The 134,328-nt window shown below is 32.6% G+C and overlaps 7 protein-coding genes across 12 annotated transcripts; 3 read left to right on the top strand and 4 right to left on the bottom strand.

The window, feature by feature from the left end:
• Window positions 1-293: 293 nt before the first annotated feature.
• On the top strand, window positions 294-3,785 carry LOC117921672 (receptor-like protein EIX2). The gene is made up of 2 exons (XM_034839621.1): window positions 294-1,341; window positions 1,481-3,785. The coding sequence occupies exons 1-2, from the start codon at window positions 360-362 to the stop codon at window positions 3,664-3,666; spliced, it is 3,168 nt and encodes a 1,055-aa protein (XP_034695512.1). The 5' UTR covers window positions 294-359; the 3' UTR covers window positions 3,667-3,785.
• Window positions 3,786-34,758: 30,973 nt separating this feature from the next.
• On the top strand, window positions 34,759-39,972 carry LOC117921710 (receptor-like protein EIX1). Its single transcript, XM_034839670.1, has 2 exons — window positions 34,759-35,631; window positions 37,635-39,972. The coding sequence occupies exons 1-2, from the start codon at window positions 34,950-34,952 to the stop codon at window positions 39,797-39,799; spliced, it is 2,847 nt and encodes a 948-aa protein (XP_034695561.1). The 5' UTR covers window positions 34,759-34,949; the 3' UTR covers window positions 39,800-39,972.
• Window positions 39,973-52,900: 12,928 nt separating this feature from the next.
• Window positions 52,901-53,245, bottom strand: LOC117921924. The gene has a single exon (XM_034839872.1). It carries the CDS (start codon window positions 53,243-53,245, stop codon window positions 52,901-52,903), a length of 345 nt encoding a protein of 114 aa, XP_034695763.1.
• Window positions 53,246-57,846: 4,601 nt separating this feature from the next.
• On the bottom strand, window positions 57,847-99,797 carry LOC117922281 (metal tolerance protein C4-like). 4 transcript variants are annotated; one of them, XM_034840356.1, is made up of 14 exons: window positions 67,060-67,466; window positions 66,905-66,959; window positions 65,890-66,022; window positions 65,714-65,769; window positions 64,072-64,186; window positions 63,923-63,980; window positions 63,703-63,821; window positions 61,808-61,927; window positions 61,181-61,282; window positions 61,007-61,079; window positions 59,737-59,804; window positions 58,850-58,910; window positions 58,616-58,757; window positions 57,847-58,472 (listed from the first exon to the last, which is right to left on the bottom strand). In XM_034840356.1, the coding sequence occupies exons 1-13, from the start codon at window positions 67,352-67,354 to the stop codon at window positions 58,633-58,635; spliced, it is 1,380 nt and encodes a 459-aa protein (XP_034696247.1). In that variant the 5' UTR covers window positions 67,355-67,466; the 3' UTR covers window positions 57,847-58,472; window positions 58,616-58,632. The 4 variants fall into 4 exon arrangements, with proteins under 4 accessions (XP_034696247.1, XP_034696245.1, XP_034696244.1 ...); XM_034840357.1 differs by lacking the exon at window positions 57,847-58,472 and adding an exon at window positions 59,476-59,600 and having other exon boundaries at window positions 58,677-58,757; XM_034840354.1 differs by lacking the exon at window positions 67,060-67,466 and adding an exon at window positions 99,418-99,797 and having other exon boundaries at window positions 57,895-58,757.
• LOC117922361 (receptor-like protein EIX1) lies at window positions 88,268-90,339 on the bottom strand. The gene is made up of 2 exons (XM_034840489.1): window positions 89,646-90,339; window positions 88,268-89,430 (listed from the first exon to the last, which is right to left on the bottom strand). The coding sequence occupies exons 1-2, from the start codon at window positions 90,337-90,339 to the stop codon at window positions 88,268-88,270; spliced, it is 1,857 nt and encodes a 618-aa protein (XP_034696380.1).
• LOC117922283 (receptor-like protein 7) lies at window positions 89,933-92,069 on the bottom strand. Of its 3 annotated transcripts, XM_034840358.1 has the most exons (3): window positions 91,255-92,069; window positions 91,083-91,157; window positions 89,933-90,329 (listed from the first exon to the last, which is right to left on the bottom strand). In XM_034840358.1, exons 1-2 carry the CDS (start codon window positions 92,062-92,064, stop codon window positions 91,137-91,139), a joined length of 831 nt encoding a protein of 276 aa, XP_034696249.1. In that variant the 5' UTR covers window positions 92,065-92,069; the 3' UTR covers window positions 89,933-90,329; window positions 91,083-91,136. The 3 variants fall into 3 exon arrangements, with proteins under 3 accessions (XP_034696249.1, XP_034696252.1, XP_034696250.1); XM_034840361.1 differs by lacking the exon at window positions 89,933-90,329 and having other exon boundaries at window positions 91,085-91,321; window positions 91,438-92,069; XM_034840359.1 differs by lacking the exon at window positions 89,933-90,329 and having other exon boundaries at window positions 91,085-91,327; window positions 91,438-92,069.
• A 16,540-nt stretch (window positions 99,798-116,337) lies between the features above and the next one.
• On the top strand, window positions 116,338-121,232 carry LOC117921925 (secreted RxLR effector protein 161-like). Its single transcript, XM_034839873.1, has 2 exons — window positions 116,338-116,609; window positions 121,067-121,232. Exons 1-2 carry the CDS (start codon window positions 116,338-116,340, stop codon window positions 121,230-121,232), a joined length of 438 nt encoding a protein of 145 aa, XP_034695764.1.
• The last annotated feature ends 13,096 nt before the right edge of the window (window positions 121,233-134,328 follow it).

Consider the following 134,328-nt stretch of genomic DNA (forward strand, 5'->3'; position numbering starts at 1 on the left):
CAAAGTAAGGTTGATCTATGAGATGATTATAATTGTTTTTTTTTAGTATATATTTACATATGCTATTAGTAGATCTTTTAAGACTGGTGATGTTTGTTAAATGTGTTGTTTAAAATAAGTTTTTCATGTTGATGCAATTGTCTTTTATATTTTGTCAATTTTTTCATTTTTATGTTGGAAATAAAATTTGAATTCAATTCGAGAAAATGCTGACTAACATGTTATCGAGTGTCTTGATGCATTTGTCTTCTTTTTATTCGTATATGGGAAACAAAATTTTTCTTCAATTCATGAAAGGAGATATAACATGTTGCAATTAAATTTTTACAGGTGTTCATAGTTGGTGAATTGCATAATAAATGGAGAGGATTTCAATTCTGGGTTTCCTTTTAGCTCTTCTCTATTTAATGGTGAGAGGAACAATTGCTTATAAGGATGAAACTCATTTGACAGATTGCCTAGAATCCGATCGAGAAGCCCTTATTGACTTAAAAAGCGATCTCAAATATTCCAAAAATCGATTTTCATCATGGAAAGGAAGTAATTGTTGTCAATGGAAAGGGATTAGTTGTGAAAATAGTACCAGAAGTGTTATTTCCGTAGATCTTCATAATCCATACTCTCCTTTGTATGAATTTGAGAGAAGGAGCTCAATGAACTTGAGTGGGGAGATTAGTTCTTCATTGTTAAAGCTCAAGTCCTTGAAACATTTAGACTTGAGTTTCAACACATTTGAAAGCATCCCAATTCCGGAATTCTTTGGATCTTTGAAGAATTTACAATATCTAAACATATCAAATGCGGGGTTTAGTGGTGTAATCCCTCCAAATTTGGGAAACCTCTCAAGGTTGCAGTATCTTGATCTTTCTTCTCAATATGGGAATGGTCTATCTACTGATAATTTTGAGTGGATGATGGGTCTTATTTCCTTGAAGCATCTCAAGATGAACCATGTCGACCTTTCATTTGTTAGATCAAATTGGGTGGATGTATTAAACAAGCTTCCATTTTTAACTGAGTTGCATCTATCTGATTGTGGCCTCTCGGGTTCAGTTTCTCTAGCCTCAGTAGTTAATTTTACTATGCTTTCTGTTATATCCATGAGTTGGAACTACCTTGATTCAACAATTTTGGAATTGCTTGTAAATATCAGCAGCCTTACATTCATTGATCTAAGCGACAACAGCTTAAACAGTATTCCTCTTGGTCTCAACCAGCTACCTAATCTGCAATACTTGAACCTGTATGGCAATGGAAATCTTACTGGCAATTGCTCTCAACAATTGAGGGAAGGTTGGAAAAAGATAGAGGTCCTCATTTTGGCTTCAAATAACTTTCATGGTAAACTTCAAATAACTTTCACTGCTCTTCCTTCAATTTATTGCTTATGACTTTATAATTGGTATATATTATTATACTATTTGTTAATAGATGAATTTTTTTTTCTTTTCTTTTCTTTTTTTGTTCTTGGTGATTGCAGGTAGCATTCCTGACTCCATTGGAAGCTTCTGCAACCTAAAATATTTGGACTTAGGCCATAATAACTTGACAGGAAGTTTACCTCAATTTCTGGAAGGAATGGAAAACTGCAGCTCTAAAAGTTATTTGCCTTACTTGACTAATTTGATCCTGCCCAACAATCAATTAGTTGGCAAATTAGCAGAATGGTTGGGACTGCTTGAAAATCTCGTGGAACTAGACCTGTCATATAACAAGTTTGAAGGCCTTATCCCTGCTTCTTTAGGGGCATTGTCAAATCTTGAGAGCCTCAAACTAAACAATAACAGCCTTCAAGGTCCCATCCCTGCAACTTTAGGGTCATTGCAACACTTGTCAGATATGTGGCTTGGAACTAACCAACTGAATGGGACTCTCCCAGATAGTTTTGGACAGCTTTCTGAATTACTTTACCTGGAAGTTTCTTTCAATAGTTTGACAGGGATTCTCTCTGCAGAGCATTTCTCAAAGCTAAGTAAGTTGAAACATCTGTACATGCAGTCCAATTCAGGTTTCAATTTGAATGTAAATTCCAGTTGGATCCCCCCTTTCCAGATCTGGGACCTTGCTTTTGGTTCATGCAGTTTAGGTCCTTCTTTTCCAGCTTGGCTTCAGTCCCAAAAGGAGCTTGTGTCTCTTGATTTCTCAAACACTAGCATTTCAAGTCCCATACCAAACTGGTTTTGGAATCTTTCTTCTAATTTAGATTTCTTAAATCTTTCTCTCAATCACTTGCATGGCCAGTTACCAAATCCATTAAATGTTTATCAATATGCATTGATTGATTTCAGCTCCAACCTCTTTGAAGGACCTATTCCTCTTCCAACCAAAACTATTGACTCACTAGATTTCTCCAACAATAATTTTTCGGGTCCCATCCCACCGAGCATAGGTGAATCCATTCCAGGCTTGAGGGTCCTTTCTCTTTCGGGTAATCAAATAACAGGAGTCATCCCAGCTTCTATAGGAGATATAAGTGGTTTTGATATCATTCATCTTTCATGGAATAGTTTGACAGGAAGCATTCCCTCAACCATAATCAATTGCCCTGCCTTAAGAGTTCTAGATCTTGGAAACAATGACTTGTCCGGGAGAATTCCAGAACAGTTGGGTCAGTTAAAGTGGCTTCAATCTCTTCACATGGAAAACAACAAGCTCTCAGGAGAGCTGCCCTCATCTTTCCAAAATTTGTCTAGTTTGGAAACTCTTGATCTCAGTTACAACAGATTGTCAGGTAACATTCCAACATGGATTGGAGCTGCTTTTATGGGTCTTAAAATCCTTAACTTGAGGTCGAATGGGTTCTCTGGCAGTCTTCCTTCTGAGCTTTCATATCTACGTTCATTGCATGTCCTGGACCTCGCACAAAATAATTTGACTGGCAGCATTCCACCTACATTGGGTGGCCTCAAAGCAATGACTCAAGAGAAACATATAAACCAATTTGTGTTATATGGGACCTTTCAAGGCAGACGGTATGGAGGGCAATATTATGAAGAAAGCTTGGTTGTGAACATGAAAGGACAACGTCTAGAATATACCAGAACTCTTTCCCTTGTTACCAGTATAGACCTGTCTGGCAATAATTTAAGTGGAGAGTTTCCAGAGGCAATAACAGAATTATTTGGTTTGGTGGCTCTCAACCTGTCACGGAACCACATTACTGGCCAAATTCCTGAAAGCATTTCAAGGTTGAAGGAATTGTTATCTCTTGATCTATCAAGCAATAAGCTCTTCGGCACAATTCCTTCTAGCATGGCTTCATTATCTTTTTTGGGTTCTTTGAATCTATCAAACAACAACTTCTCTGGTAAGATTCCTTTTACAGGACAGATGACAACTTTTGATGAACTTGCCTTTGATGGAAACCCAGGTCTTTGCGGAGCTCCTCTTGTTGAAAAATGCCAAGATGAGGATTCTGATAAAGAGCACAGCACTGGTACCGATGAAAATGACAATCATTTCATTGATCGGTGGTTTTATTTGAGCGTCGGATTAGGGTTTGCAGCAGGTATTTTGGTTCCTTATTTTGTTTTAGTAAGCAGGAAATCTTGGTGTGATGCTTACTGGAATATTGTGGATGAAATCATTGATAAGACATTCTGGTTGAGAAGAAGAAGAAGAAGAAGAGCAGCAACCTATACCAGAAGTCAGGGAAGACGACAATAAATTTTACTTGTAAAGCTATATATGCATACACTTTGAAAGTAAATTTTACTTGGATGCCAACTTTAGTCATTTTCCATGCATGAAAAGTCTGCAAATCCAGTTCGTTTTCTTATCTCTAAGAATTTCAATTCTTCTTAACCCAAGTAACAAGCAATGAGAAAAATAGAAAGAAACACTTTAGTGTGCTCCACCATCTAAACCCTTTAACTTCTTGATGCATGATTTCCACACCTTTTGGGGGAGGTAGGTACAATTATGTCTTCCGTGAATGATGCTATGAATGTGGAAAATTTTCTCATACTAATAAAATTTCTACCTCCTTGATGGGAAAAGTTTATAGGTTTATGAAAATTCTACAACATTATTGGCAACTTGGTCCTCTTTAATCTAGAAAAAAAGACTATTTGATAGTGATTGAACAACTCCTTCACCATGTGCAAAGTGCAATATCGTTTTGACCTGATATGTGCCAAGAAAGACTGAATTGGAGGATATAAAATAATTTATAAATATTTTTTTTCCTTTTTATTTAAAAATGATCATACTGATAAAATTTTTAAATTTACAATATCAAAATTAACTCTCTGATTATTGTAGGTGAAATGAAAATTAGTTCTGAAAAAAAGTTGTGGGAATCATTATTACTAAATAGGAATAAATTTAATAAAAATTTAAATTTACATGATTTCTTGTCAATGATTTTTTTTAATATACATCTGATTTCATTTTATTCTCCTACAAAAATATTATTTTCATTTTCAATAAGATTTAAATTAAATTTAATTAATTAATATGGTATAAATTGAATTTAAAATGTTTTTACAAAATTAAAACAAAAAATAAAAAATAAAAAACAATTTATCCAAACAAGTCTTTCTGTTTTTTTTTTTCTTTTAAAAAGTCATTTTATAAAAATAACTTGTCAAATATCCTTATTTTCATAAAACATTAAAAAACTATTTTTGGTTCTTTAACTTAAAACAATTTCTAAAAACAAGCATAAGAAATCATGGTCAAACAAGAAATTAAAAAATAAATAAATAAAGTATTTATTTGACTTGTATTAAAAATGAATATTAAAATTATTTTTTTTGTAATAATTTTTATTTCACTAGAATAAAAAAATTGTTTCATAATTAAAAAAAATATTTATCTTTAACTCATATATAATTGTAAATTTAATTTTTATTTTTTTTAATAAGACTTAACTTGAATTTGATTTCATATCATTATAAATTAAATTTATAAAATTTTTATAAAATAAAAGTAAGGTATTATTTTTAAAAACAATACAAATTCTTTTATCTAAACAAGTTTTTTTGTTTTTTGTTTTTTGTTTTTAAAAAACTATTTTTTAAAATATCTTATCAAACACTCTTATTTTAAAAACAAAATTTAAAAAACCTCATAAGAAAATCAAATATGATTAAAATTAATTTGAGATTTATATATTTTAAAATTATTTAATCCTTATATAATAAAAATAAAATAAGTGAGATGAGTCTAAAAAATTATTTAAAAATAATTTATTGATTTTAAATCGATATCTTTTCATTTTCCTTTACTTTTTCTTTTCTTCTACTTTTCTTCTTTATTTTATTTTTCTTATATTTCCCTCAAATTTTTAGAGAATCAAGTATAGCCTAATTATTCTAGCAATAACGTGAATTCAAAAGCAATGTTAAGAGACTTTAATTTCAAGAAATAGAAGAAAGAAAGTGATTTTAATATCTGAAAGTTGATTTTTATCATGCAAGTGTAAGTAGGTATATTTTATTAAAATGGATGAAATAATTCTCATTTTATAAATCCAATGGTCCACATTTGTTCAGCTTAAAAAATGCCCAGTTTTGAGAAAATATCCTATATTTTTTCTTTTGAAAATAAAATAATTGCCAAAATATTAAAGGATATTTATATTTAAAAAAAAGTTACTTTCCAAGTTCAAATATAACATGGGTTAAATTTATAAGTTTAGGATCATTTCATCTATTTTAATTAATTAATATTTTCAATAATGATAAATCTAACGAAAAAAACTTAACTAATAATTATATAAAACTTTAAATTTTTAATTTCTTTTTTTTTTTTTTTCATTTGGGAATTTTTAAATTTTTTTTGTTTTAATAAAAAGTTGAAGCTAAAGAAATGGATAACTTTGGTGCAATGAAGGCTTCATTAAGCGTGACATAAATTTATGTCTTAAGTTGAAAAGAAGGCTTCACCAAAAAGTTATAATATCCTAATTTTTACACTATATTGTTCTTATGTCTTAAGCACTTTTTAACAAAGCTATTCAAACATATCCAAAGTTGATTTTCTAATAAGCCAAAAGCTTATTTGGCTCACTAAGAGTTTAAGTTTTACGGTTATATGGTAATTTTGTTAACCCATACCAGAAGTCATGGAAGACGACAATAAATCCAGTTCTTTTTCTTATCTCTAAGAATTTCAATTCTTCTTAACCCAAGTAACAAGCAATGAGAAAAATAGAAAGAAACACTTTAACTTCTTGATGCATGATTTCCACACCTTTGGGGGGAGGTAGGTACAATTATGTCTTCCGTGAATGATGCTATGAATGTGGAAAATTTTCTCATACTAATGAAATTTCTACCTCCTTGATGGAAAAAGTTTATAAGTTTATGAAAATTCTACAAAATTATTGGCAACTTGTCCTCTTTAATCTAGAAAAAGGTCTATTTGATAGTGATTGAACAACTCCTTCACCATGTGTAAAGTTCAATATCATTTTGACCTGATATGTGCCAAGAAAGATTGAATTGGAGATATAAAAAAATTTATAAATTTTTTTTCCTTTTTATTTAAAAATGACCAGATAAAATTTTTAAATTTACAATATCAAAATTAATTCTCAAATTATTGTAGGTGAAATGAAAATTAGTTCTGAAAAAAAGTTGTGGGAATCATTATTACTGAATAGGAATAAATTTAATAAAAATTTAAATTTAGTCAATGATTTTTTTGAATATACATCTGATTTCATTTTATTCTCCCACGAAAATATTTTTTCATTTTCAATAAGATTTCAATTAAATTTAATTAATTAATATGATATAAATTAAATTTAATATGTTTTTACAAAATCAAAACAAAAAAAATAAATAAATAAAACAATTAATTTATCCAAACAAGTCTTTTTATTTTTATTTTTTTTTAAAGTCCTCTTATAAAAATAACTTATCAACTATCCTTATTTTTATTTTTTGGTTCTTTAACTTAAAAACAATTTCTAAAAACAATAAATTAAAAAAATAAAAATAAAATAAAGTACTTATTTGGGTTGTATTAAAAATGAATATTAATTTTTTTTTTCTTATAGTAATTTTTGTTTTACTAGAATAAATAAATTGTTTCATAATTAAAAAAAAATATTTATCTTTAACTCATACATAATTTTAGATTTAATTTTTTTTTAATAAGACTTAACTTAAATTTGATTTCATATTATTATAAATTAAATTTATAAAATAAAAGTAAAATATTGTTTTTAAAAACAATACAATTCTTTCATCTAAATAAGTTTTTTTTTTTAAAAAAAAAAAAACTACTTTTTAAAATATCTTGTCAAACACTCTTATTTTTTAAAATAAAAAAAAAAACTATTTTGTAATCTCTATTTTAAAAATAAATTTTTAAAAACATTGTTTGAAATTTATATATTTTTAAGTTAGTTAATCTTTATATAATAGGGAAAAAATTAAATGAGTTTGAAAAATATTTAAAAATAATTTATTGATTTTAAATTGATATCTTTTTATTTTTTTTCACTTTTTCTTTTATTCTACTTTCTTTCTTTATTTTTTTTTTCTTTATATTTTCCTTAAATTTTTCGAGAACCAAATATAGCATAAGTATTCTAGCAATAATGTGAATTTAAAACCAAAGTTAAGAGTACCATGGATTCTTAACAAAAAGATCCACAAAGAAACAACAGTGAGAAAGTGACTTTAATTCCAAGAAATAGAAGAAAGAAACTGGCTTTAAACTTGACATTTTTTTCAGCTTAAAAAATATTCAATTTTGACAAAAATATCCTACCTTTTTTTCCTTGTAAAAATAATCTAATCATCTAAATGTTGAAGGACATTCATATATATATACACACAAACATTAGCTTCCAAATTCAAACATAAGATGGGTTAAATACACAAATTTAGAATCACTTCATTCATTTTAATGAATTAATCTTTTCAAAAACGATAAATCTAACGAAAAAACTTAAATAATAATTATTTAAAAATTAAAATATCTTCTTTTTTTATTTGATTTTGGATTTTTTTTTTTGTTTTAATAAAAAGTCGAAGCTAAAGAAATGGATAACTTTGATGTAATGAAAGTTTCATTAAGCATGACATAAATTTATGTCCTAGTTAGAAACGAGGCTTCGCCAAAAAGTTATATTACCCTAATTTTTATATCATATTATTTTTATGTCTTAAGCTCCTTTTGATAAAACTATTCAAACACATGCGAGGAGGGCCTCTCTCTCTCTCATTCACCACCCCGGGGGTTCTTAGGGGGGAAAAGAGATTTAAGTTGCTGAGCTGAACACCTTCCGAATGTTGGAAAGTTGCGTTCAGCTTGCCTTCCTTATCTTTCTCTTTTCCTTAGTTCCCTAACAACCTGTAATACCCCACACCCAAAAATCGGGTAAAATCATAATTTAAAAATTAATTAATTTAATAAGGATAGAAAAGTCTTTTGCTTTTAAAAGCTTTAGGTATAAATTATATTTTCTCAATCTTCTCCATTTAGAAAACCATTTTATATGAAAATCAGAAAGATTGGAAGGTATAGTGTTGAAGATTCGGAGGTTTAGGGTTTAAAGATTAATTTTTTAGGTAATATTTTAATCATCGAATTAGTATTTTATATTTGTTAATTAAATTTGAATAATTTAGAGATCTCAACTTAGATTAGGGTTTATTTATTTAGGTTTTTTTAAATTAAAAGATTGGAAATGGTGTGTATATATATATATATATATATATATATAGGCGAAATAATGGAATTCTGATTAAGTGATAGTTGGATGATGAGAATAATAATAATAATAATAATAGTTTTTTTTACTAGATTTAATTTAATTTAAGTATAAAAAGAAATAAATAGTTAGTATAAAATTAAAATTAAGAAGGAATATGAAATTTATAAAAATTTGAAAATTTATTAAAATAATTTATTATTGTTTAGGAAGTTAAAAATAATATTATCTCTAATAATATTAACATAAGAAATTAATTAGAATTATTGAAAACTATATAAAATATTGTTCAAATTTATATCTTTAGATAAATAATCAATAATAAATGTTGTGTATGATATTATGTTAAGTGACGAGTAAATTCTTCAAGCTAAATTTTTTAAGATCTTGAGTGTTTCTTCAAGGTAAGAGAAATTAATGTAGATTTTGTAAAATGAATTAATTTTATTTTTATATTATATTTTAAAATGTGTAAAAATATTATTTTTATTTATATGCATGGATCAAATATATGTTTTGTAGGAAAAATATGTTGAACATTTTCTTTGTTTATGAAAAATGAAAATTGTGAATATATAATATTTTGTTTTGTAAGTTTAAATTAATGAAATGAAGTGTTTGACTCTGATTTCTATGACCTTAATCAAATGGATTATAATTGTTACATATTTTGGTCTAATCAATAGGTTATAATAATTGATATTATATAACCCTAATGAATAGGTTATAATAGTTGAGTTTATGACTTTAATCAACAGATTATAATTATTGACATTTGATTTTATTCACCTTAAATGAAACAAATTTGAAACCAGTCATTCATTTGTGAAGTCCCCCTAATTAAGCATAATTTGTTATTTGATAACTAGAGTAAAGATATTTTGAATGTATTTGATTTGATTTCGATGAGAAATTTTTTTGGAATGAATATGAGAAAGTTTTGTTGAAAAGTTTGATTGTATTAACATTTTGAACTTAAAAGTTTTTTATGAAAATAATTATATGTTATATCTCCATTTTGTGATTATAACTTAAAATATTTTATCAATGAAATTGCATTGATATTCCTTATTAAGCTTTAAACTCATACCACTTCATTAATAATTTTTTAGGTACTCTCAGTTTGGGCGATGAATGATGGCTAGATTGGGGATTTTTTTTTATTTGTTAGGATTTAAGTACAACTTTATTTTGCACAGTATTTAGATGTTAAAATTTAATTCTCATTTGAATTATTTAAGTTTGGAGTTATTTGGACAATAACACTTTGGTTGATGTATTAGTTTTTAAAGTTAAGAATTGATGATTATAAAATTTATTTATTTTATTACTCTAAATAGAAATTTGGTAATTGGTAATTGGTAATTTCTAATTACAAGATAAATGTTTATATTGTTTCCACTTTGAATCTTTAGGTTTAAGGTGTAAAATGATTGTCATGCCCCTAAAATGGGTTTTGGGGTGTGACACAACCCCCTAATAGTTTCATATTTGAACTACCACCTGGGTATAGTGTCGTCGTCGGTCGATTGGCGTGCTTCTCTCTCAATTTTTTAACTTGATCTGCGGATCGTTGTCCTTGCAGTTAAACCTCCGGGGGTCAGGAGTCACCACTTTTCGTCTCAGTGAGAGATCGGCGCCAATGTGGGCTAAATTGTTCTGTTAGTTGAATCTAACAATTCCTCTTTGATTCCGACTAAAAACTTAGGTGATGTTTGTTTTTTTACTTAATTCTAAATAGAACCTTAATACTTAATAGTATTAAATATTAGGTTGTTTGTTTTTGTAGTATTTTATTTCTATTAAGTATTAAAAAGTAAAAAAAACCATTGTGTTATTTTTTCTATTTAGAAAAAGCCACATATTTTGACTTTTTCTATTTAGTAAAAAGTTTATAATAAGTCATGAAAAAATAAAAAAACAAACAACCTAAATTCTAAAACTAAATGGTTTTCAGTAAAAAGCCAAAAAACCAAACACCACCTTAAAAGGGAGTCTTCTATTTCACTCTCTCAACTAAGTTGTCTCTACAGGGACCATATCAGCCAAAAGCTTCTTTGGCTCACTAAGAGTTTAAGTTTTATGTTTATATGGTAATTTTGTTAAAAAGAAAAAAAAAACTTATACTTAAAAAAAAAAGAAATAAAAAGAAATAAAAAGTTGGTATTAAGGTATGAGAACATTGCTATATGTGAAATGTATGAATTAATAAATTATTTTTATATAATATCAATGTTATCTTTTAAAAAGTAAATGGGAAAGATAATTAAACATATAAACATAAGTAATTAAGTCATTACCACAAAGGATTTGTAGAAAAAGAAAGTAAAAATATATTTAGAAATGAAATATAACAATAATATAGTTTTTCATAAAAAAAAAAAAAAGGGGGCCGGGGTTGATTAATGCAGTTCTTGGACACCAAAAAAAAAAATAAAAAAATCCCACCAATAGTAGACAAAATAAAAACATCGCGAGTGACATAAAAGTTGAAACCATTGTCAATGACCTTTGAAGCAAAGTGTCTAGCCCATCATCATGATCGTGAGTTTAAACAACAAAACACTAGAAAAAAATATATATACTTTAGTAAAAATCATATTTTAAAATACATATATATTAGTATTTTAATAAAACTATAAATTATATTTTTTCTATAAAAATAAATAATAAAATTATTTTATACAGTCAAACTACAATAGGTGAACAAATAACAAAAGGGAAAGCACAAACACCCACTTCAAATTAATTCCCTTGGCTTTTCACAACCAAAACTACAAGACTCCACAATCCATCCATATTAAATTCAAAACAAAAACACTCACATTCATCAATATTAATTCTTGATCATTATTAACAAATACAAAAGACAAACGCCCACCTCAAAATTTTTTCTGAGTTGTCATACCCGTATATATTACTATGATTTTATGGTGTTGTAATGACTAATTAGGAAAAAAAAATCAGCGGGTGGTAAGGGTGAGCGGACGAGAACAGATGGCGCAGAAGTATTTGGTCTTGGTTTTGCGGGAGACAGGGATACAGCAGACATGCAAATTGCAGTCAAGAAGCGTTGCAACAACAGGGCCTCCACAGCATGGGCACACAGCTCCGGCTCCCTCTCTTTTTATCACCTTCTTTCTCATATCAAACACTTGGAATATGCTCATCTTTGTCTTCTTCTTCTTCCTTTATTTCCACCACTGATACTTAATTCCTTGGTGTCTCTACTGCTGGTCGAGGAATGTATATATCTATATATATATATATATATATATATGGGAAGTTGCAAGACATCTGTAAGGATGTTTTCCAGGAAAATTCCAGAGGAAAATGGCTGGCAACTGGCAAGTTCCTTGTCGATGGATTATAGGCCAACAGCTTTTTGGTGGGGCCCTCCAAAGTCGGTGTATTGAAATGTTAAAAAATAAAATCAACACCCTTTTCAAGTATTATTTGTAAAAATATTGTAAAATTATTTTATTTTTAAAAATATAAATTATTGCAAATATTTTTATTATTATTATGAAATTGATATATTAAAAATAATACTGAAATGTTAAAAAAAAAATAAAATCAACACCCCTTTTCAAGTATTATTTTAAAAAAATATTGTAAAATTATTTTATTTTTAAAAATATAAATTTTCAGATTTTCATCCCCGAGTTTGTAACGCGTGGATGACTCACGCCTGCATAGATTAATTATTACATCCAACAAACTATTAATTATTGCAAATTCTAACGTGCCCTTTTTTTCCATCCTACTTTGCAACTAGGATTTGACCATTTGGATTAGGATTTTGAATTTGAATTAGGCAATCAACCCACTGTTTTCCCACGTGAAATATGATCTTTCACACGGAAAATAATAGAATTTATGGAATGATACTTCCTCTAATGTACATTTTCTTATTATTTATTTTTATTATATTATATTTATATTAATTTTTTAGAAAAAATTAATTTAATATACCTATTAATTATATTTTAGCATTTATCAAAATTTCATAAAAAAATTAGTTTGACAATATTTATTTTTTTGGAATTGACATCCCAAATGTTATAAACAACTTACTATAGCGAGGAAAGAGGAAGAGGAAAAGGGTAATATTGTCTTTTCATATTTATTTTTTATCTTTATTTAAAAAATAGAAATAAAAGAGGTAAATATATATAAAAAGAGCAATTGTTGATATGTTTAAAATTTCTCAAAATTAAGATTTGGTGGATGAAAGATTCCTAGGAAAATAGTGGGTTTTACGGTATATTTCCTTCACATTAATTATGCTATATGTAGTTCTAAGAAATTTTAAAAGGAAAAACTATATTTAAAATACTATTTTTTTTATGTTTTAATCAAATATAACTAAAATTAATTAAAAAATTTGTCCACTTTCAAGCCGTTTAATTTTTTTTAAAAATGCATTTTTACATATTCAAAAAACAAATAATTACAAAATAATTTTTTTAAAAAAGTAATTCAAATTTTATGTACTCATTAATAAAAATTAGTATTTAAGATAATCAAAAGTAGTACTTATTTTGTAATTTCTTTTTTATATAAGTGTATAAATATACGTTCTTCTCTTAATCTTTAAATATAACGTTTGATCGGTGTGAAACTTAAATTATTTTTAAATAATTTATATTTTATAATTATTTTTATATAACGGAACACACATTCTTCTCGTTAGTGTTTTACTTCTTTTTTTTTTAGTCAATAATTTTTTCCTTACTCGTGTTATCCAAGCATAGAAACAACAATTTTTTAATATTTTTTTTCTTTTACTCATTCTATGGAAATAAAAAGAAGTCTTAAAGGTGAGAAAGTGGAATTTAACATTTCCTTTCTTTCCAAGTTTTCCATATTCTCCTTTAAAAAATTTTCCACTCTCCGAAACTTTTCAGAAAGTAGACATTACTTCCACTCGGCGTGGTCTTCTCATTGGGACCGGGTCAAACACTTCATTGACCAAACAATTATTCAAAAAGGATTCATTAAGCCTGAACACATATCTCTAAGTCTTCCTAGAAAGTTCATTCCTACCAAAGTTTCTTCAACTTCTAAATTGCCATACAAGATCCTCGAAACTCGTCTCGGGTTTCAAAATTTTTATGAACTTTCAAATTATTTTATTTTTATATAGAAAAGATAAAAATTAATGAAATGAATTTAAAAAAAAAACAACTAAAAATAATTTATTAATTTTATATACATTTATTCTCTGTTTTTTTCTTTTATTTGTTTCTTTTTATTTTGTTTTTGTTCCGATTACCCTCAAAATTTTCAAGAAGTAAAGATAAGTATAAGATTTAAAAATGTGGTATGTTTCTTCAAAGTGTTAAGAATGTGTATATTATGTTTAGCTCTTGAAAATAAAATTAAGAGGAAAAAAAGAGGAAAAATTATAATTTTTTTCTTGTTTCATTATTTATGAAAAAATTGAGAAAAAAATAAATTAATAAGAAATGTATTTTTTTCTCCAAACTTTCTTTTTGGTTATGTTTGTTTTCCAAAAAGTACTAAGGGCAAAAATTGGTAAGAAAAATAATTTATCTATATTTGATTATACTACGAAAAAAATCAAAGAAAATAAAATATAATTAAAATTACTTACCGACTTATGTACTTTTAAATTATTTAATCTTTATATTGAAAATTTAAAATAAGTTAAATGAGTTTGAAGTGGTATATAGAAATAATTTAGGGTTTATTACACTTTACCCTCCTAACTTATAATGTGTCTTGCACATTACTGCTTCGAGTTTAAAATCAAACAATATACCCTCAAAGCTTTATAATTGCATATAATGTGCATTTTTGGAGTGACGATGTTATATTTTTGGATGGAAGACATAAGTGCTCCCCTCGTAACCTATTTAAGTGATGGAAAAAGGGTAATTTTGCAACCAAAACAAAACCCCTCTAGCTTGTTCCTCTTTCTCGTCGTTCATTCTCCTCTTCTTGCCATTCCTCTTCCTGAATCTCCAAATTACAGTTAAAGCCCTAAAATCTCATGCAAGTATTGAAGAGCTAACATTGAAGAGAAGACATGAAGTTCAACAAAATGTTTTTTGTCTGGTAATTTCTTCAGTGGCTAGAAAAATATTGGCAAAGAGGGTTAGGGTTTCGGAAAATTTGAAGAAAAATTGGGGAAATGTTTTTTTAAAACTCGACAAAGAAGATACATGAAAATTTTGATATAATGCTTTAATTTGTTGTTTTAGAATATGGTTTCGTTTTGATGTTTCAAAAAAGTTGGGGAAAATGTGGGAGAAGTTTTGGGAAACTTATCTACAGTTTGTTATGACATTTTTTTTTCTTTGATTCTATTAGTCATCTTTGTTTTTCATTTATTGCTTCTACAATCTATTACAATTTTGATCTCTCGATTTCATATGGATTTGTGTTTGTTTTGACAAAAAATGTTTTTTGACATACATTCTAGGGATTTTTTTTTTTTTTTTTTAAGGGCCCCAGTTTCTTTTGGTTAAATTTATTTTTATTTTCTAAATTTTTCTTTTTTTCTATTTTTTTCTTTACATTTTTCTTCAAATTTTCCATAAATCAAACATATTCTTAGTATTTTGCTATATTTTTTTTCTAATTTTTTAATAATTTTTTCTTTTCTTAATATTGTATAGCTCTTGCAGGAAAATACATAAGTTTAGACTTTCCTTCTTACTTCTCTCTCTCTCTCTCTCTCTCTCTCTTTTTAATCTTTTGGTCTCCATTCTTTCCTAAACTTTTCAGAAACTAAAGATAACATTCACCGGATGTGGTTTTCTCATTGGCACCGGGTCAAACACTTCATTGACCAAAGAATTATTCAACAAAAGATTCATCAACCCTGAAGACCCGATCTCTAATTAGTTTTCCTGGAAAATTAATTCCTACCCAAATTTCTGTGACCCCTAAATTACCAAGCAAAATCCCCAAAAGTTGTCTTTGGGTTTCAAAAATTTCCGAAGGTTTTCTCCACAACCCTTCCTATGAACATACAACGCAGAAACAATGGCTATAAGCAATTTTTAGGATGTAGCATCATAGCTAGGTTGACTACGTTGCAACTCCAAGAGGCCCCCAGTATCAGATTTCCCGTTGAATGTCTACTAATTCATTATAAATAAATAAATAAAAGAAACAAGCCACCTTAGTGGTTTTAGTATATGATGATAGTATATAAATAGTGATAATATATAAAGAAACCGTAGAATCTTTTTAGGTGATGTAAAAAGGTTACTACTATAATATTGAAAGGTATTTTTTCAAGTAGGTATCAAAAGGACGTTGTGTACGTATATATTTAAATCTTATTCGCTTGTATTCTTATTATTTGATCTCATTTGTTTATATCATTATTTAATAGTCTAAATTTCACCACACATTCAATGATCAAGAAGGAAATTTCGATATTCAATGGGTACTAATTCAATAACTTAATTAGTACTTTGAAGATATGATTTTGTGTGTAGATTATCATTGAACTCAACAATCAAGCAACATATTGCTAGGGGCAAGTGCATCCCTAATTATGATTATTATTATTATTATGATTATTATTATTATTATTATTGTTTTTAAATGACATTAAGGGGAAAGACCTCCTTGATTAGCCCTAACTTATATGATAAGTCGGAACCCAACCCAACACTTATAAACTCAACTATCCAATGTAGTTACTCAAAAGTTATAGGTATGAACAAGATTTTGGACTTCAATATCTACATGTTGAATGTTAGGATCAAGTTTTTGGATCTCCTTTCTTGTTTGTCAAAACTTGATTCCCTATAATTGTGACCTAGGTTGTGTCATGAAGACTAAATTCAACTTGGGGATGTCATTCAATGTAGGGGATTGCCTACATTACCAAAGTGTACAAGAGGTAGTGTCATGTCCCATTGTTTAAACCTCAATTTCAATTGTTTGTACTTTTGTATCTTGGTCGTATTTTTTTGTATTTTCATTGAATGACCCAAATCATATTATACACATTCGACAATATCAATTTGGAGTTCAATAGGTATTACTTCGATACCTTTGCATTTTCATTAATATAAACATCTCATTATTTATGAGTGTTCCTACCATGCATGGTTAGGCATTATATATCTTATTGATTAGATATGTATACTACTTCCACCACCAAACCACACAAAGAATTTCTCCCAAAGAATTTGTATACTAAGAAAAAAAATATATTTTGGAATTATGTCATATGGATTGAAATATAAAAAGATTGATTGATAGTTTTGCATATATTTTCAAATGAGTTCATAAAAACACACTTCTCCCAAAAAGGGAGTAAGCCCCGTGATAGCCCCAATTTCATTGTTAATGAACCTTGCAAAATGCTCTCATGAAAATTTGATAAGAGTATGTACATTTCTCAAAGTCATAGTTAGGATTATTATGCATATTAAAAAATAATAGAAAAATTTGTGAAAAAGAAGTGAGGACATGTTTGACAATAATATTTTTTTTTTTAATTCCATTTTGAGAACAATTCTTTAATTCTTAATTATTTTTAAAAACATAATTCTATTTAGAAATTCAAAAATAAAATTTATTTATTTATTTATTTTTTTCATCGAGGTAATATATACTCATATATAATAGAAAAATTCTCAAGATATATTATATATTTTTAATTGTTTCTCAAAACATTCTTAAAATACCTCAAATCCACTTTCCAATAAAATAATGTCTTGATCTTCCTCATCAATCTTAATCTCTACATTTAGTTCTTGGGTGACATATTTATTAGATTTATTTATATGATCCCCATTAATCATTTCATCTTTAACTTAAATAGTTGTTTCTTGAAATATAACCTATTTATAATAGATTTTGATTTATAATTTTTTTTCTAACTCCTCTCATAAATTAGAAGGATACTCCTCATTTAAAATATTATACTTTATTTCAAAAGCCAGACTTATACGAATAATACTTACTACTTTTGCTTCTAATTTTTCCCATTAGATTTTGACTTATAAATTTTTTCTAACTTCTCTCATAAATTAGAAGGATACTCATTTAAAATATTATGCTTTATTTCAAAAGCTAGACTTATACAAACAATACTTACTACTTTTGCTTCTAATTTTTCCCATTAGATTTTGACTTATAAATTTTTTCTAACTTCTCTCATAAATTAGAAGGATACTCCTCATTTAAAATATTATACTTTATTTCAAAAGATAGACTTATAGAACCATACTTACTACTTTTGCTTCTAATTCTTCCCATTCTTCATCTATCATGCTCTCTAATTTCTTGTCTTGTAATGCTTTGAAAAGTTCTTATTGCACTAAAATATATTTGATAGCCCTCTACTAGATACTAAAATTATTATTTCCATTAAAAGGCTCAATATCATATTTTATCCCTAACATCATATTTAAAGAAATTTTCCCACGATCTTTACTCCACAGCCCTAGTACCACTTGTTCTCACAATAAAAACTTTGATACAACTTGCTGACAAAACAAAAGTTTATATACCATTTGTTGAGTATGCAAAAGCTTTGATATCACTTGTTGCGAAAAATCACAATATCCAAAACACAACAAGAAAAATAAATTACAACACCCAAATGCCACGTGAAAAATATAAAAGAAAAGAGAAGACAAAATATTTATGTGGCTAAGTGTAATCACCTACATCCATGGGAAAGGGAGGTTGAATTTATTATAAACATTAAGAAAGCACACTCCAAAATTTCTCAACCTTTCTCTACCTAAAACCTAATACATCTTTTACCTATCTTTCTTCACTCTTTCCTCCTCCTTCTGTCTCTATAAATCTATTATAAAATCACATATGTATGGGGTTCTATGAATTAACCTTGAACCAACAATTTTCTAATTTTAGTCGAACTTAAAAAACAAATATTATAAATATTGACTTGCCTAAAAATAAAAACTAAATAATTTGAGTTCAATCTCAACATTAATAACTTAATTTTTCATATTAATGACTCTATATCCATGAATTGATTTTTATAATAGATATTTTATAATTATATTATAATATAAATATTTAACAAATAAATTTATTATTTGAGTTTGATAAAGATATATATTAGTTATAATTAAAGGGTAAAACATTAAGAAAAACTAATGAGAGTAAATACATTGATTTAATTTTTTTAAAATTAAGTTAGTTTTACAAAACAACCTTAATACCCGAATAAAAAAATAATTTAATAGTAACTTTTAAGTCAATGAATAAAAAATAATTTTTTATTATTTTTTATTCATCATCCATATTAATAAAATAAATGAAAGAGTTATATGATTAAGATCTAGCAATGATGGAATTTATATTCTCTTACTAAATCACATGAAATTTTACCCAACTTCATATATCTAATATAATGTATAAAAAAATATGACAACATCATTTTTTCTCATGAGGTGGACTGTTTAATATTCCTTCTACCGCTAATCTAATGATATTTATTGAACAACTAATGAATTAATTATTTTATACACTCTACATAACTATCACTCTTTAAATAAATTTATAACGAAAGTAGTTTATCTAAATAAAAAATGCTTCGATAAAATAGTGTAGACCCATTTTTTAAACCAAAGTTTTTTTTTATTTCTTTTTTCTTCTTTCTTCTCTCTTTATTTTTTTTTACCTCCCGAGAGGAGTTTGCAACACCTTGGACGAGTGGGGACCGGCTTCCATTAAGCTTCATGCATGAGATGCGTAGCCTTGGACATGACCACCTCGCCATGGTGGTGGTTGAAGCTTCAGAGGATGACAGCTGGAGTAGGGGAGCAGGTAGCGGCTTACGTGAGAAGGAAGAAATAGAGGAGGAAAATTGGATATAGCTTGAGAAAGGAGAGGAGAGCTGTCCACGGGCAGAGAAAAAGGGGTTGCAGTGCGCTGTCCATAGGTGACCTATTATGGAGATGGAGAGCTGAAAATAGAGGGCGAGTACCTGAGAGAGAAAAATAGAGAGCTTGAGAAGACTTGCTCAGGTTTGATTCTGCTTTACCATAATATGTTCTCCTTCCCTTTTGTTATTTCTTTTTTGTGGATTGTTTGTTAAGCATGAACATTAGGTAATGTGTTTGTATGTATTGGTTTCCTGAGCCATTCATAGGTGTGCTGTTGTTGGTTTATTTATTTATTTTACTTTGGATTTTAGCTCGAGAATAATTTGATTTCAACTATTTTATACATTGGAGATCATATTTATGTTCCTATTGTCAAATCTGATCTGAGTCTTCTTCCCCCAGCGTTCATCAGCATGTGAATGACTCCTGCATGGTTACATTTGCAAAGCCTCTACCAAAGCCCCTCTATCAGACCCAAATCCCAAGCTAAACACTCTTCAGTTTTACCCAACCCAGCTCCATATTTTTCCGCCCGACACTACCAGGTTTTATCCCCTTCTCCCTTTTCCTCTTCCTCCATGTCTTCGTCACGACACCATCTCACCCATGCTAGGAAGCTCCGTCATGTGCGGGATAGTCACTTTGACGCACATGTGAGATTGCGATGTTTAGCGTAGCCCAAGGATCTGTTGTCGTTGCCCTCCTCGTCTTCCGGTTTTGAGCAGTGATGTTTCTGGGATCCCATTGAAAGCCTTAGGAAGAGCATAATTTGGCACGAGGAGAAAGGATTTTACTGTTAGTGCAAAGTTTGGAAAGGCGAGGAAGCATGATTATCCACGGTCGGCTGATCTAGATCCCAGTATTAAAGGAGACGTCCTTACCCGTCTCTCATATTTCAAGCCTTTGATAGAGAAACTGAAGTAGGTTACTTTGGATTTTGAGAAACCTCTCCTGAACCCACAGAAGAAGATTGTAGATGTATAAAGAATGGCAAACAAAATTGGTTTTGGCTTCAGTGATCATATTATCTCATTGGAGAATAGGCATTAGTAGGCTCTCAAAGGTCTATATACACATTTGACTCCTATACAACGTGTGGGTATTGCATGACACCTTAATAGGACAACTTTTCTCAATCACGTGTTTAATATTACTAATGAGTTTATGGAGATTCAGTTATTTCACTATGCAGAGTGATATCAAGTTGTGGCAGTTTGCATGGCTACCTACAATGGCGAAGAAAAATTGTTAGTGGATGAGTTGCATTATGTAATGGCAAACCTAGGAGAGAAGCAAACTGGTGAAGAAGTTGATGAGATGATGGAAAGGCTGTGACGTGATGATTTCTTTGACTTTAATACAAAAAATAAAAAATAAAAATGGGTCCAGAGGGATGTTAGAAGATATTATGACCTAGGCTGCAGAAGCTAGTGTATTATAAAGGGAAACTTGTGTTTTAAGGCCCTTATTTATAAAATATATGATATTCAAACCCCAAGTTTATGAAATATGGAAAACAATCATTAATGGGCAAAATCATATGAGAATTGTTCACTTTGTGCTGAGTCAATTTTATCTGCCTAAATTACCCCCGATGCCTGTTGCATCAGCAACCAAATAGCCTCCACATTAGACTTAAATATAAAAAAAAATTGTGAAACTTGTCAATTGCATAAAAAACCATCCGACCTGACAAATAATTGGAAAAAAAAAAACCAATTGTTTGTTTGATCTGGAAAAAATTCTCAAATTTGATAGTCCTTCATCCCTAATTTGCCTCTCCCAAATCCGAACATTTGGCTGTCCATTTCTCTCTTTCTCTTTTTAGCCAAAAAAAACTTGAGCCGAAACTAGAATCGACATCTAAATTTCTTCTCAAAAACTCCCGTAGCCCTAAATCTGCATTTTAGTTTGTTAGCAACCAAATCTGAGATTTTTCCTAAGCCGGAATCTCAAAAACTTGCCATTTCAAAAGGTCATTTGAAATATGAATCGGCCAAAACCTTCATGTCCAACAAACCGAACTGATACCCATATTCCTGGATTCTCAGACTTCTCTGTTTGTCTCTTAACATCCTGATTAGTCGAATCTATTTGTCTCTTAATGTCCTAAGTAGCCGAAGTTGATGCCCACTTCCCAATACCTTGAAGTAAACCGAACGGGAGGCATATCTTCTTGTTGCATCATCAAAGTTGGAATTTTGTTAAGGTTTCTCGAAACGGAACTGTAGTTTTCCCTTTTGTGCGTGTTTTTTGATTAATCAATCATAGATGAGTTTTCATTTATAGGTTTGTTTGGATGGTGCAAGCATCTTAGGGTTTCAAGTGTTTTATTTTTGGGTTTCTTGTATTTTGCTTCATTTTTAGTAGAATGAAATGTATGATAAATTTGTTTGGGTTAAAGATATGCTTGTATTTAGAGAAAAAAATATTATTTATTTATTTATTTTTTTGCTTTCAGGGAATTGTGTTGTCATGATATTTTTTGGGAAATTGGTTCATCTGTATTACTGCTAGTCAATGGAAATTTTCTTTTAATTTTAATGGTATATATGAGAATATATTTGAGTAGAAATGAAAAGGTAGTTTAAGTAGATTTGCCTTTTTAAGTTTATGTAATGGTAGGTTTATAACTACTTTATGAATAAATGTTGTTTAACTACTTTTTGGATTTGTGTTTTTAGGTTTATGTAATGGTAGCTTTATAAATGTTTTGAGGTGAATAAATTTTTTAAATTAAAACAGTTTTTTGAAGTCCTTTATCTTTTCTCATAAAACAAACATTGAATAAGGTTGTACATCTTGGGTATAGAGGAAGGGTTAAGCATGCAATTAGAATGATATAAATTTGGTTTTGCTTACAGTTGTTATTATTGTAAGGAGTTGTCTTAATTAGTAGTTATTGTGAACTAGAAGCTGAACAGTTTTGTTGAGAATCATTTGAGCTTGGTTTATTTGCTCGTATCCATATGAGCTTGTTTTTATGCATGTTGTTTTACCAGAATTTTAAGTTCAGCTTTGTGCTTAATGGTTTGTTGTATCTTGCTGTTACTTTTGTCAATCGTTGAGATTTATAGATGTTTATGAGAACTAGCTTGTTCATTATGGCAATAAGGAATGGTAAATATTGAAATGGGTCCCAAAAGTAATCTTCTAATTTTAATGTTTCTGTTATTTACATCAATGTAAGTTTGTCTGAAGTAACGCTTATTGAATGTATATAACCTAACTTTTTAGAATGTTATGGCTACAAATTACATCCTTTTAATGAAGTTGTGTTTTGAACAAACAATTTGAATCTTTACTTTGAATTGTTTTTCTAACTTTTCCAATCTATTATTTGAAGGACCATTAAATCTATAATAGGTTCTTTCCTATAGTAAATTTGATTTGGAATGTGAGAGTGATTGATTGTACAAATCCTGTTGTTGACAACTAGAATGTTGACTGTTTAATTTCATAATAACATGATAATTAACAAGTTGTTCATTCTATACATTGGTTGCCTTTTCCTTAGTGGCACTGGAATTGGGAAAAATAAGTTGAAACTTGCAAATTATGCAACTTTATTGTGGTGTAGAGAATTTTGGCACTCTAGACTACGTCATGTTTGAAGTAACTTTCCTTTAGTTATTTTTACTCAAATGAGACATGCACGGGAAAGTGTTCATTCTATAATTTCCTCGTATTTTAAGAATTTTGGAAGTTTGGAGTATCAATTATTTGGCAAACTTCTTTTTGTTCAATAAAGGTTACCTGTTCAAAGGTTATAATTGGAATTTGATTCTATATTATTAGTCCATTACTAAACCACTGAAGGTTTGTTATGGATTGTATGGTCAGTATGTTGACCTTGATGAAAAATTTAAATTGCATAGGATCACATGTTGACATTTAAGCATGCATTGAACGGAAAAACGGAAACGTTCACCTTGGTTAATTCCGTGAAAGGCCATTTCTTCCTCTTTTCTGGTGTTCTTGAAGCTCCTCCAGTGCTTGATGGTGCGAGAATTACGAGTTAATGAGCTCTTCCCTTCTACACCCGGATTCAGTCCAAAACGAGAGTGCGTGCTCTCTTTCAACCAAAGGAGGAAGGAGCAGGGAGCTTGTGTGTGAGAGAGACCCTTCCTTTTCTTTTATATATATATTCATATATATATCACACACATTATTTGGACCACCACTTGACTTAATGGGCCAGTCAAGTGAATTAGGGTGAGCCCATAAAAAATCAAGCAACAATATGTGTCCAGTCCCATTATGGACCACAATGCAAAATTAAATAACACTGATTTATGACATTATTAAATTGATTATGTAAGTCCACACATAAAAATTCCAACAATCTCCCACTTGGACTACATAATCAAACATTACAACATACACATAATCATAAATCAATGTCCCATAGAATCTCATCAAAATAAATAGCCAAAAGCAATCATACATGCTTCATTGCTTGATTCACAGGGAAATATACAATAATAGCAATCCTTTCAATAATAACATAGTATTACAATACCAAAAAAAAATGGCTCCCACTAACTTAATACAACCTAGGCTTCCAACAACCCCATTTGAGATATATGTTCCTGAAACGCAATTATGGGTAAGCCTTTTGTTAATGGATCCGCCAACATACTTTTTGTGGACATGTGTTCAATATCAACAAGAGACTCTGCCACTTTCTCCTTAACAAAATAGAACTTTACATCAATATGTTTGGAGCGAGAAATACTCCTAGTGTTCTTGGAGAAAGCAACAGCTGCGGAATTATCACAAAATAATTTCAGCGGTCTAGAAATGGAGTCAACAACTCCCAAAGCTGAAATGAAATTCCGCATCCACATAACATGACAACAAGCCTCATAACATGCCACATACTCTGCCTCCATAGTTGAGGATGCTGTAAGTGTCTGCTTGACACTTTTCCAAGATACAGCTCCTCTTGCCATCACAAAAATATAGCCCGTTGTGGACTTCTTATCATCTATGCAGCCAGCAAAATCAGCATCACAAAATCCAACTACATCAAGTATGTTGGTGCGCTGATATGTCAACATTAAGTCCTTAGTTCCTTGCAAATACCTAAGGACCTTCTTAGCTGCTTTCCAATGTTGACTCCCAGGATTGCTCAAGTACCTTCCCAACATGCCCACAACAAAAGCAATATCAGGGCGTGTACATACTTGAGCATACATAAGGCTGCCAACCAAAGATGAATAAGGAATAGTTCTCATTTCCTCTCTCTCATCATCATTTTGAGGACAATGAGCCTTTGAAAAGTTATCACCCTTCACAATTGGCGCTCTAGTAGAACTACAGTTGTGCATATTGAACCTCTTCAATATTTTCTCAATATAGGTTCTTTGAGACAATTTAAGCACTCCATTATCCCTATCACGAAGAATCTTTATGCCCAAAACATAAGAAGCCTCACCAAGATCCTTCATGTCAAAATGGGTTGACAGCATGTGTTTTGTCTCAAACAACAAGTCAGAATCATTTGATGCGAGTAGTATATCATTAACATATACAACAAGAAATATGTAACTACTCCCACTGACCCTCAAATATATGCATCTGTCAACTGTATTCTATTTAAAAAACATTTTGGGTGATAATCCTATCAAACTTCAGATACCACTAGATCTTTCATCAACAAAGCTCACATCAGTGGGCTTACTTGGCTCATCAACTCTCAAAGCCCAGTCCAAAATGTGGATAGTCATATGCACATTGAAAAACTAAAACATTCCTCAAAATTATTCCAGTAAGAGGTTTGATGGCAGACAATTGCAGAGTAATACCAGGATTGCTAGTAGCTGGAAAATAGCAAAATTAAGCAATATGCATGTTACTACAAAATCATGCATTTGCTAGTTTCCAGAATTTCTCAATTTAGCAACAGCTTGGAATTTTGAAAATTCCACGGCGGTAAGGACAACCAATTAAATATCACAACCACGATGCACTAATTTTATTACCAAAAGGGCAAAGAAAATTAGTACGGTTCATAATATAAAATTAATTTCCTTCACCAATCCAAGCATCCTACCAAATATTATAATCATCGATAGGACAATCACAATACCCGTATGGACCTTGGTTATCACAATAATAAAACAATCAAAAGAGGGAGATAAAATATCTTAACAAAGACAATTTGACACATATAGGATCACGATAGGCAACCACACATATGTTCACTATTGTCATGATAAACTAAAATATTTAATTTGCGCAATTTGACACACTTGGAATTGCGATAGGCAATCACACAAGTGTTATAAATTGCCACAATAAATTCAAATAGTTAACAAAATTGACCTTGGACAACATTATTGGTGCAAAATAAAAATTATACCATAAAACCAATAATAATAATAATTGTCCCAATAAAGTCAATTTTAACAATTGCATAATAATTCTAACATATGCATAATCAATCCAAGAATACCAAGGCAACAAACAAAAAAAAAAAATTTTGGTTTTTTTTTTTTTTTTTTTTTTTAATGACGTCATGATGACGTCATCACGTCACTATTCATCTCCTTCTCCAGCTGAACACGGGCTGGTGCAGGAGAAAAAAATTTTTCCTTTTTCGGCCAAAATTTTGGGCATTTTCCAACAAAAACGCTTAGATTTCCATCCTCAAACATCAAACCTTCAATCTAATCCCAAAATTTGCACAAAAAACGCATAATAGGAAGAACCAAAGCAAGCCCTAATTCTCGAAATCCCACCAAATAAGCTCCAAAAATCAAATAAAATGATGGGTTTTGCTCCAAACATTATTCTCTACAAGTTTCCAACAACAATCGGGCTTGAAAACAGAGAATCAACATCAAACGAGAAATAAAATTCCAAAAAAAATGGCTTCCACAACAGGAAACGGGAAACCCAAAAATTAACCCAAAATTGCAGCTCAAATGTCATCCATGCTTGCTCTGATACCAATTGATGAAAAATTTAAATTGCATAGGATCACATGTTGACATTTAAGCATGCATTGAACGGAAAAACGGAAACGTTCACCTTGGTTAATTCCGTGAAAGGCCATTTCTTCCTCTTTTCTGGTGTTCTTGAAGCTCCTCCAGTGCTTGATGGTGCGAGAATTACGGGTTAATGAGCTCTTCCCTTCTACACCCGGATTCAGTCCAAAACGAGAGTGCGTGCTCTCTTTCAACCAAAGGAGGAAGGAGCAGGGAGCTTGTGTGTGAGAGAGACCCTTCCTTTTCTTTTATATATATATTCATATATATATCACACACATTATTTGGACCACCACTTGACTTAATGGGCCAGTCAAGTGAATTAGGGTGAGCCCATAAAAAATCAAGCAACAATATGTGTCCAGTCCCATTATGGACCACAATGCAAAATTAAATAACACTGATTTATGACATTATTAAATTGATTATGTAAGTCCACACATAAAAATTCCAACAGACCTTTGCTATTGTTGTTACTGGACTTTAGGTAGTACCTTAACCATGCTTAGGTACTACCTTAATCAAGCTTAGGTACTACCATAGTGAACCGTAGGTACCACCTTAGTGCAGGTGTGTGGATTGTGATTGCTTAACAGACCACAAAATGTAAAATTCAGGTATTTCATAGAATGACATGTAGTTTTTCGTTTGTAAGTAGTCAAGAAAGTTGCGGTATTTCATAGAACTTATAATTTCTTTTTTTCTGAATTGAACTATGAAAAATGAATTGAAAAAGGTTTGGTTAGAAAGAATTCCACTTTAGAAGACAAACAAATTTGTATTCCACATTGGGGAAATTTTTTTAAATATCTTTCAACGTTCTTCCATATAATATGAAAATGAAATGAATTATTTATAATTTTATTTAATTATTACTATCAGGTTTGTCTTAAAAATTTACTAAGTACAACGCGTGATTTTATAACGTTGCCAATTTTGTGTTTGATTAAAAAATAAAAGTTTCAAAGGCCTAAAAATTTATACAAAATTAACTGAATTTCACATGAAATTGTACTTTGGTTTGATATGAGAGCTGTGGATTTAAAAACCATGCTCTTAATTGCTCTTGCTTAGTGGCCTGTAGTTCAGTTTGTCTTTACTTGGTTTCCACTTCAAATTTATTTTAGCTTTAACTCGATGGCCCTATTTCTCTTTCTAATAGCCTAAGTGAAACTAATCATAGGAGATTCCACTTTAGGTTATTTGATTTTAGTTTGGTTTCGGTTAGTTTTTACTATCATCATGTACTTTACCTATGGAACTTAATGCATCGTAGTTACTAACTTACTACTCCTTAGGTAGTAAGGTCCATTTCGTTGCTTCCCTTAATGCACGTTGGATAAATGTTCCATTTTTGTACTGAAGACACATTTCATAAAAACTGCATGCTAGATTGGAGCATGGCATTATTATATTATAATTGGTTAGTCAATTGGTACCTTATGTAATCATAATAGTGTGAAGGTACTACCTGAATGTACATTAGGTACTACCTTAACATACCCTAGGTACAACTTTAATGTCCCTTAGGTACTACTTGAATGTACCGCATTGTCTCCACATTTGGGAACCTTAACGATGCACCTGAGCACAACTTGGCTACTAGCTTCGTAAACACTCTATCGTTTCTTTTTGAATCCTAGGTACTACCATGGTCAATCATAGGAAGTATCTTTGTCATTCAATTTCATCCTAGTTTGATACAGAACCAAGTCATTTGGCTGAAAATGACAATTTCTTTAATTGAGCATGGCATTGTTGTGTTGTAATAGGTTAGGCATCCCGTTCACCTTAGGTAATACCTTATTGCACCTGATTGACTACCTTAATGTGGCTAAAGTACTACCTTAATATGGCTAAGGTATTACATTAATGTGCCTAAGGTACTACATTAGTGAACCTTAGGAGTACTTCCTTACTATAACTTAGGGACTACCCTAATGAACCTTAGGAGTACTACCTTACTGCAACTTAGGGACTACCATTGTGAACCTTAGTTATTATCTTAATGGAGCTCAGGTAGTAAGTTTGCAAACCTTGGGTTGTTTATCAATCCTAGGTATCATTTTCCTCAACCATAGGACCTACGCTTGACATTCAATTTTATCCTAATTTGAAGATGAATCGATCTATGTCCAACTTCTACCCTCAATACACAATGTCCTGAATTGTCCATGGCATTATTACAAAATAATATATTTTTTAGAATGTTCTCCTTAGGTATTACCCTAATGTACTTCACTTACTATCGTCATGCACTTTAAGTACAACCTTAATGCATTGTAGGTGCAATCTTACTACTCCTTAGGTAGTAAGGTCCATTTGGTTATTGCCCTTAATGCACATTGGAGAAATGTTGCATTTTTGTACTGAAGACATATTTCTTTCATTGCATTATAGATTGGATCATGACATTACTTTGTTTTAATTGCTTAGTCACTTCGTACCTTATTTAATCATAATAGTGTGAAGGTACTACTTTAATGTACCTTAGGTACTACCTTAACGTACCCTAGGTACTACCTTAATGTACCCTATGTACTATGGCATTTCATTGTGATTTTGGTCATTATCGGTATTCAATTGTTGTCATACATGTGTCAATGATAAGGCTTTCCATGATTGTGTACATTACTTTTTGTTTTCCATGTTATGAGAAATTAAGGCAACAATTTTTTTTCTTAGCCTACCGAACATGAGAAAAACGAAATGAACTCTTGATCTATGTAACCTATCAGACTTATTTCACATTTTCCTTTCATCATGTACTTACCTTCAATGCACTGTATATGGCCAACATTCAGGACTAACCAATGTTGATGCCATGTAGCCCCTGTATTCAGATTTTCATCCATATCTCTTTAGTACTGTATAGATGTGTATATAATTATTTGGTACTATAATGATGTCATAAGTTTTATATGACAACAAATAGTTGTGGCATACAAGACTTTGAACCTTTTTCCAAGTATGTAAATTTTGTTTGAACTCCACATTTGTTGGGTTTCCTTTCTTCATATTTGTATCCTTCTTGTATTTGGAACTTTCCTGAACCAATGTTAATTGTAATTTTAATAGGTATACACCAGGCCTTGCTTCACTGGCTTTTCTACGGCAAGGGATGAAATGTGGATCTAGTGATGGTGTCTTAGACTAGAATGTTACTGGTACCTCTATTTGTTATTTGGGTGTTGAGGATTTTTCTGATCACAAACCTCTATGTAACTTGTCTACTTTCATCTTCTTGGTGCTTTAAATATGTGTTAAAACAAGTAATGATGTTAATGTTACCAAAATGTATTTAGATATATGATTTGTTGCTTTCGGAGAATTTTAGGACTCTTTATAGTTCATACTAATGAATTGCATCGAACTACTTCTCAAAGTAGTTGTTTGTTTAATTGATTTATCCACCAACCAATTTTCTTATTACAATTGTACCTATAAATAGCTAATTCTTTATCTTCTTCATAGAAATTGAAAATTGTATAATCACATTTAAATATCTGCATTGTACTATCCAGTTTTAAGCAAATTATGCTTCATTTTTATCATCTCAGTGATAGAATAGTCATTTTGCTAATGTATTTGATCCATTTTCTTGGATCATTTAGAAAAGAGTGGATATTCAACTATAATAAGTAGTATATTTTAGAATTGGAACAATATAATTCTATTTTCTTTATCAGGCTTGACCATGCCCATGTTTGTCCCCTTATGGTGCAGCAATTCATGAAACTATAGGATTCTTATATGCTCATTTGCTTTACATAAGACAAGCTTTTTAATCATTTTCCAATAGATTCTGATTGCATTATATTGTTGTGCTGTAAATTTAAAGATGCAACATCATCACACTATAGACATTTGATTTTATAAAGCTCTATCACTAGATACTTTACACCAGTTTTTGATATTATGTTGTTGATCGTTCTTTGGGTGTCTTCGAATTTGAATTAATATAATGAAGTAGAAAATGACCATGTTTGATTTGGTTGAATTTCTTATCTGCAACAGAGCATAAGTTTCTTTCTCTTAACACTTGGGCTTGAATTGTTGCCTTCTCACAAATACTCTCTATTCACAATCTTGGAGCCTTGGAGGGTTATTAAAAATAGTTGGCATAGAACTTCTAGTTATTTAGAACCCCTTCTAGAATCAACATCAGAAATTGCTGCTTTTGACCTTGATGAAGACATAAATGTACAAACAGAAAGAAATATAAATGTATATATATATTCTTTTAAGATAAATGTTTATATATTTTGTTATAATGAAAAGTTTTTTGTTTATCATACTATTTTCTTTTTGTAATTAAAATTGTATGTCCTTTTTGGTAATTTATTAATATTAAAAGTGTTTTTATACTTATACAACATATTATCAAAAACACTATTAGAATCATTTTTCCTGATTCTCATAAAAGTTTTTTTTTTTTTCACATAAACACTGCAAAATGAAACACTTCCAATAAAAACACTTCCATTAGAATCACTTCCAATAGAATCACTTCCAAATAGGCTTTAAGTGTAATTGCCTTAAAGCGATTATAAAATTGTTCTACTAATTTCGGATACATCTATGTGATTACTACTCAAAAAGTGTTATATTGTAGCTTGTAACTAACTCTTTTAAACACTTTTGAGTAGTAAGTATTACCCTTTTAACTCAATTAGCATATTAAGTACATTTGCAATTGTTTCTAATCAAATTGTGTTAAGTTTTGGTGTTTTTGATAGTATTTTGATCACCAAAGCAATCCAAGATTGAGGAGAGTTCTATAGAATCCATGGCAAAGCAATTGGAAGCTCATTTACATGAAGAACCTAAGCTTTGAAGCTTTATAAGTCCTTTGCCATAAGCAAATCATGAATGTAAGGAGGGAAAGCAGAGAGAGAAATCTAACATAAAGAATTCAAGAGGACAACAACTGTTGGACATATTTAGAGCACTTCCTAGAGTCCATTTCATGTATACTATATGTTGTTTCGAAGCTTGGGAAGTCAAGAATCCAACACTTCAAACAGTGCATGAATCAGAGTTGAAATGAAGAAGTTGTAGCCATTGGAAGCCAATCACACCAAGCTGAGGGCCAATTTCGCAGCTGCGAAATCAGCCTTTGGCTGCGAAATCACAAGGTGATTGCTGCGAAATCAGCCTTTGGCTGCGAAATGGAGACCTTCAGCTTGCGAAATTTCGCAACCCATCTTGCATGCCTGCAAAATCCTCCTGAGTGCTTCCAGATATTTACGACCGACTCTTTTAGATTTTTTCTTCAGATATTTATTGTTTAAATCCCCATTTTCTCCTTGTAATCCACCAATCATAGGATTCCTTAGTTAATAAGTAAGAACAAAAGGTGAATAACCTCATATATATAGTTTGTAATTTTCTTTACACAGGAAAATCTCGGGAGCTTGTTCTCAGAGACAACTTTTTGTATAGTTTTGAAGGAAGTAATATACAGAGTTTTGCTCTGCCATACCTACTCATTTTGATTGTATTTTTCTTACTAGCCAAACAAGCTCTGAGGATGTTTCCTCAGAGAATGAGTGGCTAGACTTTTTATTTCTTGGAGCTAAGGTAGCTGGGTAAGGTTTCGAATGCAAGAATTGGAAGTTTTGTTATTTCAACTATTAATGAAGAGAAAGTGTGACCTATTAATGGTTTCTATGTTTTTAGTTAACTTAAAACGCCTTTAAATCACCTAGGCCAACAGTTGGTAAGGCAAGTGATCTCCGTCCATTGAGATTCACTAGTTTATCTCTTGCGAGCCTTTGGGAGGTGATTTGAAGGTAGAATTTTCTATAATTGCCAACACTTGATAAACTTTTGGACTCTAAGGAGACATCCATTAGTTATCTCTTGCGAGCTTGAGAAGGGAAATCCAAGGTTAATGATCACCTTGAATGGTAAATGCTATGTGAGAGGCACAAACCATTACAAGATGAATCAGTGAGAGAGATTTAGTATTAAAATCCATAAAAGGGAAGCATTCATTTTTTTTAATTTATTAATTATTTTTAACTAAATAAAAAAAATAAAATTATTTGATTTTTTAAATGATAAAAATAACTCTTCAGTTTTTCCTTACTTCTTAATTCTTAATAAAAATAAAATATAAAATAAATAAATAAATAATTTAATACTTAACAATATTAAATACTATTTAGGTTTAAATTCTATTTAAAATTAAGCGAAAAAACAAACATTACATTAGTCAAATAAAAATATTTGACAATTTAATTTAAATTATTTTATAAGTCAACTAAGTATGATTAATAAAACAACTTTAAATTAATTTATTCTAAATTTCAAATCCCTTTTATCATATTCATCCATATATATAGTAAACATCTATTTTATATCCTTGAGTATTAATTTTATAATTATTTTATGTATTTATAATGATTTTAATATGGATGTTTAATAAATAAATTTATTACTTAATTTTAATGAAGATAAATATTAATTAAAATTAATAAAAATAATTTAAATTTTTTAAATTAACCTTACTAAATAATCTTAATACCTAAAATAAAAATTAAATTAGTATTATTTTACAATATTAATATTACGATCTTTAAAGAATTGGGCAAAGGTTTAATATTATTTCTACGTAAGTCTGGTGTTTTTGTTTTGTTTTGTTTTTTTGTTTTTTCTGTTTGACTCCCAAGTCTTTGAACCAAAATGTGGACTACATTTGCTGTGTAATGTTTTCATTCAATACTATATATGAGTAGGCCATTAAATGATGGATGAAGTTCTGACTTTTGTTACATACGAATAGCACACTTTGATTAATCAAAGATTTTTTTTCCTTCTTGGAATTCCATATCCCCGGCACAAATTCTTGAAAGAAAACAGAAAAAAAAAAAAAAGTAATTGTCTCTAAACGAAAGTAATGGGAAAGAGCTTAAAGTCTAAAAGTGAAATGTAGAGAAAAGAAACTTTTGACTTGTGAAAATATAGCTTTCTTGAATTGATTAGAAATCTGTCCCTCTTTAGCAGAAATTTTCCTGCTTTTTGGGAAAATTGTGTTCCCATTTTAATAAGCAATTTGTTAATTTGTTTCGAACTTCACTTGAGTGATGAGTCCCAGGAATTCGGTGGCATATTCCCTCAGAAAATCAGCCATGTAGGAAATGGTTTGTATGATTACAGCTACCATGACCGCCTTGTTTTTTTCTTTTTTCTTTTTTCTTTTTTCCTTTTTCTTTTTCTAATTTTTTTTTATTTTTTAATTTTTTTTTCAATTTTTGGTTTGAAAAATGAAATCAGGAGTAGGTAAGACAGGGACACTCCACCCACCGCCTCAAGTTAGAACCATATTGGAGAGTAGTGGCACCCTATGGATTTGACCCCACAAAGTGATGGATCCTGTTAATTTGTCAATATTTCCGCTTGGTATTGTTAGTCAATTCCACTAGTTTGAGTGAAAGAACCTAGTCATGATCATGTGTGATTTCCACGAAGTCAATAAATTATTGGCTAGATCATTTCTAGCATTAGTTGTATTGGTCTTAGATTTCAATCAAGACACCTTGTTTCTATGGTCAAGGTAGTCACTAGTCATTTTCCATTCAATTAATTAAAATTTAAATTAAAGTGGAACGACTCATATAGTACTATACAATGATAAGAAAGAAGGAAAAACTGAGTAGTCATTGCGTTCACTCTGGTTCATCTTCTAGGATCATCTTCTATATATTTCTCTTGAATCAAATAAACAAGGAACAAGGAAGAGATATCAGGTAAGGTTATTCTCCACTGATGTTGATAAAGTATTGCTCATATGCTTCTCTGTCTAATGATTCTAACTCTCTTGCAGGTGATTTTAGTTTTGATTGATTAAATTAGGCTTGATCTGTGAGATGATTCTTACTGGTTTTTCTTGATATATATCCAAGTATGCTGTGCTTGTAGGTTTTTTCAAATCATATTAGATGGATGGCCTTTGTTAAATGTATCTTATAAATGAGTTATTTTTGTTGACACAATATTCTTCTAAATTCTGTCAACTTTTTTATTTTTATGTTGAAGTTAAATTTTAATTCAATTCAAGAAAAATATTAACTATATATTGGAATAAAAATTTTACAGGTGCTCTCTTCTAGAGAATTGAATATTGTCATGGAGAGAACTTCGATTATGGGTTTCATTTTACCCATTCTCTATTTAATGACAATACAACTTGCTTGCAACAGTGATACTCATTTTGATAGTTTACAATCTGATCGAGAAGCTCTTATTGATTTCAAACAAGGTCTCGAAGATCCCAACAATCGACTTTCATCATGGAATGGAAGTAATTATTGCCATTGGGAAGGAATTACTTGTGAAAATGACACGGGAGTTGTCATTTCAATTGATCTTCATAACCCTTATTCTCCTGATGATGCATACGAGAATTGGAGCTCTATGAGCTTGGGTGGAGAAATTAGACCATCATTGGTAAAACTCAAGTTTTTGAAATATCTAGATTTGAGTCTTAACTTATTTGAAGACATCCTAATTCCTCCATTCTTTGGGTCATTGAAAAATTTACAATATCTAAATTTATCGAATGCTGGGTTTAGTGGTGCAATTTCTTCAAATTTAGGAAATCTTTCCAATTTGCAGCATCTTGATATTTCTTCTAATGATTTATTTGTTGATAACATTGAATGGATGGTTGGTCTTGTTTCTTTGAAACATCTTGACATGAATTCTGTTAACCTTTCATTGGTAGGACCTCAATGGGTGGAGGTATTAAACAAACATCCCGTTTTAACTGAGTTGCATCTAACTAATTGTAGCCTCTTTGGCTCAATTCCAATGCCAAGCTTTCTTAATTTTACATCACTTGCTATTATAACTCTCAGTGACAACAATTTCAATTCCAAGTTTCCTGAATGGCTTGTAAATGTTAGTAGTCTTGTATCCATTGATATAAGCTATAATACATTACATGGAAGGCTTCCACTTGGTCTTGGTGAACTACCCAATTTGAAATATTTGGATTTATCTGGGAACAACGATCTTAGAGGCAGTATCTTTCAACTATTGAAGAAGAGTTGGAAAAAGATAGAAGTTCTCAATTTCGGTGCAAATAACTTTCATGGTAAGCTTCTTGCATGAGTAGAAAATTTGATATTATTTATTAATTTACTAATATGTAGTTAAATGTAGTTGATGATTGTATATGTATGCTCCTGTTGAATATGTATTAGTATAGAATACCAGATAATTACTATATTTTTTTTACTTATTAAAAACTAATTTCTACCTATGAAAAAAATGTTATTTTGAATTGCAAATTTCTTAAAAGGAAATTTGTTTTCCTTTTATCAAACAAAAAAGTTTATAATTTAGCAATTCATACTTGTCAAGAATATCTATTATTGAATAATTTGTGTGCAATGACAAACTATCAAAGTAGGTGTTTATTTGAGTAACTTTGAAAAAGGACTATGTCTACGGGTAATAGAATTTTTTTCATCCTTTGCCTCATTTTTATTTTAGATTACTTGATCAAAGATTTACTACTGTTAATAATAATAATAATAATAATATTATTATTATTATTATTATTATTATTAAATTAAACATTAAAACCACTAGCTACTTTGAATTAAATAAAATAATACTTAGGCAATCTATATATACACCCTTTTTTTTTTGTTTTTAAACATAAAAAATAATATTACTTTTGTAGTAACTTTTATATAAAAAGGTAGAACTTCATGTTTTTAAAAACTATCATTAAAATTTTTAAATTTAAAATAGTAAATTTTTTTAATATTCTTTTTTCAAATAGCTTTTTAATCGATTATAAGGTAAATCATTATTGTTTGTATAAAAAGAGTAGGAAAAATTATCCGAACACTTGGTTTTCTTTTTATCTAATTAGAGAATCCACTAAAATCCAAATTGGGAAGCAATTACTGAGTTCAAAGTAGTGTTAAAAATAGTAGGGACTAACTTTTTACAACAAACAAAAGTGATTGTTGTCATAACAGTTGTTATTTTGATAGATCGTCCCTTATAAACTTTATTGATTAGATTAGACCTAAGATAGATTGTCCCTTATAAACTTTATTCATTAGATTAGACTTAATTGTTATTTTAATAGATTGTCTCTTATAAACTTTATTAATTAGATTAGACCTCCATTGATAAAACTAATTTTTTTAAAATATTTAGATTTGAGTGAGTACAAGGACATCCTCATTCGTCAATTCATTTAAATGATTCTATTTTATAGCATATCCTATACATTTGAGCCAAATTAACTATAGACTAAGTTAGTTGCTTTATCATTTTATCATAATTAACTTAGTAGAAGCTTTTCACTTTTCACTTTTTTTTTTTGGTCTTAGTTTCTTATACAAGTTATTGTATTCTTAAGTTGTGTTTTTTTTAGTCTTAGTTTCTTTTATAAGTTATTTATTGTTTCAAAATATAATATTCAGTTGAATTCTTAAAAGGAATTTAGTTAATCAATTCAATGACTTAATTTAATTTATTAAATAGATTAAATATGTTTTGAAAAATTATTTAATATCACAATTTAAAGCAAAAATAACTTTAACTATTAAGATAAAATAAACGACTTATTATTAATCTCAAATCTTTCTTACCTCATTTATCTATATTTAATGAGTATATTTTACAATTATAATTTTACATTCAAACTAATTTTTTATAATAATGTTTTTGTACTTATCTTATATATCTGCAATATGAATGTTTAACAAATAAACTTATTACTAAGATTAGTGAAAATATATTATATGACATAAAATTAACGAGGGTAAATATGTTAATTTAATGATTTAGAATAATTTTAAGTTAATTTTACTAAATAACCTTAATAATTAAAGTAAAAAATAAATAAAAAAAGAAGTAATAAGTTTTAAGTCAATATAATTTTTATTTTTATTTAAAGAAGAAAAAAGTCATATCCTTGCTATTTTTATTCACCAATGCATTATATATATATATTTACTTTTTCTTTAAATATTAAATGTTTCATGAATTAATTTGTTTTCTTGATTATTATATTATTCACTAAATAATTTTAATCAATATTTATATATATATTTCTAATCCTGGTCATTGCAGGTTCAATTCCAAGCTCCATTGGAAAGTTTTGCCACTTGAGATATTTGGATTTGAGTTCCAATCACTTGGATGGAAATTTACCAGAGGCCATCAGCGGACTTGAAAACTGCAGTTCTAGAAGCCCTTTGCCTGATCTGATGGAGTTACGCTTGAATGACAATCAGTTGACGGGAAAATTGCCAAACTGGTTGGGTGGGCTTAAAAATCTTGTGAGACTCGATTTATCCAACAACAAACTTGAAGGTCCCATCCCTTCTTCTTTAGGGACACTGCAAAATCTGGAGTATATGATCCTTGGAGGGAATCAGCTTAATGGAAGTCTCCCATACAGTATTGGACAGCTTTCTCAATTGCATAACTTGGATGTTTCTTCCAATCATTTGACTGGAACTCTCTCTGAACAACATTTCTCAAAGCTGAGGAAGTTGGAGGATCTGAACTTGAACTTCAATTCTTTCCGTTTGAATGTCAGTTCCGATTGGGTTCCTCCTTTCCAGGCGAATTCTATTGCCATGGCTTCATGCCATGTAGGCCCTTCATTTCCAGCTTGGATTCAGTCTCAAAAGAACCTCTGGATATTTGATTTCGCCAATGCTAGCATTTCAAGTTATATTCCAGACTGGTTCTGGGATATTTCTTTTGATCTGCTGGACTTGACTCTCTCCCACAACCAATTGCAGGGTCGGTTACCAGAGATATTAACATTTTCTGGTGTTCTATATGTTAATTTCAGCTTCAATCTCCTTGAAGGGCCTATTCCTCTTTCCGCTTTCGGGGTCGGTATACTTGATCTCTCCCATAATAATTTTTCTGGCCATATCCCATTGAGCCAAGGTGAATCCATGTCGTCCTTGACTTCCCTCACTCTTTCAAACAATCAAATAACAGGCCCCATCCCATCCAACATTGGTGAATCCATGCCAAACTTGTATTTCATTTCGCTTTCGGGTAATCAAATAACAGGAACCATCCCAGATTCCATACGGCTACTGAATGGTCTTCAAGTGATTGATTTTTCAAGGAATAATTTGACTGGAAGCATTCCTTCTACCATGACTAATTGCACCGACCTGAATGTTTTGGACCTGGGAAATAACCGTTTGTCTGGGACGATACCAAAGAATTTTCATCGGTTATGGCGGCTCAAATCACTGCACCTGAACCACAACAAGTTTTCAGGAGAGTTTCCCTCGTCTTTAAAAAATTTGTCAAGATTGGTAACCCTTGATCTTAGCTATAACAACTTTTCTGGGAAAATTCCAAAATGGATTGGAACTGGAGCTGCGTTCATGAATCTGAGTATTCTAAGTTTGAGGTCCAATGCATTCACTGGAGGGCTTCCTGTTCAGCTTGCAAATTTAAGTTCATTACATGTCCTGGACCTTGCCGGAAACCGTCTGACTGGCATCATCCCACCTGCCTTGGGCGATCTCAAGGCCATGGCTCAAGAGCAAAACATCAACCGAGAGATGTTGTATAGGGCGTCTGCAGCCTACTACTACCAAGAAAGGTTTGATGTGAGTTCAAAAAGCCAGATTCTACAATATACCACGACTCTTTCTCTGGTTGTTAGTATAGATCTATCCAACAACAAATTTAGTGGAGAGTTTCCCAAGGAAATGACCAACTTACATGGTTTGGTGATTCTGAACTTGTCAAGAAACTGCATCACTGGCACAATTCCAGAAAACATTTCAAGGTTACGTCAATTATCATCTCTGGATCTCTCAAATAATAGGCTTTCCGGTGTACTTCCTCAAAGCATGTCTTTGTTGACATTTTTGGGCTATTTGAACCTGTCCAACAACAATTTCTCAGGTATGATTCCTTTTATAGGACAGATGACAACTTTCAATGCATCTATTTTTTATGGAAACCCAGGTCTTTGTGGAGCTCCGCTTGTTAGAAAATGTAAAGATAATCCCGGAGGACAAAGTGCTAATGATGATAAGGATGAGGATCACAATGGCTTCATTGATGAGTGGTTTTATTTGAGTGTTGGTTTGGGATTTGCAGTGGGTATTTTAGGCCCTTTTTTTGTTTTGGTATTGAAGAGATCTTGGTCTGAGGCATACTTTAGTTTTGTGGATGAAATTGTATATAATCTGGGGTTAGAAAGAAGAAGAAGCTGGAGAAGAAGAAGAAGAAGAAGAACCCATGGCTGAAACTAAAAGAGAGTGACAATAAATTGTATTTGTATCGTTGTGTGTCCTTTATGTATGAATACAAGCTTTGGAAATGTATTTCATCATGAAATCTGCAAAGAAGCCTTTGAAATTTGGGAATAAGGAACTTGGCCTTTGTTTTGTTTTTGTAGATTTATTTTGCATCATGATTAGAAAACCTATGCCTTTTCATGTTTATCACAATTGCATGACAATAATATATATTGAAATTTCTTGATTAAAAAATTCATTCTGCATTTTCAATTTCATATTGACTTAGCTTATAAATATGTAATGTGGAAATAGTCTCTTGAAATTTTAAAATATGTTGTTGTAAGCATATTTATGTATTAGCAATTCTGGGCCAAAATTCTCATTGTGTCTCTTAGCTTATACTCTTCAAATCCTCCCTTGGACACTTGTCTTTTTCAAATTGTTCATGTTTGAAGATGGCTAGAGGAGATGGTAAATACTTTTGGGGTGTTGGATAATGGTAAACATTGATCAACCATGTTTTAAACTCTTATCATTTTATTGAAAAATGGAGTGGTTGCTTAAGAAGTGTAACAGTCTTTGCTTTACCCAATTCTTTTTATTTTTCTCTAATTGATCAAACTTCGATCATATCATTTTCAACCATTGAATGGGTACAAAAATATTAGGGTTTAGGGTTTTGGAGGAAGATGATCTTCAAAAATATTAAATGCTAGAGGAATGTACCATAGGATAAAAGTTGAGCATAAGTAATTAAATATTTAGGAAGAAATGGTCAACCATACATCAAAAGAATATATAGTTTTCTTAGTAGTATTTAAGAAATGATCATTTAAACAAAGGACAAAATTGGAGCTTATGAAGAAAGTGATCATGAGAACGCTTGATTGTCAAGAAGCCATATGATTGTCCTAACTATTTGACAATGATCAACCGCCCTACATCAAGTCTTCAATCATTCTACTTAGAAACCTTGACACGATCTCTTAAGAAGGAAGAAGTAGATCCAAAGGCCAAAAATGATCATGACAGCATCTTATCATGATTCCACAACTTATGATCATCCTTGTACAATGAAGAAATGATTGAACATCTAGAGATAAGTTTCCTTAATTGTCTTGGGTATATGAAGGCAACAATCAATGCGTAATAGAACCACAATTAATCATCCCGTTCAAAATGTTTCAATGCATAATGAAACATTTAATCATTAAGATCAACTTTAATCATCTTAAAGCACAGACAATCCACATAGAGGAATCTTTCAATTACTCTTTGGGATTGGTAAGAGGACACATGGAGCATGTTGATGAATTTTTTGGGCTATATTTGTCCAGCTCATGAGCCCATATATTAGGCTATTTTATATTTGTGTATTCCCTAAACCCAAATATAGATATATAAATAGCATTAGGGCTTTGACATTATGAGAGAATGAGCATTTTACTGAGAAAAAAGATCAAGGTTGTTTTCTCGTCACTATTCTAGGGCTCAAGGTGAAGTTACAAGTTCTTTCATCAACCTTTTGGGGAAGTCCCTATGGTATGTTTTCTCCCTGATTTCTTTTTGTTCATATTTCCTAGGGTGATGGATTCCCACCTCAAGTGAGAACTTAATTATTGTATCCCCATTTATTGAAGTGGAATAAATTTTCTCTGTGATTTTTTACCTCCATTAGGAGGGTTTTTCCACATTATACTTGGTGTCTTTTTTTGGTTGAATGTTCTTGATTCTTATTAGGTTATTATTATTCTGGAGAGGTGATTATTATTCTTGGAAGAATCTTTTAACCTTAGTAGGTTAATACTCTAGATCTCTCCCTTTATCTTCCCAACAAGTGATATCAGAATCTGGTTGTGGGAATGTTTATTCTTGAAAGGGATGGGGATAGAAGGGAACTCAACCTCCATGATAAAACTTAACAATTCAAATTAGGCTATGTGGAAGTCCATGATGGAAGATTTTCTCACCATCAAATATTTGTCAGATAATCTTGAGATGAACAAAAAGGCAATTGCCTATATTAGGCAATGGATTGACCCATCCTCACATCATCATGTGGCAAATGAAACAAATGTCTATAATCTCTGGAAAAAATTGGAATTAGTGTTTGAACAAAAAATTGTTGGGAATAAAAGTTTCTTGTTAAAGAAGTTAGTGGACATGAAGTTAAAGGAATGAATATTAATGACATATGACTTGAATGTTTTTTAGAGTATTAATCAGTTGGCTACTATGAAAACGGTTATGGATGATGAGATGCAAGCATCGTTGTTGTTGTGTTCACTACGAGACCGTTGGGAAACCTTTGTTGTGACTATTAGCAACTCTATTCCAAATGGTCCATTGACTATGGATCTTGTGAAAGGAAATTTGTTCAATGAACAAACAAGGAAGAAGGCTTATGAGACAAAAAAACACATAGGTCCTCATCATAGAAAGTAGAAAAAGAAGCAAGAATAGAAGAAAGAAAGATCATGACAAGTTTGAGAGAAGGTCCCAATCCAGAGATAAAATCAATTGTTTCCATTATGGAAAAGAGGGGCATATGAAAAAGAATTGTTGAATTTGGAAAATGGAACATAATAGGTAGAATCAGGAAAAAGAATATGACAAGAACGTCATAGCCTCTATATCTAACAGTGATGAAGCTTTAGTGTTCTCAGATGAATGTTTGCATGTAGATGAGCAAGGAGTTGAGTGGATCATAAACACCGCCTGCCTCCTACCATGCTACTCCTCACTTAGAGTTGTTTTCTAATTACAGAGTTGGAGACTTTGGCACAATCAATATGGGAAACTCTAGTCACTCCAAGACTGTAGGGATAGGTGATGTTTGCTTTGAAACCAACATAGAAGTTGACATTGAAAGATGTAAGGCATGTTCCAAATTTATGCCTTAATCTGATGTATGGTTTTGTCTTGGACAAACAAGGTTATGAAAACCCCTTTGGCAAAGGAAAATTGAAGCTCACTAAGGGTTCATTGGTTGTTGTGAAAGGAGAAACATGTTTTACTTTGTACAAGACCCAAGGGAAAGTTTGTAATGATAAGTTATATGCTATAGAGGGTACTTCCTTGGAGTTATGGCATAAAAGGTTGGGGCATATGAGTGCAAAAGGATTGTAAGTTTTGGAAAGGAAGTTCTTAATTCCCTTGGCCAAAAATGAATCCTTGTCTTCTTGTGATCATTGTTTGGTTGGAAAATAACATAAGGTTTCCTTTAGTAGTGGATTTAAGAAGAAGTTAAAGACATTAGAGTTGGTATATTATGATGTTTGTGGTCCCATGGATGTGGAAACTCTTGGAGGAAACAGATGCTTTGTCACTTTTATTGATGATGCTACCAGGAAAGTATGGATTTATTTGCTCAAATTAAAGGATCAAGTCTTTTAATATTTTCTATAGTTTCATGACATGGTTGAGAGAAAGACTAGAAGGAAATTGAAGTGTTTCAGGTTTGATAATGGAGGTGAGTACACCTCAAGGGAGTTTGAAACTTACTGCACTAAGAATGGTATAAGGCATGAGAAAACATTCCCTAGCACTCCACAGCATAATGGTGTGGATGAAAGGATGAATCGCACCATCATTGAGAAGGTTAGGTGTATGCTAAAGACTGTAAAGTTGTCTAAGGAGTTTTGGTGTGAAGCTGCTCAAACTGCCTACTATTTGAGGTCCATTGAACTTTGAGGTTTCAAAGAAGGCGTGGATGGGAAAAGATGTTTCTTATTCCCACTTAAGGGTCTTTGGGTGTAAAACTTTTGTGTATGTTCCCAAAGAACAAAGATCCAAACTTGATGATAAGGTAGTTCCACATGTCTTTGTTAGGTATGGTGATGAAGAGTTTGGATTCAAATTATGGGATCCAACCAAGAAGAAATTGGTGAGAAGTAAAGATGTGGTCTTCCAAGAGGATCAAACCTTGGGAGATTTTAACAAAGCTAATCAATCTAAAGGTACAAGTGATGACTTCATAAGTTGGTACCTATTCCTCTATCATTAGAGTAGCCCATAAATGAAGAAGATGAAATTGATGAGCTACCAAGAGATGATAGTGGAAGTGACATACTTGCACAAGAGCTAGTTGAGTATGAGGAGCAAGGGAAGCAAGAGGATTTGATACCCCAAGCTAAGAGGTCTACTAGAGAGCATCATCCCTCTACTAGATATCCTTCTTTTGAGTACATGTTAGTAATTGATGAGGGGGAGCCATTGAGTTTTCAGGAAGCTATGCAAGATGAGATGAATTTCTTGTAGAAAAATGAAAATTGTGGGTTGGTACAACCAATGTTTTCAAAATCGGACCGATCATTGAACTGAAAAAGTTATCGATTCACGGTTCACTGGTCAAACCGGTGGTCGAATTGGTGATGTCATAAATATATAATTTATATTTTATTAAAATTAAAAATAATTTTAAGAAATTTATATAATATTAAAATTATAGCATTTCATTTTTTTGTATTTGATATGTCTATTAAATGGTAAGCATAAATATAAATGTATTAATATATCAAATTTTATTAAATAAAATATGTATAATATTTACATATGAGAAGAAAACTATAACATTTAATTTTATCTACATATCTATGCATTTTATTATTTTAAAATTTTAAAAATAATATATTAATTAATTTATATTATTTAATATATTTTCATATTTATTGTTAATAATTATTAGAAAAATAAACATGAATATAAATATTTATATTTGTTTAAATGTTTTATCTTATAAAAATTTGCAAACAACATTAATATAAAATATTGTTACCTATATTTATCAAAGGAGTTGTATAGTATAATGGTTAGCATCTTTCTTTTGTAAACCTTTTATCCGAGGTTCAAATCCTCACAATGCAACACAGTTGCATTTATTATTCTTTATAACCAAATCCATAGGTTGGTTGACAAAGCCCAAGGTTGTTTTGGTCAACCCATATGTTGACCGGCTCATAGAAAACCGGATGGTTCATCCAGCTCGACGGTTCCAATTCAATGCCAATCCAAAGCCCCTTTCAGTTCAAAAGCTGAATCGGATCAGGGTCCGGTCGATAGTTCAACCGGTTGAACCGGCCAATCCGATCCAATTTTTAAATCATTGGGTACAACTTCTTAAAGGAAGAAAATCATTGAAAAACAAATTGGTGTTCAAGTCTAAGTTGAAGAAGAAGTCCGATTTTCTAACATGTATCTTTTTTTTTTTTGAATGTTCTTGATTTCTTATTAGGTTGTTCTTATTCTTGAGAGGTGGTTATTATTATTGAGTGGTTGTTATTCTTGTGGAAGAATTTTTTAATCTTGGCATATTAATACTCTAGATCTCTCCCTTTATCTTGTTTGGAAAATTTGGATACAATGGAGAAAAGAAAGACTCTCAAACACTCACTTTGATACAATAAAACACTCAAAGTTACAAAATAAGAACAAGAAGAAGAAGAACACAAGAAATGCTCAAACAAGTTCTTGGAACTTTGTCCAAAGACTCTATTTCCTCCCACTTCTAGAAATCTTTAGGGAACTAATGGAAATAGTCTTGGGATTGATCAAGCCTTTTCACTTTTCTGCATAAGATTTCAAAAAGAAGAAAAGTCATATAAAGCACTCTTAGGGTTGAAAAAAGGTTACAAGGATGAGAAAAAACCCATTGTCTTCCTCAATCTTTTCATCTTTGTAACATTCAAAAAATTAAATCATATGTTTAATTCACACATTAAACATGATTTAATCTCAAATGTGTAACTCTCTTACACTTAACCTCTTAAGTTTTATAAAGTTACAAAGATGAGAAGACTCATTGTCTTCCTTAACCTTTCAAGTTTTGTAACATTTCAAAACTTAATCATGTGTTTAATTCACACATTAAAAGTGTAACCCTTCTTACACTTTATTTTCAAAAGTTATTTTTCAAAAGTGTAACTCTTATTACACTTTATTTTTAACCAACAATATATATATATATATATATATATATATATATATATATATATATATATATATATATATATATATATATATATTTATATAAATATAACAATCCCCCACTTGGTTAAAAATAAACATCAACCCTTATAACTTTAACAGTGAAAATGCATAAAATAAAATATCTTTCGATTTGAATTTTACCTTAGTGTAATTGTCACAAAGCTCCGTTGAAATCCCAGGTTGCTTGTAGCATTGAACCAGTTATTCCTTGTAACGAAACCGGTAACAACACACACACTTCCACTAACCACACGAGTGCCCATTATTTTCTTGCTTAGCACTTTTATGGCCATGTGCTCAATCCATTCATGAACTTTCTTGAAAGAAACTCCAACTCTCATGAGAGGCGGCAGCACCCCTAAGTTCACATAGGTGAAATTCTTCCAACATCCTTGTTACCTTTAAGATGCTTGTCACACATAGACTGAATTTCATTAAAAGCTTTAAGCTTAACCCTCCAACGGTGACAACCAGCATTAATCATCACAGATGGAACTCACATGTTCTAATGTTGCCACAACCCACTTATCAATGACTTGTTTTTACCTATTGAACTTAAGACTAGTCATTTCTTAGTATTAAGTTGGGTTACCATCATTGGTGAATTTTATTTAAGGAGTTTTAGTCTCATCCCTCTAGATGTTATCCTTACTAAATCTCTTGTAAGAGGTTTAGTAAAAGGATCCGCCAAGTTTCCATTTGATCTCACAAATGAGATTGAGATGATTCCATTTTGAATCAATTGTCTTACATACTCATGTCTAATGCTTATATGTCTAGACTTCCCATTGTACACTCCACTGTACGCACGAGCTAGAGTGGCTTGACTGTCACAATGTATCGACATTGTTGACACATTATTTGCAGTAAAAGGGATGTCCATCATGAGATCCCTAAGCCACTCAGCTTCTTTTCCAGTTGCAGCTAGAGCTATAAACTCTGCCTCTATGGTTGAGTGTGATATACAAGTCTGTTTCTTGGATCCCCAAGAGACAGCCCCACCACCAAGTGTAAACACCCAACCTGTGGTAGATAAATTATCTCCCACACTCGATATCCAGCTTGCATTTGAATACCCTTCAAGTATAGCAGGAAACTTTGAATATTGGAGGCTTAGTTATTTGGTATTCTTTAGGTAACCAAGAACTCTACCAATAGCTTTCCAATGTTCCACGCTTGGATTGCTAATAAACCTACTTAGTTTACTAACTGAAAATGAAATGTCAGTCCTAGTGCACTGAGCAGCATACATAAGACTTCCAATTGCACTTGCATACTCAAGTTGAGCCACCGATCTACCATCATTCTTTTCAAGTTTTATACTTGAATCAAATGGAGTATTAGCATCTTTAATCTTGAGATGACTAAATTTGCTAACTACTTTCTCAATATAATGGGTTTGGTTCAAAGCATAACCCCCACTATTTCTTTTCACTTTGATACCCAATATAGTATCAACTTCTCCAAGATCTTTCATCTTGAAGGTTGAGGATAGAAACCTTTTTGTTTCTATTATTCCTTTCATGTCATCACTCAAGATTAACATGTCATCCACATATAGACACACTATGACCACATAGTCATCACAAGTCTTAGAATATAAGCACTTGTCCACATTGTTGTGTCTAAATCCATCTGAAAGAATAGCATGATCAAATTTTTCGTGCCATTATTTGGGAGCTTGTTTTAAACCATATAATGATTTGACAAGCTTACACACTTTGTTTTCATTCCCCAGTAGAACAAAACCTTCTGGTTGTTCCATGTAGACCTCCTTATTGAGATCCTCATTCAAGAATGCCGTTTTGACATCCATTTGATGAACAAATAGATTATGAATTGATGCCAAAGCAAACAATATCCAAATCGATGTTGTTCTAGCCACCGGCGCATAGGTATCAAAATAATCAATACCTTCTCTTTGTTTAAACCCCTTAGCTACTAATCTAGCCTTAAAGGTTTGAATCATGCCATCGGTGTGATATTTCCTTCGAAATACCCACTTGCACCCTATTGGTGTAGATCCTGGTGGAAGGTCTACCAATTCCCATGTTTGGTTGGACATAATTGAATCCATTTCATCATTGATAGCCTCTTTCCAAAAAGCAACATCTCTAGAAGCCATAACTTCTTTGTATGTTTTGGGATCCTTCTCTATTTGAAGTACTATAAGAATTTTTCTTATAATATCTTCTCTATTTCCTTCTACTAAGTAAAAGGAAATTATTTGAGAGTCAATCTCTTCCGATCCCAACACTTTCTCTTTTCTAGCTCTTTGGCTTTTCCGAGGCACAACGGGTTGCTCAACAACCTTTGAAGGTGTCTCCTCTTGAGACTCTCCAACACTAGTAGGTACTTGAGAATTGCTATCACTCAACAAATTCTCAAAGAACTCTACCTCTCTTGATTCAATTATCACATTAGACTTCAAGTCAAATAGCCTATAAGCTTTGCTATTTGAGGCATAGCCTACAAATGCACACTTGATGGCTCTTGGACCCAATTTTGTTTTATTTGGATCTATTTTCTTGCAATAAGCAAGACACCCCCACACTTTGAAGTAACCTATATTAGGCTTCCTTCCTTTCCATAACTCATATGGAGATATCTCATTTTTCTTCATAGGAATTCTATTCAAAATATGGCAAGCAGTCAACAAAGCTTCACCCCACAAATTGAAATTCAATTTAGCATGCAATAACATAGCATTCACCATTTCCAAGAATGTTCTATTCTTTCTCTCCGCTATGCCATTGTGTTGAGGTGTATAGGGTGCGGTGCACTCATGTATTATGCCATATTCTTCACAAAAAGAATTGAATTCACTAGAGAAATATTCACCACCTCTATCACTTCTAAGCACCTTAATATTTTTTCCTAGTTGATTTTCAACTTCGGCTTTGTAGACTTTAAAGGCATTGAAAGTTTCACTTTTGTTTTTCAACAAAAACACATAGGTAAATCTAGAACAATCATCTATAAATGTAAGAAAATACCTATTTCCACCTCTTGTTAACATGCCATAAAGTTCACAAAGATCACTATGTATTAAATCAAGCAAATTAGATGATCTCTCAACACTATGAAAAGGCTTTTTAATCATCTTTGATTTAACACATATTTCACACTTTTCAAAGTTCTTGGTATCACAAGCAATCAAACCACATTTCACAATCCTTTTAATAGTGCTTAAACCAACATGTGCAAGCCTATTATGCCACAAAAATAAAGAATTTGAATCACACATATAAGCGGAAGTAGAAGCCATTTTATTGATATTGTCATTGGTACAAAGTTTGATCATCCCATCACAAGAATACCTCTTTCCCACAAAGTTTCCCGATTTGGATAAAATTAGTTTACCGGATTCAAACACCGCTTTGATACCCGGTTTGCCAAGCAAATCCCCACTAACCAAATTTTTATTCATATCGGGGACATACAATACATTTATAAGGGTAACCTTTTTGCCGGAGGTAAAAACAACTTCAATAGTGCCCTTGCCAAGCACCTTGGATCTTCTTTCATTGCCCATTTGAACCTCTTGATCTCCCTTTGCATCTTCAAAGGTCTTGAAAAGAGATTTGTCATAGGTAACATGAATTGTGGCACAAGTATCATACCACCATCCTTGCACCTTTCCTTGGACAACGCACACATCGCTTAGTGTTGCAATGATCTCCTCATCAATTGCATTCACCACAACCTCTTTTTGGTCATTTCGGTACCTACACTCCCTAGCATAATGCTCGGGTTTTCCACACACAAAACAAGGACCTTTATTGCCCTTAAATTGCTCTTGATTTTTCTTGGGGCTCATATAATTTTCGGAATTCTTTTTGTCGTTGTTATTTTTACCTCTAGGATGATTGGCCTTTGAAACCGCATTGGCTTTGTTAGTCCCACCATTGGACTCTTCCACCATTTTGTCTCTTGATCTCGATTCTTCCTCAATGCGAAGATGTTTTTTAATCTCTTCCAAGGAGTAATCTTCACTTTTGTGGAGAATCCTCTTCCGGTAACCTTTCCAACTTGATGGTAATTTAGCCACAATAGCACCAACTTGGAAGGCCTCCGGAAGTTCAATTTTGAGAACTTTCAACTTATTCACAATTACTTGCAACTCATGAATTTGTGGTAAGAGAGGTTTTTCATCAAAAAATTTGAAATCTATGTATTGAGAAATAAGAAACTTTTTGGTACCTTCTTCCTCGGCTTTGTACTTGTTTTCAAGAGCCTCCCAAATCTCCCTAGTGGAATTGGTGTTGGTGTAGAGATCATATAGCCTATCGGATAAGGCGTTCAAAATATGACCCCTACATATGAGCTCATCCTCCTCCCTCTTCTTCCTTGCCGCCACCACTTGAGGTGTGTCATTTTCCTTTAGTTCCAGTAACGGTGCCAAGGTAGGATCAAGGATGTAGAAAATCTTGAGTGCTGTGAGAAGGAATCTCACTTTGTCTTGCCACCTAGTGAAGTTGGAACCATCAAAATGATCCAACCTCACAAGGTCTTGGTTCATAATCTTGATAGTCTCTCCTTCCATTGAAAATAGAGTCTTTGATTGTTTGGAAAATTTGGATACAATGGAGAAAAGAAAGACTCTCAAACACTCACTTTGATACAATAAAACTCTCAAAGTTACAAAATAAGAACAAGAAGAAGAAGAACACAAGAAAGGCTCAAACAAGTTCTTGGAACTTTGTCCAAAGACTCTATTTCCTCCCACTTCTAGAAATCTTTAGGGAACTAATGGAAATAGTCTTGGGATTGATCAAGTCTTTTCACTTTTCTGCATAAGATTTCAAAAAGAAGAAAAGTCATATAAAGCACTCTTAGGGTTGAAAAAAGGTTACAAGGATGAGAAAAAAACTCATTGTCTTCCTCAATCTTTTCATCTTTGTAACATTCAAAAAATTAAATCATATGTTTAATTCACACATTAAACATGATTTAATCTCAAATGTGTAACCCTCTTACACTTAACCTCTTAAGTTTTATAAAGTTATAAAGATGAGAAGACTCATTGTCTTCCTTAACCTTTCAAATTTTGTAACATTTCAAAACTTAATCATGTGTTTAATTCACACATTAAAAGTGTAACCCTTCTTACACTTTATTTTCAAAAGTTATTTTTCCAAAAGTGTAACTCTTCATACACTTTATTTTTAACCAATAATATATATATATATATATATAACATATCTTTCCAACAAAATTTTGTTAATACTTGCTTGTGATGAAAGCATAATGGGAAGAGTATATAAGGCAATTAAATTGATCAAGAGAAAGAATCTATCTATGCATCTTCATCTTCCTCATCATCTTCTTCCTTGAGAGTTTTTAGTTTAGTTATAATCATTCATTTTCATTTTCTAAGCTCTAGTATTAGGCTTAATTTTGGTTTTCATTTTAATGGCATAATTGTCTTTAATTTTGTAATAAAGTTTATTTAATTAATACAATTTCATTTTTAATTTCAATTCCTAGTGTTCTTTTCTCTCATTTAATTTAAGTCATTTAGTCTTCAATTATTTCAATTTTTCCATGAATAGCAATTTTCCTTAATACGTAGGGAAAGAAACAAAAGTAAGAAAATGGCTTCAATCCCTACGAGTTGCAGCCCATGGGGTAATTTTAACCATGATAAATTTAATAAAAAATTTAAATTAATATTTATATAGAAATATAATAAATTTTCAAATTTATTTAACAGTCCAATATTGATTTTTTTTTTCTTTTTGGATACTTTAATTAGAAATTGACACTAATAAAAAAATAAGTCAAAAAAGGCGGCGCCGAAATAGAACATGTTTATGCACATAAAGCTTTGTTGTCTCCACATGTGTGGTGGAATCAAAACTTGATGAGAAAAATTTTCCACTCACGGAGATGTGCAATAATATTGATATGCTCTTTTTTCCTCCCAATAGCTTGTTTTGTAGTTTGCCACTATTCAAATACTTTGTTTGGATGGTCAGAAACCAAGAGAAAATGCAAGTTATTACAATATCCGGATCCTAGGTCTTCATTGTTTGTAAACATGAGACATCACAAACCTCGACTCCTTTGTGCTAATACAATTACCTAGTTTTAAATACCTCTATTTTTCATTTTTTGGAAACCAAAAACGTACCATAGGAAAATCACCAATCAAATAATTCTCTAAGAAAAATTATATGTGATTTTTCAAAATTTTAAAGATATGTTTTAAATTTTTTTAAACACTTGATTTTTCTTTTAAAATAATTTTTAAATTAAAAATATTTTTTAAAAACACCGTCAAACAAACTTTTCATGCTAAATCAATTAACTTTTTAAATTAAGAAAAAAAATCTTATATTTTAGTTTTTTCTATTCAATTAAAAATGATAACAAATAAGTTAAAATAAATAAATAAATAAAATAAAACCAATTGAAATTTAAAAGCAAATTATGTTTAGCATCAAGTTAAAAAGACAAACACCATTTAAACTGTGGAGACTTTGAAAATTCGGATAGCATTAGTGACTGAATTTGGTTAAGTTGTATTTAATTTTCCATTCCTTTGATTGGGTTCCCATTGTTTTATGTCATTTTAAGACTATTGCATGCTAGGCAACCTTTGGGTGGAATATACGACAAAGAAGGTCTTGTGTTGTGATGTCCCACATCGGATAGAGGAGAATGTTCCTGACGCTATATATATAGAGGTTTCTCTTAATCAAGTAGATGCGTTTTAAAGTCGTGAGGACTTATTTGAACTCAAAGCGGATAATATCTACACGATTGGGAGCGGGTCATTACATGTATCTTGCAAATGGCCAAAAAAATCAGGCTTAGAATCATAGTCTACTCTTTTGAACATTAAACCAGTAATTTTTATTATTTATTTTTTAAAATCAAACATCCCCTAGTCTCCCTATATGTTCAATTACAACACTCTTGAAAGACAACTCAAAACATCCCTTATAAAATATCACCAAACAAATAGCATTCGGAACAGTGGTTTCCACTTTTCCCAAATCCACTCCAAGACAACAAGCCTTATTACAAACACCCACTTCAAATTTTCGAAGTCTTCAACTACATATTACTATGATTTTATGGGGTTTTAATGAGGGAAAAACCCTGAAAAAATCAGCGGGTGACGATCAGGGAACGGGAGCAGATGGCGCAGAAGTACTTGGTCTTGGTTTTGCGGGAGACAGGGACACAACACACATGTAAATTGCAGTCAAGATGCGTTGCAACAACAGGGCCTCCACAGCAAGGGCACACAGCCCCAGCTCCTTCTCTCTTGATCACCTTTTCTCTCATATCAAACACTTGGAATATACTCATGTTTCTGCTGCTGCTGCTGCTGCTGCTGCTTCTGCTTCTTTGTTTTTCCACCGCTTGGTTTCTGTCTTTTTCTGGGATTTTCTTGGATGGTGCTTGGGATCGTTTCAGGGTTTCATTTGGTGGGTTTGGCTCCCTTCCCATATTTATATAGCTTTTAGAAGGCAGAAAAGTCGAGGTAATTCAATGCGACTGCCTGCTGCTGTGTTTTCCTGAGATGGCTCCTGGAAATCGAGAGGAAAGTGGCGACTGTCAGATGGGAAAAGGACAAGATGAATCTTGTTCGGTTGGAGAAAGTTGGATTGGACCAGCATGAAGCCCACTGGGCTTGTTAGCCTGGGCCCAACACTACGAACTTGACGCGGACAAGATAGTTTTATTGCGGTGCCGACTAACCTAATTAAAATACATACATTTTTCTCATACATTTTACATCCCATATAAGAGCTATAATTGAAGATACTTTTTTTTTCTTTTTTTAACATCGAAGTTCTAAACTATTGATTTCCGTAATTGGAAGTAATCAATTAGGTTTACGACAAAAACTTAAAAATCGATAGACCTCAAGCTATGTTTGGTTCCCGGAAAGTACAAAGGAAAGAAAAAAATGGTTAAGGAAAATGATTTTCTCATGTTTGGTTGTCCTATGAAAAATATCAAAGAAAATCAAATATAATTAAAACTAATTAAAAACTTATATATTTTTAAATTATTTAATCTTTATATTGATGAGTTAAAATAAATAAAATGAGTTTGAAGTAATAAAAAAAATAATTTATCAACTTTTAATCTATTTTTTTATTTTCCTTCACTTTTTCTTTCCTTCTACTTTTCCTTTGTGTTTTCTTTCCCTCGCATTTTCCCTCAAATTTTCCGAGAACCAAACATAGCCCAATAGAATCTTAAAAAGAGGAACGATAAGAAGTGATTAAGTTTAATAGTTTTTTGTATAAAATTATTAACTCTAGAAATATAATAATATGAGCAAGACATGATTGTGTCGGGTTTTTTTTTTAAAGAAAACATAAGTTGCTTATGATAAGATATTTAAATAATGTTTTACCATTTTTATCAAGAGAGCCTAGAAATGAAAAATAATTTAAAATAAATTCTTTTCTTTTTTTTATAATATTCAAATATAATAATTTTTTTTTTCATTTTTTTGGTACTTTCTAACATCAAACATATTAAGGAAAATAACTTTCTTGTACTTCGATGTCATTAAAAAAATTATTATTTTTATTTAGTTGCTTTTGAAATGGTTAAGGAAACAATTGAATTTAAGTAGTCACAAAATTATTTCTAAAATTATATACCTTATATTCACGTCAAAATCATCTTTTTTTCTTCTCAGTGTTTATATTAAAATATCAAATGATTTTACATTGCAATTATTCACATCAAAAATATAAATTAATACATGTTTCTACTAAAATCTCATTTTAAAATGATAATTTATCTACTTAAAATCATTTTTCAAAATATATGATATGAGAAATATTGCATTTTTATAAATATTTTATAAAATATCGTTTCTTAAGACCATGTTTGGTTCCTTGGAAAATAGTAGGAAAAAAAATTAATGAAAATGATTTCCTTATATTTGTTTTTACTATAAAAAAATCCTAAAGAAAATTATATATAATAAAAATTATTAAAAATTTTATATATTTTTAAATAATTTAATCAATATATAAAGAGTTAAATTCATAAAAAAATATATATATATATATATAAAAATAATTTATTAATTTTAGATCTATTTTTTATTTTATTTTATTTCTTTCCTTCGTTTTTTTTTTTTTCAAATTTTTCTCCAAACCGAATATAACCTAAAAATGATATTAAAATAAAAAAATCCTCCACTATTCCCCTAATCCGGCAAGATTGAATGGAATCCGATCCCCTAATCCGACAAGATTGAATGGAATCAAAGGAATACAACTACAAGAGATTTTCCATGGAATCCGAGGAATTTTCCATGGCCGGTCAATTTTCATTGCTGTTAATTTACCTGGAAATTTGACAGCCATGAGAATCCGGTCCGGCGAAAATAACGTTGTGGGCCCGTGTGAAACTTTTGCTTGTCCAAGGTGCCTTGGAATTAGTCAAGGAAAAAGACAAATTTCATCCGCGCCAGGAATAGGATATGAATTTCCTGGAAATTTTCCCACTTCCAATCAAATCAGTTTCCGCGTTGACCGAAAGTGGGTCAAATGCGCGTCATTGAATTTCATTTGAAAGATTCGTTCCAGATCTCAATCATTATTATATTTGAATTGTATAAATGATTTGAATTGTTTTTTGAAATAGGAATTAAAATAAAATAAAAAATAAAAATTCATGCTCAAATCCCACTCATTGTGATCACCCTAAGATGAGATCTTGTGACCCAAAAGGATAATAGAATTAAGTTACGAAGTCTCCGGTGGTTGAAACTAAGCGGATATTTAATAAATCAACTTAATAATTTAAAATAATTTAATAATTTAATTTAAATTATTAAATAAATTAAGCATATTTAATAAAATAACTTAATAATACAATTTAAAATTAAAAATAATTTTAAGTAATAAACAAAAATAATTAATTTATTATTAAGTCAATATATTTAGTTTATCTTTTTACTGTTATTTACCATACTTATCTCTATGATCTCTTTTACTACTCCATAACCTTCACTATTACTCAATCTCTTTTATCCTAATTATAATTTATAGAGATAAACATGTCATTTTTATTATTTATGATAAGTTTTAAGTTAATTTTATTAAATAAATTGAATACTTAAAATAAAAATTTAGTAATAAATTTTAACTTAATAATTTAACTTAAATCAACTTAAGTCATTAAATAATAGGTATTAAGTTTACTAAACACCTCATAAACTTAGATTGATCCATATTCTTGACTAGATCCCTGAGCTTTAAATCAATTGCATGTGGGATCTAAAGGGTTATTTGGAGCTAAAATAACCATCAAATTATAAAAATGACCTCTTCTTTTTAATTATATTGAGAAATAACCCAAAGTGAAAATACTTTGGGTTATTTTTTTATTATAAATTTAACAAAAAAAAAAAAAGGAACTTCTTAATTAAAATATTTATCTAGACTTTAATGTTAGATATCAAGACTCCATGATCTCATCTTCACATTTTAGAAGTTTAAATGAAACCAAAACAAAATCTAAACCAAAAAAATTTACAAGAACAACCGCAAAAAAACCCCAAGCAAAATCCCACTACAAAAAGCCTTCAAAATCCCTGTAGAAAACATTTGCAAAAAAAAACCCTAATAAAAAATAATTGTAAAAAATCCCAAGTAAAATATATATATATATATATATATATAAATAAAAAAATAAAAATAAAAACCCCCAACCAAAATCCCATTGCAAAAAATCCCTCAACCATAATCGTGTCACTAAAAACCTTAACCAAAAATAAAGAGAAAGATGAAGAATTTTGAAGAAGAGAAAAAGATGAGAAAGTTGCGGTTAATGTTCATTTGGTTGATATTGGTTATGATTCCCCTCCAAAATTCATTAGAAGGAGGGAGAGGGCATGAAGAAAACGAGAGGCAAGTGCCATTTTTAAGGAAATAAAAAGGATAATAATGTCCAAAATAGTCATTTCCTTAAAGAAAAAATTAAGAGAAATCATTCTTCCAATTTCAATGTCTTTTAACCAAATATCTCAAATTTAAAAGAAATACTATATAATTAATTAATTATTTTACTTTAAAATTTTATTTAATTGATTATTAAAAATATCATAATAATTTTCTTAATAAGTCTTTCTTTTCGTGGATATTTTCTATTCAAATTAATTTTTTAATTAATTTTTCTTTCATGTGTATTTTCTATTCAAATTTTCAATATTTCCGTGAAATTCAACCATTAGTATTTTCACAATTTATGGTATTTTAATCATTATTACCATGAAAATAAGAAAATAAAAAATGAGAAATCTTTTCCTCAAACACAACCACTACATAATTCTAATTAAAGAAAAAAAAAACAAGCAAACAATTTATTTACTCTAAATATCAATAGATCTGCACAACCACCAAGTCAAAACTTATGGTTAGAAAAGTCTCACTGTCCTCCTCATGGTCGTAAAAAAATTGGAAGGAAAATATGAAAAAAAAAAAAAAGGAAAATAGGAAATAGATTTATTTTTTAAATAATTTAAAAACATATAAATTTTTAACTAATTTTAATTATATTTAATTTTTCTATTATATTTTCTATAATGAAATAAAAAATAACACTATATTTAATTCCTAAAAAAATTGTGAGAAATTTAAATAAAAATAAAATAAAAAATAGATTTAAAATTAATTTTTTTTTTTTTTTTTTTTTTTTTTTACGTTACTTCAAAATTTTTCACTTCTTTCAACCCTTCAAAATAAGGAGTAAATAATTTAAAAATATATAAAATTTTAATTAATTTAATTATATCTCATTTTCTTTCATATTTTTCATAATATAACCAAAGATGAAAAAATCTTTTTTGTTTTTTTTTTAACATTTCTTTTCTTAATACTTTCGGAACTAAACATAATATTAATTCGGACAACCAAATACAGCATAAAGAAATTTCAAAAAGTCAGCACAACCAACCATCAAACAGACACAAGCATCTCTCCTTATAGGACCGACTGCAGAATCTTCCTCTACTAAATGGTTGGAAGAACCAACTGAGACAATGAACGAAAATTCAGTAGTAAGTAGACACATACTAATGGTTCCATTGTTTTTCCCGGAAAATTAGATGATAATATAGGAACTGAAATTCAGTAGGTAAAGTAGATGCAGACACATGAATCCATTGGTAGAAACAAACCAAAATATTTGTCTTTTATTTTGTGCTATATACTAACCTCCCTCTTTCCTCAGAATCCCCAAGTTTTCCTAGAAAACTCTGACCCAAACATAATACCGAGAAAGATACAAAAACAGAACCAAAACCTAATCCCCAAGTTTTCCAGGAAAATTTGTTGACCCAAACATGCTCCTCAGAATCCCCAAGTTTCTCTAGAAAATTCATTGATCCAAACATACTGAGAAAGATACAGGAGCACAAAAACTTAATCCCCAAGTTTTCTTACAATCCACTCCAGTCTCTGTTTATGTAACTGCTTGATCACCAAGTAAATCTTCAAAACTTCTCTGATTTCCAAAATTCTACCAGAATTTCTTGAAAACCCCTCTATGAATATAGAATGCAGAAGGAATTGACTAGAGACATTGTGGTTTAGTTGATATGCAAAATAGCATAGTTGATGGGGAGCAGACAGGAAAATATATCAAACTCAGGAAAGCATATATTGATTGAAGGATTTTGAGATCTCATTATTAACATTTCCTGATACAATCACAACAAACATTTTTCAGATATAAGATCATAGTTGGGCTACTGGCAACACAGAGAAGCACCCGGTCTGTTAAAATGTTTAGTAATTCATCAACTATATAAAGAAAAGAATGGGCATAAACAATAGTGCTTACGCGTCAAAAACTGTGGATCATGGAGATGGTCCTGTCGGATTGTGGGCCTCAATATCTACATGCCGAATGCCAGGAACAAGCTCCTGGATCTCCTTTTCTAGCCTGTCAACTTCACTACCCAGAGCTGTAACCACTTCCTCACCATAGTTTGCCATGAGAACTCAAGTGAGTTATTTTCATGTTGTTGGTAGACTTCAGCGTAAATGTTATTTGTTAGTTTATTACAGTGCATACCATAGTTTGACATCATCCGCAGCAGTGCAGAATCGTCCTCCTCCTTTGCAGCGTCCCGAAACTGAATATCATTAATCCTGTTGGTTAGATACCCATCCTACAGAGTCCAAACCACACAAACAATGTCCCTAATGATTTTGTACAGGCCCAACCTGCTGGAGCAAGCCATCAAGATGGCCTCCATTTTGATCAAAACCCAACAAAAAATGAGTTGTCCTCCGGATGTGATGAACAGAAAGGACCTTTTCATTTATTTATCCTTTTTTTCAGAGCAGGGGATTAGAACAAAATTTGTACTTGCAGGGCACACGCTTCCTAAGCAATTTACACATAATCCACAGTGAGACTAGATTCTCTCATGTATTTGCATGGATAATTGGTAATATAGATTTCTATTTAAGAAATGGGTAAGATTAATATGCATTCACCCTTCTCAATCTTATCCCAACCCAAAAATCCCAGAAGCAAAATAAGATAGAGAGTAACAGGTCCATATTGACTGGATGACATTTATATACAAGCTTAAAACAATACAATTTAGGAGACATGTAACATTCATTTCAGAACATCTAGGGATCACAGGGACTTCTAATTGTTTGAAATATTGCAGAACTAAAAGCACCTACATGCGTGTGATGCCATGTAACCTCAGTTTCCTGACCACCCTTTTCAAGGAAACACTTGTATTTGTAAAAAACTGACAGCATTCACCCATGCAAGAAAAAACGGCTGACAGTACCAAATTCACTGACTGTTATATGAAAAAGAAATGTGGAATGTCAAGTACCTTGCCAAGGGTACTTACATGTGACACAATTGAAAAGCAGTTACAGCTTCCCCAAGAAAATTTATAAAAATAAAAATAACACCAGTTGGTAAAAACTAACCTGTCTGGCCCATGTTTCACGTCCTGTCCTTTTCAGATAATTTTGCACCACCACCACGCCATTGAAATCTGTTGCATACAACTTGCCACCATCAACACACTGAGATCCAAATAGTGCTAATTTAAAGTCTAATTGAGAGTTTATTCTTAAATGGTTAGAAGCGTTTTCTATTGCTTGAACAATCATCCATAGCAAAATTAGGTGTCGGACAAAGTTGCAGAAATGACATTTGAAAATCTAGAGAATCACTTCAACCAATTCTACAATTAACACATGGTAGTTGTTTCTACTAAATATCTTTTTTTTTGTTATATAACATATTCTCAAAAACATTATCAAAAGCATTTTTGGTTTATATCCAAATACTAATTTGATTCTCTTTGGAAAACCAATTGGCTGCTAGTGAGATAATGTTAAACCTCTTTCTATAGTTTGAATAATAATACTAATCAACCTCAAGTTAGCACAATTCAGAAGCAAACACCAAATTCTGAGCCAATACCATCTTAGGCTTGGTTCCTAGTCAACCACAAACAACAAGCCAACATAACCTCAGCTTACTTATTGAGCTAACACAAAATCCTAAAGCCAATACAATCTTAGGTTTACTTCATGAGCAGAACACCAAATCTTGAGACAAACAATCTCAACCTTACTTCTTAGGTCATTATTTCCTCAGGAGCGGCAATCTTGGCTCTAGCACCACTTGTTAAGACTAATGCATTGGTTTTTTACATATGAAAAACCGATTCATAGTCATTAAGGTCAAGCTCAACCTCTTTATATGGTTTGAACCACACAACATTAGCATCAAGCTAACACAATCTTGGTACCAACGCCATTGGAATCATATTAAAAACTTTAGCTTGATCTCATTGGTAGTTAATTGGTCTTCGGCCAGTTTGAACCGCACAACATTAGCATCAAGCTAACACAATTTTGATACCAACACCTTTGGAATCATATGAAAAAGCTTAGCTTGACCTCAATGGTAGATAATTGATCTGTAGCTAACACTGCTCGAACCATATGAAGAGGTTGACTTGACATCATTTGTAGTCACTTGATTTTCAGGTAAGGTGGCTAATATCTTGATTCTAACAATAAGATGCATAATAATGCATGGTAAACCAAAGCACAAAATGAAAATATATCATAATGATGTATGCATATGGGTGTGGAGATGTTAGATATCCTCATAGAGATATTGACCTATAGATAACCAAACCACATAAAAATCTGAAAAATAAGTTACTGTGGCAAAGGTTACCTATTTCTGCCTTAAACCTAAAGAACCCAGGTCCAATCACCTCACTTTTACAATCATATAGAGCATCAACTACCTACAAAAAAAATAAATAAATAGAGTCGTACCCGTCAAACTGGGACAAATGTGTATAACAGTAGCTATTGGGATAGAGTTATTCAGTGTAGAAAACAATACCGGATCATTTTTCAACAAATTAAGAACCTTTTCCATATCATGAGCATCAATTGCTCTACCAATCAATGCATGCCGATTCCTCTGGATGAGAAATATAGCTACCTGAATAAAAAGTTCAACTCAAACACATCACTTTAAACCATGCTAATAAGTCATACGTTTTGTTCGTATAGAACATAAATAACATATTCTCATACTAATTAACCTTGATAGATATCTATAGCTCTTTCAATGTCTCCAAACACTTTGAACACTTCGTAGTTGTAAGTTTTACAAATAGCCCTTTGATTAAACCCTGATCTGAACTTTCGCAGCCATATCAACAACTTCCCTCATCAACTAGAAGTTGGGTCATGCTACCGATTCTCCATCAATATACCACTTGTCTCTTTTTCTTTAGGTCTCTATCCTCCAAATGCCAGTGGCAGTGTTTGTGCTAAGGTAAAACACTATAAAAGCCAATGGTACATTTGGAAAATGATACGGCCATACTTTTGTAAAGGAATTGATTACCTTTAGGGTAGTGTATACAATTGCAAGCATTTGCATCTATTTCACTTGATGGGAATATTTTAGTGCTATATAAATTTTTAGGTAAGAAAAAAATGGAAGGTAAATACTACTTACCATTCCAAGTAAATTACCAACCACAATTGAACCTATTGGATCATAAATTGGATTTCCAGTCGTATTTACAGCAACTAGTGATGCTCCTGCAATAATAAGACCAGTAACTGCAGCACCATCCTGCTTATTTAAAATCATTTGTTAAGAGAAAGACGACAACAGAACAAGCAATAAGATAAAATGAATTGCTTAAAGAGCAGACAACCACTAGCTTGCCAAACTATAGTAAGCACCAAGCACCAGCAACAATAATATGCATAATCAGCATACATATATTCACACAATAAAGAAAAGGACAAAAATTTGAGAAAAAAAAGAAGAAAAATCGACTAGTCAAAAAGGAGAGTGCCTTGAACTTCTGAGAGTTTTCAAAAGCAGAAAAAGAGGCCAAACAGGTGATCTTTTGTTCAGAATCCTGATGTTAAGAAAAGTTGCCAAATTACATGAGCACCACAAACTTCATGATAGCACATTTTCCCAACTGAAGCTGGAAATGGATTCTAGATAATGAAGTTCTGTGCATACAACAACTTTCTCAGCACTAGAATTGTCTTCAATGCTTCAAGCATCCTTGAAGGTAACATCTTGATCTTGTACAAATCCATAGCACAAGAATATGATAAGAGTACATGATAAATGGGTCGATCCTCAAATGATAATGAGGTATTGAATGGTGTAGCTTCTAATGGGGGTTATCACATATTAGAGGCAGGAACTGGGAACGGAAAAGCAATCAATTTTGGGGAAGATTCTTTTATATAAATGTTAGGAGGATTACACAAATCTTTACCACCATAGATAAGTAGGTGGAGTGTGATGTTATTTTGATATGCCACAAAGTTGACACAGAAATTTCCAAGATTTGGAGTCAAAAAAGTAGCTCAAATCCTTTTTCCTGTCCCTAGATCAATATGTAAGATTGCTCCTTCCCCAAGGAGCTACATTAGAACTTTTCAGTTTCATCAAAAGTGGCTTTCATCAGTTTAGTAACTCTTAGAAGAAACAGGTGGCGATTGGTGGATATTTTCTTTACTCCAAAATGCTATGTGAGATAACTCTGAAATGTTATGTGCTTTTTTAGTCTCAATTGGAGGTGGGCAGTAGGCTATTATTTGCTCCTCAAACTGTTGGCTCTCCATGACTACTTGGTTCACATTTTATTTATGGATTCAGGCTCTATTGGGTTATGCCCAACTATATAACAGGTTTTGCTAATGGGTGTGGCCATGCAACATGAAAGATAACCATTTCTGCGGTTCTACAATTGATGTGGAAGAAAAGAAGTAAAATATTATTAATAGGATGAAAAAGAAGCTAAGGATTGAGCATCTTGCATTATCATTTGCGGAAGAACCCTAATTATTCATCCTGTAAAGTTCCAATGATTCTACATCCTATGGTGTCAAGTCCCTTCTTCTGCAAACTGTATTTATAATAAAAAAAAATTATTATTAGAAAGAAACAGTTTGTGCTGTTGAACTTGGAAATCTGAGCAAGAAAGCTATTACCTTGATCTCTAGAAAATTTTTCATGTTACATTCACCATTAGATACTTATTATAGCTTTCCCTGTACTACAAACCATTTTGAGAAATGAAAAAGAGAACTTGGAGTCTCACAAGCTTGTGAGCAAGGAGCATATATTCCAAATCCAAGATCAAAGCTTCACTTGGTAAGGAATGTTGCAACCAGATTTAAATCCTAATCCTAAGAAGCATTTTTTTCTTTTTTCCTTTTCCACTGGAGAAATAAGAGTTACATATTTATGTTAGAAAAAAGGATGTTAGCAAACAAGGGGGAGCAACTCTAGTACACAGAACTTATAGAAGACTTAATCTTAAAGTAATGCTGTCATTATTTCCAACCATTGAAAGTGAACAAGGCACAGGCAATTACCTCTGTCATGACTGCAACAGATGTAGGATCATGACCACGCCAAACATAATCTCTCACCTTCATTCCCTCTGCAGCTGCCCCTTTCTTGACAGCATGTATGGCTACTACAAGAGAAGCACCTAAAGAAAAGCCACTGTTAAGGGGAAAGATGAAGAAAGATAAACTACAGAAACTCTTGAAACAACCCTATATCACAAAATAATTATGCAATGAGTTGTACCTTCAATGAGGAATGAACCACCAATAACCAAAGCCGCATACTGAATATTTGCAGGAGGCTGGAAAGGACATGCTCACAAATCAATAAACCATATACCAAAGCAACTGGTAAGAATCTGGAAGGAGAGAACCAGAGAAGTTCTAAGTTACATGTGAAGTCCACAAATTTTGTACTCCGTGAACAATTGTAGCACCAGAACCAAGACAAAATATACCAACAGCAGAAATCAGAGACCAAACGAATCTTTCCTTTGAATAGCCATAACTGAAGAACACAAATAAAAATTTCAGATTATTCATATAGTCTATGAACAAAAGAAACAAGTTGTAAGCCTCAATATGAATATCCTTCATGCATGTGCCTGTGTGTGAATTTTCCCAATAGAAAATGCACAGTTCACTGGCTGGTGTATGTAATTAAGGGTTCAGGTTGTGTCAGACGAATCCTTTCTTTTGCATCCGGAGTGGCAATGTGATCATAATGAATTCATTCCATGATTCTGTTCTCAACTGAAACACCATCCAATTTGAACTATCAATTGAATTCAAGTGCTTTAAAACCAGTCTAGTACTTGGATCAAATCAGGTGATAACTAATCCCATTCTGAATTCATAGAAGAAAAGTGCACAGAAGTATTCACTCCAAGGTGAAAATCCAAGATTTATCCAAATAATTATAATTTTTCTATTGAAGGTTTCTCAGACAAAATGATGATGATGATGATGAAATTGCACAGAAGTATTCAGTCCAAGGCATAAGTCCAAGATTTATCTAAATAATTATAATTTTTCTATTCAAGGTTGCTTAGACAAAATGATGATGAAGAAACATGGACAAGTACTTTATATCTAGATCATAGTTGTTAACTTGTAAAACGTATCGTGTATCATTTTTCCATTTTTCTATATTGAATATTTTATCATATCGTATATATATAGTGAAAAATAAATAGAATATATATGTATACAAGTGCATATATATTGTAAATATAAAGTAAAAAGTAATATACAACCAATTTCATAAAAGATAGTAGGATTTAAAGAATTAAACTATGTCATACCATATGAAAACATTGAATGCTAGAGTTTAAAAAGTTCAATTTAACAAAATATAAGTTTAATATAAAATTTCATCACAAAATCCATAAAAACAAACTTCTTAGATTTTTACATTTAGGTTTTAGTTCCAAATTCTACCAAGGCATAAGTACTTATGTGTTGTTGATATAAATGTCTCTTTGTGCCATCTCCAAAGTTCCAACTTTTCATGTTTGTCATTATCTCTTCCTTGCCTAAAAAAAACCTAATAAATTAAGTAAAATTTTTTTATTCACTAATCACCATCATTTTCATTGTCAATATCAAAACCATCGAAATGGAAATTCTCCGATATTCATTATAAGAATAAATTTATTTAAATTCCACTTTGACCTTTGACAACATGAATATAGCTTTCATGTAGGATTATCTTTACTCTTTCTCCTTTTATGATCAATTTCTAACCTTTTTGTATATATTTCCTTTAACAAAATACTTTTGCTAAAAATTATGAAAAATAGCTAAAAGTGTATATATCATTTTATCAAGCATTGGATGATGTATCGTATATGTATCATAAGATACACTTAAAATAAGATATGGGTTGCTAAACGCCTCGTATCATGTATCCTGAGTTTTTAACAACTATGATCTAGATAAAGTTTGATCCATATGCTGAATGGTGAAGTCAATGTAAATATAACAAAGACAAGAACATTGATGCCAAAGGTGACCTCTGAAATGAAATACTCACGGGTGGATAGCATCTGGAGCACGCCTTGAGCTACTCAGACCATATGCAAGAAGAGCCTACATTGTGAATATGTATTAGTTTCTCTGCATTCAATAACTACAAAATCAACACAAATGTAAAACAAGAGTAAAGGATAAGAATGTCAGGAAGATGAACAATTAGACTAACAGGAGTACCTGATTTGCAAAATCTGCGGCTGAGTGCACAACTTCAGCCAACATAACATGGCTAGAGGTTGTTAACCAGACCCCAAACTTGAGAGAAAAGACGAGGAAGTTACACCATAATGCAGTTCTGACTGCTCGTTGGCTAGAATAAACATGTTAGGCAGACACAAAAGAAAACAAAAAAGGTCAGATGGTGAAAAGTGGGAGCTAAATTTCTGGTCCCTAATTGCAAAAAAGGCTCAAAATTATTGATAGGTTTGGATTCAGTGCAGTTCATTAATATGCAGCTTGGATTGATGTCATCCACAATCACTCCACTTCCTAAGAAAGTCACCCATAAAATCACACTAGAGGAGAGAATCAAGAAACAAAGGAATCAAAAGAATGAAAAGCTTTCTCTTTCATGACTGCTTGCATCAACTAGTTAATTTACTCTTTTCTTGTATTAAATCAAAGATAATGTTACAGATTTCCAAAACCATAAATATACACACTCCTAAAGGTTTTGTAGCCTATTTCTGTGAACTGGGACATTCCAACTAACCCCATTTTCATTTTCGGGTTGCTATAAAATAGTGCCCCAAAATAAAACATTCCCACAAATCTTGCCTCACTTTCCCAAAACCAAAATACATGTACTCCGACTCTTATTTGCAAGTCAACCACACAAATGCTCACATGATCAATCAACAAACCAACTTACAGCCCCAAAAATGGCCAGAAAACAACTCAATTTACCTGTCCTATAGTAAGCCCTTAACATGAACTAAATAGTCCCAAAAATGCAATTCAATTCAATTCAATTTGTTTATCTTATGGTAAACTATTAACATGAATCAAATAGGCCCCAGAAACTTAATATTCTACAGTAAGCCATTAATATAGCTCAACTAGGACCCGAAAATTCAATTCAATATAATTCCACAGTAAGCTATAAAATCCAATCATGATTAGAACAATAGCAATAAGGAAACAATGTAGGTCAATAAAAGAAACCAATGAAAACTAATAATATCAATATCACCTGTGCTGATCATTGATTTCAATGTTCTTAACTTCCTTGGCTCTAGTAAAAAAATCTGCAAAGATCAAAGACAGCCAACATCAACCCACAAAATGGAATAAGAATAAAAATAAAACCACACCATTCACCCACCTTTAAAGAAAAAAAATACTCACTACGATTGATATAGTGGCGATTAGAATCTAAGGAGGTTCCACAACTGCACAGAAAATTCCGCAATATGGGCCTTGGAGCGAAAAAAAGGGCTCCATTTTCTGGGAATTTACAGTAAGAGCTGGGTTGTTGAAGGCTGTGGTTGAAGGATGGAGAGGAATGTAGGAATTGGGAGAGAGTGAGGAGGCGAGAGAGGGGGAAATGGGAGTAGTGGTGGCGCGTGAGGAGAGCTGGAGATGGGTTAGGCGTGAATCGAAGAAGGCAAGAGCCTATCTTCTTGTTGATACTTCTCTGCATGCTCCTTGCTACTCTTCCTCCATGGAAGCCCTCGTTTCAGAGATTTCAGGGTTTTGAGCTTTTTGGTTTTGTGAGTTGGAAGGGTTTTTGGAGAAATGGGAGGAGAGAGGGGTTTCTGGAATTGGAACATGCTTTCTGATGTGTTTTTCCACTTTTGGGTAAAAATAAAAATAATAAAATAAATAAATTTATTATTATTATATTATGACTCTATATGTTCAAGTCAAAATTTATTTTATGATACAATTTATTTTATAAAATTGAAAATATTTATATTATAGATAAAATAAATATTATATAAAAAATTATTTGAGAAAAAAGGTAAAAAAGATGGCATTTATGTTGAGGAAAAACTTTCCCAATTTTAAATTTTAGGTTTTTTCATATAATAATTATAGAAAAATACTTCAAAGGTTGGCTTCTCTTGCTACTTATGTTTTTATTATTTAAACAATGATTTTTCTTCAAAAAAAAAAAAAAAAAACCTACTCTTAAACATTATTTTAAACAATAAATATTGTATATAAATAAAATAAATATTGCACAAAAAATATAGTATATAAGAATATTATAGTTAAAAATAACTATAGTACTTTTGTTTTTTGGATAAATATGTATACAATATATTCATTATACTAATTGTATTTTTATCATAATATTATAAATCGATACCAATTTTAACTTAGTTTTATGTTGTTTGGTTGTGAATGAGAAATTTGCTGGAAAGAAAATTAAATTTATTAGGCATGACCTAAAAACAAAGAATAAAATCCATTTTATTCCCTCAACCTTTTGTGTCTCTTACACTTTGTCCCACATTCAAAATCCAATGCACTTCAAACTTCTTAATGGGTAGCACTCAACTTTTTTTTTTGGATAATTTTTATTTTCATTAAATGGATGTGCTCCACACGTGATGTAATAAGAGGGTAAAAATGTCATTTAAAAGATATCCATGGCCCTAAAATCTATTCCTTCATTTTTCTCTCTAAAAACCTTGAAATCCTCAAGTCTAAAAACACACACCTCTTTTTAATCAATCCTCCTATTTTGCTAAGACAATGAGTCTAATACATTATATGTTGGCAATTTTGTTTCAATATATTCTGGCTCAGGAAAGTATTTAAATAGTAACTTATTCTCTATTGAAGATTCAAAGTTGTTGTTGGTTAAACCAAAAGTTACAGGTAAATTTAAAAAGGTTTATTCAGTGGCAAGTTAAGTGATTAAAGGGTTAAAGTGGATCAATATTTTTTTTATAAGCTAAAAATACTTGAATTAATGTTTTGGAAAAACAAGAGACACTCGAGCGGTGGAACCAGCGCTCAAGTGCTTATCTAATACTCAAGGACGCAAGGCGTTCAAGCGATGGTTAAGTGCGTTCAAGCGGTTGTCCTAAATCTACAAGAATATGATAGATTTCTTTTTTGAAATTTTACAAGTATTCTTTTTGGGAAATTCTATTTATTGATCCCTTAGGCCTGTAGGCCTACATAAACCCTCTATTAATCCCTTTTAGGGTTAGACATCTTGAGAGAGTTAACTAACTTACCCTATCATTCCTAATCTCTCAAGAAAAAATTTATAGGATTGAATTCCAGGTTGTTGGAAGAACTTGCATCCCCTTCGAGGCTGAGAGGAATCTACTAGAGCATTAGAAGTGTTATGTCGCGAACATGGATCAAGGTATAAGTGCTCGAGAATAAGTTTTTAAGGTAAAATGGTCAATTAAATTTGTGTACTTTGATCTCAAATAGTGGATTGTAGATTAAAGGTCTTAGACCTCATGGTTTTTATTTCCATAGTTAGTGTTAGGTTTTTCCACATAAAAAATTATTATGTCTTTTGTTTGATATTTGATTACTTTTGATTATACCTAATATCTTCAAGTTTTATTTTGGGTTAATTTGTCAATAATTATATTGTATTATTTGAAAACACTTATTCCCTCCTCTTCCCTTTTAGGTGTTATCCTATTGGACAAAAGGTTTTTTCAATTGGTATTAGAGCAAGTTTTTCTAAATAAAAATCATATTTTTATCGAGCTTGCAAGTCCAGTATGGAACAACCAAGGTTTAAAGCACCCCTAAATAGTCCACCCTATTTCGATGGGAGTAATTATCCCAACTAAAAGGCCTGAATGATTTTCTGAAAAGGCAAGGAGAAAAGGTCTAGAATGCAACAAAATATGGATGAAGACTTCATTGAAACTAGATGTGAATGGGAAATCTACTGATGAATTAAAACCCAAAAAAGAATGGCATAAATTAGATAATGAAGAAAGTGATGCCAATACTCGGGCTCTCTTTAGCATATTCAATAGGGTAAGTCCTAATGAGTTTTGCAACATAGCCATTTGTAAAGATGCTAAAAAGGCCTAGGACATTCTCCAAGTTACTCATGAAGGCACTTTAGTTGTGAGGTTGGCTAAATTGCAAATGTTAACTTTCAGGTTTGAAAGCATTAAAATGCAAGAGAATCAAACTTTCTCTACATTCTATGCTGAATTAAGTGACATTGTGAACTTTCTTAACTTAAGAGAACAAATCCCTGACTTTAAAGTAATTGGAAAAATCTTGAGATCCCTTCTTGAAAGGTTTAGACCTAAGGTCACTGCAATAGAGGAAAGCAAGGACATTTACTCCATGAGGATTGATGAACTTGTTGGTTTTTTTTCAAATCTATGAAATGACCTTTCTAGACTCTCATAAGCCTAAAGAGTCTACTTTTAAGGGTATTGAAATTGAAGAAAAAAAGTCTGAAAATCATAATGAGATAACTAGGGATGGACTAGTGCTCATGGCTAAACGTATTAAATGGGTTTGAAACTTAACAATAGACCTAATAAGAACAAGGACTTGGGAAAGGAAAAAAGATTTGGTACGTCTTCTAAAGAAAAAGATAAAGTAGAAGTTACGAAAGAGAAAAAATGTAAAGTGTTTTAATTATGGAGGTTTAGGACATTTTTCTACTGACCGTCCTAGTCTCAATGACATTAAAAAAAATTGTGCAGGCTACGTGGAGCGACACTTACTCCGGTGAGAGTGACTCCATGACTTCTGAAGATGCAAGGTATGAGCAAAATGATTATTTAACTTTTATTGCATCTGTTGATTTTGAGCATGATACTGATAGTCATGAGAGTGAGTATACTAATGAATAGAATGCTAGTTTTCTTAGAAATATTGTCATTGAATATAGAAAACTGTTTGAACAATATTTGAAGACTCATAAAAAGCCAAAATTGAATATTTTTGGTGAAAAAAAGACTAAATATCTTGCAAAAATTTTATTCGTTGAGTTTGAATATCATTCTTTCCTTGAGAGAAACAATATTCTAACTTAAAAATTTGAGACTAAAAAACCATCAATAAGGTTTTTCACCTTAGGACTAGTGTTGGATGAAATTCTTGAGAAATGCAAGTCCTAAGGAGATAAGAAAGGCCTCAACTATATTAACAAAACTAAGACTTCCACAAGTGGAGGCATAGTATTAGTTAAAGGTAAGGAGGAAACTCCTAACCAAACAACATCTTCTAGCACTCTCTCACTATGCACACACTATAAGAAGTCTGAATATACTCAAAGTAGGTGTCACATTAGATTTCTTGAGAGGTATGAGTCTCAACTAAATAGGCTTGTGAATGAGTTTAATCTCTAAATAATAATATTTTGAACACTAGGAGAGGGAAGAAAACCAATACAGAGCCTAAGACTCAACAAAGCTCCTCTAAGTCACCACTTAAAACAAGTATGGATGAGAAAAGATAGGCCTAAGTGTCAGGTTGCTTTCACAACCCTTATAGCTAAAGCCCTTAGTGAAGCTCTAGGGATATGATAGATGATAAGTCTTTCGTCACCTCTCTTAAGGATTTTAATGGAGGAAACATCACCTTCGGGATGGTAATGTAGCCCGTGTGAGAGGTAAAAGTAGTACCTCTATCTCTGGATGCCTAGATTTAGATAAAGTCCTTTATGCTAATGAACTTAAGGGTAATCTTCTTAGCATTAGCCAAATTTATGACAGTGACTATAGGGTAAACTACTTTCAAAGTTTGTGTGAAGTGATAAACAAGGAAGGAAAAGTCATTTTCATTATGCATAGAACAGTGGATAATTGCTATGCAATAAATTCTAGTTCTAAAACCTCTTTGGTTTGTAGTAGGGCTAAGCTTGATATCATTGAGTTGTGGCATAGGAGGCTAGATCACATAAAATATAGACATTTGGTCAACATAACTAACAAAGACCCAGTTAAAGGTATCCTTAAGTTGAGTAGTGAACCTAAATCTATTTGTGGAGAGTGCTTGAAAGGTAAACAAGTAAAAAACTCACAAAAATATTCAAGGGAATAACACTTCTAGCCCTTTAAGCCTTCTCCACATGGATCTCATGGACCCTATATGAAAATAGAGAGTAAAGGGTGTCCTTGCCATAGTTGATGATTTTTCCAGGTATTCCTTTGTAAGTTTTCTAAAGGAAAATTTTGAAATATTGAGCACTTGAAGTCCTTGTGCACTAGAATTCAGGTGGAAATAGGTAATCCTATTGTTAGGATTAGGAGTGATAGTGGGAGAGAGTTTGACAATGTAGAAGTTGATCTCTTTTATGAATTAAAGGAGATTAAACATACTATTTTGCCCTTAGAACTCCTCAACAAAATGGAGTGGTAGAAAGGAGGAATCGTGTTCTTTAAGAAATGACATGAGTAATGATTAACATGCATGGTACTCCTATACAGTTTTGGACTAAAATGATTAACACGACTTGCTATACTGCCAACAAGGTTTTCCTTAGGCATGGAACAAAGAAAACATCCTATAAATTATGGATTGCAACAAAGAAAACATCCTATGAATTATGGATTGGTAGTGAGTGCTATATTCTCAAAGATAGAGAAAACCTAGGTAAATTTGATTCTAAGTCTAATTTGGGTATTTTCCTAAGTTATTCTAATAAAAGTAAAACCTATAAGGTTTATAATCAAAATACTAAAATTATCCAAGAATCTTCAAATTTAGTCATCAATGATTTTGGATATGATTAGGAAGTCATTGACTTAGAAAGTTTAACCTAAGAATCAATTGGGAATAACCTTACAAAAGTTGTTGACTTGATGATAGTCCTAAAAGTATCCTAAAGAGGTAATTGACCCCAGCAGGGATGAAAAACCACTTGAAATTGCAAAGTTAGGTGAAGTGGAAAATAAACATAAATCCAGAGTACCCAAAAATCACCCTATCTCAAATGTAATAGGAAACAGGGATGATTCCATGGTTGCAAGGAGACAATCTAGATAAAATGAGATGGATTTTTTTTGTTATACCTCCTAATTAGACCTAAAGAATGTAGAGGAAGCCTTAGGAGATAAATCATGGACTACTGCACTATAGGAAGAATTAAATCAATTTGTTAGGAAGGATGTGTGGTACTTGTTAGGAAGTGTCCCAAATTCCTAATTAGTATAGATTCTTTTTTTGTAAAGAATATTATATAGAATATTTCTAGGTTGATATATTATTGTAATATTAAACTTCCTTATAAAATAAGGAAGGTTGTTGGAAATATCTCTATAAATATTCTAGGTCATGAGGGGAAAAAGTTATGAGATGGAGATGGACCTGTAGAGACTATACAAGGTGGAGAGAGATGTGAGGAAGAACGGGAGGTACTTTATAGAGCGAAAGGGCTCGTAGTAGGGTATGGATACAAGGAGTGGGGAAACATGTGATGTTTCGGGAACCCAATAGTTGTATTTAGTTCTGTCATCTGTAATATTCTCTATTGTATAGTGGAATCATTCTCTCTCATCCTTGGACGTAGGCATGGTTGGCTGAACCAAGTTAAAACCTTGTGTACCGCATGTGTGATTGTTTTATCTTTGTGTTCTTGAACTAACATTGTTGGCATCAAAGTTTTCGCTAGCACTACAACTGGTATCAGAGCTTGGGTTGAAGATTTCTAGAAGAGTAAAAGATTACAAAGCACACAAGATGAAAACAAAATGAATTTTCACTAAAGGTGGAATTGATTGCTCTTTCGTGGTGATATGATACAAAAAGGTTTGTATCATGGAGAGATTGAAGATTAACTTCATGAAATTTGGTCCAAGGTGGAGATTGTTAGGAAGTGTCTCAAATTCCTAATTAGTATAGATTCTTTTTTTGTGAAGAATATTATATAGAATATTTCTAGGTTGATATATTTGTAGACCCCTATTTGGGGCTCATCTCTCAGGCAGCCTGTTTTGACAAGTGTCACAATCCCATAGGGCCATGTGTCGCCTTGTGGTTGGTGGTCATAGAAATAGATAGTGGAATTGAGGAGCGAGTGAGAGTTTGACACGTGGCATGGAGATATTCTGGCCGTTAGTGAGGAGCGTATATTTTCTGTTAGAGGAGATATTTGCAGGGGGAGGCTGCAGAGTAGTGGGGGCTTTTGGTGGCTGGTTCGGGGGGGGGGGGGGGATTCCTTAGCTGGTGGAGGCAAGCTAGACGGGAGAGGGGGACATTTTTCGTTGCTGCAGGCAGGAAGCTAGAGTGAGGGGTTTTTGAGAGAGATTTTTGGGTGGAGCATTGGAGATAGAGAGAGCAGCGAGTGGCAGCCCAGGACTTAAGTTGAGGAAGAGACTTCCAGGTATAGTCATTATGATTTTCCTATATATTTTCATCTTACAGTTGTTCTCCTGTCTCATTCTCTGTAGTTTTAATTCTGTTTATTGGGTGGTGTTGATTTGGTGATTATTAGTTTAATATTTGAAGAGCTTGCTACATTTTATGCTCTATTCTGGCAAATATTTTTCATCTTAACCCACTGATTGTTGGACCCATGGATAAAATGAGGAAATGGGCTCAACATATTTGTTAAATGCTTCATGTTCTATTCTCGTTTTTGCTCTCTTGCTCCTCTGTTTTCTCTTGAATGCACGCTCAAGGCTTTAAGACTGTAAATCTGTGCTGGTGCGCTGGTGGAGAATGAATTGATTTGAAGAACATTTGAGGTATAAAAGAGATTTTTTAGATGTCCATGAATCTGGGTGGATGTATGGGGCATATAGGTATTAAATCAACGTAGCAGGGTATTAATTTCCTATGAATGGTCAGTAGCTCTGGTCAGAAGGTCAGAAATCTCGCTCAATGTAGGAGGTTGGTGCTTTCAGTTCCTCAAATCAGAAATTCATTCCTTTAAGGATTGATGACTCTGGTGTTTGGATGGGGAGTTCTCTATGTATATCTGGTGGGAAAGTCATTCTTCTGGGTGGAATGAGTAAATGTTCACCTTCTGTCACTAGGAGACACTGAGTCTAAGCTGAACCTGACAGTCTATGGTAAGAGGATTGATGGGCCCAAGTTCTCGCACTGATTCATCTTGGAGTATCTTCACTGATGAATCACAGCAAGTACGAGGACTTTCAATGCGATAAATATACAATGTCTAGTGCTTTTGCTGCTTCTGCTGTCATTTAATCCTTGCATCTTGGGGAAGGAGATTCATGGGCATATGCTGCGAATATGGTTGGATTTAGATGGCATGGTTTGGAGCGCATTATCAGATATGTATGGGAAGTGTGGGAGTACAGGGGAAGTTTAGCATATTTTTGATGAAACTGTTGACCGAGATGTGGTTTCATGGATAGCAATGATTGATAGATACTTCAAGGAGTGAATGAGGAAAGAGGGATTTGCACTGTTCTTAGACTTATTGAAATCTGGGATATGGCTCAATAAGTTCACTTTTTCTGGGGTTCCTAGTGCATGTACAGATCATGCTGCAGAGGAATTAGGTAAACAGGTTCATGGGTATATGACGAAAATTGGGTTTGACCCTTCCTCATTTGCAGTTAGTACGCTTGTTCACAGGTACACAAAGTGTGGGAATTCCTAGAATGCAAGACAGGTTTCCAGTGGGATGCCAATATCGGATTCAGTATCATGAACTTCCCTGATTAGTGGTTATGCTCAGAATGGTCAACCTGATGAGGCTCTTCAATTTTCTGAGACAAGTGTCCATATTTAGACTTCCCTTTGTGCGTCTTGATATTGGGTAAGAATCTGACCGACATGCAGCTGTAGTTGATGTCATTACGAAGCTCTCAGAAATTGGTTCCTACCAAGAAGGAGAGTCATCTCAGTTGGCTGCTGTTGGCATTTTCGTCAGCACTGTTGATCCTCTGAAGGAACCCCCTTTTGTTATAGCCAATACTGTCCTCTCTATTCTTGCAGTTGACTACCCAGTCGACAAAGCTTCTTGCTATGTCTTAGATGATGAATCTTCTATGCTGACATTTGAAGCTCTGTCTGAAACTTCAGAGTTTGCAAGGAAATGGGTTCTTTTCTGCAAGAAATATAGCTATCTCGCACTTGACAGGATTGACTTCAAATGGCCTGGCAGCTGCTCTATTGGTATGCAGAAGACCAATGAAAGTGAAGAGTATAATAGTGATTGAGGACAAATGGGAGAATTGCAGATTCCATAGTAATGGTGGTTGGGTTGAGAACTGTCATTGCTGAAACCAAACTTGAGCAGAAAGTGGATGATCCTAATGGTGTCATGCTAGATGAAAACTGTCAAAATTCTAATTCCAGAACCACCGTCTCAATACCCACCATACCTATCTTCAACTTCCGTCATCATACCTTCATATCCCACTTCATTCCCCACTTGCTCAATCTACCATCCACGACCCGTTTCTTACACCCTGCATGGCCCATAAACTTCATCTAAAGCCTTCATCGAGGTTTCAAAATTTACCCATCCACGTGCATGGGAACCATGCAAACCCGTGGCCATCTTTCAAGGATCACTCCACCTTATGCCACGCACCCTCCACACCCATATTACTATTCTGTAATACCCACGAAACCCATTTTTCCCTACTGCCCCATTTCCACCTTTCCTTTTCTCTCTCCTCCTAGGCATTTCTCCCAGATTGAAGCTACATCCATGGTGGATACTTTAGTTCATGAAGAGAGTGTTTACATGGCGGAGCTGGCTGAACCAACTGAGCACTGCAAGGAGATGGTGCAATTCATGGAAAAAGTGGTCGTCAAAACCGAGGGGTTGAGCGTAGTGGAACGCAATGTCTTCTTTGTTACCCACAATAATGTGATCGGCACGTGCTGAATCTCGTGGCGCATTTCTTCCTCCATTGAACATAAGGAGAAGGGCCGTGTCAATGAGGACCACATCGCTACCAGTCGTGGCTGCAGATCCAAGATTGATTCCGAGTTGTCTTCCATCTATGATGGTACTTTTCGCCTGCAGAATTCGTGATTTATTCCTTCGGCCACGTCTGGTGATTCGAAGGTGCTTTATTTGAAGACGACGGGAAGAGAATGCTTGAACTAATGAATTGGGATCCATTGCAAGCCGTGAGTGCGTCGGAAAAGGACTTTATAACTTATAAGGATCTTCAACGACCTTTTGTTCTGTAATCGCTGCTTCACAGACATATCAGCATAGTCCATCTAGTAGATCAGCACATTAGCATGAACCTAACCCAGGGAATCAGAGAAGTTTTGCTCTCGGAGGCATTTATAGGGCCAGTTTCTTCTCTGCATTTGTCTGAGAAACCAGCTGATCTAAATACTGGATCAGTAGCCGAAGTGGTTTGCTATTGGTACATTGAGAACATTGTGAGGATATTCATTGGAAATCGCGTGTCTGAAAGCTTGTGGATATCAACATCTAAAACCAAATGAATTCAAGGCTGCAATGGAAATCTTATATTTCATCTGTGATCACCGAGGCAAATATTTCAAACGGTTCAAACTGGGGTTCCATATCTATTGATGAGAAGCTATAGGACATGCAATGCCATATACCAATGAAGTCCATGATTCCTTTTCGATATTCATATATACATCAAATGTGGATTTGTCGGTTAAAGAAGCCATATCAGATTTGGGCAGTTGGTTGGTCAGAACAGATTCGGGGCTTGTTGACAATTTAGAGAAGCCCTCATATGTTTGTGCTGCAATAGAGCAATTAGAACAGAAAAAGAAGTACTGGAATGAGCATGGGACCTGTAAGAGCACCATATCTGTTAAATATATTGAATGTCAGTCAGGATCTCATGTAATTACATCCGCCACAAATGTTGCTTGTTCTGATTATGAGACACGTGGATTCAAACATGGGTCACCATCTTCTAATGTAGATGACAGAAGTAAGTGGTTGGGTAACTTAACACCAGATAAATCAGATGGAGGGGAATACTTAATTCAGTCCGCTGATATGAGTGAAATACTAGAAGGCCAATGTGGAGTTTTATCTTCTTCCTATGACGAGAGCAAGAGCTTGCAAAGATTGCATTGGTTCTGAGTTTAATGCAAGGGGTATCATGAGATGCCCTAATTGCAGAGTAATTGAAGTTGGTGAATGGCTGTTTTCAAATGGCCAGTGTACCCAAAATAGAACCAATGAGAATCATGCTCAGTTTTTGGTTGAAGCGCCAGTAGCTGTTCTTCCTTGGTGTCCTACTCTTGGACTTTTCACTCATGGACCTTATGAGGTATGGGGATTGCCATCTCATGGGAATGGTCCTACTTTCAGCCATCAATTGAATCTCCTCCCTCCTCCCAGCAATGCTCCTGCCCAAGGTCTCCCAGGCATGTTGCACTATGGCAATTGGGGTATCTTCTCTCCAACAAGTGAGAATTCTAGCAGGGCCAATCCGATTGTTCCCTCCATGATGGGACTGTCTTGGTTGTTTCTGGCAGAGTACCAAGTCTGCAATCAGTCACTCAGCCAGTCGTTCTCGACCATGGGTCTGGTGCTTTTGGTCCTTTGCCCTCATATGGCCACCTCGGGGTACCTCTGATCAGTCCTCGTCCATAATCAGTTTCAGTATACTCATGATCTCGCAGTATTCATCACTCTGGCTCCGTTGGGATTTTAGAGAAGGCATGCAACTGGTGTTCAAAGTGCACCAAGTTCAGAATCCCACTTGTGCACTGGACCTACAAGCACAACCCGTTTCGCATGACCGCCTTTGGCATGCAACCAAGGGGCCACGTGTCATCTTTCATTTCCTCATCTCTTTTGGATTTTGAAAACAATTCTCCCAAACTTCATTTTTGTAAATAATTTTTCAAATCCCGTTTTTTTAAAAATAACTTCAAGTCTCCAAAGTTTTCATCCTTAGATTTTTAGGTTTCACAAGTCCCATTTTCAATCAAATTGGTTGCTATTTTTCTCTTCGGCAAGGCATTTTTACATTTTTTATGACTTTAAAAAAATGTTTTAAAATAAGCGTGATTTAAATTATGTAGTTCCAAATAATGGAATTTACAAAATTGATTCACTCAAAATAAAAACGGGCTTTGGTGGGGGCCCGACATACATGATTTTGTGATCGTTTGATTGACTGATTGATTGAATTGATTATCATACCTGATTGATTTATTCTGTTCTATGACATGCTCAAAATTATTTCTTAATTGTGCACTAACCTCACTTTTCGATAGCTTATCGTGGCTCGTCGCCTAGGTGTGTATCTATTTCCACTCTGGTCTTTCTATATACATGTTTCGATTCTCATATGTGCATGATAATTTCGGGTATTCATCGTTTTCCTTATTAGATGCCATGATTGCTTCATTTTGTTAGTAGAGACCCGACTTTAGGGACTTAGAGGGGTGCTACGGTTTTTACCGTACCTTCCCGATAAGTAACCTAACCCCCGAACCCGATCCGGTTCACAGACCACATTTTCCAAAACAAGGAGTCACACTTAGGGTTTTTCTTTCTTATTTTGTTTACCCTTTAAAAATAAAACAAAAGTAAGTGGCGACTCCAAGTCATTTTCTTAAAAATAATAAAAATCAATTTTTTTTCAAAATAAAAATCGAGCTCGCCATCGAGTGGAAAACGCATGAGCCGAAAATGCGGGGTCCACAATATTATTGTAATATTAGACTTCCTTATAAAATAAAGAAGGTTGTTGGAAATATCTCTATAAATATTCTAGGTCATGAGGGGAAAAAGTTATGAGATGGAGATGGACCTGTAGAGACTATATGAGGTGGATAGAGATGTGAGGAAGAACGGGAGGTACTCTGTAGAGCGAGAGGGCTCGTAGTAGGGTATGGATACAAGGAGTGGGGAAACATGTGATGTTTTGGGAACCCAATAGTTGTATTTGGTTCTATCCTCTGTAATATTCTCTATTGTATAGTGGAATCATTCTCTCTCATCCGTGAATGTAGGCATGGTTGGTCGAACCACGTTAAAACCTCGTGTACCGTATGTGTGATTGTTTTATCTTTGTGTTATTGACTAACATTGTTGACATCAAAGCTTTCGCTGGCACTACAACTAGTATCAGAGCTTAGGTTGAAGATTTCTAGAAGAGTAAAAGATCACAAAGCACATAAGATGAAAACAAAAGGAATTTTCACTAAAGGTGGAGTCGATTGCTCTTTTGTGGTGATATAATACAAAAAGGTTTGTGTCATGGAGAGATCGAAGATTAACTTCATGGAATTTGGTCCAAGGTGGAGATTGTTAGGAAGTGTCCCAAATTCCTAATTAGTATAGATTCTTTTTTTGTAAAGAATATTATATAGAATATTTCTAAGTTGATATATTATTGTAATATTAGACTTCCTTATAAAATAAAGAAGGTTGTTGGAAATATCTCTATAAATATTCTAGGTCATAAGGGGAAAAAGTTATGAGATGGAGATGGACCTGTAGAGGCTATACGAGGTGGATAGAGATGTGAGGAAGAACGGGAGGTACTCTATGGATCGAAAGGGGTCATAGTAGGGTATGGATACAAGGAGTGGGGAAACATGTGATGTTTCAGGAACCCAATAGTTGTATTTGGTTCTGTCCTTTGTAATATTCTCTATTGTATAGTAGAATCATTCTCTCTCATCCGTGGACGTAGGCATGGTTGGCCGAACCATGTTAAAACCTCGTGTACAGTATGTGTGATTGTTTTATCTTTGTGTTCTTGAACTAACATTGTTGGCATCAAATTCTTTCGTTGGCACTACAATACTTAGTCCCTAGGCTTAAAGACAAACTTGTAATAGGCACAAAATGGATATTTAAGAATAAACAAGATGAAAATGGGTTCATTGTGAAGAACAAAGCTAGGCTAGTAGCCTAAGGATATTCCCAAATTGAGGGGATTGATTTTTTTAGAGTCATCCTTACCCTTAACTTTGTTGAGGACATGAAAAAAGAGTTCGAAATGAATATGGTAGGTGAACTCAATTTCTTTCAAAGACTACAAATTAGATAACTTAAAGATGATATCTTTCTATCTTAGTCTAAATATGCTAGGGAGTTAGAAAAGAAATTTGGACTTGAGTCCACTAAACACTTTAGGATACCCATGAGCACCACTACTAATCTTTGTAAGAACACATCTGGGAAGGATGTTGAGAAAAAGCTTTATAGGAGTATGATAGGGAGTTTGTTATATCTTATTTCAAGTTGTTAGGACATCTCCTTTAGTGTGGGAGCTTGTGCTAGGTACTAAGAAAATTCCAAAGAGTCACACTTAACTTTTGTTAAAAGAATCATTCATTACATTAGTGGGATTTTGGATTATGGGTTATGATACCCTTATGATTCCTCTTGTGTTATTATTGGATATTTTGATATTGATTGGGTTGAAAATGTAGAGGATAGGAAAAACACTTCTAGGGCTTACTTCTTTATTGGGGATTGTTTAGTCGTTTGGCTAAGTAGAAACAAAATTTAATTTCTTTGCCCATTGCACAAACGAAATATGTAGTCATAGGAAATTGTTGTACCTAATTCCTTTGGATGCAATAGATGCTCAGTGACTATGACATTGAGTAGGGCACTATGAGTATCCATTGTGACAATCTAGTGCTATTAACATTTCAAAAAAATTATGTTCTTCATTATTGAACTAAAAATATAGACATCTATCATCATTCTATTAAGGATTTAGTTGAAGATAAAGTCATTTCTCTAGAGTTTGTCTCAATGAAATATTAATTGGCAGATATTTTCACTAAACGCCTGGATTCTCTTAGGTTTGAATTCCTTAAGAAGTCCTTAGGTATATTACTAATTGACTAAAAGTCAAAAGGGTATAGACCTAAGGATTTGTGTTTTTTATCTATCTTCTTTCATTTGGTCAATCCCATTTTCCTCTTAGAGCACTGGTCTTATACCTTTTTTCACTTGCCTTATTGGTAAGAATTTCAATCTCTCAAGTTTTAAGTCTGAGAGAAATATACTAAACCTACAAGGGTTTATTTTATTTTCCCTAGAATTTTTTTAATTACTTTTGAGGTAAAGAATCAAGGTATATATAAAAATCTTTGTATACTGGGATATCTAAAAAGAAATAATTGGTAAGTTATCCATGGGGAATCTTCTTAAGTTTAACTAATAAAGTATAATTTTTTTTTTCTTTGGAAGTAATATCATGCCTAATTCTTTTTCATTCACTTGCCTTGTTTATCTAAGTTCAATATTATTTTTTCCCAAAGTGTTTTAAGGCATTCTTGGATTCTTAGTTAAAATAAACTAAAATATTCTTTCCAAGTTTATATACTTTCACTTGCAACATTTGGAAACACCCTCCTAAGTGGAATAAGACAACCATAGTGAAAGTATGATTTCCATAAATGGTGTACAATGCTTCCACTTCTCAGAAAATAATAATAATAATAATCATGTATGATTAAGGGGGAGTTAAAATTGTGTTGTATGGAGATCAATGAATGCCATGTTAAATAGAAATCTGATGAAATTAACATAAATTGACTGGATGTGAATTTATTGGATCACGACATGACTCAGTGACTTCTAGAAATTCAAATTTTAAATATGAAATTAGACGGTAAGTTGTTTTCCCTTGAAAATCAATGCCATTAAATTCTCTTAGATTCTTATATGCTCTGATTGTTATTCATCTGATTTCCAAACTAAGATCATGATTAACCTTGTTCTTTAGATTTTAAAATATCAATCTTGTTTGGTTGAACTATGTTTTTTGGGCATTCTATTTGTTTTATTATTTTTCTTTCTAATTTTGAGTTATTTAATTTGAATTTTGCCCTAAGTTGAATGTTTGACTTGTTTCTAAGGTTTTTACATGTCTCTAAGTTGTTAGTTGGTTTCTTAATTTGTTTTGTTAGTTCACTTTTAGTGTTCATAATCCTTCTAGAGTTTTTCACATAGCCTCGAGCGTTTATCCCAACGCTCAAGCATTGGCTTCATTGCTTAAGCGCTCAAATGGCCTAAGTTGTTTCTAGTGTTGCTTCATGTGGTGGTATCACTCAAGTACTCCTTAAGTTACATCCAATGTTTGCATCGTTCAAGTTCTAATCTTGCATCCAATAGCCCGAGCAACTATTTAGGTCCTTCTAGCACATCTTTTTTTAATCCATTTCACTTCTTTAGTTCATTTGAGCACTTCGGGTTGTTGTTGTTCGACTTCTAGTGATTTGTTCAGACCTTGTTTCATCTTTTCATCTTCATAGTATTGTTTAAGACTGCTTTATGAGCATTTCTAATGGTTTAGTTTCCTCATATATTTCTCTCGATTTTTGAGCTTTTTTACTTGTAGTTTTTGTATGATAGGACGTTGTTGTCTTAGGGAGGTGTCTTCTCCGAAGCCTTACTCCCACGAAGTTGTTCAAGGCATTCCCATCTAGGGTATTTTCGACTTGGATAATCTTCCCTTGGAGTATTTTCACTCTAAGGAGGCTCGAGATAAATACTACTTTGTTCTCCGGGGTCGTTGAGTCAAGATAGAGCTACCCATTCATCTTAGAGCCTTTAAGGACACATCTTTCCCGTTTTTTTTCATGCTAAGGGCTTGGAAACTCTTATGACTATTTGAGAGACCTCGTACCCTCATTACATTCAGATGTTCAATTCAAACATCCATTTAGTAGTTTGTGGTCTCATATTTAGTGTTACCATGTATGGCTAGACCTTCATGGTCTCTACTCGATCTATCAGGTGTGTTATGGGCATGTTTTTTTCTTACTAATCAGCTTTTAGTCTTTTTTTCCGGAGGTTTAAGCACTCACTAGAGGTGAGCTTGCCTCTATTCCTGTTACTTTGTATGGCGAGTCCTATCCGTTGTTGACTTACGTTTCCATTGCTGACTTTACCAAGTTAGCTTGGGTCCTTGCTATGTTTATGTCTTATTCCTTCTACTCCTCCTGCCATCATACTCAGATTTGTCATCTTGTGGCTTGGTTTATTCACACCATTCTTTTTGGGTAGTAGTTCGACATTACCTAGGTGATCCTTGACACCATGACATCATATCGCAATCCCACCATGTACACTAGAGCTTCCCTATTCACCCTTCTTATTAATATGATTCTAGAGCACATCGGTTTCAATTTCGATCTTGCTTTGGTAGCTTGCGTGTCTCGTACTCTCATCAATGCGAGTTCCTAGGTCAAACACTATAGCCATGTGTACGACCGATAATCCCTCTAGCCTCAGCTCAATCAACTCCCATTCCTCTAACTTCAATGTCATAGGAGGTGGCTCAAAAGACTGGAATAGAGAAGGAGGAGATTAGGGTGACAGAGCAGGATTCTCCCATCTTAAAGGTGGTTTCAAGATGGGGAATAGGGTCCTCGTTTCACTCGTCTCCAATTCTGGATCTTTAACATTTGTTGACCTCAACCCTAATTATTTCTTCCGATCTGTGCCCATTACAAGCATTTTTTGTTATCTCCTTATCCCCACTTTAATGTGGGCTTGGTCCAACACAAATAGGTTGGTGAGTTAGTAAGGTTTGTCTTGGAGGCCTATTAATTTAATGGACCAGACATGAGCCTTGTTTTTTATAACACCTACTAGTGGTGGGCCTTTTGCTCTTCTAATGTAAGCTCCAAGGCTTCGCTCCAAGGCTTCATTGACATAACGTGCATGCTTAAGTAGGGTCAAACAAAACCATTTTATATTTTTTATTGTTAACTATTATATTTTTACTTTTAACCTTGAGTGAGGAGAAAGGGGCTATAGGTTCCTTGGCCTAGAAAACCCTTGTATTCAAGCTTATGACCTAGGCTTGGGTTTCAAAATTGGGCCTTCCAGCTAAGAAGAATTTGGGCTCACTGAAAATGATTAACAAAAAATGTTAGGAAAAATAAAAGTGAGGAAATGAATTTAAATTTTTAAATTGGATTTTTCATGAAAAATGTGAAGAAAAATAATAAAATATAATGAAAAATACCATAAAATTTTTCAATTTTCAAAGTTTTCATTCCTTTTGTAAAAGAAATAAATAAATTTAGAGATTTTTTGTATAGCTCCAAATGTGAAAAGCGAATAGAGGTCTTGAAATGGTAATCAATAAAAACCTACAAAATTTTCAATAAAGTAATTTTTTCCATACCACTAACGGTAATAATAATAATAATAATAATAATAATAATAATAATAATAATAATAAACATTGAATAAATATTTGGAACTAATTTTTTTAAAAAATATATATTTCCAATTTTAAAGGTTTATTTTCAAATTTGATAAATATATTTTCAATTTTTTTTTGCTTTTAATATTTAATTTATTTAGTAAAAAACAATTTTTATGAGAAAAATTGTATAAAGTAAGAATAAAAATATAAAAAATTTACAAAAGATTGGTAGTCGGATTTTATGAAAATATGGAAAAATATTATATAAAAAGTCCTAAAAAAGGTTGATGCAATCAAAATTGGCCAAAACCCATAACAAGAAAGGAAAACCCACCTTTTTCTTTTCAATCCTAAACTTCAAATACTCAAATTCATTTTTTCATACAAAATTAAACTAAATATATTTTTAGAAATTTTAAATAACTCTTGTTTTAGAAACTAGTTAAACTACCTTCATGTAGTATAATTTAAATAAAAAAAATGAATTTACCATAAATTAATGAAATTATCATTCTCAAAAATTTAATATGACTAAAATAAATTTTGTTTTTATCTATTTTTTCTCTTCTTTTTCAAGAAAATTTAGATCTAAAACTTTCCCATGAAATGATAACTCATAAACCACACCAACAATATAAAAGTGAAGTCAATATATATAAAATAAATCCACAAATTTCAAAATCATAAAACCAAAATTCTATCATATTTAACTACTATTTTGAACTTAAATTTCAAGGTTTTTAATAAAATTTTACCTTAATGAAAAAGTGATTTTTTTTACTTTAATAAAAAACTTGTTTTTTTTCCTCAGTTATCTTTTCCATCTTCAACTTTATTATAATACTCAAATCTAATTTTTTTTTATACAAAATTAAACTAAATTTATTTTTGAGAATTTTAGATCACTCTTGCATAAAAAACTACTTAAACTACTTTAATATTATATAACTTGAATAAAAAAATGAATTTATCATAAATTAACAAAGATATAATAAAAATAAATAAATATGACTTAAATAAATTTTTTTTTATTGATATTTTTTGACAAAACCATAACCTTTCAATAGCCTGATTGTGTTGGACCAAGCCCACCTTAAAGTGGGCGTGTAACAGTAAGGAGATAATAAGAAATGTCTGCTACTCAACCAATAGGGAGAGATGGTGCCAACTTATATTGTGTTTTCCATTGTACTGGATTATTGGTCTTTGACACTACTTTGAAAGTTTATTTTGGGTGTTTTTTAGTCCTTTTTAGAGTGTAGGATCAGTAAAAAAAAAATTGCATGAATTGAATCTTTGTTGTGCTCTTAATTCATGCAAGAGAATGACATCTTGTGGGATGAGAATTCTTTGATCCCTAAATTTTTTATATCACAAGCAACCAACAAACAAATTCCATACACCAATGTTTTAAAAACGTGACCAGCCAATCAAAATAGTTGGCTTTACTCGGTTTGGATACGATCTTGACGATTGGTAAACTAGTGGAACCAACTAGGTTTGGAACCGGTCTTGATTTTTTTCCATTTAGGTTAGACAAAAATTTTGGAAAAAATCAATAAATAGAGATGATGTTGAAATTTTAATAAAATTATCATTTATATTTATGTTCAACTATTTTTCGTTATAATATAGTTATAGAATGTAGTTGCAAACTAGAAGAAAATAGTTGGAGGAATGGTGTATGCTCTAGTGGATGGTGTCTCACACTCAATTCCCATGGATAGAGGAGTAAGAGTCAGAGACATAACAAATGGAATTGGCACTAAAACGGGTCGTGAATTTGATTGAGAAATAACTAGTCTCATGATAGACAAAGGAACGACTATGCTAAGAAGAAATGGGGTTTTGTTGCGGTTCTTTGTAGGTTGATGAGTTCTTCGGTCTAACATGTGTGATTTTCTCACTTTTGAAACTTCATTTTTGGTTTTGATCCATTTTAGAGAAGATATGTGACACAATCCAAAATGGGGTTACATTGTCTCTTGCTTTTGGCTGTTGTTATCATTTGTTGCCTTCATATGGTAGAATGATGTTTGTTAACTAAAACTTCTATGACCAAGTTTGAATTTGATACATGGGTGGAGCTGATTTGTTTAAATATTCATGTTTTGGTGAAACAAGTCATTTTAATTGAGCAAAAAATATATACAATGTAGAAGATGGATAAAATTAAGTTAAATACTTACAAAAAATTAAGATTTTAAGACTCTTCAATTTAATATAAGTTTTGTTGTACTAAGGATTATGGGTTATGCATTCAATTTTGGGTAGAAGGAAAATACTATCTAAACAAGGCCTACATATAATCTAGAGCTTTCCCATCCCCAAGAAGCTTAGGGAATGGATTAGATTAAATAAGTTAGCTCAAAAGTGATGTAAAATGTGGGTATGTTGTATAAAAACACACATATATATTTTCTTCTTGTTTTTCACCATTCAAAAAGTTATGATTTGCTTAATTTGATTGAAAAAAAAAAAACCATACTACTTTTTTTTTTTTCCAAATTATAAATTTTAGCCACTTTTTGTGAAAATTAACCAAAATTCTGTAGACACCAAAAAGGGGGGAAAATGTCATAGATTTAGGTTAATAAAGAAATATAGTTGGGATAAATAATTAAAATATCTTACATTGGACGATCATCATATCCCACTCAAATTTAATAAGGTAGTGGAAACATAACTAATAAATATATTTTCAAAGAGAATTTGAAAATTTGAAATTGGGAATTTCTTCTATTCATTTTTAATAATTTTTAGGGGCTACTATAAATTTTATCCACAAAGGGATAACGTATTCTTTTTTTAATAGTTAAACAAGCTATAACCTTTGAGAATCACTATTGATCTTAATAAAGGTCCTTTTTGTATCAAGAAATTTCTCTTTGAATAAATTAAAAGAGAAATCTTGCTTTTTATTGCAACTGTAATGAAATTCACTTTCAAAGCTTGTAATTATACATAGAGCATATAAAGATCTACAAACAAAATTTATTACCTTCGCAGGTGATCTTTGGCATAGGTTGTTCTTCCTCTCAACAACCATTTGACAATTTTATCCACAAAATCAAAGTAGGTCTCACACCAAGATTTCCTTATTACCAAAACAAAATATGGAACTAAAATACCCATTGCAAATCCCAAGCCAACAGTCAAGTAAAACCATTGATCAATATAGCCACCATCATTTTTGTCCTCAATAACACTACACTTTTTATCTAGATCTTCATCTTGGCATTTTGTGACCAATGGAGCTCCACAAAGATTAGGGTTTCCAACAAAGGCTGACTCATTGAAGGTTGACATTTGCCCTATAAAGGAGATCTTACCAGAGAAATTATTATTCGATAGATTCAAATAACTCAAGAATGTTAATGAAACCATGCTTGAAGGAATGCTGCCGGAAAGCTTATTCCTTGACAAATCAAGAGATAATAACTGGTGCAACATTGAAATGCTTTCAGGAATTTGGCCACTGATGTGATTCCTAGACAAGTTCAAAACCACCAAACCAAACAATTTTGTTATTTCTTGGGGAAGCCTCCACTTAAATTATTGTCGGATAGGTCTATGCCTACAACCAGAGAAAGAGTCCTGGTGTATTCAAGACTTTGACCTTTCATAATCACCACCAATCGTTCTTCATACTGAGAGTTGCTCACATTGTCACACAAAGGATATATATTCTTGTTATACTCCGGAACCATGGCTTTAAGCTCAAACAAAGTGACTGGAATTTCACCCATCAGATTGTTTTGTGCAAGGTCTAAGACATGTAAGGAGCTTAAATTTGAAAGCTGGGAGGGAAGTCTTCCAAAAAATACATTTGACCTCAAGTTGAGTATTACAAGATTTATGAAAGCAGTTCCAATCCATGAAGGAACCTTACCCGATAATTGGTTATAACTGAGATCAATGAGTTCCAATCTTGATAAATTTTGGAAAGATGAGGGGAGCTCTCCTGAAAGCTTGTTGTCATTCAGGTGCAGTGATTCGAGCCATTGTAACTGGCCCAACGACTTTGGTATCATCCCAGATAAATTGTTATTTCCAAGGTCTAGAACAATTAGGCTAGAGCAATTATTTATGGTAGAAGGAATGCTTCCAGTCAAATTATTCCTTGAAAAATCAATGACTTGAAGAGAGGTGATGCGTCCTATGGAATCTGGGATGGTCCCTGTTATTTGATTTTCCGAAAGGAAAAAGTAATGCAAGTCTAACATAGATTCACCTCTGCTCAGTGGGATAGGGCCAGAAAATTTATTGTGGGAGAGATCTAGTAAATAGAGCTCTTTGATTGAAAAAGGAATAGGTCCCTCAAAGAGGTTGTAACTGAAATCAATATATGCACGATCACCAAAAGGAAATTTTAATGAATTTGGTAGCTGACCTTGTAACTGATTGTGAGAAAGATTTAAGTACTGCAGATTGAAAAAAATATTCCAAAACCACTTGGGTATGGAACCTGAGATGGTAGCATTTGACAAATCTAGATCGAAGAGCTCCTTTTGAGACCTAAGCCAAGTCGGGAATGAAGGGCCTAAATTGCATGAAGTCATACTCAGAACAGTGATTTGGAATGGGGGGACCCAGGTGGAACTAACATTCAAAACGAGACCTGAATTTCCACCCATCAGCAAAGCCTTCAGCTTACTCAACTTTGAAAAATGTTCTTCAGAAAGAATTCCTGTCAAGGTATTAAGAGTATTAAAATAATTTCATTTATTTATTTATTTTATGAAAAATAAGAAATTTCAAGAGAAATGAATTTTCAGAAAATGTATAATAAATCAAATGAGTGGAGAAAAGATAATTTAAAATATTTTTTTAAAACAAGTGTTTACATGGAATAAATATATACACGATTACCAGAAGAAAATTTTAATGAATTTGGTAGCTGACCTTGTAACTGATTGTCAGAAAGACTTACGCCCTGCAGATTCAAAGAAATATTCCAAAACCACTTAGGTATGGAACCTGAGATGCTAGCATTTGACAAATACAGCCAGAAGACCTCCTTTTGAGACCTAAGCCAAGTCGGGAATGAAGGGCCTAAATTGCATGAACTCAAATCAAGATCAGTGATTTGGAATGGGGGGACCCAGGTGGAACTAACATTCAAAACGAGACCTGAATTTTCATGCATCCACAGAGTCTTCAACTTACTTAACTTTGAAAAATGTTCTTTAGAAAGAATTCCAATCAAGCGATTCCCATAAACTTCCAATACAACCAATTCAGAAAGTTGTCCAAAACTAACTGGGAGACTCCCATTCAGTTCATTCCATCCAAGCCGCATCTCATTCAGATTTTTGAATGTCCCAAAAGAAGCAGGGATAGGGCCTTGAAGCTTGTTATCGGATAGATCGAGATATGTAAGTTTTTCCAGCTGACTCAACCGTTCTGGCAATCTGCCCACTAATTGATTCCAAGACAAGTCCAAATACCCCAGTTCTGGTAAAGGACCTTCAGAACTGCAGTTTTTGATCTCTTCGAGAAACTCAAAGAAACTTCCTGTCAAGGTATTGGTACCCAAATCCAAATGTTGTAAGTTGCAAAAATTTCCGATGGAGGTTGGAATTGTACTTGCAATCATCATCAAGAGTATTAAAATAATTTGTTTTTAATAAATTGTTTTATGAAAAATAAGAAAGTTCACGAGAAAGGTAAGAAACTTTGCCTTCTTAATGCATGATCAAATGAACAGAGAAAAGATTATTTAAAATATTTTTAGAAACAAGTGTCTACATGGAATAAATTGAGAATATTGTTTTTAGAAATTAAAGTTTCCAAACAAAATTTTGTTTCAAAATATAATATAATATTATTAAAAATTATTATAAAAAAACTCAAAATTTGATTTTGAAAAAATATTTTAAAAAGGTTTACAAGAAACAAATACATTATAATATTTGTAAAACTATTATAAAAAACTCAAAAAATGATTTTAGAAAACTATTTTAAAATTTGTTTACAACCAAAACCTAGATTTTGTAGTGTAATCTTTCAAATACATCAAAAGCCCTAAAAAGTTCCCTTCGTTGGTCAATTGTGCAATGAATTTATGACAAATCATGCATCATGCAGAGTTAAAATAATTTAATTTAAAATATTTTTTTTAAAAAAAAGAGAGTTTATGAGAAAATAATTTAATGAGTGGTGAGAAGATAATTGAAGTTGCTTTGATGGTTTAATGATAAAAGTAAGAGATTATTGGAAAGTCAAAATAATTTAATGGGAAATATTTTTTTAAAACAAGTGTTAACTGTAAAACCACTACATTATTTTGATGTATCAAAATCAATAAGCAATAATAATTTTTCTAAGCCAAAAACGTACCAAGAAATTTATTGTTTGCCAAATTCAGAAATTTTATCTTCTTCCAGCTTCCGCTTAACAGTTGAGAGCAACTACCTGTGAGATTTTCATTCTCAGATAGATTCAAGTGCTGCAAGTTAGGCAGTTCCCCAAGGCCAGGTGAAATATGCCCATATAACTGATTAGAGCTTACATCAATGTATACAAGGCTGCTAATGTTTAGAAGCCATATTGGGAACTTTGATCGGAAAGAGTTGCCACTGATGCTTATGACAGACAATGAAGTAAAATTGATAGAGTTTAGAGATGAAATTGAACCAGAGAGCCCACAATGTTGTAAGTGCAACTCTGTTAAAAATGAAAGCTTGCTGAATACCTCCATCCAGTGAGATCCGACCATTGACAGGTTGACATAGTTCAACTTGAGATGCCTTAAGGAAACAAGATTAGTCATCCATTCAAGGTTCTTAACAAATAACTGAGATTCAATGGAAGAAAGATCAAGAAATTGCAAATTAGAAAGGTTTCCCAAGGTTGGAGGAATTGCACCTTTGAATCCACAATTTGATAAGTTTAGATATTGTAAATTTTTCAAAGATCCGAAGAATTTAGGAATTGGGATATGCTCAAATGAGTTGCCACTCAAATCTAAAGACCTCAAATATTTGAGTTCTATCAAAGAAGGCCGGATCTCCCCGCTTAAGTTCATTGAACTCCAATTTTCATATGCTTCTTCAAGATAATATGGGTTATGAAGATCGATTGAAATAACAACTCCTGTGTTATTTTCACAACCAATTCCCTCCCATTGACAACAATTGCCTCCTATCCATGATGAAAGCCGGTTGTTAGAAGAATCTTTGAGACCATTTTTTAAGTCAAGAAGAGCTTCTCGATCAGCTCTTAAGCAATTTCCCTCAAGGGTTTCACCCTTGCAAGCAAGATCTCTTGTTATTAGACATAGAATGACCAAAAGGAAACCAAGAATTGAAATTTTCTCCATCTAATAACACCTATAAAAACAAGTAATTAATATTAAGTTCCGATAGAAGAATCAAAATAGTGATGAAATTTGATAAGTAATCAAAACTTCAAGTTATTGGATATTAAATAACACATAGATTTTAATCAATCATAAGTTTAATAAGATTAAAACATGTCAAATGGATGGCATACTTGAACACATATCCATATCAAACATGGTCTGATGATTGTTGCTTATCAAAACTATAGAAATCATGCACAAGAGAAGCTTAGAAGCATTAGGCAGAGGAAAACACTAGAGATAACTTGGCATTATTGGTAAAGTAAAACAAGACTAGTCATCCATTCAAGATCATTAACATATAAATCATAGGATTCAAAATTAACAAATAAATCAAAAGATTCATGGCTAGAAAGATCAAGAAATTTCAAATTAGAGAGGTTCCCAAGCTAGGAGGAATTGCACCACTAAACCCACAATCTAATAGGTTTAGATATTCTAAATTCTTTAACTATCCAAAGAATTCAGGAATTGGAATATGCTTAAATAAGTTCCCACTCAAATCTAAATATCTCAAGGATTTGAGTTCTATCAATGAAGGCCTAATCTTTCCACTCAAGTTCATAGAAGTTTCATTCTCTTATGCTTCATCGGGAGAATGTGGGTTATGAAGATCAATTGAAATAACAACTCCTATTTTATTTTCACAATCAATTCCCTCCCATTGACAACAATCGAGCCCTCTCCATGATGAAATCTGGTTGTTAGAACCTTTGAGACCATTTTTGAAGTGAGTAAGATCATCTTTATCATTTTTTAAGCAATTTCCCAAAATGGTCTCACCTTTACAAGTAAGTTCTCTTTTTATTAAACATAGAATGATCGAGAATTGAAATTTTCTCCATCTAGGAACACCTGTAGAAACAAGTAAAATTAAGTTCCAACACAACAAGAAAAATAGTGACAAAATTCAATTAGTAATGAAAACAAGACATTAGACAATTAATAACATATTTAATTTAACTACTCATTTGTTTAATAAGATTAAAAATTCCCAAGTAAACAACATATTTGAATACATGTCAAAGAAAATATAGTTGAAATCATCCCAACAAATATCAAATATGCTTTGATGATTGCTATTGATCAAAACATTCCAACTATAGAAATCACCTACAAAAAAAAAAAAAAAAAAAAACTTGAAGCAGTAGATAGCGAGAAACACTGTAAATCACTTGGCATTATTAGTGGAGTAGGATCTTACCAATTTTTTATTTTTTCTTTCTGGTGTAGTCATTCCTTTGGATGCAGAGACATATATAGAAGATAATTCAACTAGAAACCATGTGGATGATAGTGATAGACTCCTTTCTTTTTAGCAATATTTTTAAAAATAGACTGGACCAAACAATTGAACCGATTCAATTGTTGACCAATTCACTTTCCAATTCAGGTGACCTTTTCCAACCATTTTGGGCTTAAAACGGTGGGAAACTGATTACTACTACTTGATTATGATCAAATTGTGTATATGAAGTAAAAAAGCTGAATTTGTAACTATTTTTCTAAAAAGTTTTTTCCAAGAAAAAATATTTAAGTGATGTTTGTTTTTTTAACTTAATATAAAATGCAATTTAATTTTAAACTTCAACTATTTGTTTTAATTTTTTTTTCCAACTTTTAACTTATTTATCAATATTTTTAATTAAATAGAAAAAACTAAAATATGTAACTTTTTACTTAATTTAAAAAGTTAACTAATTCATACTTTTAACCCCTCCTACCTAACTCACATTGTGAAAAAATAATTAAATTAATACTTAATACTTTTAATTGTATTTAAAATTAAGCTAAATTAAGTTCTATTTATATTTAACTAAAAAAACTCCATCTTAATCTATTAGCTCTTAATTTTTTTAAATAAAAAATAAAAAATACTTAATGTATCATGTTGAACCAAACTTTAACTTTGCATGATGTCAATAATAATAATAATAATAATATGCACATATAAATGATAAAGTCATTAGCTCTATGAATTGGGTCATGGAAAAATCTTCCTCAAAATATCACAATCTTCATGTTGTCTTATCAATATGTATACAAGTAAAACCAATAAGTTTATAAGTAATGTTTCACAATCTTATAAAAATTTAAGGGAAAAAAAAATAAAATAATCAATAACACATCAAAAAACAATTTTAGCATACCACCCCAAAATAAATAAAATCTCTTAAAAATTTGAAATTTTCTATCATAAGGTTATTATTTCGGATAGAATGACCATGCCCATCAAAGTTGGGTTTGCACTAATCCAATCCAATCAATCAAATCAACTATTTAAAGTAATCCAAAAATTGTGGCCACTTTTTAAAGACACTTTCGTCATGTCATGTCAAGGGAAATTTAAGAACTTTATTTTCCTCATTCAATTATTCAAGGTTTATGCCGTGTCTACCAAGGTGGCCATTTTTTCTTCAATCATTTTTAATATATTTTCTTTCATATCTTGCTACCTTATCAAGAAAATTTTGCATTAGCTTGACTTTGACTCCATGTTTGGGTCATCTAGATTAGGGCCCTATAATTGTCTATGACTTGTCAATTGCATTTTAAATTTTACAGGACTTTGATGAATATTTGCAAATAATAGATATTTTATATATTTTAATTTTTGTTGAAAATAATTTTTTTTTGGTAAAAAGAATTTTACACTACCAATTCATTTCCTCACATGGAAGTGCTAGGAAAAAATTTAAAATTACCTAATCCATTTGGTGCTTTTACAAAGTATATGAACTAGTTGTGCTTCGATGAATCAATTGCTTTAGATTAATTAATTTTCAACCAACTGAATTATACATTTAGATATAAGGTAATTTGGGTAAGTAACATTTAATAACTTCATAATTTCTTTATTTAAATCTTATAAAATTATATATATATATATATAACTTATTATAAACAAGTTGGAAACATATAGTCATTCAAGTCTTCATTTTTCCTTTTCGATTTGCTATAAAGTTGATATTTTTTTCCTAAAGAATAAAATATTTGAGAAGAAAATAAAAAAGTTACAAATTAAAACCACAATGAAAAATAATAAGAAAAAAAATAAACAATAAGAAAACAAAAACAAAAAACACATAAAACACGATTTATGTAGTTTGCCCTAAAGCCTACATTCACAAATAAAGATAAAAAAAAACTTCCAATATTGTTTAAGAAGATTATAATCCTATAACTCTTAAATCCTAAAGTCTAAATTAATTATACCTAGAAAAATGATTATTTCTTATTCGTTAAAATGTCTTCTTATATTTTCTTAATTGGAATATTTAATATAAGGAACTAATTATCTAATTATTAGAGATACATAATATTTGTAGAGATATTACTACTAATTTTCCTTATTCTATAAAAGGAATCTAATTATAATCACATGATATGAATTTATGAAATATTTTATATAAAGTGGTGAGGAATATATGTGGTAGACAGAGATATGAGAAAGAGTGAGAGATACTTGGTGGAGTTATAGAGGGTTCATTAGGGTGTAGATGTGAGAAAGAGTAAAGAATATTTGGTGGAGTAAAATGACTCATGGTTCAAGGTGGGGAAATAAAGCGTAGGGAAACTTGAGATGTTCTGACACCTAATAGTTGTATCTATTTCTATTCTTTGTACTCTTTTACATGACATAGTAGAATGTTATTTCTCATCTAATAAGGTAGGCATGGTTGGTCGAACTTTTGTGTGTGGTTTGCTTTATTTTTATATTTTTTCTTTAACACATCTACATTGAAGTTGTTGTTGGCCCAATAAGTGCTATCAAAGCTTCCAATGACATAACAAATATTTGTTGGGAAAATTGAAACACCTAAATACAATAACAAAAAAAAAATTAAAAAAGAAAAGACAAAATATTTACCTAGTTCAAGATAATCGCCTACATCCATGGGAAAGAAATATCAAATTTATCAATAAACTTTACACACTTCAAACTCTCTCGGCCTTTCTTTACCCAAAACTCATACACCTTTTGACTATCTCTATTCATTCCTTGCTCCCTTTTTCCTTCTATCTTAAAATAATATATAAAACCTCATATCTATAAAGTGCTAATCTTGATCAGACTTAAAAGGGTAATTTACTCAAATACAAACTCTACAAATATTAAATTTCCTCAAAATAAATATAACTAAATAAATTGAGTCTATATATATAAAAGAATTTTTTTTCTTCTAAACCCAAGAGACCAAGTCCCCCGACAAGGACTAGATATCATTTTATTGAATTTTCATGGACCAAACATAACTTGCTTCTATAGGAAGGTAGAAAATTTATGACAAAGAAGAATTTTCCATATTTCCTTTCATTGAATTCCACATCCATAACAAATGAAGATTGTGGCCACTTTTTAAAGACATTTTTGTCATGTCATGTCAAGGGAAATTTAAGGATATTATTTTCTTCATTCATTTATTTAAGGTTTATGCCATGTCTACCAAGGTAGCCATCGTGTCCACCAAGGTAGCCATTTTTTCTTCAATTTTCTATCATGTCCTACTACCTTATCAAGAAAATTTTGCATTAGCTTGACTTTGACTCTATGTTTGGGTCATCTAGATTGGGGCCTTGTAATTGCCCGTGACTCAAAAAAAAAAAAATACAAAAATAAAGACTTAGAAACTAAAATTTCAGTTCATGTCAACAAATTTTAACAAACTACTCCATAATATATGAAATTTCTTAAAAATTGTATTTTTGTAATAATAGTTCTAAGCTTTTTTCCCCTTTATTTTAAGAAAGATTTGAAAGTGTCAATTGCATTTTAAATTTTGTAGGACTTTGATGAGTATTTGTAAATAATAGATATTTTATATATTTTAATTTTTATTGAAAATAAATTTATTTTGGTAAAAAGAATTTTACACTAGCAATTCATTTCCTCACATGGATGTGTTAGAAAAAAAATTTAAAAATTACCTAATCCATATGGTGCTTGTACAAAGTATATATGATTTGGTTGTGCTTCAATGAATCAATTGATTTGGATTAATTAATTTCCAACCAACTGAATTATACATTTAGATATGATGTAATTTCGGTAACTAACATTTAATAGCTTTTATGAAGTACATATATATATAACTTATTATAAACAAGTTGGAAGCATATGCTCATTCAAGCCTTCATTTTTCCTTTTCAATTTTGCAATAAAGTTGATTTTCTTTCCTAAAGAATTAAACATTTTAGAAAATTTTGAAACAAAATAAAAGAAGTTATAAATTAAAACCACAATAAAAAATAATAAGAAAAATAAAATAATAAAAAAACAAAAACAAAAAACACGTAAAACATGTAAACAAGAGTTATGTAGTTTGCCCTAAAGCCTACATTCACAAACTTAACAAAGATAAAAACGAACTTTTACTATTATTTAAAAAGATTATAATCCCATAACTCTTAAATCCTAAAGTCTAAATTAATTATACCTAGAAAAATGATTCTTTCTTATTCGCTAAAATGTCCTCTCATATTTTCTTGATTATATTGGAATATTTAATATAAGGAATTAATTATCTAATTATTAGAGATACCTAAGATATTTTCTTTATAATTTGCATGAAAAAAAACCCTATAATATTATCCTATAAATGTAAAAATCAACAATAATAAATCATATTAAAAGCCTCACTACATCCCTAACAACAATTTTTGAAATTATTTTAAAATATATACAAAATCGAACTCCAATAGCATCAAACAGACTTGTAAATATTTCTCTCTCCTACCTTCTTAAAATTCTTGGTCTACGCTTGTCACCATGTCAAGTCAAAATCATGTTTAATTTTTAGCCAAACAGAAAAAGACTTGAGCCACTATCTTCACTTAAACGTCAAGTTTTAATGGAGACAGAAGAATTATGGGGCCATGGAACATATTTCTTCATCTTGATGAATTGTAGGTCATGAACCAAGTTGCTTGAAAAGGACCATAGAGGACTAAAATATTTCCTGAGCCCTATAATATTATATCTTGATGACTTCCAACAAGTCAATACCACTTTCCTCACAAGAAGTCTTCAATGGGTCGAAATTCGAAATAAATGATTCATCTAATGTGATGGAAATAGGAATAATTTGCATGCATTTCTTTTACTTTATTTATTTGGCATATCATAACTCAAACTGTTTTTTTTTTTTTTTTTATTATTTATCAACTTACTGTTGCACTATTCATTTAGTTTATCTTATACAAATATATACACTAAATAATAATAATTTCATAAATAAAAAATTCACTCCCCAAAATATAAAAAAATTAATGTTTATTTCTAATTTCTTTTTAATTTATATTATCAAAATTGCTAAGCTTTGGACAATTTGATTAAATTATGAAGTAAAAAATTTATTGAAAAAAGCTAATTACATAAAATGTTAAAAATAAATTCCAAGGGATGCAAAGACAAATGCAAAAAAGAAAAAAAAAAACGAGGACTTTTCCTAAATTGTCAAAATCCAAAACTCAAATCTCAATTTTTTGCATCAAACATTAACAAAAGTTAGTTTTTATTACTTATTAATGTAAACCTTGATTAATATATTGTAAAAATAAAAAGAAAAATAGTTGTTAAAGTAAATTTGTAAAAGTATATTGAAAATAAAACAAGCTCTCTCTACACTCCTACTTCATCTAAATTCTTGAAACCCCTGGTTTCTGATTTCTCTACGATCTTTGCAAATATAAAGCTAATCATCTCTCCGAATCCATGGCAGACAAAGACTTTAACTAAACAGTTCAACTCCCCATTTGTGCTATGCAATTTTATTTGCTTATGTTCTGAAGGGTCGTATTTGGTTATTGAGTGTTTTTTTGTTTGGTGGATAAGAAAACACAGGAAAACGAAAAAGGAAACTGGAGTTTTAGATTGTGGGCCTAATGTTTTCTCCACTGCCCGTGAATTTAAGGACCATTAAAGAATCAAATTTATGTAAATCAGGTGTAACTGTTGGTTAAAAAAGATGGCATTGCCTACTATACAATGACTCCTTTAAACAAGTCTCACATCAAGCATCTGATCGGGGTATGCTTTTAGAATACACTTAACGTATTTTTAGTTGTTTTTGTACAATGTTGTGAGCATTGATTAAAAAGACGAAACGAAATTTTTATAAAAGAAACCAATGAAAACTAATAATATCAATATCACCTGTGCTGATCATTGATTTCAATGTTCTTAACTTCCTTGGCTCTAGTAAAAAAGTCTGCAAAGATCAAAGAAAGCCAACATCAACCCACAAAATGGAATAAGAATAAAAATAAAACCACACCATTCATCCACCTTTAAAGAATAAAAATACTCACTACGATTGATATAGTGGCGATTAGAATCTAAAGAGGTCCCACAACTGCACAGAAAATTCCGCAATATGGGCCTTAGAGTGAAAAAAAGGGCTCCATTTTCTGGGAATTTACAGTAAGAGCTGGGTTGTTGAAGGCTGTGGTTGAAGGATGGAGAGGAATGTAGGAATTGGGAGAGAGTGAGGAGGCGAGAGAGGGGGAAATGGGTGTAGTGGTGGCGCGTGAGGAGAGCTGGAGATGGGTTAGGCGTGAATCGAAGAAGGCAAGAGCCTATCTTCTTGTTGATGCTTCTCTGCATGCTCCTTGCTACTCCACCTCCATGGAAGCCCTCGTTTCAGAGATTTCAGGGTTTTGAGCTTTTTGGTTTTGTGAATTGGAAGGGTTTTTGGAGAAATGGGAGGAGAGGGGTTTCTGGAATTGGAACATGCTTTCTGATGTGTTTTTCCACTTTTGGGTAAAAATAAAAAATAATAAAATAAATAAATGTATTATTATTATTATTTTAATGAACTGTAAATAACAAGAATAAAGAGATTGGCTTCAAATTGGATACTTTTCTCATTAACAAAATGTAGTATATATATACACATATTTGATCTGATCTTCTCCTAAATTATAGCTATAGAATCAGAAATATAAGGTAAATTATGCTCCTATACAATCAGCTAATTATGTCAAGATAATCATACAATAACTAAAATATAATTTCCTTAATACTCCCCCTCAAGTTGGAGAGTGCAAATCAAGAACTCCCAACTTGGTGCACAAAAATTTGAACTGCTCCTTGCCAAGTGCCTTTGTAAAAACGTCCGCCAACTGCATCTTTGTAGAAACATAACACGGACGAATTACCCCAGCTTGAAGTTTTTCTCGAACTATATGACAATCAATCTCAATGTGTTTAGTACGTTCGTGAAAAACTGGATTAGCCGCAATATATAAAGCTGCTTGATTATCACAAAACAATGGTGCTGGTTTGTCCAATTCAACCTTCAAATCTTTAAGTATGTACCTCAACCAAGTCAATTCCAGGCAAGTATTCGCCATTGCTCTGTACTCTGCTTCTGCTGACGAACGTGAAACATTCGTTTGTTTTTTTGATTTCCAAGAGATGAGTGATGATCCGAGGAAAACACAATAACCAGAAACGGAACGTCTTGACATACGACATCCTCCCCAATCTGAATCGCAAAATGCGCTGAGTGTTAAATTATTTTCAGATGGAAGAAAAAGACCTTGACCTGGTGATCCTTTAATATATCGGAGGACCCGTAATGCTGCTTCCCAGTGCGGCTTCCGAGGTGTGTTCATGAATTGACTTAGTGTACGTACTGAATACACTATGTCAGGCCTGGTTACAGTCAAGTATATTAATCTGCCAACCAGTCTCCGATACCTACTTGGATCATGAAGTAACTCGCCATCTTCATCAGTCAATTTCAAGTTTTGCTCCATTGGAAATTTTTCGGGCTTCACTCCTGTCAATCCTGTGTCTTGCAAAATATCTAATGCATATTTTCTTTGAGACATAAAGATTCCCTTTTTAGAGCGAGAGAATTCTATACCCAAAAAATATTTCAATTCACCGAGGTCTTTAATAAAAAAACGCTTGAGCAGATGAGTCTTGAGCATCTTGATTTCATGCAAATCATTACCAGTCAACAGGATATCATCAACATAAATGAGAATAGCAGTGAACTTGTTACCTTGGGATTTAGTAAAAAGTGAATAATCTGCTTTGGACTGTATGTAACCCGCAGACTTAACAGTAGCTGTAAAAGTTGAGAACCAATTGCGTGATGCCTGTTTCAAACCGTAAATAGATTTGCGAAGCCGACATACCAGATTCTCCCCCTGTCGGCGAAGACCAGGAGGTGGAGTCATATAAACCTCTTCTTGTAAATTGCCATGAAGGAATGCGTTGTGCACATCAAGCTGATGGATGTACCAATTTCTAGAAGCTGCGACAGTCAGCAAACAGCGAAGAGTGGTGAGTTTGGCAGTTGGAGAAAAGGTTTCCTGATAGTCGATACCGGCGACTTGTGTGTAGCCCTTGGCAACCAAACGTGCTTTATAGCGTTCAATGGTTCCATCAGAATGATATTTGATCTTGTACACCCAGCGGCAGCCAATGGGTTTGTGTCCCAGAGGAAGAGGGACCATCTCCCAAGTGTTGTTTCGTTCTAGAGCCTGAAGTTCAGTGGACATGGCTTGGCGCCAACGTGGATCACAGTCAGCTTGTTCAAAGGATGAAGGTTCGGTTTGGGCTGTCAAAAGAGCTAAAAAAACACGGTGATGGGGTGAAAAACGAAAAAAAGAAAGGTGAGAAGAGAGGGGATACCTTGTACCTTGACGAGAACTTGATTGCGTGGAAGAAGGATTAAGCTGGGCAGACATGGCATAGTCGTGGTGCCAGGCAGGAGGCTGAATATGGCGAGTGGAACGTCGAAGAGGGGGTTCATGGGTGGGGGAAGGGGCTGACGTGTTGGAGGGTACTGAGGGCACGGAAGGCGGGGAAGAAAGCGAAGAAGGAGATGGAGAAGAAGGTAAGGGTGACGCAACTGATTCTGGGGATAAAGGTTCGGGAACATCAGTATTAGAGGAAGGTGGAGATAATACAGGATTGTGATGCGACAAGGGAGGAGTGGAACTTGGAGAAAAACGAGGAAGAGATATCGGCTGAGGTGTGGAATCAAAGAAATGGGAAGCGGTAAAGGAAGAGAAGGTGAATGTTGTTGAGATTGAGAAGAACTATGATGGAAAGGAAAAATATTTTCCCGAAAGAATACATCTCGGCTGACTGATATTTTTTGTGTTCGCAAATCGAGTACTTTATAGCCTTTTTTTCCATGTGGATACCCCAAAAAAACACAAATAGATGCCCGAGGGTCAAATTTCTGTTTGGGGTGAACATTGGTTACATAGCATTCACAACCAAAAACTCGCAAATGTGTGAGTGAAGGAGGCCGATTATATAAGACCTCGAATGGTGATTTGTTTGAGAGCAATGGAGTCGGAATGCGGTTTATCAGATAAACGGCTGTTAAAACACATTCCCCCCAAAACTCAAGTGGGACATTTGATTGAAACATGAGAGAACGGGCAACATTTAAAATGTGTCGATGTTTGCGTTCTACAACTCCGTTTTGTTGCGGAGTATAAATGCAAGAGGTTTGAAGTTCAATTCCTTTATTTTGAAGAAAGATGCGAAGAGGAATAAATTCTGTGCCATTATCCATTCTTACCGTTTGAACATCTGTGTGGAATTGAGTTTTGACGAATTGCACAAAATTAGTTAACAAAGATTGTGTTTCTGATTTATGATGCATAAGGAAAATCCATGTGCAACGAGAAAAATCGTCAACAATTGTAAGGAAATAACGTGAACCAGTATGTGCAGGAATTTTGTGAGGACCCCAGACATCACAATGTAAAAGAGAAAAAGGAAATTTTGTAGTTATTGAACTTTTGGGAAAGGGCAAGCGTGTCTGCTTAGCCTGTGGGCAAATTGAACAATGATTTCCTAATTCTTTATGAACATCTGGAAGCAAATGTGATAATAATTTAAAACGAGAAAAAGAGGGATGACCCAGGCGTAAATGCCATAAGTCAGACGGTTGAGAAACATGAAAGACAACCGATTTATTTGTTGATGGATGCATGTAGTATAGACCACCACGTTGTTTACCCGAGCCAATCATCTTCCCCGAAACCAAGTCCTGCAAAATACAATAGTCAGGAAAGAATATGATGCAGCAATTCTGATCTTTTGCGAGTTTGCTAGCCGAAATTAAATTCAAGTTAAAGGATGGGACACATAAAACATTTTTAAGGGTCAATTGGGAATAAAAAATAACGGTGCCAGTGTGTGTTATTGGTGATGCTGCACCATTTGGTAAATTAACAGTTGTGACATTAGAAGGTTTGAGATCAGTGAGAAGAGACATGTGGGAAACAATGTGATCCGTGGCACCTGTATCCAAAATCCAAGAACTTGTACTACTAGAATTAACAGACACAAGAGTTGATGGAATCAAACCTGCAGCATTTGCATATGCGTCAATATTACCGGAATTACTGTGATTTAATGCACGAATTGCTTGAGCCAACTGTTGTATTTGTTCTGTAGTGAACCCCTGGACTGTACTAGAAGAAGTCGAATCAGACATTTCCTGGGATTCTGTCGCGTTTGCTGAGGGCTGATTCCCACGACCAAAAGGACGTTGTCCTCGGAATTGTCCCGCTTTGTTATTGCTCCCATTTTTCAGTCGGCATCTATCCTCCGTGTGACCTCTTTTATCACAGAACTTACAATGAAATTTAAGAGTCCGACATTCATCTATGGTATGTCCGGATCTGTTACAATGGTCACATATTTTCTGTCTTGGATTACCTCCTTTTCCCGGGACTGCGGCAGCTATTGAGAAATTCTCGGTTGGCTCAGAAGAAACTTGTCGTTGCATCTCTTCCTGGACAATTAAAGAGTATGCTTGACGGACATTGGGCAATGGCGACATCATCAAAATATTGGATCTCACTGCCTTATATGACTCATTCAAACCCATTAGAAATTGCATAAGACGGTCTTCCTCCCTTTGCTCGAGATGTGTTTGTCGTTGGTTGCAGGTCAGCGGGGAACGGTATGTCTCAAGCTCGTCCCATAAGGCTTTGATCTTTGTAAAATATGCAGCTACTGTCATCGTTCCTTGCGACATGGTGGCGATTGATTTCTGTATTTGAAAAACCGCTGGAGCATTCTTTTGAGAAAACTGGTCGCGTAAATCAACCCACACTTCGCGTGCTGTTTTAGCATGGATAATTCCTTCAGCAATGTCCGATTCAACAGCATGAGTTAGCCAAGAAAGTATCATGCTGTTGCATTGATTCCACTGTTCAAACAGAAAGGGTTCATCTTCCTGCGATGGTTCTTCAACTGTCCCGTTGACGAAGCCGATCTTCTTCTTGGCAGTAAGGGCATGAATAACTGCTTTGCTCCATGATTGATAGTTGACCCCATTTAATTTGATGGGCACCAAAAGATGGCCTGGTTGATCTGAATGATGAATATAGAGGGGATGTGAAGGATCGATGGTCTTGTTTTCTGATCCAGAAGCCTTCTGACTGCCAGCCATGGTGGTTTGTTGTTCTTGCTCTGATACCATAACAAGAATAAAGAGATTGGCTTCAAATTGGATACTTTTCTCATTAACAAAATGTAGTATATATATACACATATTTGATCTGATCTTCTCCTAAATTATAACTATAGAATCAGAAATATAAGGTAAATTATGCTCCTATACAATCAGCTAATTATGTCAAGATAATCATACAATAACTAAAATATAATTTCCTTAATAGTAAATAATAATAAAATAAATAAGTTTGAACATACTCAAAGAAGGTGTCACACTAGATTTCTTGAGAGCTATAAGTCTCAACTGAATAGGCTTGTGAATGAGTTTAAATCTTTTAAGAATAATATTTTGAACACTATGAGAGGGAAGAAAACCAATACAGAGCTTAAGACTCAACAAAGCTCCTCCGAGTCACCACCTAAAACAAGTGTGGATGAGAAAAGATAGGCTTAAGTGTTAGATTGTTTTCACAACCCTTAAAGCTAAAGCCCTTAGTGAAGCTCTAGGCATATGATAGGTGATAAGTCTTTCGTCACCACTCTTAAGGATTTTAATGGAGGAAACATCACCTTTAGGGATGGTAGTGTAGCCCATGTGAGAGGTAGAAGTAGTATCTCTATCCTCATATGCCTAGATTTAGATGGAGTCCTTTATGCTAATGAACTTAAGGGTAATCTTCTTAGCATTAGCCAAATTTATGATAGTGACTATAGGGTGAACTTTTTTTAAAGTTTGTGTGAAGTGATAAACAAGGAGGGAGAAGTCATTTTCATTATGCTTAGAACAGTGGATAATTGCTATGCAATAAATTCTAGTTCTAAAACCTCTTTGGTTTGTAGTAGGGCTAAGCTTGATATCATTGAGTCATGGCATAAGAGGCTAGATCACATAAACTATAGACACTTGGTCCACATAACTAACAAAGACCCAATTAGAGGTATCCCTAAGTTGAGTAGTCAACGTAAATCTATTTGTGGAGAGTGCCTAAAAGGTAAACAAGTAAAAAACTCACACAAAAATATTCAAGGGACTAACACTTCTAGGCCTTTAAGCCTTCTCCACATGGATCTCATGGACCCTACATGAAAATGGAGAGTAAAGGATGTCGTTGATTTTTCTAGGTATTCCTTTGTAAGTTTTCTAAAGGACAAATCTCAAACATTGAGCACTTGAAGTCCTTATGCACTAGAATTCAGGTGGAAATAGGTAATCCTATTATTAGGATTAGGAGTGATAGTGGGACAGAGTTTGACAATGTAGAAGTTGATCTCTTTTATGAATTAAAGGAGATTAAACATAATATTTTGCCTTTAGAACTCCTCAACAAAATGGAGTGGTAGAAAGGAAGAACCGTGTTCTTTAAGAAATGACATGAGTAATGATTAACATGCATGATACTTCTATGCAGTTTTGGACTTAAATAATTAACATGACTTGCTATACTGCCAATAGGGTTTTCCTTAGGCATGGAACAAAGAAAACATCCTATAAATTGTGGATTGGAACAAAGAAAACATCATATGAATTATGGATTGGCAGTGAGTGTTATATTCTCAAGGATAGAGAAAACCTAGGTAAATTTGATTCTAAGTCTAATTTGGGTATTTTCCTATGTTATTCCAATAAAAGTAAAACTTATAAGGTTTATAATCAGAATACTAAAGTTATCCAAGAATCTTCAAATGTAGTCATCAATGATTTTGGATATGATTAGGAAGTCATTGACTTTGAAAGTTTAACCTAAAAATCAATTGGGAATAACCTTGAAAAAGTTAACTCAGATGATAGTCTTAAAAGTATCCTAAAAAGGTAATTGAACCCAACAGGGATGAAAAACCACTTGAAATTGCTAAGTTAGGCAAAGTGGAAAGTAAACATAAATCCAGAGTACCCAAAAATTACCCTATCTCAAATGTAATAGGAAACATGGATGATTCCATGGTTACAAGAGACAATCTGGACAAAATGAGATAGAATTATTTATTTATTTATTTATTTTTTTGTTATACCTCCTAATTAGACCTAAAGAATGTAGAAGAAGCCTTAGGAGGTAAATCATGGACCACTACACTATAGAAAGAATTAAGTCAATTTGTTAGGAATGATGTGTGGTACTTAGTCCCTAGGCTTAAAGATAAACCTGTAATAGGCACAAAATGGATATTTAAGAATAAACAAGATGAAGATGGGTTCATTGTGAGGAAACTTTTTTGCACCTTTAACTAGGTTAGAATCTATTAAAATCCTCCTAGATATTGCATGCTCATTGAGAATGAAACTTTTTCAAATGGATGTTAAAAGTGTCTTCCTAAATGGGATTCTTAGTGAAGAAATCTATGTTGAACAACCTAAGGGCTTTGTAGGTCCTAAACTTCCCAATCATGTTTATAGGTTAAAGAAAACCCTCTTTAGATTAAAGCAAGCTCTTAGAGCTTGGTATGAGAGGCTTACAACTTACCTTTTAGAAAAAGGGTTTGAGAGAATGAGAGTTGATAGAACTTTTTTTCATTTATAGGTCTAAATTATTAGTGGCTCAAATTTATGTTGATGGTATAGTTTTTAAAGTCACCCTTACCCTTAACTTTGTTGTGGATATGAAAAAAGAGTTTGAAATGAATATGGTAGGTGAACTCAATTTCTTTCAAGGACTACAGATTAGACAACTTAAAGATGATATCTTTCTATCTTAGTCTAAATATGCTAGGGAGTTAGTAAAGAAATTCAGACTTGAGTCCACTAAACACTTTAGGATACCTATGAGCACCACTACTAAGATTTGTAAGAACACATTTGGGAAAGATGTTGAGAAAAAGCTTTATAGGAGTATGATAAGGAGTTTGTTATATCTTACTGCAAGTTGTCAGGACATCTCCTTTAGTATGGAAGCTTGTGCTAGGTACTAGGAAAAATTCCAAAGAGTCACACTTAACTTTTGTTAAAAGAATCATTCATTACATTAGTGGGACTTTGGATTATGGGCTATGATGTTCTTATGATTCTTCTTGTGTTATTATTAGATATTTCAATATTGATCGGGTCGAAAATGTAGAGGATAGGAAAAGCACTTTTGGGGCTTACTTCTTTACTGGGGATTGTTTAGTTGCTTGGCTAAGTAGAAACAGAATTTAATTTCTTTGTCCACTGCATAAACGAAATATATGGTCATAGGAAATTGTTGTACCTAACTCCTTTGGATGAAACAGATGCTCAGTGACTATGACATTGAGTAGGGCACTATGAGTATCCATTGTGACAATCTAGTGCTATTAACATTTCAAAAATTTTTGTTCTTCATTCTTGAACTAAAAATATAGACATCTGTCATAATTCTATTAAGGATTTAGTTGAAGATAAAGTCATTTCTCTAGAGTTTGTCTCAATGAAACATCAATTGGCAAATATTTTCACTAAACGCTTGGATTCTCTTAGGTTTGAATTCCTTAAGAAGTCCTTGGGTATATGACTAATTGACTAAGAGTCAAAAGGGTATAGACCTAAGGATTTGTGTTTTTTTATCTATCTTCTTTTCTTTGGTCAATCCCATCTTCCTCTTAGAGCCCTGGTCTTATACCCTTTTTCATTTGCCTTATTAGTAAGAATTTCAATCTCTTAAGTTTTAAGTCTGAGTGAAATATACTAAACCTATAAGGGTTGATTTTATTTTCCCTAGAATTTTTTTAATTACTTTGAGGTAAAAAATCAAGGTATATAAAAATCTTTGTATAGTGGGATATCTAAAAAGAAATAATTGGCAAGTGATCCATGAGGAATCTTCTTAAGTTTAACTAATAAAATAGAATTTGTTTTTTTCTTTGGAAGTAATATCATGCCTAATTCTTTTTCATTCACTTGCCTTGTTTTTCTAAGTTCAATATTATTTTTTCCCAAAGTGTCTTAAGGCATTCTTGGATTCTTAGTTAAAATAAACTAAAATATTCTTTCCAAGATTTTTTCCAAGTTTATATACTTTCACTTGCAACATTTGGAAACACCCTCCTAAGTGGAATAAGACAACCATAGTAAAAGTATGATTTCCATAAATGGTGTACAATGCCTCCACTTCTCAGAAAAAAATAAAATAAAAAAATCATGTTATGATTAAGGGAGAGTCAAAGTTGTGTTATATGTAGATCAACGAATGCCGTGTCAAATAGTCTGATGAAATTAACACAAATTGACTGAATATGAATTTATTGGATCACGACATGACTCAGTGACTTTTAGAAATTCAAATTTGAAATATGAAATTAGACAGTAAGTTGTTTTCCCCTGAAAATCAATGCCATTGAATTATCTTAGATTCTTATATGCTTTGATTCTTATTCATCTGATTTCCAAACTGAGATCATGATTAACCTTGTTCTTTAGATTTGAAAATATCAATCTTGTTTGGTTGAACTATGTTTTTTGGGCATTCTATTTGTTTTATTACTTTTCTTTCTAATTTTGCGAGTTATTTGATTTGAATCTTGCCTTAAGTTGAATGTTTGACCTGTTTCTAAGGTTTTTACATGTCTCTATGTTAGTTGGTTTCTTAATTTGTTTTGTTAGTTCACTTTTAGCGTTCATAATCCTTCTAGAGTTTTTCACATAGCCTCGAGCGTTTATCCCAACGCTCAAGCATTGGCTTCATCGCTTAAGCGCTCAAGTGGCTTAAGTTGTTTCTAGTGTCGCTTCATATGGTTGTATCACTCAAGTACTCCTTAAGTTACATCCAACGCTTGCATTGCTCAAGTTCTAATCTTGCATTCAATAGCCCGAACGACTATTTAGGTCCTTCTAGCTAATGATGAAAATATCGGTAATCATGGATATATCAGTACTTTGATTTTACAGATATATCGGAAATATCGGTGGATATTTTTCACAAATATCGATGGAGCAAAAATTATTCAAAATTCACAAGAATTCTTGGAAAAACTCCAAAAACTGATAAAATAAGCAAGAATACACATTTTAAAGTTATTTTGTAGGTGTAATTGACATAGATATGATCAAGAAGAAAAACATCGGTAGACAAAGATATATCGGTAAATTCGATACTTGGATTTTAAGAATAATAAATATGAATTTTGGAAGTGCATAAAGTTAGAATTGAGTTAAGAAATATTTGATTGTATTAAATAAAAACAATTTATGCATAAATATAATATTGTGGACACCGCATTTCGGCTCATGCATTTCCACTCGATGGCGAGCTCGATTTTTATTTGAAAATGATTTATTGATTAAGAAAAATGACTTGGAATCGCCACTTATTTTTGTTTTATTTTTAAAAGAGTAAACAAAATAAGAAAGAAAACCCTAAGTGTGACTCTTTATTTTGGAAAAGGTGGTATGTGAAAAACCGGATCAGGCTCAAGGGTCAGGTTACTTATCGGGAAGGTACGGTAAAGACCGTAGCACCCCTCTAGGTTCTTAGAAATGGGTCTCTACTAATGAAATGAAGCTGACGTGGCAATTGATAAGAAAATCAATGAATACTCAAATCAATCATGCACATGGAGGAATCAGAACATGCACAGAGTATGACCAAAGTGAGAGTGGGTGCGTACCTGGGCAACGAGCCACTGTGCGCTATCAAGAGAGGAGGTTAGTGCACAATTAAAGAATGATCTCATGCATGTCATAGAGAGGAATAAATCAATCATGTATGACAATCGAATCAATCAACCATAAAATCACATATGTTGGGCCCCCACCAAAGCTCAATTTATTTTTGCATGAATCAATTTTATAAATTCTATCACTTGGAATTACAAAATTGAATCTATGATTATTTTAAAACATTTAAAAAAGCATGGGAGTTAGGAAAATCACATGCCGAAGGAAATGGCAGCAAAATTTTATTAAAAATGGGACTCTTAGATGATCCTGAAAATTCTAAGGGTGAGAGATGAGATTATTTGAAAATATTGAAATCCAAAAGGTTATTTGAATGAACGGATTTGGAAGATTAGTTTTCAAAAACCAAAGATGGTGAAATGAGAAAAAAAAAAAAAAAATCGACACGTGGCCACCAAGATTTGCATGCCAAAGGTGGCCATGCATCATTCCAACCAAATCCAACCCCAGTTACTTTCATTTGGTTCAAACCTCGAGGGAACAGTCAGCTGCCTTGGTCTTGATCTTTTGGAATGAATTGCTTTCTCTCCTGCTACATGGAGTGCATGTGCCCCTTTCATAGGACAAATCAAGTCTGACAGCATAACCCAGCAGGTCTCCGTCATTCATTTTGAGAGCCTTATGTGCTGCTTCTAAAGTAGCAAACTCAACATGACCCAAAGCCCTTGAACCTCTTGTTTGCATCTGAGAAGTGGCAGGGGTTTTGGAAGCTTTCTTCCCAGATTTTGAATCAGTCTGCCTCAACATCTACCATTTCCCTATCATTATTATTCTTCTTTGGGGTCTTGGAAGGCTCTTCCTCATCGCTTTCTTCCTCAGATGAACCCTACTCTGAAGGATCCTCCTTTCTCCTCATCAGCCTTCATTCATACCTTTCACCAATGGTGACATTTGAAATTTCACCTAACATCTCACTACCTATTCCAACCCCAGAACACGTTGGAGTAATCCCTGAAAGTCTCTTCATTATGATATTTGAACTTGGACGAGCCATAGCAATGCTGTACTGATCCCACCAGCTTTTCATTGCTACCAAATCACTCCTTACTCTCAATGTATATAGTCTTCAATACGGGCATTGGTATCTTAAGAAATAACACGGTTGTGAAGCTAAGGCTCTGGAAAGTCAGGTGATTGGCCAATGAATGGATCTGCGCGTTCCAATTCAATGGCATTTGTGTATCTTATAAGATTCTCAGGGAAAAAAAATTCATCAGTCCATGCCTCTTGGAATCTAAACCCATAACAATCGCCTCCAGATATCAGGAAGTGTTCAAGTATGTCAGGATCCACACTCATATTTCCCATGGAAGAAGATGAATTTAACCCTACAGAAGTTTATGAATGGGATAGAAATTGTGCTCTGACTTTCATTTCCACCATTATAAATGTGATGCTAAACCTAATAATGCTTGTCCCAATATAGAAGAAAGAATGGCAGGTTGCCCATTTAAATTAAACTGATGCTGCAAGCTTTCAGAAATTCTAACATCTTGTTGTTAGCTTTTTTCCTATAATGTGTGGCCATATATAATTATATTTATATGAATATTATTTAAGGGTATCAATTGATAGGTCAGTGAATCAATTGATTGGACATCCAAGAGTCTTATGTATGGAAGACTCAAATTACAAATGGGGAGTTAGAAAATTTAACTCATATGAATGTGGTGTTACAACTTTTGTAACCCCATCATTATGAAATTTATTTGTACATTATGTTTATGAGTAATAGAGGAAAATGGAAAGGTATAACCTATGCAATTATATAGATGCATTCAAGTTCATAACCCACCATTACCTATTAATTTGTACATAATGGGTGTAAATAATGAGTATAACTCCCATATAGTCTTTGATGGGAAGACTAAGAGATGTACAACTTATTATAAATTGAGGTCCCAAGCCACACTCTCATTCTTATATCTTTTTCTTTCTTGTTGTTTATTTTTAACAACATACACCACACAAGTGACCCATCCACTATATGAGAGTAGTGAGTTGAAGACCTTGACAATACAATTCACAAGGTGACTCAATCTCACTTCATGGATCAAGGTAAGAATATGATCATTATTTTAGCACTTATAAATTATTTTGTTTTATGTATCCAAAATTGTTTCCAAAAATAATTATTTCCGCATAAAGTTTATGAAAGTTTGGTTAACAATTGGTATCAGAGCCAACCAATTTTGGATCATAAAACATATTTTTCCATTTTTTGATTATTGTTTGATCTTATGGACAACTAAAATATATATGATGTGATGCATATGAATGATGTAGTAACACACATTTTCAATGTTTCATGATTTCAATCATATTTGCATGATTTTATGAAAGTTGCAAAAAATATGATTAGTAATTTAAATGTGTGATTATGGAAATCTCAAGAAATAGTTTTTCTAGTATGCATGTTTATTTACTTGTTTGTTTGAAGATGATCATATATATATATATATGTGTGTGTGTGTGTGTGTGTGTTGTTCAACTTATGAAACAAGTGTTGATCAACCCAACGGAGGATCATCACCATGTTTGATTATATGACAAGAGTTTAATAATAAAAGGTTGATGAAGTTTTTACCCAATGGTATTAAACTTTTTTAATTTCAATGCTTTTATTTTAATAATTATGTCATATCTATATGATTTATGAATTATTATAATTCAACCCAATGGAGGGATTATAATAATGTACTTTTGAATTATATGATTGTAGTTCGGTCCAACGAAAGAACTATGATATGATCTCTTATGTTTATGATTAATGTGATATCTAACTTAATTTTTGTTGTAGTTAGATTATTGTAAAGTGTGGTGTTAAATATTGTCATGATATAAAATAATTTTCCTTTTGAATTAAATTTTATTTTGCAGCAATGAATCCTACTGCTATTACAGGCTATTTGTCTGGTATTGAACAATTAAGTGGGGCAAATTTTAAAAAATGGAAGGAACAAATTGGAATTGTTCTTGGTTGCATGGATTTAGACTATGCCTTAAGAGAGCCTACACCCACAAAGCCTACTTCTGAAAGTACTAATGAACAAAAGGCTTTATATGAAAAGTGGGAGCGCTCTAATCGCATGAGTCTAATGATTATGAAAGGTTCAATCACTCCTGCAATTCGTGGGGCAATCCTGGATTCAGATAATGCAATGACCTATATTAAATCAGTTGAAGAACAATTCTTAGGAACTTCCAAGTCCTTGGCAAGTACTCTTATGATCAAAATGATAACAATGAAATATGATGGTCATAGTGGTGTACGTCAGCACATTATGAAGATGAGTGACATGGCTTCTCAATTGAAAGGAATGGACATGGCAATTTATGAAGGTTTTCTTGTTCACTTCATAATGACTTCTCTTCCTTCACAATTTGGTCCTTTCAAAATTAATTATAATACTCAAAAGGATAAGTGGAAAATGAGTGAACTAATTGCCACGTGTGTTCAAGAAGAAGAGAGGTTTAAAGTGGAAAAGCCCGATATGGCTCACCTCACTATTGGTCCAAATAAAAAATCCTTCAAGAAAGGTAAAGGTAATAAAAAGAAGCAAGGTAATGATGTATCTCACAATGGGCAAAAGGATGAAAATAAGATACAATGTCATTTTTGCCATAAGAAAGGTTACAAAAGAAGAGATTGTTCTGGATTTAAGGCTTGGTTGGAAAAGAAAGGTAAAACTCAATGCTTAGTGTCTTATGAATCTTATTTAGTTGATATACCACCAAATCTTGGTGGATTGATATTGGTGCAAGCATTCACATAACGAATTCATTGCAAGGATACCTTACAAGCAAGAGACTAAGTAAAGGAGAGTGAACCATTACTTTGGGAAATGGAATAGAAGTGGAAATTAAGGCTATTGGCACTCTTCGTTTAATTTTGGATACTGGTTTCATTATGTATTTAGTAGATACAGTTTATGTTCCTGTTTTTACTAGAAACCTAATTTCAGTTCCAAGACTTGATTCTTATGGTTATGAATTAAAGTTTGGAAATAAAGGAGTTTCCTTGTTCTATAATTCTTGTTTGTTGGCTCTGGCACTTTACGTGGTAATCTTTATTCATTGAATTTAGATTGCAAATATTCACAGTCTCTTTTATCTTATCATGTGTATGAATTCTCTAAAAAACGAAATCGAGTGAATGAAAATTCATCCATATTGTGGCATAAGCGATTGGGTCACATTTCAAGAGAAAGGATGGAACGTCTTATTAAAGATGAAATTTTGACTTCACTTGATTTTTTTTATTTTACTAGTTGTGTTGAATGCATAAAGGGAAAATACACTAAGGTTAAGAAAAAGAGTGCCTCAAGGGCTACTAAATTGTTAGAATGTATTCATTCTGACATTTGGGGACCTTATTCAATTCCAACTATCAATGGACATAAGTACTTTATTAGTTTTATTGATGACTTTTCAAGGTATTCTTATGTGTATCTTATTCATGAAAAATCTGAAGCATTAGATGTTTTTAAGATTTATAAAGCTGAGGTTGAAAATCAACTCAATCGGCGAATTAAAAATGTAAGATCTGATAGAGGTGGTGAATATTATGGTAGGTTCACCGAAACAGGTCAACATCTTAATGCTTTTGCCTTATTTTTAAGAGAGCATGGTATCATTGCAAACTACACAATGCCTGGAACACTAGAGCAAAATGGTGTAGCAGAGCGACAAAATCGTACTCTAATTGATATGGTGAGAAGTATGATGAGTAACTCAACCTTGCTTGAATTTTTGTGGGGTGAAGCATTGAAAACTGCTGTTCACATCCTCAATCGTGTTCCTAGTAAGGTTGTACCCAAAACTCCTTATGAGTTATGGGTGGGTAGAAAACCGACTTTGAATTATTTACATGTATGGGGATGTCCAGCTGAAGCTAAAATTTTTAACCCACAAATAAAGAAATTGGATTCTAAAACCATAAGTTGTAATTTCATCGGCTATCTTGAAATATCAAAAGGTTTTAGATTTTATTGTCATGGTTAAGGCCCTAAAATTGTTGAAACTAAACATGCTGTGTTTTTGGAAAATGAATATTTTAGTGGGAGAACTGAGCTTAAAAAGGTAACCTCTAATGAAGTATCAACACCAATGATGGAATATGGTGTGACTTAAGAGGTTTCTTGTAATGAAAATGAGAATGTCCCAACTACAAAAGTATCTTTACATAGATCACAAAGAGAGAAAAGACCTGCTATATCAAATGACTATGAAGTTTATCTTAATGAGTGTGATTATGATGTTGGCATGGAAAGTGGTCCTACTTCTTATGATCAAGCCATCAATAGTGAAAATTCAACTCTATGGCTTTATGCTATGGAAGAAGAGTTGAAATCAATGAAAGATAATGAAGTTTGGGATCTTGTAGAATTGCCTAAAGGAATTAAAACTATTGGTTGCAAATGGATTTTTAAAACCAAACATGATTCTAAGGGCAATGTCGAAAGATACAAGGCCAGGTTAGTTGCAAAAGGATACACTTAAAAAGAAGGAATCGACTATAAGGAAACATTTTCTCCTGTTTCCAAGAAAGATTCCTTAAGAATAGTCATGGCTTTAGTTGCTCATTTTGACTTAGAGTTACATCAAATGGATGTCAAAACTGCCTTTTTTGAATGGTGACTTGCATGAAGAGGTTTATATGGATCAACCTGAGGGTTTTCAGGATAAAGGCAAGGCACATATGGTATGTAAACTTAAAAAGTCCATGTATGGACTAAAGCAGGCTTCTAGACAATGGTATCTTAAGTTCCATGAAATTTTCATCACTTTTGGTTTCAAAGAGAATCTAATGGATCAATGTATATACCTTAAGATCAGTGGGAGCAAAATTTGTATTATTGTATTGTATGTTGATGATATGTTGCTTGCTAGCAACAATATGGGAATGATTTTGGAGACCAAACAAATTTTATCCAAGAATTTTGATATGAAAGATCTTAGTGAAGCATCCTAAGTGATAGGAATTGAAATTCATTGAGATAGGTCACGTGGATTATTAGGATTATCCCAAAAGAACTATATTGAAAAAGTTCTTAAAAGATTCAACATGCAAAATTGTTCTAGCAGTGTTGCTCCTGTTGTGTAAGGGGACATATTTTGTGAACTTCAATGTCCCAAAAATGATCTTGAAAAGAAACAAATGGACAAAATTCCTTATGCTTCTACAGTAGGGAGTATCATGTATGCTCAAGTCTACACTCGACCAGACATAGCTTATGTGGTAGGCATGCTTGGTCGATACCAAAGTAATCCAGGTATTGATCATTGGAAAGCAGTTAAGAAAGTATTGCGTTATTTGCAAGAGACTAAGGACTACATGCTTACATACAGAAGAACAGATAATCTAGAGATTATTGGTTATTTTGATTCCCATTATGCTGGCTGTAAGGATACCAGAAAGTCTACATCTGGGTATATTTTTATGTTATCAAATGGACCTATTTCATGGAAGAGTCATAAGCAATCGTTGATAGCTTCTTCTACAATAAAGGCAGAATATGTAGCATGTTATGAAGCCACATGTCATGCAATATGGTTGAGAAACTTTGTCTTAGGGCTTCATGTTATTGATTCGATAATGAGACCATTGAGAATATATTGTGATAATAGTGTTGTTGTGCGATTCTCTAAAAATAATAAGACTATAGGAGGATCAAAGTACATTGATATTAAGTACTTGGTTGTAAGAGAGAAAGTTCAAAATGGAGTTGTCTCTATTGAACATATTAAAAATACACTCATGTTGGCAGATCCATTGACAAAAGGTCTTCCACCTAAGCTTTTTATGGATTATGTTGCACGCATGGGCTTGGTGGCAAGTTTGTCAATTTTAGATTGATTGAGAGTGTAATGTATGTGATCACATTATAATGAGAATAAAGTTCTTGATTATGATATATTGATGATTATTATGTTACTTTTATACATCATTTTTGTGCACAATCTAGATGTTTAAAAGTTGATGGGACCATTATGTGAATGAATTAGCATTATCACCTTAATGTTGCTAATGTCATAAAAGTCATTGATTCATGTTAATGGAGGTGCTAGTACTATAATCCTTGAAGAATATTGGATCGTTGTGTGATCCAATCATTTCAATGATTTGGTGTTAGTGGTTCCATGAAACATAATCTTAAAGTAAAGGATACCTATTTTGAGAAATTGTTATGGTCATATTATGTTTTAATCTATTACAAATATGATTATGTAGGCCAAGTGGGAGATTGTTAGCTTTTTTCCTATAATGTGTGGCCATATATAATTATATTTATATGAATATTATTTAAGGGTATCAATTGATAGGTAGGTGAATCAATTGATTGGGCATCCAAGAGTCTTATGTATGGAAGACTTAAATTACAAATGGGGAGTTAGAAAATTTAACTCATATGAATGTGGTGTTACAACTTTTGTAACCCCATCATTATGAAATTTATTTGTACATTATGTTTACGAGTAATGGAGGAAAATGGAAAGGTATAACCTATGCAATTATATAGATGCATTCAAGTTCATAACCCACCATTACCCATTAATTTGTACATAATGGGTGTAAATAATGAGTATAACTCCCATAGAGTCTTTGATAGGAAGACTAAGAGATGTACAACTTATTATAAATTGAGGTCCCAAGCCACACTCTCATTCTTATGTCTTTTTCTTTTTTGTTGTTTATTTTTAACAACATACACCACACAAGTGACCCATCCACTATATGAGAGTAGTGAGTTGAAGACCTTGACAATACAATTCACAAGGTGACTCAATCTCACTTCATGGATCAAGGTAAGAATATGATCATTATTTTAGCACTTATAAATTATTTTGTTTTATGTATCCAAAATTGTTTTCAAAAATAATTATTTTCACATAAAGTTTATAAAAGTTTGGTTAACACTTGTGAGAAAATTGACTCCGAAATAGTCAGAAGGATGATCAAACCTTGACTATATCAGGAAATTTACTCTGCTTCTATCCCACTTTGGCACCACTATAGTCTCTACTTCTCTGTTATATCCCTGGAGGAGATGAATGGAGTGATTGGTTTCGCTGACCAACAAGGGGTAGGCCTTGGAACAGTGCAAGTAAATCTGAGGATATATAAGAGTCAAGCTTATTCTTTACGGAAGTATTTCAATGGTTCTTTATAGCATTGTCTGTCTCTTCTGACAAGAGTTTTGTCAATTCTTCCCACTTGTTTCTATATATCTGATAAGCACGAATCAATGCCAACTTCTCTTCTTGAGTCCATGCCTCTTTGTTTATGGCAGGATCAATTTGGGACGTCACTTTCATTCACGGGAAAAATGACTCGGAATTATCAACGATGATAGATTCATTGCAGCAAGGATAGCATGCTAGAAGGGCATTTTGATTCGCAATATCCTTCTGAACCTTTGAAAACGGAGACGATATAGCCAGCCATAACGACGCTGCCACTATTTGGCGATGATAATTCCCATGCGAAGCCAACTAATTCTCAATGGAGTAACATCATTGCTTGTAGCAGGCTCAAACAAACTGGCAAAAACATTCTCAGTCACAACGGCTAAGAGATTTATGTGAACGCTTGTTGATCCGTTTTCATTAAAAAGAAGGGAAAGACATGCTCAGATGTCATTTAACCAGCCTCATACACAACATAATGTGGACCCGCATTTTTCACGTGCGTCCCCACTCGATCGGCGAGACTCGCTTTTTATTTGTGAAAAATAATTTTTGGAAAAGTTGGAGTCGCCACTTATTTTATTTTTATTTTAAAGGGAAAATAAAACAAGAAAGAAAAACCCTAAATGTGACTCCATAATTTTTGGAAAAAAGGCATGTCTTTGAAAAACCCGAGTCTTGGTCCGGGGATCAGGTTACTTATTGGGAAGGTACCTCTAGAAGGTAGCACCCATCTAAGCCTTAAAAAGGTCTCTACTGACTAAGTTGAGGGAAACGTGGCAATTAATCGGTTTAATTATGGATACCTAAGTAGGCTAGGTGGTTCCAAAAAAAAAACATGCTAAACAAGATCAAATCATAATAAAGGAAGGTTAGGATGCGTACCCGGACCGCTTCTCAAGCGCTATCATAAAACATCGATGGTTAATTTAAACAATATATCATCCAGCATGTATTTTATTAGAAATAATCAAACAATGAAACATGTATATCAGAACACTCAAGCATTATTAGACATAAGCATTATTTCACAATGACAAGCATATTCACATAATTCAGAAAGTAGGTGATAGAGGACATACCTGGATAGCATAGATAATTTGCAACGTGCTTCCTCAAGTTGTAAGGGGTTAGATAACAAATAATAAAATATAGAAATCCTAGCATGCTCGTTATCTAATTAGCATAGCAAAAGTGATCAAAGTATACAGAATCATCAATTATCACATACATCTTGTATATAATTCCTAAAAAAATAGATAGACGTGATTCAACAAGTGTCAAATGTGGCAACAAAAATAAATTTTGAAAAGATTTTCTTATGTAGGGGTTTCACCAATTTCCCTAATCGATATACACGAATTTAGCTTAGAATTATCCCATTTATTTGGGACCACAAGCTTTGATTCGTGTTTTATTCAAAACTGTAATTTTATTTTGAAAGATGTGAACCGATCAGATCAAAACATGGTTGCACATTATTTTTAAAAAAATGAGATTTTGATTCTAAGAACTCTAAATGAATTTTTGAAATGGATTTTTAAGGAAAATGAGCTTTTGAGAATAGTGTTGTATTTTACAAATAAAAAGAAATTAATTTGAAAGCAATAAAGTGTATGAATCAAAATACCAAGCAAAACAAAAGAGAACAAAATCACAAAGTAGAATTTTTGACGACCAAGAAAATTGAAGTGGTGAGAATGGAGGCCAATCTTCACTATTTTTCGATGGCCTCCGAAAAGTAAATTTTACTAGAGACTACCAAAGCAATTAAACTATTCAAACTTAGATCAAATAAGCTAACGAGATACCCACCAAGAATTAATGACGAATATTCAAGAAACACATCTATTAAGAATAACAATCAAGAATTAGCATGAGATCAATTAAAGACACAAACACATCTAGATTAACATACCGAAAGCCAAACACTCATTCAAAAGATAGATTATCGCAAAGGCACCTAAAGGTTCTACAAAGTCCAGATTAGATAAGGAAAAGTGACGTGCATAAATGAATTTTTAAAAAATAATAAATGATCCTATAAAATCATAAAAAAAATCACACACATATTTCAAAATGTATATATCACATAAAAAATAAATTCGGGGTCGAATAGTACTTAAAAATATTTTTAAAACTATAAATCTAATCAGATGTACAAACTCCAGCATGCGCAGTAGGCACAACTTTGAAAAATCATATCTCCCTCAAAAATGCATATTTTCCAATATTTTATGTGTCTAAAATCAATTTCAAGAAGCTTATAATTGAGAAAAAATATTGAATCAATTTTAAAAAGTCCTCTAGTATTTTATTTTTTCCAAAAGATCTTGGGTGTCCAGAACTATGTGAAAACGGAGTCCCCCCAAAGACTCATTTATATCTTCTATCTCAGAATGACTTTCTAACTCAAACAAAACCTCAAATTCAAGTTCAAGAAGTGAGGAAAGTCATAAAATTTCTGGAAATTTTTTACAGATATCCTAAAATTGTCAAAATGAATTTTTGAAGTTGAAGGGTCAGTGGTTTGATGAAAACTGGCAGCAAAGATTAAATCATTTAATACCTAAGATGGGTAGTTCTTTTCTTTTTAACAAACCGATTTTAGATCAAGAAATCTCAGTAGGAAGGGGTCTCAACAGGTATACTGATGTTATAGCTGCACCTGAGATGACAAAGTCTTGTGTATTTTGTAGGAAGATAATCATAAACAGGGTGCACAATGGGGAATTCATGTCAGAATGGTGGCTACTCCCTTACGTGCTGAAGCTGATGTACAATATAATTTCCCCACTAGCTGCCACCATCCCTACATATCTATCACTATCATCCAGCCCTGATCCCAAGGGACCCACCATTTGAAGTCTCATTTTAAAAAAAACATAAATTTTATGCTGCAATCTGGACCTAGTTCCACTACCCTTTTGACCACTGAAGTTGTGCAATGTACGAATGTTTTGTCCACCAATCTGCTGCTCTCTCTTTTAAGTGTACACCACTCTTATAAATCTCATGCACAACTTCCTCTTTGAGTGTATACACCCTCTCTCTCAAGCACAAATTAGAACACGAAACCAATTATAGAACAAAGTGATAATAACATTGAGTAAGGAGTTCTCAACAAACATACCGAGAAACGCTCTTTTCTGGCAAGGAGATCCCACTGGTATGTCGTCTGAGATTTCTTCAACCGCCATCTCCCTCTTCTCCACCAATAGCTTCTCACCAGAAAGTCTTCTCTAAAACTCCAATTTTTCCGCCTCTCTCTCTCTCTCTGTTTTTTTTTTCTATGTGCTGAAAGTCCTCCCCCAAAACCTATCTGTTAGAGCTTTTTATAGCAAATAACAGTCCTTCTACGTGGGGAGTCTTTCTCTCTCCAAATTTTACCTTGTGCACCAGAAAAACTCTTTTTTTTTTTTAATTTCAAACAATACCAATCCACGCATATCACCTACAATCCATGCATATCATTTAAAGAGTTTTACCGTTTTCAAAAACTTCTCTAATGGTAGACTTCTTCCATAAAAATTTCAAATTATTAAATTAAATAAATAAATAAATAATAAAATAAATAATAAATAATAAAATAAATAAATAACTAAATAAATAAATCGGAGAATATAAAATGATAATAATAGATAAATGAATAAATAACAAGATAATAAACAAATAAGTAAGAATACTAAATAACTAAATAACTAAAAATGATTGATAATAATGAAAATAAATTAAAATAAATGAATAAATAAAACCATAATAAATGATCAAATAAAAGTGGTTAGTAATAATAATAAAAATAAAAATAAAAATAAATAAATAAGTAAATGAGATAAATGGGTCATACAACCATACAAGTCATACTAAAAAAAAGACTAATGGGCCAAGGTGAGACTAAGTGGGCCAAGGTGGACCTAATGGGCCTAAGTGCCTAAGTGGATCTAGGGTGCCTAAATGGGCTTAAGTGCCTAAGTGGGCCTAGGGTGCCTAAATGAGCTACCCTAAAAGCTATCCTAAAAATGAACGAAAAGCCTAAGTCTAAAATAGGGCTGTCAGGGGTCACAATAAGGGGTCAGATAATCCCTCGACCAAAATCTCCGAGGTGACTCAGAAAAAGGTAAGTTGTACGAGTAGTAATGGGCCACCAAGGAACTACTGTGGAGCACTGAAAACGAACTTAAAGACATGTGCTAAAGGGACAAAATTGAGGGTCTACACATAAGCTTTTATTTGCAATCTTCTTTGATAATGAAGTGAATAACTCCACCATGCGGGCCTAAAGTGGGAATAAGAGGAAGGTTTCTTCTTCTTCTTCCATCGCCGTCCCCTCTGAGTGGCCATTCTCAATACCCAGAATGAAAACGCATCAAGCACAGTGACAGTCATCAGAGGTTTGCGCTGATTCAAGGGCTATTCACGTGGGTCTTCCATGTTCATGATAACAGTTTCCAGAAAACCCGAGAAACCCGTAGCATGAACCAGCTCTAAGAGTGTTATATTGGGTATGTTGGGTGTAACGGGTATGGAAAATTTGGGTCGTGAGAGACTGCATGAAATAGTGAAAACTGTGGGATCCCCACTAAAAAGTGCCACGTGTCTCTCTCTCCCTTTTGGCCACGCGGACGATCCCCCTGTGACACGTAGCACTGATAATTCCACCTGGACGGGGGAATCATCGTTCATTCCACCAAGGATGTCTCACAGCCGCCATTATACCCGGATGACATTCCACCCTATCCGGATATCTCATATCCGGATCCGGGCGACGGTCCATCTTCTCCAAACATATCTCATCCGGCACCTTCCACCGGATGGGAAAAGGAAGACGATTCAACTTCCCCGGATAAGATATGTCCGGATACTCTTGTGACAGCATACCCGGACTGTATAGCTTGTTGGGTATTCGCAAAATCACCGGACTCGCTTGCGCCCGCATATCAAGAAGAAGGTAGCTCTGACAACACTGACAACCAAGCCCATTGAACTGTCACTCATCATTAATGCAAGATACATTCGACAAGACATTCCCAAATCTTCTCTGTTTTCCTAACACACTCCCGATATTTAAAAAGTCATAAAGTGCGGCGACGTCCACCGCCTAAATACCCTCCTGACAACCGCCTTCTGACACTAGAAATGTCATGATTGCTTTGCCTATGGGCCACAATCATGACAATGGGACCCACTAACCAAGCGGTGCCATGCTTTCTGACACTATATAAAAGAGTCTTCACACCAAGAGGAAGGTAAGGGTTTTTCTTCCCCTAAAACAAAAACTGAAAGCTTGATCTCTTGAGTTATGGCTAACAGAACCATCGGAGGGTGCGTCCGGACATCCCATCCGGACGCCTTTTTGCAGAAAGAAGGAAGGGCTGATACTATGTGTTGACCGAGATTTCATTGCTGATTGACATTCACTGTAGCAGAGAAATTTCGCCACCAACAAAAATGATGGGAAAGGTGAATGGGAATGAAAATGAAAAATGGTGAAATGAAAAATGAAAGTGCATGTACGTGGTGGGCATGGGAAAGAGAATGGGTATAAAAATAAATAACGATGAGATGGAAACGACTATGCATGACAGGGAGGATGATTAAAGATAATGAAAATATGGGTGTGATGGATGGGTGAGTCAAATGGTTTTGATGGGTATTGGAATGGTGGAAAGGTGGTGAAAATGGAACGAATATACATGCACGTGGTGGGTAAGGGAAGTATGAAAGAAAGGTAGGGAGATAGGTTCGGTGGGCATGAAAATATCAGGGAGAGATGTAGGTTTAATGGTATGGTTGAATGGGTTTATGCATGGGGGTATTCGCATGATGGGAATAAAGGATAAAAAATGGGTATTATGAAATATGGTAGTGGGTATTAGAAAAATGACGATGGGCAAGGAAGGGAATGAAGGACATGTGGTGTTAAAAAGAAATGTGGTATGCATAGGGGTATGTGGTAAGTTGGGTATAGGATATGTGCATGGAGTTAGTGGAATGGGTAATGGGTGCTCACTGTCCACTTCAATGGCTGCAATCATGACCAGAATGGTGCACACTGCCATCACAACATCAAACGGCACCAAGGAAAAGCTACTACAGTTGATGTCCATGGTACCAATTCTCTACTGTATGAGTACTTAGACCTCCATTTTTTGCTACACAAACCACCGAAATCCCATGTGCCATAGCATGGAGTGGACCAGTAAGGAAACCATCAAACCCAATAGTTTCTATGAACCAGATGTCTCCAAAACGGAGTGGGATTGATAACACACCCGTTCCGTCATGCATGGCATCGTCAAGAAATTTCAGTATATCAGCTTCTGGGCAGGATTACCCTCCAAATTCCAGCACACTTTATACATGGCCAGCCTCTCCTCTGTGAAGAATAACTTCAAAAACCTTAATAACATTCCCATAGTAGAACTAACTTCACTTCCATCCCATGTAATGGAAGAGGCTTTCTTCTCTTTACCAATATGATGAACTTTGGAATTAACTGCTAAGGAAACTGATTAGGCTCAGAGACATCGTCCCCTCAGGTAGTCACAATAGGTAAGCCATGCGACCTACCATAGGCCATGGCAAGCACTTTTGCACCAGTTTTGTTGCTGAGTATGAGTTTGGGCTGTAAAGTGCATTGTGGTGTCAATGGACCCAGTGATGAAGAGGAAATTGACAAAGTCAGCACTGTCAATGTTTCCCTTGACAATCATGAAGCTTAAAGTCACATAGTGGAGTCCTCAGATGCCATGTCATATATCAATCCAGAATTATCAATAATAGAGCCTCTTCACATCACCAGGAATAACTGAATCACAATACCCTAACAAAGAGGATATGTTTATATTGTTTGCCTAGTCTCGGTTCACATGCTTCAGCCATTGTAACCATCATCTTTGAGTGATCAAATAAAATGTGTCCTCTCTTTGATGTGAGCCTCAGCAGAAACCTCAAAGTCTCTAATCTCGAGCCTCTCTTCATGCTGCTGCCACACACCGACATCTAGGCCACCTTTTCCTAATCAGCGCTCTTAGTCTTCAGAAGCGGAATAAGATCCCTCTGAATCCTCATATTCATAACTTTGATTTGCAAACCCAGCAAACTATCCACCCAATAAGCAGTCGGACCAACTATGATACTCAGTTCTTCAAACGCACCAGCAATAGAGGAACAAGAATGGCAGAAAATGAGCTAAAACAAAAAAATGAGGGAAGGATAAACGAGGAATAAAGTAAAAACATGAATGTATCGAGCCTCATTTCAAGTGACATCCATGGGCTAATACAGGTGAGGAGATCTCAAGCTAGAGTTACAAAATATATGAGAAACAGAGTCCCATTAACTCCAAGCCAAACCATAAAGATAACAAGAAGGTTAACATCAACAAGAAAAAAAATGATCCAGAAATCAACGAAATTCAACATATAATCCAACCCAAACTGATGAGCAATGCAAAGAAAACCAAAATGAGAAAGAGATGAGAAGAATATGAAACAAAGTAAGCAAGAAACTCACCTCAAACTCACCTACAGATGCTCATTTCCTATGTTATCTCCTCCTCCAATTGGATAAGCTCCTCTGTAAGTCCTTCTCAAGCCAAGCAACCTGCTCTTCCTCAGCTGAAAGAATCTTCTCTTCTTTCCCTCAAAACCCAGCAACCAAACTCCATCTCCTCTCCTCTCTCTTGTCTCGTTTGCTTTCAAACTCAAGGAATACCCTCTACTAATGTCCCCTCAAAACCAACCTGTAACCCCCAAGCTAAAGGATCCCTCTAAAAATCTCTCCACCTCCCAAGGTTACAGCCTACGCCCAAACCAAAAGGAACTCTGCTCTCCCCAAGACTTCTCTAGCTTCTGTCCAAACTCCAAAAGCTTCCCCAACTCCAAAAAACCTCACTGTCGATGCTGAATATACCTCCATCTCCTCTCTGTTTTCCCTAGCTTCCTGCCTCCAGAAAGGATCTCCCCCCTCCAGAAATATCTCCAACCAACCTCTCAAAACGCACCCCTACCTCTGCCAACCCCTTTCTCTCTCATCCGCCCCTCCTAACAGACTGCAATGCCAAAAGAACCTCCTTCCAGAATGTTCCTTCCACGTGCCATCTTCGTGTTCGTCTCCCAAAAAGCAATGCTGATTCCCTAATGGCCACCCATGAAGTGACATGTGGCTCTCTGGGGGTAGTGACACCTGGTAAGATAGCCTACAGAAACAAAAAAATGAACCATGCCCAAATGGGGTCTACAAATACATATGACATTGCAATAGTCCTTAGTACCAAAATGAAGATCAATGTGGTTCCATCATATTGTTAGATGAAGGGAGCCCATCTTGTTGAAGACAATATTTATTTAAAAATTTTTAAAATATTTTTATTAAAACATGTTTTATTACATTTTAAATGAAAAATTAAATTAATTTATATAACATATTTTATTTGAGATTTAATTTCTAAAATTTTATTAAAAATATGTGATAACAACCTTTTCTATTAACATTAATTTATTTAAATAATTAAAATTATTAATAATTTATCTTATCAAATTAATTTTAATTTATAAAATATTAGAACTTTCTTAATTTTTTATATCATAGCAATTTTTTGGGTGAAATTGTATTTTTAACATTTTAAAATAAAAACATTTAAAATTTAAATAAAATTGAAAGGATAAATGTAAAAAAAAAAAAAAATAAGAGTGAAGTGATAATAATTTTTAAAAACAGGATTAATGAGATAAATATGAAAAGTGTTAAAAATAAAAGGATAATATAAAAACACAGTTGAAATTTGGACCATCTCAAAAATTCAAATATAGAAATTTTCAAAATTTAAAAAAAAAAACCCCAAAAAATCGTCGATTTTTCGAAGATTTTTTTCCGTTCTCCCCCGCGTTGCTCCACTCGTGATTTTATCGCCAATTTATCAGTTCCAGATCGAGGTATTGCCGATATTTTGACGATTTTCTTGATATTTTTCTAATATTCCTCTCGTTCGATAATCAGTGCTCAAAATTGTTTCAGGGCCATCCGATATCCAATATATCAGCAAAATATCGCCTATAAAAACTGAAATTTCAATCCATGCTCCTAGCACACCTTTTTGAATCAATTTCAGTTCTTTAGTTCATTTGAGCACTTTGGGTTGTTGCTTTTCGGCTTCCAGTGATATGTTCATGGTTTGTTTCATCTTTTCATCTTCATAGTATTGTTTAAGATTGCTTTATGAGCATTTCTAATGGTTTAGTTTCCTCATATATTTTTCTTGATTTTTGAGCTTTTTTACTTGTAGTTTTTGTATGATAGGACATTGTTGTCTTAGGGAGGTGTAACACCCAAGTTTTTTTTTAGGGGTGATTTAGGAAATTAATAATAATAATAATAATTAATTAATTAATTTAATAAAATAGAATAAGGGTAAAAATGTAATTTTACGAATATATAACCTAGGTATAAATTAGTAATTCTATTTTTCCTATTCTTTTTTTAATAGCGTTCCTGTTAGTAGAATTCCAGAGAACGTAAGGTTGAAATCGGATTTCAGGGTTTAAAGAACAGATCTCTATAGGTAAGATTCTAACCCCTAGTTTAATATTTTAGATTCATTGGTTAATTTCAAACACATTAGATATCTTTTGGAAAACCCAAATCTAGATGAGGGTTAGTTTATTTATTTTTTAATTCGTTTTAATATCAAAATAGTGAAAATTTAAGATTTTGATTTATTGTTGGAATTTGGGAGATCTTAAGTTTTTTTAGATGAAAAAAAAAAATTCCTTGGAAGGTTTCGATTTTAGGATAGGGTTAATTTTATTTAAAAAAAAAGGAAAAAAGAAAAAGAGTAAATAAATATATTGTTATTTGTGGCTGAAGGGATTAGAAAATATTTAAAAAAAAAAAAAAAAGGAACACGTGTGCACTGGAAGATAGAAGAATGGTGGGAAAAAAAAAAAGTTGCATGCATGTGGGAATGAAAGATAGAGGAAGGAGGAAAATAATAATATTTATACTAATAAAAGACATGCATGTGGAGTATGTGAGTGGGTGGGTGAAAATAATAATATTATTAACAATAAGAGGCATGCATGTGGAGTGTGTGAGTGGGTGGATGGTATGTACATATTTATATATATATATATATATATATATTACAATGGTAGTTGTGTTTGGAAAATATGAAAGTGGTAGAATAAACTATGTATTAATAAACAAGGTGAAATACAATTTAGTTAAATTTATAGTATTATAATTAGATTAATGATAAATATTAAGTTAATAAGTAGCATAAAATTTAATTAGTGAAATAAATTGTAGTTTAATTAAATTATGTTGTGTCCCAAGAAATAAATTGAAAATAAAAATTAAGTTTTATATGAATTAGAAATTTATTAATTTTCTAAAATAGGAATAGATTAAATTATCTTTCATAATTAAAAACATTAATTTGAATACCTAAAATTTTAGGATTGTCAAACCTATAATTTTAGATAAATAGTAATGATTATTTTTCTTATATTTTGTTAGGTAAAAAGTAGATTTTCAAGATTATTTTTCTCCAAAGTTTTTTAGGACTTCTTTTAAGGTAAGGGAAATTAATGCAGTTATTATTTTTTTTTAGAAACAAATTTTTATATACATCATTTGGAAACATTTTGAGTTATTATTCATTTTATGCATGGATCAAATATATTTTGCCTGAAAAGTATGTTAGAACCTTATATTTTGTTTACAACAGAGAAATGTGGAGATATTATGTTTTGCAAATTTGAATAATTGAAATAAGTGTTTGACTTTGGTTTGTTTGGCCCTTGTCAATGGGATATAATAGTTGACTTATGACTTTTTGGCCCTTGTCAATGGATATAATAGTTGACCTTTACATTTCTTGGTGGGGAATGTAATTGATTTGGACCCCAGCCACTAGGGGTTTGGTTAGAGGTTACTAGTACTACTCGTGTTAGGTTCCGTCCACCTTAAAGGAACAATTTGAGGCTAGCCACCTATTTGAAAAGTTCCACCTAATTGGGCAGCATTTGATGTTTGATGACCAGAGTAAATAACTAATTTGAATGTTTTGATCAAATTTGATATGAAAATGCTTGAATCAGAAATGAAAGTGTACAATTAAAAGTTTTGAATGTATTGGCAAAACTGACTCAAAGATTTATGAAAATAATTAGCTATAATATCTCCTATTTTGCTAGTGAACTTGAAATATTTAATCCATGGACTGCATTAATGTTCCTTATTGGGCTTTGAGCTCATTCCCCTTGTTGATAATTTTTTTCAGGTACCTTTAGTTCGGGCAAGGAGTGATGGCTAGGTCGGGAAATGGTCATCATTAGGATTTTGCTTAGGATGTTATTTTTGGACAATGTTAGCTTATAAGTTTATGTTCATTTAGATTATTTGGTTTTTGGAAGCTATTTAGTTATTGAGCTTTTAAATAATTTTTTATGATAGTTTGAAGTTGAGATTTGGAGATTATGAAAATTTTGTTAGCACTTGCATTATTTGAATTTGCAATCTATTGGATAATGAATTTTGGTTGATGGATGCTTAGTTTTAAAGTTAAGTTTTGAAGATTTTAGAATTTTGTTCCGCTACTCTGAACAGATATTTGGTAATTGGTTACTTCCAGTTACAAGTTGATTGTTTGGGTCAGGTTACACTTTAAGCCTTCGGGTTTGAGGTGTGAAATGACCGTGTTCAGTGACAAAAGGTGGGAGAGTTTGTCCTTTTGGAATAGGGGATTTGATTGTGGCCCAGTATGAGGCTAAGTTTACCGAACTTTCACATTTTGTCCCATAGTTGATTGCTACAAAGGAGAAAAAAATAGTAAAGTTTCAGGATGGACTGAAGCCTTATATGAAGAATAAGGTATCAATTCTGAAGCTTAGTGTGTATTCAGAGGTGGTAGATAGAGCCCTTATCGCAGAGAAGGATAATGAAGAGCTTCACTAGTATAGGGAACAACAAAGGAAGAGGAATAGAAATGATGGTGATCATGGTAACCAAACACATAAAATGTCTGCTCCAAGTAGAAATCAGAATAAAGGAAAAACAACACAAAATTTAGATGGGATTTGTCCTACTTGTAGCAAAAAGCATGAGGATAGGCCATGCTATAGAGAGATAGGAGCTTGCTTTGGTTGTGGAAAACAAGGACATATGGTTTGGGATTGTCCAGAGAGTAAGAAGTTTGTATTTGGAAAGCCTAAGGAGGAGAATAAAGAGGATAGACAGAAGCCTAGGGCTCAAGGGCGGGTATTTTCTATGACTCATAGAGATGCTCAGGCTACTTCTGATGTAGTGACAGGTACTCTTTGAATTCACACCTTATTTGCTAGAGCCTTAATTGATCCTGGTTCAACGCACTCTTTTGTTTCCATATCTTTTGCTGGTTTGTTGGGTATGCTGATTGATAACATGGACTTTGATTTATTTGTTGCTACTCCTTTAGGAGATTTTTTGTGGTTATTTGTTCTGCTACTCTGAATAGATATTTGGTAATTGGTTACTTCCAGTTACAAGTTGATTGTTTGGGTTAGGTTACATTTTAAGTCTTCGGGTTTGAGGTGTGAAATGACCGTCACGCCCTTGGAGTGGGTCTTGGGACGTGACAAGAGGTGTCTTCTCCGAAGCCTTACTCTCACGAAGTTGTTCAGGGCATCCCTATCTAGGGTCTTTTCGACTTGGATAATCTTTCCTTGGAGCATTTTCACTCTAAGGAGGCCTAAGATAGATACTACTCTGTTCTCTAGGGTCATCGAGACAAGGTAGAGCTACCCATTGATCTTAGAGCCTTTAAGGACACCTCTTTCTTGGTTTCTTCCATGCTAGGGGCTTGGAAACTCTTATGACTATTTGAGAGATCTCGTATCCTCATTACATTCAGATGTTCAATTCAAACATCCATTCAGTAGTTTGTGGTTTCATATTTAGTGTTACCATGTATGGCTAGACCTTCATGGTCTCTACTTGATCTATAAGGTGTGTTATGGGCATGTTTTTTCTTACTAATTAGCTAGTTGTTTGTCTTTTTTCCGGAGGTTTAAGCACTCACTAGAGGTAAGCTTGCCTCTATTCCTATTACTTTGTATGGCGAGTTCTATCCGTTGTTGACCTACATTTCCATTGCTAACTTCACCAAGTTAACTTGGGTCCTCACCATGTTTATGTCTTATTCCTTCTACGCCTCCTTCCATCGTACTCAGATTCATCACCTTGTGGCTTGTTTTATTCATACCATTCTCTTTAGGTAGTAGTTTGACATTGCCTAGGTGATCCTTAACACCATGACATCATACCGCGATCCCACCATGTGCAGTGGAGCTCCCCTATTCACCCTTCTTATTACTATGATTCTGGAGCACATCAGTTTCAATTTCGATCTTGCTTTGGTAGCTTGGGTGTCTCGCACTCTCATTAATGCGAGTTCCTGGGTCAAGCACTATAGCCATGTGTACGGTCGATAATCCCTCTGGCCTCAGCTCAATAAACCTCCATTCCTCTAACTTCAATGTCATAAGAGGTGGCTCAAGAGACCGTAATAGAGAAGGAGGAGATTAGGGCAACGGAGTAGGATTCTCTCATTTTAAAGGTCGTTTCAAGATGGGGAATAGGGCCCTTGTTTTCACCCGTCTCAAATTTTGGATCTTTAACATTTGTTGACCTTGACCCTAATTATTTCTTCCAATCTATGCCTCATTACAAGCATTTTTTGTTATCTCCTTATCCCCACTTTATGGTGGGCTTGGTCCAGCACAAATAGGTTGGTGAGTTAGTTAAGGTTTGTCCTGGAGGCCTAAATGGACCAGACATGAGCCTAGTTTTTTATAACACCTACTAGTGGTGGGCCTTTGGCTCTTCTAATGTAAGCTCCAAGGCTTCATTGACATAACATGCATGATCAGGCAAAACCATTTTATATTTTTTATTGTTAGCTATTATATTTTTACTTTTAACCTTAAGTAAGGAGAAAGGGGATAGGTTCCTTGGCCTAAAAAACCCTTGTATTCAAGCTTATGACCTAGGCTAGGGTTTCAAAATTGGGCCTTCTAGCCAAGAAGAATTTGGGCACAGGGCATTAGATAAATCATAATTAATGTATGATTGTTGATTTATTTCTTTTAAGCAAGTTCAAAATCATTGAATGTGATAGAAATTTATTAGACCTGTGTGGATTAATAGAAAATGTTAGGAAAAATAAAAGTGAGGAAATGAATTTAAATTTTTAAATTGGATATTTCATGAAAAATGTAAAGAAAAATAATAAAATATAATAAAAAATACCATAAAATTTTTCAAATTTCAAAATTTTCGTTCCTTTTATAAAAGAAATAAATAAATTTGGAGATTTGTTTTATAGCTCTAAATGTGAAAAGGGAATAGAGGTGTTGAAATGGTAATCAATAAAAACCAACAAAATTTTCAGTAAAGTAATTTTTTCCATACCTCTAATGATAATGATGATGATGATGAATATATATTTCCAATTTTAAAGGTTTATTTTCAAATTTGATAAATATATTTTCAAAGTTTTGCTGCTTTTAATATTTAATTTCTTTAGTAATAAACAATTTTTATGAGAAAAACTGTATAAAGTAAAAATAAAAATATAAAAAATTTACTAAAGATTGGTAGTTTGATTTTATGAAAATATCGAAAAATATTATATAAAAATTCCTAAAAAAATTTGATGCAATCAAAATTGGCCAAAACCCAAAACAAGAAAGGAAAACCCACCTTTTTCTTTTCAATCCTAAACTTCAAATACTCAAATTCAATTTTTCATACAAAATTAAACTAAATATATTTTTAGAAATTTTAAATAACTCTTGTTTTAGAAACTAGTTAAACTACCTTCATGTTGTATAATTTAAATTTTAAAAAAATGAATTTACCATAAATTAATGAAATTATCATTCTCAAAAATTTAATATGACTAAAATAAATTTGATTTTTTTCTATTTTTTCTCTTCTTTTTCAAGAAAATTTAGATCTAAAACTTTCCCATGAAATGGTAACTCATAAACCACACCAACAATATAAAAGTGAAATCAATATATATAAAATAAATCCACAAATTTCAAAATCATAAAACCAAAATTCTATCATATTTAACTACTATTTTGAACTTAAATTTCAAGGTTTTTAATAAAATTTTACCTCAATGAAATAGTGATTTTTTAATTTTTTTTACTTTAATAAAAAATTTGTTTTTTCCTCAGTTATCTTTTCCATCTTCAACTTTATTATAACACTCAAATCTAATTTTTTGTATACAAAATTAAACTAAATTTATTTTTGAAAATTTTAGATCACTCTTGTATAAAAAAACTACTTAAACTACTTTACTATTATATAACTTGAATAAAAAAAATGAATTTATCATAAATTAACAAAGATATAATAAAATAAATAATTATGACTTAAATAAATTTTATTTTTATTGATATTTATTGACAAAACCATAACCTTTCAATAGCTTGATTGTGTTAGACCAAGCCCACCTTAAAGTGGGCGTGTAACAATAAGGAGATAATAAGAAATGTCTGCCACTAAACCAATAGGGAGAGATGGTGCCAACTTATATTATGTTTTCCATTGTACTGGATTATTGGTCTTTGACACTACTTTGAAAGTTTATTTGGGTGTTTTTTAGTCCTTTTTATAGTGTAGGATTAGTTTAAAAAAAAATTGCATGAATTGAATCTTTGTTGTGCTCTTAATTCATGCAAGAGAATGACATCTTGTGGGATGAGAATTCTTTGATCCCTAAATTTTTTATATCACAAGCAACCAACAAACAAATTCCATACACCAATGTTTTAAAAATGTGACCAACCAATCAAATTAGTTGGCTCTACTTGGTTTGGATACGATCTTGACGATTGGTAAACTGGTGGAACCAACTAGGTTTGGAACCGGTCTTGATTTTTTTCCAATTAGGTTGAGAAAAATT

Source organism: Vitis riparia, chromosome 9 (genome assembly GCF_004353265.1).
Source record: "Vitis riparia cultivar Riparia Gloire de Montpellier isolate 1030 chromosome 9, EGFV_Vit.rip_1.0, whole genome shotgun sequence".
Taxonomy (NCBI): domain Eukaryota; kingdom Viridiplantae; phylum Streptophyta; class Magnoliopsida; order Vitales; family Vitaceae; genus Vitis; species Vitis riparia.

What these genes read in the sequence shown, in the direction of transcription:
- LOC117921672 (XM_034839621.1), top strand. Translation starts at nt 360, where the DNA reads ATGGAGAGGATTTCAATTCTGGGTTTCCTTTTAGCTCTTCTCTATTTA. An exon ending in GGCTTCAAATAACTTTCATG is followed by an intron (nt 1,342 to 1,480) that starts GTAAACTTCAAA and finishes TGGTGATTGCAG; the next exon opens with GTAGCATTCCTGACTCCATT.
- LOC117921710 (XM_034839670.1), top strand. Translation starts at nt 34,950, where the DNA reads ATGAGCTTGGGTGGAGAAATTAGACCATCATTGGTAAAACTCAAGTTT. An exon ending in CGGTGCAAATAACTTTCATG is followed by an intron (nt 35,632 to 37,634) that starts GTAAGCTTCTTG and finishes TGGTCATTGCAG; the next exon opens with GTTCAATTCCAAGCTCCATT.
- LOC117921924 (XM_034839872.1), bottom strand. Translation starts at nt 53,245, where the DNA reads ATGGGAAGGGAGCCAAACCCACCAAATGAAACCCTGAAACGATCCCAA.
- LOC117922281 (XM_034840356.1), bottom strand. Translation starts at nt 67,354, where the DNA reads ATGCAGAGAAGTATCAACAAGAAGATAGGCTCTTGCCTTCTTCGATTC. An exon ending in CCGCAGATTTTGCAAATCAG is followed by an intron (nt 65,770 to 65,889) that starts GTACTCCTGTTA and finishes TTCACAATGTAG; the next exon opens with GCTCTTCTTGCATATGGTCT. An exon ending in GTGAAACATGGGCCAGACAG is followed by an intron (nt 58,911 to 59,736) that starts GTTAGTTTTTAC and finishes AATGATATTCAG; the next exon opens with TTTCGGGACGCTGCAAAGGA.
- LOC117922361 (XM_034840489.1), bottom strand. Translation starts at nt 90,339, where the DNA reads ATGATTGCAAGTACAATTCCAACCTCCATCGGAAATTTTTGCAACTTA. An exon ending in TTCTGACAATCAGTTACAAG is followed by an intron (nt 89,431 to 89,645) that starts GTCAGCTACCAA and finishes ATACCTTGACAG; the next exon opens with GAATTCTTTCTGAAGAACAT.
- LOC117922283 (XM_034840358.1), bottom strand. Translation starts at nt 92,064, where the DNA reads ATGGAGAAAATTTCAATTCTTGGTTTCCTTTTGGTCATTCTATGTCTA. An exon ending in GCAGCCTTGTATACATTGAT is followed by an intron (nt 91,158 to 91,254) that starts GTAAGCTCTAAT and finishes AAAATCTCACAG; the next exon opens with GTAGTTGCTCTCAACTGTTA.
- LOC117921925 (XM_034839873.1), top strand. Translation starts at nt 116,338, where the DNA reads ATGGACAAAATTCCTTATGCTTCTACAGTAGGGAGTATCATGTATGCT. An exon ending in ACCAGAAAGTCTACATCTGG is followed by an intron (nt 116,610 to 121,066) that starts GTATATTTTTAT and finishes TGTATTTTGTAG; the next exon opens with GAAGATAATCATAAACAGGG.